At 36.9% G+C, this 144,179-nt stretch overlaps 9 protein-coding genes, 1 long non-coding RNA gene and 2 other non-coding genes across 17 annotated transcripts in view; 6 read left to right on the top strand and 6 right to left on the bottom strand.

The window, feature by feature from the left end:
• LOC104907933 (abrin-a) overlaps positions 1-13,133 on the top strand; it is a 17,253-nt gene extending 4,120 nt beyond the window's left edge. Inside the window, exons 2-4 of the mRNA XM_057395181.1 lie at positions 7,452-7,693; position 8,452; positions 11,011-13,133. Coding sequence (XP_057251164.1) covers positions 7,472-7,693; position 8,452; positions 11,011-12,716 — 1,929 coding nt within the window. The 5' untranslated portion in view covers positions 7,452-7,471 and the 3' untranslated portion in view covers positions 12,717-13,133. The remainder of the gene's footprint in view (positions 1-7,451; positions 7,694-8,451; positions 8,453-11,010) is intronic.
• Positions 13,134-29,134: 16,001 nt separating this feature from the next.
• Positions 29,135-33,563, bottom strand: LOC125497445 (uncharacterized). Its single transcript, XR_007274193.2, has 2 exons — positions 33,043-33,563; positions 29,135-29,386 (listed from the first exon to the last, which is right to left on the bottom strand). It is a non-coding gene; the product is annotated as an uncharacterized LOC125497445 (long non-coding RNA).
• A 10,872-nt stretch (positions 33,564-44,435) lies between these two features.
• On the bottom strand, positions 44,436-47,651 carry LOC104907894 (exocyst complex component EXO70E2). The gene has a single exon (XM_010696917.4). The coding sequence runs from the start codon at positions 46,766-46,768 to the stop codon at positions 44,864-44,866; it is 1,905 nt and encodes a 634-aa protein (XP_010695219.2). The 5' UTR covers positions 46,769-47,651; the 3' UTR covers positions 44,436-44,863.
• Positions 47,652-52,273: 4,622 nt separating this feature from the next.
• Positions 52,274-54,520, top strand: LOC104908753 (uncharacterized). The gene is made up of 3 exons (XM_048645340.1): positions 52,274-53,857; positions 53,953-54,096; positions 54,182-54,520. The coding sequence occupies exons 1-3, from the start codon at positions 52,274-52,276 to the stop codon at positions 54,518-54,520; spliced, it is 2,067 nt and encodes a 688-aa protein (XP_048501297.1).
• A 15-nt stretch (positions 54,521-54,535) lies between these two features.
• On the top strand, positions 54,536-55,012 carry LOC125498005 (uncharacterized). The gene has a single exon (XM_048645731.2). The coding sequence runs from the start codon at positions 54,536-54,538 to the stop codon at positions 55,010-55,012; it is 477 nt and encodes a 158-aa protein (XP_048501688.2).
• Positions 55,013-66,693: 11,681 nt separating this feature from the next.
• Positions 66,694-69,971, top strand: LOC104907895 (hypothetical protein). The gene is made up of 4 exons (XM_010696919.4): positions 66,694-66,989; positions 68,182-68,415; positions 68,496-69,147; positions 69,555-69,971. Exons 2-4 carry the CDS (start codon positions 68,235-68,237, stop codon positions 69,757-69,759), a joined length of 1,038 nt encoding a protein of 345 aa, XP_010695221.2. The 5' UTR covers positions 66,694-66,989; positions 68,182-68,234; the 3' UTR covers positions 69,760-69,971.
• A 12,659-nt stretch (positions 69,972-82,630) lies between these two features.
• On the top strand, positions 82,631-86,222 carry LOC104907896 (replication protein A 70 kDa DNA-binding subunit B). Its single transcript, XM_010696920.4, has 11 exons — positions 82,631-82,964; positions 83,367-83,513; positions 83,600-83,818; positions 84,069-84,246; positions 84,332-84,602; positions 84,692-84,794; positions 84,877-85,001; positions 85,087-85,310; positions 85,397-85,557; positions 85,657-85,777; positions 85,885-86,222. The coding sequence occupies exons 1-11, from the start codon at positions 82,834-82,836 to the stop codon at positions 86,083-86,085; spliced, it is 1,881 nt and encodes a 626-aa protein (XP_010695222.2). The 5' UTR covers positions 82,631-82,833; the 3' UTR covers positions 86,086-86,222.
• A 691-nt stretch (positions 86,223-86,913) lies between these two features.
• On the top strand, positions 86,914-88,086 carry LOC125497684 (uncharacterized). Its single transcript, XM_048645341.1, has one exon. The coding sequence runs from the start codon at positions 86,914-86,916 to the stop codon at positions 88,084-88,086; it is 1,173 nt and encodes a 390-aa protein (XP_048501298.1).
• Positions 88,087-94,674: 6,588 nt separating this feature from the next.
• On the bottom strand, positions 94,675-94,747 carry TRNAK-CUU (transfer RNA lysine (anticodon CUU)). The gene has a single exon. It is a non-coding gene; the product is annotated as a tRNA-Lys (tRNA).
• Positions 94,748-96,233: 1,486 nt separating this feature from the next.
• On the bottom strand, positions 96,234-96,306 carry TRNAK-CUU (transfer RNA lysine (anticodon CUU)). Its single transcript has one exon. It is a non-coding gene; the product is annotated as a tRNA-Lys (tRNA).
• A 7,884-nt stretch (positions 96,307-104,190) lies between these two features.
• LOC104907897 (protein POLYCHOME) lies at positions 104,191-107,051 on the bottom strand. The gene is made up of 3 exons (XM_010696921.4): positions 106,865-107,051; positions 105,811-106,190; positions 104,191-105,065 (listed from the first exon to the last, which is right to left on the bottom strand). Exons 2-3 carry the CDS (start codon positions 106,168-106,170, stop codon positions 104,700-104,702), a joined length of 726 nt encoding a protein of 241 aa, XP_010695223.2. The 5' UTR covers positions 106,171-106,190; positions 106,865-107,051; the 3' UTR covers positions 104,191-104,699.
• Positions 107,052-116,518: 9,467 nt separating this feature from the next.
• LOC104907898 (glycerophosphodiester phosphodiesterase GDPD5) lies at positions 116,519-131,771 on the bottom strand. Of its 6 annotated transcripts, none has more exons than XM_010696923.4 (8): positions 131,613-131,771; positions 130,325-130,503; positions 129,664-129,847; positions 129,455-129,529; positions 129,178-129,287; positions 119,058-119,276; positions 117,886-118,041; positions 116,519-117,028 (listed from the first exon to the last, which is right to left on the bottom strand). In XM_010696923.4, exons 1-8 carry the CDS (start codon positions 131,629-131,631, stop codon positions 116,834-116,836), a joined length of 1,137 nt encoding a protein of 378 aa, XP_010695225.2. In that variant the 5' UTR covers positions 131,632-131,771; the 3' UTR covers positions 116,519-116,833. The 6 variants fall into 6 exon arrangements, with proteins under 6 accessions (XP_010695225.2, XP_010695226.2, XP_048500318.1 ...); XM_010696924.3 differs by having other exon boundaries at positions 130,203-130,460; positions 131,613-131,760; XM_048644361.2 differs by lacking the exon at positions 131,613-131,771 and adding an exon at positions 131,112-131,535.
• Between the last annotated feature and the right edge of the window lie 12,408 nt (positions 131,772-144,179).

Genomic DNA, 144,179 nt, shown 5'->3' with positions numbered 1-144,179 from the left:
AACTAAATGACCTAAAATGACCTATATTTGATTCTAACATGTATATATTTTGTATTTTCAATCTAAACTAATATTAAACACATAGAACAAAGTATATATATGATCTATGAGGTGTTTATAACTTAAACTAACTTTAAATTACTTATATTCATTCATTTTCAAGTAAAATGGAAAAAATGAACTAAAATGACTTATATATATATTAATGGCTAAAATGAAACATTGGATGAAATGACACTATTTATTGATCAATTTTAACTCCAATTTATCGCTATTATATAAAGAAAAACATAGTCAAGTGGGATCTTGTTAGATTCGTCTCGATGCATACTATCAAATTATAACTTTTTTATATTTTTTACGTGTACACAACTAAAGATATTAATGGCTAAAGAAGCGCGTTGGGTTGCGTGAAAAAGCAAACGTTTCATTTAAAATGGAACGGAGGAAGTATATGATTTTTGAGGTGTTCATAATTTAAACTAACTTTGAACTACTCATATTCATTCTTAAGAGTAAAATGACCTGGATTTGCTTAAATATATGTTTAAAAGTATATTTAGAAGTATGTACCAAGATTTGCTTTGCTCTCTTGTTTGCTGGAATTTCTCCTTTTCCAGGAACAGTTTTAAAATAAGTATTCAAGAACAACTTGGAAGCGATAGAGTGTACTACTCCTCTGCTCTTTGCCTGTACACGTTGTTGAACAAAGGCTTTGTTTTTAATTATACAGAAAATGTCATGTAATTTAAACTGAAGAGTAGATATAAAACATTCATCTTTCTAGCAAGCTGTACCGCCAAAATAGAAGATTTCGCTATAAATTTACAAAGTAAAGAGGATGATATGACCGAAGAAGAGTGAAGTGTTCTTTCTCTGTGTTGTGTTTTCTTAATTTTTTTTTATTTTTTTAGGGTTCATTCTGTTGAACTTATTTGAACTTTTATAAGATCAGATAAGATAAAATAAGATGTTCTCTTAAGTTATCTTCACTCATTTTAGAAAAAAATAAGACACGATCAGATCAGATAAGATAAGATTTTATAAGATCTTATAAGATCTTATAATATAATATAAGATAAGACAAAATAAGTTGAACAAAACAGACCTAAGTATGTACTCAGCAAACACAATTTGCCTTCTTTGCGAAAATTTCTAACTACAAGGGATAAAATTTGTTCCACTATTTTTCTTTTAGATTTTCAAGGGCGATCCATATAAAATCGCCCTCTTTGTTAATTTTAAATAAGGCAAGTATATAAAGTTCTCCTTTTAGTAAGGATTTTTTAACTAAAATTGTTGGTGCAAATTCAGTTGGATGACTTTGCAAACAAGTTAATGCACACCCAATAGTTAGATACTGAATGTCAAGGGAGTCTTAGTCCTTGGGGGTTACCGATTTTAATTTGATAAAACCTTGCTAACGTACTTTGCTATAGCTTAAAGTAATTAAACTACAACGCCTAATAAATTCAGGCGATGAGTATTAAATACGACAATCAGTGCAATGATTAATCTATTAATTAAAGCTGAATATTCCCACTTATAGCACAAACTTTTAGAAAGATTCTATAACACACATAGGGATAAACCAGGCTGGACAATTAAAGGACAAACATGAAGATGAATACCTCCATGGATTTCGACTCGAATTGGAGATTGAACAAACTTTGGAACTTAATACAATGCTCTAGTTCTAAACTATTGGCTAACTATAACCCTAGAAGCGGGTTGACTAAGCTAGGAAATGCTACGCTAGTAGAAAGTAAATTGCACGTTTGTTGTGTATGTGTTTGTTATTTTTCTTCTGATATTCCTTCTTGTATTTATAATACCAAGGCATGTATAACTTCCTTGCTTTTGGAGGGAAGTGATTTGAATCATTATTTATGATTCAAATCACAACTGCTATCTTCTGGCGCCATGATAACCACGTCCTTTGCCCACGTTCTTGCATTCCCCTATGATCAGATTAACTTCCATCCACATCTTCGTTTTTGGCATTGCTTCATCTTCATCTTCAACTGCTATCTCTTGATTATTCCTCAGAGTTGGGGCTTCCTTTATAAATTGCTGACTATTGACTTTTTTTGACTATTCATCATGAGCCTTTTGACATAACTGAGCCGTTATTTTGCATGACTATCAAGGTTGTTAAAATCGGGATTCTACTTTGAATCGTAAGGTGGTCTTAGAATCGGATCGTAAAATCGAATCGTAGAATCGTAAGATTCTACGAAAATGTATGATCTGAATATTGCTCATTTTGTAAGTTTAAAATGACTAATAATTGAAAAAAGTAGTTGTTTAGCCAATAAATAGGCGATATTGACCATATATGTCTATTAATAGCTTTGGTATCTTAAATAAATTTGAGTTAGAAGTATGAGGTTTCCGTTGGTACACAAAAAAATGCATAGAATCGTGTAGAATCGTGAATCGAATCGTACGACCATATTTGAATCGTAAAATCGTAAGATTCTAAGATTTGAATCGGGATTTTAACAACTATGATGACTATTACACCCTTTGGAGTCTGATTCAATGAATCGTAATAAATGCTAACTAAGATGCAAAAATGGTAGTAACAAGAATAATACAAACTTTTGTCAGTTCTCTCGCAATAATACAAACTTTTAATTATTTTTAAATAATACAAACTTTTTCCCAAAATTCCCCTGATAGGTCAATACCGGTTGTAACTTGTTGTAGCAGGTCACTATAACACATGTCATTATCTTATTAGTTGTTTTTTAATTTTTTATTTCAATTTGAAAAACAAAAAAAACCCAACATTTTCCTCCACCCACCTGAACCACTCCAGCCACAACTCTCCCCCAGCCCCTCCTCCACGACCAAAACCACCCACGCACCAACCCCACGACCACCACTGAAACCAACCAGCAGGCAACTCCTTAGTCCTTCCTCCTTTATCTCTATCGTATGGTTCCTCTCTCCTTCCACGCTCAAAGCATCACCACCACAAATATGTTGATGGTGCTCACTCCTACTGAAACCATCTGTCTCTCCTTCCCAAACCCATCCTCAAACTTTCTCTCACCTCCAAACCTACTTCAAGGGCATCTTTGAAAATGTCAAACACTTCCAAGTTACGAATGTGCATAGGGCCATCTAGTATGGAGGATTGGAAAGAAATGAGGAGAGTCCCATCTGACGCGAGGATAAAAGGAAATCAGACACAACAATTCTTAGTTTAGGCAAATTATCGAACACTTAGTGTACACCATGAAATTCAGAGCAAACGAAACCCACATATTAAAAACAATAATTTGAACTTAAAACAAATTACAAACAAAAACCCAGAAAGCAGAGAAAGAAATATATAGCGTTTGAGTTCTAAAGTTGAATTCTTGAGAATTGTGAAGACGGATTTGTTGGGAATTGAAGAAGTTTTTTTGATAGAATTCCCTGTTTCAAGAGTCAAAGAAGTGATGATTGAAGATTTTGGGATGTAATCGGGGATTTCATTGGGGAAGAAATTAAACAGTCCGTCATTGTCGCCTTATCTTGAGCTTTCTCTCTCCCAAAAATGTTGAAGGTTCTTCAAGCTTTCGAGACAAATGACAGACTAGTGGTTCATTTTACATCCGACATCGACGAGATGGAAATCTAATCGACGAGAGGCCATTACTCTGCGAATTTCGTGGTGGGGGAGGGGTGGTGAGGGTGGAGTGGTGGTTTCGTCCATGGGGGGAAGGGTGAGGGTGGGGGAAGGGTGGGGTTTTAGTTGGTATGGAGAGGGGAGGTGACTAGTTTAATCCATTTAGTGACTAGGTCTAATTTTATATTAAAATTAGACCGTCTCTTTTAATAATTTTTGATTGATTTATTAGCTTAGATGCTTTACGATTTTCTTAAGATTTAAACCCAGCCCCCCTCCCCCCTTAAAAATAAGATGGAGATCATTAGTGGTTAAATTTGGATTGGATATATATTCACAAAGACGGACAAGAAAAACTCATAGCAATTTAATTCTTTGAGAGGACCTAGGTTTTCTCTTTGTATTTTATTATTTAAAATTGAAAATATATCCTTTAATGAAATATCTAATATTCATAATATCCGAAAAACTTGATCTCTACCCAATCCGGTTCATTTTGAATGTCCGGTCCAAAATATCTGAAACTCAAAATCGAATTGGATATCCGATTTTTCCTATCAGGACGATTGGATTGAGGATCGACCGGATCAGATATTATGAATAGTCCTATACTCTTAGGTGTCATGAGATGAACCTACATCATTACAAATAGAAAACTCCTTCTCTAGAGTAATCATACATGATGCATCAAACACAACATCTCTAGAAGTTATTACCCTCATTAACTTTATAGACCAAATTCTATATCTCTTGACCCTCAAACCATAGCCAACAAATACATATTTTCTAGTTCTAGGTTTAAGTTTACCCTTATTAATATAAATGTAGGCCGCACAACCATATACTTTGAAATTAGAATAATCACAAGGAGTACCGAACCATACCTCTTGAGGAGATTCAAAGTTAAGGGTAGAATGAGGAGACTGGTTCGCCGAATAGCATATCGTTGCAACCGATTCACCCCAAAAGATATTCCCTAACTTGGATTATGAGAGCACATACCGTGCTCTCTCCATAGGCGAGTTCTATTCATTCTCTCCGCAATACCATTTGTTGAGGCCTCCCAACACAAGTTATATGTCAAAAAATCCCTTCATCAAGACAATAATTAGTGAACTTTCTTTTCAAAAAACTCTAGGCCATTGTTGATATTTAAAACCTTGATCTTTTTGTCGATGTTCTTCTGAATCATAGTCTTCCATTGAAGAAACACATTAAACTCATCATCCTTGTGCTTGAGATAGAACAACCACACCTTCTCAGAGAATTCGTCACTTATTATGAGAGAGTAACTAGAACCACTCAAAGAATTCTTCTTAGAGGAACCCTACAAATCCGAATGGATGTAATCAAGTGGTGATTTGGTGTTGTGGATTACGGACTTGAAACTAACCCGCTTGTGTTTACCTCCATAAAAATGCTCACAAAAGCCAAGGTTGCCTAACTTCACATTCTCTAGCAAACCTTGCTTGCAAAGTTTGGACATTCCTTACTTTCGTATACGAAGAAGCCTCAAATGCCAAAGATTGGTGTCATCATCACACATTAGTGCCGGTGGAGACATTTGCCAGACCACTAACCACGGATCCCTGTAGCACATACAAGCTACTCCTTTTGATGCCCTTCATCAACACAAATGCACCCCTAATCACTTTCAATACTTCACCTTCAGCTACGTACTTACACCCGTTATTGTCAAAAGTGCGAAGAGAGATCATGTTTTTTTCTTCATTTTCATAACATGGCGACTTTGGACAAAATTATAACCTTGAAATCAAACATCTTGATATCCACTTACCCTATGTCAATCACCTTATAAGTTGCATTATTTTCCATGATGATCGTGCATCCATTGTACTCCTCATATGAGGTGAACAAGTCTTTGTAGGGTGACACATGAAAAGAACAACTCCGGATCATTGTCTATTCACTCTTTCTCTTGATCCTATCATGAGTGACAACCAAAGCACTACTTTCACTATAGAAATCTTGACGTAGAAAGGTTAGCGGATAAGTTCGATAAGGAAGCGCGACAAAAAGCCTGAAATGATTTCCACTAATCGGGCCGACGGAGTCCGATTGCTTATTATGATACCTTTTCGGAAGCGGAACGGCCCAACGAGTCAAACTCATGTCTATGCCGTGACCTATAGGATTTTTAAGCCATCCGAGTTCGTTTAAGGCCCGAAATCAGCCTTTTAATTATTTTCGAATTTTATTATTTCCTTAATTTCATATTAGGGTTTTGTTTTAGGTATTTAAACATTATTAGGTCAATGTTTGGAGGCAGTTTTTGACTTTTAATAATATCACAGAGTTCATACTCTGGTGGATTTCGGAATTTTTACAGATTTATCGCTTGTAAATATGTCCGTTCTTGATCGAGATTCGCGCTTGCTTATATCCATAATTTCCGACTGCGTCAAATCTACTCTTAAGGCTTATGAGAATTACCTTCCTCGATCAAGTCGGAGGTCATAAAATTTATTCTTGAGTAGAAAACGGGTGTTACCCTCTTTGCCATGTAAAAATAATCCAACTTCAACAGTAGACCAATCACATATTCCTCCTTAAGAACTTCCCTCAAAAGATCAGTGGAGAGACAGAGTTGTATAGCCGATAGGACATTCAAATCCACTTCTTCCCATTTCTCTTCGGTCATAATAGTATGTTTCTTCACCTTGCTATCAAGGGCCTTGTGAGCCCCATTTTGTATCAAAATTGCTTTCATCTTCAGTTGTCATTGTCTAAAGTTGATGGACCTATCAAACTTCTCAATATCAAGCTTCATTGTTGATACCAATTCCTAGCAGTTTAATGGCTTTAAGAGGATTTAGGGTTTGCTAATTACTTTCACCAATATTAAATGCAAAGTCCAAAACTGTAAGTGAGAAAAATAAAACAATAAATGAGATGACACAAGTTATAACGTGGTTCAGTTAATCTTGACCTACATCTACCAAACTAGAAACTTAGAGCTTTCTTTATAGCCTCTCCAATGGAAGAATTACAACAGAGAAGAAGAAAGAGGAGGAGAAAGAGAGATAGAAATCTTGAGTGCTAATATGAATCTTAAGATTTAAAATAACTTTAGAATGCTTTATATATGGCACTCTTAAGTCTTAACTTTATAGAAGAAAAACTCAAAACAAAGCCAAATTAAATCTAGAGCACGAATAAACAACAAGCAAACATAGCAGAACGCCCTCCCGAGTTGTTGGGTCTTCAGCCCATGTTCTATCTTCTCTCTTCTCTCTTCTTCTTCTCAGGATATCCAAGCACAATATTACAAAATCAATTTATTTCGCTCATATGTTATTGATGTTTTTTTTTCTCGTACAACTAAGACCTTGTATGAATGTCTCAATATATGTACACAACTTTTTTTAAAAAGAAATCTTAAAAATACTAATGACTCATATGAACAAAATGGCTTAAAGAGGATCAGGTGGGACTGTGGGAGATTAAGTGGTAAGAGGTCGCAAATACTAACAATATGGAGTTTGATCTTCATCTACCCAAACTTTAGTAGAGTTAAGGAACTTGTTACGTTGTACGGATTTTACTTCTAGGTAGAATTCCCAGTATCTAGTGTGAATAAATAAAGTTTCCTTAATAGTTATAAGACTTAAGATGTTCCTACGTCCTATTACCTTACAAATTGGGTTTTAGAAATTTTCCTATATAGTAATATATAAACATCCGGTACAACACATGCACAAGTAGCCAAGACAAAGAAGACTAGTTATCTAGTAAAAAGAGGTCAGGTCATGAATTACGAAAATAAATGAAATGCATAATAGATGGTTGACTTGTGTACTTGCTGCAGTTTGCTAACTCAAGGAAAGCATGAGAGGCATGGGGATCAGTTTAGCAACATGGACTTGTTTATTGGTCTTATTGGTTGAACCACAACACTATATGGGGTCGCATTTACCCACCAAGGAAGAGAATTCCGACGTCAATGTTTTTAAGATCAAATTCACCACTAAAAAAGCCACCAGAAACTCATATATGATGTTCATAAAAGATTTATATAACGCATTGACCGAGCGTGGAGACAGAAATGGAGTGTGAGTTGTGACTTGCGCGAAGAAGCTGAACCAGGAGGGAGCTCGGTCGCGAGTCGCGACCCATGTCGCGAGGTGCGACAGTTCAGTTTTGGAGCAGCGAGGCAGAAGCAACGTCGCGAGTCGCGACGCTCATCGCGACTCCTTCGCGACCTTCTCGCGAGTCGCGACGAGGCTCGCGGGTCGCGAGCTGGGCTCGTTATCGCGGAGCGCTAGGGCGATTTTTTCGTCCGGTTTTATTTTACGACTTAGGGCTTGTATCTTAGACTTCATATAAATATGTTTTGTCATATTTAGGGCTTTTAACCACAAAAATTACTAGAGAGAGATTAGAGAAAAACACAATAGAGGAGATTAGAGAGAGTCTTTGAGATTCAATTAGAAACCTTTCAATTGAATCTTGCCTATTGTATTTGTAATCGTCTCGTTCATAGTGAAGCGATCTTTTTCCCTGCCTTGAGGACGTAGCTATCACGTTGATAGTGAACCTCGTTAAATTTGTGTGTCCTTTATTCGCTTTCTTGTTTTCTTTGTGTGTGTGTTTGGTTGTTGTGGATTCTTGTTTGGTTTAATTAAACGCTTCCGCATAACAAGTGGTATCAAGAGCTACAGGTTAACACCGGGGTTAATCGCTTTTGGGACATGGCAACAACAACCTTAAAGATCGACAAGTTTACGGGAAGGAATAGTTTTGGGCTATGGCAGATAAAGATGAGAGCTTTATTGAAACAACAAGGTATCTGGAAACCATTGATTAAGGGTTTCACAACGACATCAAAAGAGGGAAATCTGACTGGTCTAACTGAGGCCGAGTTGGAATCTATGGAGGAAAGAGCACACTCCACTATCTTGCTATGCTTGGCGGACGATGTCATCACAGAGGTTGCAGATGAAATCACGGCTAAGGTTTGTGGTTGAAACTGGAGAGCTTGTACATGACAAAGTCGCTCACAAACAAATTGCTATTGAAGCAAAGGTTGTTTGGCCTACGCATGAGAGAAGGTATGTCCCTAAAAGATCATCTCGATCGTTTGAATTCTATTTTACTGGACTTGCGTAATTTAGATGTTAAGATTGAGGATGAGGATGCTGCGTTGATATTGTTGGTTTCATTGTCAAGTAGCTATGAACATTTTGTAGAGTCTTTTGTGGTTGGAAAAGACACTGTGTCCCTAGAGGAGGTAAAGTCGGCACTTTATACTAGGGAATTGCGTCATAAAGCAACTGGTGATATGGTAGAGGATCGTGATTATTCTGCAGGTTTGGTAGCAAATGCTGAGAAAAATAAGGGAGATTCGAGTAGGGATAGGAGAAAACCTAGGTCGAAGGGCCCTAAAAGTAGTGATCTTTGCCATTATTGTAAAGAACCGGGTCATTGGAAGAGTGAATGTCCTAAGAAGGATGGTTCGGCTTCTTTTGCAAAACAAAATAAGGTTGACTACGATTCTGAGGAGGATTTAGCTCTAATTGTCCATGAGGAGAAACACTTAGAAGATAAGTGGGTTCTAGATAGTGGATGTTCTTCACATATGTGTTCTGACAAGAGATGTTTTGACCTATAGCTTATGCAAGAGTAGTGTTACTTTGGGTGACAATACGGTGTGTGAGGTGGTTGGAGTAGGCTCTGTGAGGTTTAGAATGCATGATGGGAGAGTTAAGGATCTTAGAGGCGTGAGGCATGTTCCACAACTTAAGAGAAACTTATATCTCTTGGGATGTTAGACCGTAAGGGTTTTCGATTCCAAGGAGGGGATGGAGTTTTGCGTGTGGTGAAGGGTTCTTGTGAGTTACTTCGTGGCGTGAAGTCAGGTGTGGGTAACTTGTATGATTTGCAGGGTACGCGCACTGGCTAGAGATGATTCTGAGTTGAACTGCATTCTGGGTTGAAAAATGATGGTCTTGAGTGTGAGGTGGAGCTTATGGGGGCTTTTCACAGGCTGAGAGGTCAGAGTCAACGGGAATGAGTTCAACAACCGGGTTTGAGAGTACTAGTTGGGCTGAGGATGAGAGTGTCAACAGTGAGATAGAGTTTGTGGGAACTTCTACACAACTGGTTGAAACTAAAGTCATCAAAAAGAACAACCAAGGGTCTCTCAGCAGCAGATTGGTATGATAAGGTTCGGTTCTATCGATACTTGTGTGCCACTTATAGCTATGGGATCTCGAGCGACATGTCTTTGCCAGGGAGTGTTGGGTTGAGAGGTGATTTGAGAGAAGTCACAAAGAGGTAGCTAGATTGGAACTCCAGGAGGAGTTGCCTGCGTTCCAGTGAGAACGGGGTGGAGTGCTCCGGCGCGAGCATATAAGAACTTCGACGGAAGTTCCCCTGCGCCAAGGGTGTTTTGTTTTGGGTACTTAGACGTAAGTGCAAATGGCTCTAGTTGGAGCAACTGGCAGGGTACTGGCTCGTCTTGATTAAGGTGGAGCTAGTGTGTTTGCGGTTCAGTGAAGGCGATTTGATTTCCGACGGGTAATAAATTGGGTTTCAGGTGAATGCGCAACATGGGTCTCATAGGCTGTGAGATCGGGTCGTTCATGATGAGTGGTCAGTGATCTTGGCGAGATTGGGTGAGACTCATATGAGGGCAAGCCTGGCATCGGGGGTGAAAGATGCATGAGCAGGAAGGGAAAGGAGTATCTCGCGTACTGTTGCAGAGGTACATGCTGGGTTGATGGTTTTCGAGGTGGAGTTGTGTAGTAGATGCAAGTCAAGGTGGAGATTTGTGAGTTGTGACTTGCGCGAAGAAGCTGAACCAGGAGGGAGCTCGGTCGCGAGTCGCGACCCATGTCGCGAGGTGCGACAGTTCAGTTTTGGAGCAGCGAGGCAGAAGCAACGTCGCGAGTCGCGACGCTCATCGCGACCCCTTCGCGACCTTCTCGCGAGTCGCGACGAGGCTCGCGGGTCGCGAGCTGGGCTCGTTATCGCGGAGCGCTAGGGCGATTTTTTCGTCCGGTTTTATTTTACGACTTAGGGCTTGTATCTTAGACTTCATATAAATATGTTTTGTCATATTTAGGGCTTTTAACCACAAAAATTACTAGAGAGAGATTAGAGAAAAACACAATAGAGGAGATTAGAGAGAGTCTTTGAGATTCAATTAGAAACCTTTTCAATTGAATCTTGCCTATTGTATTTGTAATCGTCTCGTTCATAGTGAAGCGATCTTTTTCCCTGCCTTGAGGACGTAGCTATCACGTTGATAGTGAACCTCGTTAAATTTGTGTGTCCTTTATTCGCTTTCTTGTTTTCTTTGTGTGTGTGTTTGGTTGTTGTGGATTCTTGTTTGGTTTAATTAAACGCTTCCGCATAAAATGGAGATATACCAATTTTGCCTCTTCCTTTAACACCCAGTAATCCCCAACAATATCTTCATGTAGAGCTCTCGAATGGCGAAAACAGCATCACGTTAGCAATTAATATCAGCAATGTATATGTACTGGGGTTTCAAGCAGGTGAAACAGCCTACTTCTTCAATGATATCAATTCTGCAATATATGATATTGTGTTTCCAGACAGTACACGACGCGAGCGTCTTCCATTTAGGGGAAATTACATGGAAATGCAAAATGCTGCCAAAACACACAGAGAAAACATCCCGTTAGGTATCGGTGTACTAGGCCAATTCATCGAAAACTTATACCATGTGCAACCAGGTCAGAATTCGATCATTGCTAAAGCTCTTATAATTATGATCCAGATGGTCTCTGAGGCAGTACGATTCAGAAACATTGAGCGAAAAGTAGTAGCAACTATAGATGATAGTGATGGATCTGAAACATATTATGAAGAGTTTTTTCCAGACGGTTTAATGATGGAATATGAAACAAGTTGGGATCCGCTCTCCACTGCTGTTCAATCTGCAACAGATGGAATATTTTCAACAGAAGTGCGGTTGGTTTATGGTCAAGGTGAAGTTCAAGTTGTGCAAACTGTGAGACAGATACTTTTCTTTCTTGCAATAATGCCGCTTGTATGCAAAAGAAAGTCGGAAACTATGGTGGTTTCGCAACAATACTACTCAATAATTAGAATCCCTCTCCCTCATTATAATCAGCATCAACAGCAACCTGATTACTCCTTTTCTTCCTTACAAGAAGCGCGAGGTTATAATGATGGTGATACTTGTGATCAGGTTTTAGAGCCCAAGGTGCATATCACTGGACCAGATGGTCTATGTGTTGCTGTGAACAATGGAGATTACCATGATGGAAACATGATAGTTTTAAACGAATGTAAAGATGACCAAGAAAACCAACTCTGGACCTTGAGAACATGGGATCAAACGATTCGATCTAATGGAAAGTGTTTAACAACTTACGGGTATAAGAAAGGAGCTTATGTAATGATCTATGATTGCGAATTGGCGGCTCCTGATGCCGCCAAATGGCAAATTATGAGCAATCTTGGAAGGATAAAAAATCCCAAATCCGAGCTTCACTTGACTGCATCGAAAGATGCTGCTACTGGCATAGTTAAAGTCATAGTTGATCACTATCAATATGCCTCGAGACAAGTTTGGTTACCTACCAACATTACAAAACCAACTGTGACCTACATTGTTGGTAATCAATCCCTCTGCTTGACGCAAAACGGAGTTGATACGGTGTGGATGCTCTTGTGTCGTCAAAGAATTTCCGACGAAAGGTGGGCATTATACCCAGATGGTACGATCAGGCCTAAAGAGAACCAGAAGTTGTGTCTCAAGTATGAAGATGGCAATTTACTTATCACTCTGGGAACATGCGGTGGATGGTCTGATGAACGTTGGCTTTTTCAGGGCGATGGCACCATTTTGCACCTGGCTACAGGTTCAGTGATAGATGTCATAGAAACTCCTAGTCTCTATCAAATTACGGCCACTGATTTTGTCGAAGATCGTATCTCCCAAATTTGGTTTCTTTTTTTTTTTTTTTTTTTTTATTCAAAGGAGGCCAAGCCAAAAGAAGAAAACAAACAAGAGAAAGAACGAACTAACAAAGTAAGAACAAACCAACAAAAACTAAAACAACTACTGAGGAACTAAACGTGGTGTAGTGACACCACGAGCATCCTCGATTACAATCCTGTGCAACTCCAAAGGAGCCGACTCTAGGACGGCTGCAGCAACAGATTGATCCACCCCATGGTTAGCTAACCAATCCGCGGCCCGGTTCCCTTCGCGAAAGACGTGAATCACCTTGACCACCCAATCTTCTTTGCGAATTAAAGATAAGCAATGTCGAATGAGATGGGAACACCCACCACAGCTACTCCTACCGGCATTTAATGCTTGAACACATGATAGATTGTCAAGTTGAATTTGAAGATGGCTTATTTGTAGATTTCTAGCTAGCTCCAGACCTCTTAGTAGAGCCAAAACCTCAGCTCGAAACGCACTACATCGACCAAAGTTCAGTGTAAGTGCCGAAATGAAAGTGCCGCAATGGTTACGAATGATTACACCCCCTCCAGCATCACCAGGTGAACCACGAGCAGCCCCATCTGTATTCATTGCATACCAGCCGACCAATGGAGGAGCCCACGTAATGAATCTCTCCTCCTTCGTCCCCCTCCTCTCAATATCTTGAATATTATTATGAAGGCTTCTCCATGCCTCATCAAAACAAATCTTCAAAAAGGCACCAATATCCACCGGAACTTCATTACCTCTTCCAAAAACAAACATGTTTCGCCACCTCCAAAGCCACCATATGATAATTGCAAAAAACGTAGGCCATGTCTCATGTTCCTTATTTTCTAAATTTTTTAAAATCCAATTTTTAAGATCCTCCTGGAAGAAAGTAGGATCCAAAGATGGGCCTTCCACCTTGTGCCATATACTCCGTGCTGCAGGACAATCGCGCAAGATATGTAGTGTTGACTCGGACGACTCACCACAAATAAAACATTTTGTGTCATCTGTAAGCTTACGTTTGAACCGGTTAACATTGCCCATCAACCGATCATGGCAGGCTAACCACATAAATGCTCGAATTCGTTGTTGTACCGGAGCCTTCCACACCAAATCCCAGATGTGGTCTTGGTATTCCGTGGTTTCTTGCCTCATAATGTTAATGGCCGACTTTAGAGTAAACTTTCCTTTGGCATCATCCTCCCAATACAACAGGTCCTCAACATCAGGATCTTCCATGACTACATGAGCTTGAATAAGCTTGAGTGTCTCTTCGGACAGATAGGGGCTAAAAATCTCCCATTTCCATCCCCCCCCAATTTCCCACATTTCATCGATAGTGGCTCCGACAATCTCAGGAGGTGGTGGTTGGGTTACACAATGAATGAGTGGTGTTTTTGCCAACCACTTATGCTCCCAGAAAAGAGTTTGTTTTCCATTTCCAATCGCACTCCTTATCCCCTCACATAAGATATTAGCATTTTCAGCAATACCATTCCACACGTTAGAAGCGCCTTTCTTTGATTCAAATATGTCTGAATCGCAGCGCCCCTTACAATACTTTGTACGCAGCACCCTTGCCCACAACGCGTTCGGTTCAGTCAGTAACCGCCACCCCAACTTTGCCATGAAAGCCTTGTTTGCATTATGGGCCGAATGAATCCCCAAACCACCCAGGCCTTTCGGCTTTTGAATACAGTCCCACGCAAGTAGGTGGATTTTTTTTGTATCTTCATCCCCACCCCAAATGAATCGTCTTGTTCTCTTATCAATATCATCACAAGTAGTTTTAGGGATCTTAGCAGTTTGCATTGAGTAATATGCCAGAGAAGAAATAGTGGATTTGGCTAATGTGATTCTTCCTGCAAGAGATAAGTACTTAGTTTTCCAACCCGCTAACCGTCTATCGATTTTTTCACACAAAATATTGAAAGTTTCTCTCGTCACCCGATTGGTGAACATGGGCATACCCAAGTATTTTCCCAAGTCGTCTGTGCCCGCAATTTCCATCGCTGCGCAAATATCTTGTTTCATGGAGAGTTCAACATTCTGTGAAAAATATATGCGTGACTTTGGTAAGCTTAATTTCTGACCTGATGCTTTGCAAAAACGGCGTAGAACATCCTGAATCACCGTAGCTTGGTCAAGGTTTGCTTCAGCAAAAAGGACTACATCATCCGCAAAGAATAAGTTGGATAGAGCAGGACCATTTCTACTTGTACGAATAGGCTTCCATTTTTGGCCAATGATAGCTTCCTCAATTGTTTGGTAGAGCCTTTCCATACACATGACAAATAAATAGGGTGATAGGGGGTCCCCTTGACGAATCCCACGAGTAGGTTAGAAGCTGGCAGTAGTTTCACCATTCCATAGCACACGCATGGATGCAGAGCTTACACACTCCATGATTGTGTCAACTAACAGAATGGGTAAGTTCATTTGGAGTAGAGTGTCACGAATGAATTTCCACCGTAAACGATCATACGCCTTTTCGAAGTCTATTTTGATGGCCATAAAACCCTTCGAACCTTGCTTTCTTTTCATGGTATGAATGACCTCTTGCATAATGATGATATTGTCTGAAATTTGTCGCCCCGGAACAAAGCTACCTTGTGTATTTGAGATGAGTTTCGGCAATAGAGGTTTAATGCGGTTCACTAAGACTTTAGTGACCATTTTATAAATGACATTGCAAAGCCCTATAGGCCTAAAATGAGCTGCTGTCTCGGGGTTTTCAATTTTGGGGAGAAGTGTAATAAAGGTCTCATTCATGTTGGCAGGTAACCCCTTACCTTCAAGAGCTTGCATCACGGCTTTGACAACATCATCTTTTACAAATTCCCAATGCTTCTGATAGAAGAGAGCTTGAAAGCCATCGGGTCCGGGGGCTTTGAGGGCCCCTAATGACTGCACTGCTTCCTCAATTTCAGTTCTAGTGTATGGTTTTGAAAGCATACACCAGTCATCATGAGGAAGTTCTGGGAAAATGTCGCTTGGTATGGTATAAATACCATCGTCTGGTTCTTCCGTAAACAGTTTGGAAAAATAAGAGACTACTTGAGCTTTCACTTGTTCTGGATCAAATAGCCACTGACCATTATCATCCTTTAGAGCAGAAATTTTATTTCTCCAATTCCGTATTATCGTGCTCAAATGAAAGAAACGAGTATTGCGATCACCATCCTTTAACCATGTGATCCTTGATTTCTGAAACCAGTAAGTTTCCTCCTCTTGTAAAACCTCCTCTAACTCTCTTCTCAGTTTAGCTTCTAGTTTTAGAAGACCTCGATTAGAAGTAAATCCCATATTTTTCTGTACCCCTTCAATCCGAGCCAAAAGATGACGTTTTCTTTTGAAAATGTTGCTGAAAATATTTTTGTTCCATTCTTGTAACTCCTCAGAAAGGTGGTGGAGAGATGACATGATTGGTTGGTTTTTTTTCCACTTATTTTGAATGAATTCTTGAAACTTTTCATGATGTAACCACATAGCCTGAAAGCGAAAGGGTTTATTTATGGATTGGAGTGGAACAAGGCCGTTAGGTGAAATTAAAAGTGGACAATGGTCAGAAGCGATAGCAGGGAGATGTTTCACTTTGGCTTGAGTGAAGTGTAGTCCCCATTCCGGATTGCAAAGGGCTCGGTCAAGCCGAGCACATTGTCTAGTTTCGGGGGTTAACCCGCGCGACCAGGTATGACTAGCACCAACAAATTCAATCTCTAAGAGCTCCATATCATCTATCCAATCGTTAAATCGCGCGGAACGTCTTGAAGTTTCATAGCATGAAGTATTCCTCTCACTTGGGAACCTTGTTTCATTAAAATCCCCCGCAAGCAGCCATGGTTTATTATGAAGTGCAGCAAACTCCTTCAATTCGCGCCATAAATCTTGCCTTCGAGTCGGGTCTGGACTCGCATAAACGGCCGTAAAATACCAGGGTTGTTCATTATGTTTTTTGATGTCCATTGTGATAAATTGATCATGAAAGCGAATGGGATCCACTGTTATCTTTTCTTTGTGCCAATAGATCCAAATTCCGTCACTGAAGCCACGCGCATCAATTCTAGTGTGACCCGAATATTTTAGAATAGAAGCAATTTGTTGGGCTCTTTCACCTCCCATATGAGTTTCCAATAGCGCCAGAACCTCAGGTTTATGAATTCGAACAAGTTCTTTTAACGCTGCAGCAAACGAGTTGCTCCCAGCCCCTTGGACGTTCCAAATCATAAAAGAGATAGGATCAGAAGAAACAGGAAAATTTGGTAAACGTTCTTCCATTAATACTGGTATTGAAGGGAGAGTAGTCAGATGATTAGCTTGTAGAGACGATCGATGAGATTTCATTGGGAATCATCAGGTTCATGACCAATTCCGGTGGTTCCGGATTCGGATCGAACCATGTTTCCATTCTGACTTCCAGCACATGTGTCAGGGGGGTCGCCACAATGAGGTAGGGATTCTCCAATGGTTGTCCCACAAAAAGTGTTTTCTCGGTTGGGACGTGCAATGTTATCACATTGGGTGGCTGTAGGTGGATGGGAAATGGCATCATGGTGCTTCGAATTACTCAAAGAGATGGGGGCTAAAGAGGGGAATGACGGAGGAGGGTGTTGGATATTAGTGTTTGCTTGTTGTGAATGGGAGAGGGCAGTAGATTGAGGCAAAGAATTCTCTTTTCCGTGAGGAGCGCTACGTTTGATTTCAGAGATTGGTTTGGATTCCGAATTGGAATTACTTTCCTTTAAAACATGAGTATTTTTGGCTACTTTTTTCTTTTTTTGGATCGTTTTGCTAGATGATGAGGTAGATTTCAGAATTTGAGATTGCTTGCCTAAACTGAAGGCAGTCAATTTAGGAATCTTAGTAGCATTCAGTTGCGAATTTTCACCGAGATTTGCGGTTTTTATTGGGGAAATATCCCTTGGGGAGATTTTTGTAATATTATCTTTAGGCGCGAATGGGATTTCGGTTTCCAAAGAGGACTCCTTTTCTTGATTTAAGAGTTCGAATCTGGAACCTCCCCCGAGATTTTCGCCTTGGATTTGTGCATCTGGTAACGTCCCAAACTTATTTTCCTGATTGTTGCGTAGGCCACCCATCACCGGAGCTCCGTTACCGGAATTCATCATCAGATTATTGGGTTTTTCGACTCGTGGAATACGCTTTCGGATGGGTTTTTTGACCAACATCCACGACCCAAAATCTTCATTTTCTTCAGGATGAATTGGTTTGTTTGCATTATTTTCAGTGTTGGATTGTTGGTTCACATGGATTAAATTCACTGCTTCATGGTCATGATGCTGTTGAGGACAATCTGCCTCTTGATGTCCTATTTTTCCACATTGATAACATACAAGACGAATACCTTCATATTGAATTCGCCAAATTCTTCCTCTCAACCAGAATTTGGATAATAGAGGCTTGGATAGATCAATTTCTACGCTCAGGCGTGTGAATTGTCCTCTCTCGGCTTGTGCAGTTGTCTTATCAATGCGAAGAACTCGGCCAATTTTATTTCCAACTTTAGTCAGAAAGTGAGTATCAAAGTATTCAACAGCATGGTTTGGAATTCGGACCCAAGTAGTAAGGAATCTCATAGGGCTATCGTCAGGGACGAAGTTAGGAACCCACTTCCGAATAGTGAGATAATTGTCATCGATCATCCAAGGCCCTTGAGTCAATACGAAGTGATAATCATCTGGATTAGTGAAACGAGCAATGAAAAATTTGTGACCAATATCTGTAAGGGATAGGTCACCTTTCAAGCTCCATTTTCTCTTTAATTTGCGCATTAATCCCATGTAACCAACATTACCACTGAACATCTTAATGATCAAGGCTTGTTTCCAAGGTTGACGCATACGCCTTTTTTCTGCCTTAGTGAGAAGAATGCAAGGACATCGTTCGTCTTGCTCTAGTTCCTCAGGGACTTCATCATCATCAGAGATTTCATCATCTTCCTCCACTTGGATATTTTCATTAAAGAGTCCATTCTGGAAGCTTGCATGGTTTTTAACAAGATCACTGAATGAACGAGTATTTTGATTCACGGGAAAGTTGGGAGCCATTGCAGATTGTGATCCCATTAGTACATTCTGGGGAGCCACTTCGCCCATGGCAACATCATGAGTATTATCTTGAGATGAGTGATCAAAAATCCAGTTGGTGATTTTACGTTTTGTTTTCTTGTTCGAACGAAACAATTGATCTTTTTCTTCACGAGTTTGCGAGTTCTCATTCAGGTTGACAGTAGGATGATCTTGGGTAGTTTCGGGAGTTGGGAGCATTTTAGAGAGACAAATTGTGTGTTGACACTCTGTTATTCCCAAATTTGGTTTCTGGAACCATATGTTACATTCTAATATCAATTTACCGCCATTCTCTGCCCTTATTATCCTCTACTATCTATTAGACTATTACCACTCAAGACTCCATATGACTATTTAATTATTTATGTTAATTTTTATAGTTTGATGCTATGTCATCCGATCCACTATATCTAGTAGACCAGTATGAAGTATCTTATGCATCTACTCTTATTTTAATAAATGTGGTATTCCCACTCTTTTGTTTGTAACAAAATTCCTATATGTATAACCTACTCTTATATTGTAATAAAATAAAGTAATAAAGTGGAGGTCAATCACTTGTAAAATAAAGTTTTGTTGCACTCTTCATAATATAACAAAATTGCATTTTCATTAATTTCATTAATAAGAATTATACAACTCTATTTGTGAGAGTATATATCTCTTACTTATCTATTTGGTATAACCCTTGTTTCTAACCTCGATAATACTTTGTGGGAGCTCTCTTTTTAGCTCACCTTTCAACTCATGTACATACAACATATATTTATCGTTATTGTATTTCTAGTTTCTAAATTTCTCTAGACTTGTCTCGTATCTTTGATTTGTACAAGATGCTTCTAGATACATCACTTGATGTTTTATTACACATCTATATTTTTCTAGGATTGACCTCTAGTAAGGAACACACCATCATATATCTACATACGCTACTTCTAGTATGCCAAACCATACTACGTATCTATCTATATGGCTGGTGTATGGGTATAACCCAAGTATGTTAGCAAACATCTATGGGGAGTCCGCGAACATAATACGGGACGCGAGTATATAAACGACATCCTAGCTCAAAAAGTCAATGGCTCAAATGGTCCGACAACATTGTTGGCGGTCGCCTAATTAACAAGACAAAATAGAGGAATCTTCTCTTATGTCAGTCATATCGCAGTCTTACACATGTAGAAAGATTACATGCCCTGTCAGATAAATATTACTTCTATAAATAGCCCACTAGAACGATTCTGCAAGTACATTCTCTCACAAATAAATTCCTTATCTCTCTCTACTTTCTCTCTCTAAATCCTTCGTGGACTAGACACGTACTGACTAGAACGTCGGAGGGGCTTTTCCCGCATCCCCCACGAGAATAGTTTACGTTTACTTCCTTGTAGTTTTCACCAGCGGACACAACTTCACTCTTGCTAGACTCTTCTCAAGACCACCACCGACCGTTTTACAACTGGAACAGCTGAATTATTATAAATGATACCATATGTAAGAAATAGATGGTAGCTTAGTGGAATACCACTTTGATTTGTAAGATTTTGTCCAGGATTCAAATCCCCATTCCGACATTAGTCGGGGAATTCTCTTCTTGTGGTGAATGTGCTTTCTTACAACAATTTTTCAAAGAACTTACTTCAAATTTTTTTTTTCTGTTTTTCTGTTTGACAAAAATCTCAGTTGATTTTTTTTTTCACACAAAAAGGATTAGCTATATATATTATATAATTATCTTAAAGATATTGTTCCAAAGTTTCCAAGCATTAGAATTTCTTCTACTACATTCATTCAAAATGATATTTAAAACCAGCATCAAAATAGTTAAAACATCATCCTGTGGAATTATCCGTCCAACTTGCCACCCAAGCAACCTCCTAATATTCCTTAATTTGTGCACCAAGCAAATTATTTTCAAGCACTTCCTTAACAAAGTCTGGAATAAGAACATGGATTCTCGAAAACTCCTTCAATTCTAGTCCGAATTTTGCTAATTTGTGAGCCACCATATTCGCTTCCCTTTTAACATGTGCAAATTGGGCTTCAAAGTAGGTGTCAATTGCAGCCTTGATCTCCTGTATGATCATTCCCAGCTCATGCATCTCATTGTCTTCCACTTTCTTTAGCAATTGATGAATGATTAAGGCATCCATTTCCACCTTAATTTTTTACAGGCAAAAGTCTTTGGCTAGCTCAATGCCCTTTCTTACTGCTAACAATTCTGCATGGGCTGGGTCTTTTGCTTGGGTTTTAAAGGAGTATCCTAGAAACCAGCTGCCATCATCCTTTCTGATGACTCCTCCACCACTACTTTCAGTGTTTGATTTCCAGCAGTCATCAGAGTTGATTTTGTAGAACCCAACCTGAGGAAGCTTCCATTGGACACGATCTTCTTCTTTACTTTGTTTTTTCTCTTTGTCCCGAAAAGAGTTAAAGTTAGCCACCAAATCTGAGGCTAATCCATTAAAAACATAAGAGCCATGCCTCATTTTTTGCTGGAGTACTGCCTTATTCTTGTTTTTCCATATATGCCAGACAGTTATCCCAAACACCATCACCCAATCTTTGTTACCTTCAATGTTAAGCCACAACCAAGTATTCCAATCACTATTCATGAATTCCTTCAATTTAGGGTGGTCAATGTGTTGGTTAGAAAGTAAGACCCTATTCCAAATAGCCCTAGAAGTGCTACAATTCCTAAATACATGCAAATGATCCTTTTCATTTTCAATACATCTAGCACAGTTTGGATTGAGAATAGAAATTTTAGCTTTAAGAATAGTACCAACAGGGAGAATTTGGTGGCAAAGATGCCATAGTAACATGATATATTTGTAAGGTAAAGCGATTTTCCAAACCCCGGACCTCCCATATGAATTGGCTCGCTTATTTTGTCCCAACTCATTCTCGGCCAATAATGCCTCTTCTCTATTGCATTCCAAAGGAATTTTTTTCAACTTTTCTCCAAATCATCAAGAATTGAATGAGGCATAAGAGTGGATTGCAATGCATAAAGAGGATATGTATTTAGGACTGACTTTATCACAGTAGATCTTCCTGCAATAATAATTAATTTAGCTTGCCACCCCCTAATTTTGTCTTTAGTTTCATTCAACATTGAAGCATAATCCCCCTTCCTTAACCTATTAGGCAAAATATTAACACACAAATATTCTCCAATGGAAGTTAAATTATACTAGACATTCCCATTTCTTTACTAATAAGATGCATATAAGTAGGATTAAGACTAGGAGGAAAAACAATTTTTGATTTTTGAAAATTAATAAAGAGTCCCGAATCATTCTCAAACCTATGTAGCACCTCCATGATGACTTGACAGTTTTCTATAGATGCCTTGCCAAACAAAAACGCATCATCAGCATAGAAAATGTGTGATATATCAATATTCTTGGTTATTTTGAAAGGTAATCAACTTGTTTCCAGAACCTTTGCTTGTATAAGACGAGATAGTCTTTCCATGCAAAGTACAAAAATGTAAGAAGATAAAGGATCCCCTTGCCTTATTCCCCTTGAAGGACAAAATTGATTGGTAATTTCCCCATTCCATAAGATTGAAATTCTAGGAGAGCAAATACAATTCATGATAAGTCTCGTGAGTTGAGCAGGGAAACCAAACAAATCCAGTGTTTCTTTAATGAATGACCATTCAAGGCTATCATAAGCCTTAGACAAATTAATTTTCAAGGCCATAACTTTAACATTCTTTTTAGCCTTTTTAAAACTATGAGCTACCTCCTTGAAAACTAAGATATTATCCAATATGTTTATGTTAGGAACAAAGCTAGATTGGATAGGGTCAATAATAGTGTCTAGGAAGGGTTCTATTCTATTTGCTATAGCTTTGTTAAAATTTTGTAAATAGTGTTACAAAGACCTATAGGCCTTAAGTCTTTAACCTTATTAGGATTTTCCAGGCCACCTTAGGGATTAAAGTAATGAAGGAATCATTAATAGTTTGAGGCAAACTGGCTGACTTAAAACAAGAGATAACCAAGTTTGAGATGGAACTTCCCACTACCTCCCAATGTTTTTGATAAAAAACAGGTTGAATACCATCGAGCCCGAGAGTTTAAGTAGGATGCATATTCCTAAGAGCATTCCAGACCTCCTCCACTGTACAAGGTGTATCCAAACTTGATCTTGCTTCCTCATTAAGACTCATTTTAACTCAAGCACCTTCTTAACTGAAGAGCTAAGCTTAGTGGTAGTAAAGAAATTAACAAACTGGTTGACTACCAAGTCTTTTTTTTTTTTTTTTTTGATGGAATTGACTACCAAGTCTTTAATATCCCTATCCTGCATTAACCACTCTCTCTGAGTATTTTTTAAAGTAACAATTTTTTTCTGCCATTTTCAATCTTGGATATTGTGTGGAAGTATTTGGTATTCCAATATCCATACTTCCTCCAATCACAACCAGCCTTTCATGCCCTCTCAATTCTTTCCAGCTTAAGAATTTGGTTATATTCAAATAAAAGATCCTTCTCAAGAGATTCTAGGAAGTGAGAATTATTTTTACATAAAGTGATTTGAATACCATTAAGCCTTGCTAAGATTCTTTTCTTATTATTGATAGTAGCAAAATAATGAGATTACAACCATTTTTTAACTTCCACGATAAAGAAATCTCTACTCTTTTCAAAATCTACAGAGTCCACACCTCAAGTAGTTTTAAAAAAAGTCAGGAAAAGAAGTATGGGAAAGCCAGGATTCTTTACAACGAAAAGGGAAAGCTTTTGAAGATTTAGAGCTTTGAAAACATTTAATTAAAATAGGACAATGATCCGAGAAAGTTTTCGGTAAATGAATTACCTGAGTGTTTGGGAATTGGGTTATCCATGCCGAATCAGCAAGTGCTCTATCAAGTCGTTCCCTTATCAAGTGAATACCCTCTCGACAGTTACTCCAAGTGTAGTTTGGTCTTGGATACTTAAGATCCATCAAACCAGCACTGTCCATCCAATTTTCCAGATTTCTGCCTTGCATGGGAGTTACCTTCCTTCCTCTTAATTTCTCCGATTGATCAACAACTTCATTAAGATCCCCAGCTACCATCCAAGGAGTATTTGGAGGTAAAGGATTGTCCTTTAGCTCCCTCCATAATTTATTTTTTCTGCTTTCTTTGCTGGTGCATGTACCCCCGTTATCACTAGGTCAGGGGAATTAGGGCATATCTTAAAAAGGGAATGAAAGTATCTGTCTGAAGGCCCCATAAAGTTAATGAGTTGTACACTAGTTTTCTATATCATCCAAATTCTCCCTTTCCTACCAACTGGAGAAACTACCTTATAGCCACGAAAACCTAACTGCTTCATTGCTTGCCTTGCCTTATCTTCCCCGACTTTTGTTTCAAGTAGAATAACAATATTTGGGTTATGGATATCTACCAACGTTTTCAAATGTGGTACAAATTCATTACTTCCTTGCCCCCCTTATATTCAAAAGCATAACCGTCATTTCTCTATAGCTAGGGGTTTGGTTGAGATCCCTTACCTCACCATCATTTCCCTTGTGATTTACTGGCTGCATGTCCAGCTTTCGGTACAAATTCATTTCTTCCCATCGCCCAAATATCCTGATCCAACAAAGAAGTAGACATAGCAATTATCTCCGAAGCTACATTCTTCCCTCCTATGTACCTCGCTTCCATCTGAATTCCCATCTGGAGACCCTGAAAGTTGTAGATTGAGAGCAGATTTTGAGACAGTGCTACATCGAGACTTTTGCTTTGAGATAGGATGCAAAATGATGGGGGGTTTCTTAGTGGAATCACTAGAGCGCTTGGAAGAGCTTCTGAGGGTACCAATTCTTCCTTGGATAGTTCATGTTGATGTTTTGTGAGATAGTCTATTAACGCTTTGATCAGGGCTAACTTTTTCTTGGGAAATGGTTTCATTTTGAGAAGAGTCCATAATTGGGGAGTGGGAAGGGATGGAAAAGGGGGGAGTGTGTGTGGCGTCGGAGCTTTAGGTAGGTAGTGCCAATATGCAAACCTTGGAGGTAACATCTTGGTTATGTTTGGGTTTGGGGTTGAGAGGTGGATCCTCCTGCATGGATGAGGGAATGCAAAGCTCCAGAGGGGATACATAGGGGGGTCTTGGGCTAGGGATTTATCTAATATTAGTTCCGACGCTAAATAGGCACTGTTAGATATCGTGACAACGACTGGTTATTGTGCTCCTAAAAAGCGCAGCCTATGAAAACATATATGTATTTTACTCTACACTTTATATTTTAGATATGCATTTGGATACTTTAAGGTTGATTTAATTTATTATACTACTATTTGCAAAGGCTTATTTACAACAATGTCTACTTTCTAGACTATAAGTAACTACACATTTAGATTTGCAAGCAATGGTGTTTTCAAACCCAACAAGTCTCTTTATTTTAACAAATGTAACTGTATATATTGATTCAATTGTCAAGATATTATGTGTGAACTTTGTAATATTATATTGCACTGTTAAGATAAATCTACGGGAAGATATACATATAAATAACCAAATCCAATGGTGTTTTTAGAGCAAACAAGTCTCTCTATCTTAACAAACATAACTATATAGATTTCACTCTTTTTTTTTTTTTTTTGATAATTCATATTTCTTTTCATTAATAAAATGGAGGAAGAAGACCTCTACAGGTCACCAGGTATTCCTTCTCAGAAGAAGGAAACTTTTATAGTGATGTCACACCCAATGATGAGGAGGATTTCAATCTCCATACCATACAACTTTTTGTTACAACAATGATTTAACATGAATTGATCTACTCTGTGAAATTACATAATGATTATAGTAAGCCTCTACAAGCACCTGGGCATTACACGAAACATAAGATATCTTGGAATGAGCCTCAAGCCAATTCTCCCATTGATCTTCATTGAATTGAGCAATCAACTTTTGCCTTTTACTATCATGCAGACTGATGAACCATGACCCAAGCTACAACCACGCAATGAATTCTGATTGTCTTTGAAGACCTTGCTTAGCAAGAGAGTCCGCTACGTAGTTTGCAGCACGCCTTTCGTGAATAATAGACAATTTGAGATTTGTTTTGCGCGCATTCCTGATGAAATTTAGGTGGAAGTTCATGTTCCATGGACCCCCATCATCTTGATTGCACCATAAAACCGCATTGGCCGAATCCGACTCAATAATGATATTTTCCTTCTTTATTTTCTCAGAGGATATTGAAATCTTAATGGCTCTGAAGATACCTAGAATTTCCGCACAGTTAATTTCCATAAAAGGGATGGGACTGGAGAACATACAACAAAAGTTGCCCTTGTGATTGCGTAGAACACCACCAATCGACGAAGATGCAGTTGATATGCTTACCGAGGCATCGACGTTCCACTTCACATGCTTTTCATCAGGAGGACTCCACTGAATGGGGGGGGCTTCGGCTTTAGAGATGAGAGAACATCAGCAAAACCATTCCATAATAGACATGATGGGTCGCGCTGGATATCCAGGGGAGAATATGGGAAGTCATCACACCAACCCTTTATCCACCATCCAAGCCTTAGTAGAACTAAGTCTTGAGTATTTTTGGTCGAGCTACATGATTTTTCAAATATTCTGGAATTCCTTTCCTTCCATATAGACCATACTATGATGAAGAATGTTGCATGCCAAGCTTTTTTGAAGAACACATACTTTGACCTGGTTTGCCATTGAGAGAATGCCTCTTTTAGGGTACGGGGGAATACCCACTTGACGTTCCATAGAGATAACCACCAATTCCGTATTTTTTGAGCAAATTGGCAGTGAAGTAGAAGATGGTTAGAAGACTCATGGTAGAGAGAGCATAGGATACATGTGTCTTCATCGTTTGGAATGATACCCAAGCTTGCAAGCTTATTTTTTGTGTTGATCTTTTCAAGGAGCGTAGTCCATACAAAGATTCCGATGCGATGAGGCACGAGACCCTTCCACATTCCTTTGATCACCTCTCGCTGAGGAGTAGATCGAATTCGGTCTAATTCTAGGGCAAAAGACTTTGAGGAGAAGGAACCTGCCGAATTGAAAGCCCAAATCAATTTGTCTCTGCCTTCATAAGCAATGTGGGCCTGCTCGAGCATGACATCCAGATGGGCCTTCTCTGTTAAGTCTTGAGGCCTGAGATCTCTTCGCCAGGCGAAACTCCAGATCCACACTAGCCCTTCCCAGAATCCATGAGACGCCACCAAGCCATTGGGCAGTATGGCAATTGCAAACAGACGAGGAAAGATCATTTTTAGTGCAGTTTCTCCCAACCATGTATCATGCCAAAATAGAGAGGCTTTGCCATTTTTAACATTTTTTCGAACCCCTTTCAAGGCAATTTTTGAGGCTTCTTGATTGCGAAGAATGAATGAGCAAACATGTTTCCACGGGCCCCCCTGAATTGGGAATTGACAGGTCTGATAATGTAAGTGTAGGTGGATATTTTTATTTTGCTCGAATAACTTGACACCATAGGAGAGAGGGCTCTTCAAAAAATCTCCATAGCCACTTGAAGAGAAGCGCTAGGTTTTTGTGCTTGATGTTCCCAATGCTGAGACCGCCCAAGTTTTTTGGAAGTTGAATCACATCCCATGCCACTAACGGTAGAGCCTTTTTTTCCGCATTCCCAGCCCATAAAAATTGTCGTGTCAGTTTGACAATTTTCTGAACAACTCCCGCCGGAACTGGAAACAAGGACATAAAGTAAAGCGGAAGGCTTGTTAATGATGATTTGATCAATGTTAGTCTGCCCCCTATGGAGAGCGTCTTGCTTTTCCATGTAGCGAGTCTATTCGAGAGTTTTAACATGACCGGTTCCCATAATTTGATTCTTGACGACATTCCTCCAATAAGCAAGCCCAAATAAGTGAAAGGGATCTCCCTTTTTTTGCACAATAGAGCATTTGCTGCCTTTTCTACCCATTGAGATGAAGTATTGATACCTATCAGAGAGCTTTTGTGGAAGTTGATTTGAAGACCCGAGGCTAGTTGAAACAAGATGAGGGCTTTTTTGATGTTCTTGAGGGATTCCATATTTGCATCACAGAAGATGAGAGTATCGTCTGCGTATTGGAGATGCGTGATGCTCAAGTCCCCATGCCCTACTCCAATTCCTTTCCACATGTTCAGCGATGCTGCCTTCGAGATGATTTGATTCAAAGTTTCTGCTATAAGAACAAAAAGAAATGGGGAAAGGGGGTCCCCCTGCCTCAACCCGCGGCGAAGCTTGAAAGGAGCACATGGAGACCCATTTATTAGAATGGATGCTGATGCTGTTGTTATGCAAGTCATGATCCAATTGCACCATACCTCGGGAAACTTCATTTGCTTGAGAACCCATTCAAGGAAGTTCCACGACACAGAATCATAGGCCTTGTGAAAGTCCAATTTGAGAAGAGCAGCTTCCTTGGATTTTTTTTTTGCAAGAGTCTATTAACTCACTGCAATCAGCGCTCCATCTAGAATGTTTCTTCCTTCAATGTATGATGATTGCAATGGTCCGATAAGTGAATTCATGACCTTTTGAAGCCTTTTTGCCATTAGTTTTGCAACTATTTTGTATATACACCCTACCATACTTATGGGTCGATAGTCTTTGAAACTTTTTGGGGCATTAATTTTCGGAATGAGTGTTATGAAAGCTGTGTTGCAGCCTTGGGGAAGGCGAGATGTAGCATGAAATTCTCTCACAATCTCATATATGTCTGATTTAACCAGATCCCACGCCTTCTTTATGAATCTAAAGTTGAAACCATCCAGTCCCGGAGCTTTGTCCCCATCACATGCTGAAACTGCCATATCTATTTCGTCGTTTGAAAAGGGCTTTATGAGGGATGCTGCTTGCTCATCAGATAACTGCTTGAATGATAGACCATCAAAAGTGGGTCTGTTGTAGTTTTCCTCCTTGAAGATGTTTTTAAAGAAAGTAGTCGCCTCTCTTTTAATTGTGTCTGGATCATCAGATTCCTTGCCATCTACTTCAATGGATGCAATGGAATTTTTTCTTCTTTTGTTTGATGCCACTATGTGGAAGAATTTTGTGTTGCGATCACCATCTTTTAACCATGAGATTCTTGAATTTTGAGCCCAATACAATTCTCTCCTTTTCATCCACTTCCATAGATCGAGTTGCGCTGCTTTTTTTTTTCCTCCAATTCATCTGTAGTTAGCACTCTCTGGTTGGATATGTCATCAAGATTCTGGATTGCATTTTCCAGTTGTAGGATGTTACTTTCAATGTTCCCGAAGTCGTCCCTATTCCAGATTTTCAGCCTTTTCCTCACTGCTTTCAATTTTTCATTCATTGGGCTGCTACTTGACGCCAGCCATGCTTCTTTAATTATCTTTAGGCAATTTGGGTCTGTAAGCCAACAATTTTGGAACCTAAACTGTAACAGCCCGCACTTCCGAGCTACTAACTAATCACACTTAAGATAAACCAAACATAATCAATACTTAACAAACCTCGAATTTACATTTATTCACAGCGGAAACAATACCTATAAAAACAATTCTGGATCTGTGGGTCAGGGGCCCACAACATAACAACTTGAAAATCAAATAACAGATTACGAATACTTCCAAACAAAGCATCTAACTTTAACCTCAACCCACCATTCCATAACATAAAAATCTTCTTCTTGATCAATAATCATATTCCAAGTCCTCGACATCAACCCTGCAAAATCACTAACAATGAACCCTGCCCCACCAGGACAGGTTCCAAGAACAAAATCAGAAAAACTGAGTACACACATGTCCAACCAAAATTCATTTTAGTGGCTTAAAATATAGTTGTGCGGTTTATTACTCATCAAGTGGAACAATCCCAAACTTCAAAAAAACTTAAAATCAAATAGTTAGAAATGTTTTATTACGAACCAGAACCCTTAACTAGAAAGTACGTAAAGAGTACTCATACATATACTACATTAATAAGTTCCTTGCATAAGGACAAATTTCAACAACAGTTGAATACATAAGCTCATCCCAAAACTCATTTTTGGTGGCTTAAGACCATTCATAATTCATGCTAGAATTCGCATGCTTCACAAGTAAGTCTTGCTTAAAAATTTCAGGATTACTATCCTTGCACAATCGCATTAAAGTAGAATTTTTATCATAAGATCACCACTTAGATCATTCAAAACCCTTTGGGTCTATAACATTTAATTTCTTTGGGTAAAGCGAACACGAATAGAGAGGGGCACCTTACACAAGGAGCCGACTGTCTCTAAGCTAATGGAGGTCGTCACCCACCGTTTAAATATTTATGCTTGCAAGCCTTAACCAGGACATGTCCCATTTTTATTATCTGCTGGACTTCACCCACCCAGCGAGGGTTCGAAAGGAGATCACCCATCCTCCAAGGGTTGTTGTTCATACCGTACCTTATTTGGTATCGGCCTTTACCCACTTGTATCCATAGTTTATTTACATAAATAGTTTAAATGCACAGTTTATCAATACCACACGTGTTTCAAAGAACACATATTTATCCATGAAGAGGAAAATAATCACCACTACTATGGTGTTGCTAATCATTGCAAGACTTGAATCTTCTTTTGAAATCTTTTGTTTTACGTCAACAATTTCACATATTAGTTACGTGTAAAGATATAAGGAAATAATCAATTCTTTACTGCTTGTAAAAGTCGTATAGGCACTTAGTGTGCTCATTTAAACTTTACCAAAAGGGTTGAGTTAACAAGAACATTTGGAACTTTTGTCAAAATAATTACAGCAAAAATACTGAACTTAAAATGAACATAACTTCCTGCTCGGTCTTCGAATTAGGAATTTCCAAAACTTAACCTCAATAATTTTGGATCATGACTACTCAAAGGAACAATACCGCTCCATAACACATATTGAGCATCTCGCTCCATAAATGTTGTTTACTTTCCCAATAAAACAATAACTAAATCATAATGCTAATTTCTCAATAACACAAACTTATATCTTTCAAAACTTATACTCTTGTTTTTAATTCGTATCGCATACTCAATTCCACAGTGTGTCAACGATTTAAACTCTCGTCCGTAAATCAATATAAAACAAAACAAAGTTGAAATGTAACTAACATATCCAAAATACCTGAACCTCAATTATCTTATTATAACACAGTTGAAATGTAACTAACATATCCAAAATACCTGAAGCTCAATAATCTTATTATAACACAGTTTAAAACAAAGTTGAAATGTAACTAACATATCCAAAATACCTGAACCTCAATAATCTTATTATAACACAAACTCGAATCTCAAATAACCTCACTTACCTCAAAATTCTTTTAAAGGAAGTAATATACATAAAACGTATTCGAAATCAAATGTCTCTCCGCAGTCGAACCCATAACATAATCAAAGTGTAAAATATGTTTCTCAAAGACTTATAAGATAACTATTATGGAGACCCAATTCTAAGCTCGTGCGATTAACCTGTAATGTTTTACTTGTAGACTATAAGGTATCCTCTAACATGTCTTGGCAATTCCCTTCATCATAATAGTTTCTCTTTGTACTTGGACTTCCGTCTTTAACTTATAGCATCTAAACTATAGCATTCCAAAATTCTAGATATGAATTTTCCCCTTAAAGGTTTTCTTATTCCCAATACATGAACTTTCATTGCCAGAATATAATTTATTACGTATCATAAATCACCTACAATTACTATGGCAAGTCAAAATATCTCACTCCATATTTCCCAATACTCAACTCGTTGTTCATCCTTCTTAAATTTATAATTCACAACCATACGTCCCCATGTATTTGACTGAAAGCTCATATTAGTCTTAACACCATACACTAGTATTGTCATTATATAACTTTAATTACCATACTCTCTATTATCTAGATTTATATTTTTATTTCCCAACATCCATTTATATAATCTTACTCATCCAGTAGAAGCAAGAAATTATGCTCCAAACTCTTATATTGACCCCTTTGCGGGTATGATCTTTCATTACATAAGTATTGTAAATTATATCTCTCTAATCGATACTCCTCTAAACCACCACCAAGATTGGATCCTTTATTTCACTGATACGATATTCATATCTCAAATCCTACACATCCTCTAAACTCACAAACCTCTCGTGACAACTCCATTAACTCATAAATCAATGTTTGACTTTTGAAATTCACATCCAAATTTACTATTCCATCTATCTAATCTACTCCACCACATAACATCTTCATTCTTAGTTAGAACCTCCCAACAATTTATTATCCTTCAATTATGACATCACAAATCTTCATTCTTATATAACAAGCTCCATATTATTTTTGGAGACATCTTCGGATGATACCATTCAGCCTTGTTTATACGCCATAAGTAAATCTTGGGATATTTGACTACTTCTAATAATATCCTCAAAGCGACAATTGTATTTCTTAAACAGAACTTACAAGTACCCATCTCACACAAACTCATTCTAACTTAATTCCAAACTCCATATAACATAATTCATCCATGATATTCTGTAAAGATATAACTTGTTTCACTAGACTTACGTGTTTCCAAACTTAAATCCGAGTAATGTTCATTTAATTGACCCAAATTTGAGAGACTTTTTCCTATGAGAACTTATTCATAAAAATTTAAGTTGGAGTAAAGATCCACGCCGTCATTAATAGAACTAGAAAATTCTGATTTATAATTTCACGAGTTCATATTTGTTCATAACTCCAAGTCATAATTTTCAAAGTTCATGATCATATATAATCAAAATCTCAAACCATAATAAAGAGTTTTTCATACTTTCAGAATTCCATATAAAACTTATATCACAAATATTTTCAAATTGCCTTAACCTGAAATTTTAACTCAACATCCTTGATCAAAATTCCTTTCTTTTTCTCTGAAACTTTCAAATATAACTACAATTAAAATCGAAAGCGAGTTCATAAACCTATCGAGTCGATGTCCCGACTTAGTTCGTAAATCGAAGTACTTGTTATAAAATCACTTATATAGTTAGATAAACTAAAGATCATTGCTTTAATTCTCATAGCTACGTACACTTTCATATAAAAGATCAACTTACTAAGCATAAGAAACTTATTATAAATTCGATGTGGAAACAAGTAGGTTTAATAATATCACACATCTATATTATTGAAGGATTCAACTACCTCCAATCAGTTCTTCATAGAAATATTACTCAGTAAAACTCATCACATATATAGCTTTCGCTCATAGCTTAAAACCAAATATGTAGTTAACAACTCTTGTAAACACAAATAACACTTTGAATAATTTTGTATTTATATAAAAGGCTTATTAACTCGCACATGAAATCACATAAAACACGAATATAGATTCAAAGGTGGAAGGACATGTGTGTACCTTTAAACAATTCCCAATAATTCGACATTCTGGATAACCAACTATAGCTCGAACTTCATAATTATCTCCATATATACTCCAACAACGACCTCAAAACAAAACAACAATCATTAACCATCCTCACAACAATTTAGATAAACAAATCGAATTACTCATACTTTCAAGCTCTTCCATGAACTAACCACCACAACTCTTATATACAACCCATTCTACTAATCCAACTCACAACATCAATTCCATCTCTAATTAACATCATTCTGATTTCAAAGAGTATTATCAAACGACATAATTTATAAAAATCTGTTTTTATAAACTTACTTAAGAGGCTTACTTCATATTAGAAGCTTCAATCCAATAAGAAAAATAAAATATTCAATCTTTAAGTTTAACAATTCTCATCATAATTATATTTGCTAATCAATAACAAAATTGAGAACCAAGTTTATTTCTAAAATCAGAATATAAAATCCAATTGCACCACACTTGAATTGGAATAAAGGAGATGTGGAATTAATAAAAATTAGCTTATACCTTCATGTGGAAAGTAATACCAAAATAATGGCAGCAACAAGGCAAGCAAGCCAATCACGGCAGCAGCGCAACACAAAGTACAGCAGTAGTGCTGAACTTGTGTAAGGCGTAACTCATAGCTCCGAACTCCAAATTGAGCGATTTTTATGCTCAAATTCATTAGCTCGAAGTGATCTACAACTTTGATTCAGCAACAAAGAGCAAAATTGGATTGCATGTTGTAGATAATTGGGGCAACAGATTGTCGGAATAAAAAACAGAGGAGAGAGAAATGGAGGTAGCAACACCAAATTTGCAAAGACCATAACTCATAGCTCCGAACTCCAAATCAAGTGATTTTTGGGTCGAAGTTCAATAACTTTTCGATATCTACAACTTTGATTCAATAAGTTTGGGCAAATTGCGACTCGAAAATGCAGAAATGGTACATGCACAGTACGGGGTATAAAATCAGAGGAGAGAGAAAATTATTGTTTGGGGTTTTATTTTTGGTTTTGGGGTTTCTCCCAATTCTCAACCACTTGAGTTATTAAACTGAAATCTTGAAGAGATAATTGATCTATAGGAAAAAATACACTTTGGCACTTGATTGAGAAGTCATAAAAAAAGAGAGTGTGATGCTCTAGCATCTAGAGTATGACATGAGTGAGGAGAAATAGATTGTAATTAAAAATGGGTTTCTCTTATTTCAAAGCTTAAAATCGTTAACTCAATATCTCTATTTTATAAAATCCATACTAACTTATTTGTGCTTGGAACTTACTTTAGACGATAAATAATAATTCTCAAAGTAATTTCTTTACTAATATGAACATAGCTAACTTTGACTAAAACGTGTCTGAAAATATAAGCTATTATACTTATCAAATCTCATTTATAAAGTCGTTATTAAACCTACTTAAAATATAGGCTATTACATAAACGGTTTTGGGCCCCAGTTTTTTATCTCATTATGAACATGTAAAGGGCAATGGTCCGAGAGCCCGCGTTTCAATAGAGTGACTCTAAGGCCTGAGAACAATGTTAGCCATTCAGGATTAATGAAACATCTATCAAGAAGGCTTTTAGAGTTACCTCTGAACCAAGTGAAGCCTCTAGTTGAGGATGGGATTTCTAGGAGGTGCATATCTTGAATAAAATTCCTGAAATTGTCGATCTCAGGTTGAGATGCAGTCAGGCTTCCTCTTTCTGATGCCTTCAAAACATCATTAAAATCACCGATTACAAGACATGGGAGTGAGTGTCTGCGTGCTCCAATAGTCTGTTATTTCTTTCCACACATCAACCCTGGTAGCAGCTAAACATGAGTTGTATATATTTATCAGAATGCACTCGAATTTTGGGGAGGTAAAGGTCCCCTTGATTGCTGTCCAGTGCCTGTTAGTGATACTTGATTCTTTTTCAAATAGAGATGAGTTCCATAAGGATAGAATTCCTCCAGAGTTTCCAATTGATGGGCTAAAGATCCATTCGATTTCATCCATATTCCAAATCGATCTGATTATTTTCAGTGATATATTCTCCATCTTTGTTTCCTGGACAAACACAAAAGATGGATTGATTGATGCGATATGCTTTCGCAGGGCACTTCTCTTGGGCCTGCCTCCAAGGCCTCTTATATTCCATGAGAAAACAGACATTGCACTCTTTTATATTTTGGATGGGTAGTACTGGTGTTTTAAGCTTGGTGAGCCACCCAGCTTTGTTTTTGATTTGAGAGAATTGTTTTAATTTTCTCCTTCAGTTCCGACAATGGCCCATCATAAGAAAGACCCAACAAACTTGCCATATGGATGACATCATTGGCTTGGATGGAGTTGATTATTTGGGGATAGGGAGTTGATGAAGTGATTGGCTGGGTGAATGAGGATGACAGTTTCAATTTTCTTTTTTTTTTCCATTTTTTTCCTTCTTTTTTCCTGCTCTACTTCTTTTGTGTGGTTTGGAATGCAATCTTCAAAGCCTGGTGGGAAAAGAGGCCCAGAGCATGATGAAGATCCAAGAGTGGATGAGGAGCTCTTGGGCTTGAGCTGACGTTGCAAAGGTTCATATTTGTTGTGTATCAAAATTGGTGAGGATTTGTGAATTTTGGTAGGTGACCATGTCTGGTTCAAAGAGCTGTTGGGCTTAGTTGGGCTTGGAATGATTGGTGGCTTGGTTTGAAGTGGGTTTTTTTGGTTTTTGCTTTGCGGCGTGGTTTGAGGTGGGCCAGGTAATTGAACAGGTGGAGGAGAATTGATTTGTCTTGTTTGACTGTTGTGGGTGATGTTTTGTGTGCCTTTTGTTTTTTGAGGATTGGAGGGGATTTGGTCACGTGTTTCAAAGGGAGGAGTTGAAAGGATGTTTTGGGAAGGCTGCTCTTGTACTTTATGATTGTTGTTCTCGAAACCAGTGTCTTCCCCTGCAGGGGTCTCATCATTGTAGCTGTGACTTTTGGACTTAACCTGCTCAGGGGATGTTTTTTCATGGCCAGAAGGCGTACCTGAATCTGATTTTGCAGGACTTGTGTTTGGTGATTTGTCTGGTTTGTTGCTAGGTCCTTGTGCAGAAGATGACATTTGGCACCACATTTGTTTTTTCTCAGTTACAAAGACTGGATAACTCACATCTGCAATTTCTAGGGACAACTTGCAGTTTATGTCGAAAAGGCAATCTGTGAAAATGAGTATGTTTGCACAGTCATAATTTTTGTAGTCCACTGAAATTACTCTCCCCATGACACTTCCAATATTGAGAAAGTTGTTGTAATTCCATGCTATTAGTGGAACACCATAAACACTAATCCACGTTTCTCTCCACAGGGCCGCACTGTGATCATTTACATTTGTTATCGACATAGACCATTGTTGAAGCCACTGGCTCTCCATCATGCATTTTTTATCCTCATATGTATCAAAAATGACTAAGTGTAACATTCCCCCCATTGATTTTATTTTGAGACAATTGACTCCTTCCGAAAGGATATGATTTAATATTTCATATGAGGATTGAGACGATGCTGCTACTGCTATTGCGCTCCTCTGGAGCATTTCAACGTTGTCTTCACAAGTTTCTCCTTTTAGGGCTGCAGCAAATTCACCCTCTACTTCAACTGCATGCAATGAATTTCGGATTTTTTCCGTATGTTCTCCCAGAACCCTTGAGCTCATAATTCTGTGTTGTGATGGCTGGGGTAATGTGATGTTGGGGATTGTTAAGAACTCTTCATGAGGGGGAGGCTGTTGGGTAGGGTTGAAGGGGTTTATTGGGTTAGTGGGTTTTTCTGTTGGTTTGGAGGGATTCGTTACATCTTTGTATGACCTATTGTCTCTCAGAATGTTGGTTCTTTTTTTTGGTTGGTTTTGGTTTGGTTTTTGAGATGGTGGTTTGTACGTGTTGATATGTTGGTATTTGGACACTGGTTTATCGTGCTTTGCTGGAAACACTACCATTTTGCTTTCTCCTATTTGCCTTCCATGTTCGTCTCTGATGGCAGTTACTAGGGACTGTGAATAGTAGAACTGAACAAAGGCACATAGATGTTTTGGGTGTTTTTGGGTTAGTGGTATGTAGATATTGGATATGGCTCCATGGGAACGAAAGATTTTGGCTATGTCAGATGTTGAATAGTTCAGCGGAAGGTGTTTGATGAAACAGGTTCGGGAGGCTAAGGGTTGTGTTGGCTTTGGGTTTTTTCCGGCTAACCACCGTCCACTGGAGGTCGTGGGTTGAGGTTTTTTCTTTAGGGTTTGGGTTTCTCTCTCTAGAGTTTCTCTCCATTCTCTCTCTTTTTCTCTGATAGTTATTATATAGATTTCACTCTTAATCGTAACACTTTTACAATCTGTTTAAATTGTTGCAACATTATCTGTCAACTTCCTAATATTAGATTGAACCCGTAAAATAAATCTACATACCGATGTACATATAAATTACCAAATTCATTTTGCAAACCTCTACTTTAGTCATTACACAAGTAATAACTCCTATTTAACTCACATCCCCTCTTTCTATCTAACGTATACAAATTAATAAACTCCACCCAAAACACCCAATCATCTTCCCTCCTCCTTCCTCTCTGATCATCCTATGCCCTCAAGCTCTTCCCTCCACTCCTCCCTTTTTTATCATCTTCTACGCCTTAAAACAACTATGATAAACACGAAAAAAAATTTAAAGAAGCAGCCGCTGCTGCAGAAACTAAGCAAGAGCGTGATATATGTACTCTTCTTGCCAATTCGATCTGTGATGGCAGCCCATTCGCCTGGAAGATGTTCTACTCCGGTGAAGCTGCTAGCCTCCTCAGCCAAAAATCCTAAGAAACATTGGAAGAAGCCATAAAGACCGCCGAGGAAATGTTCTACACACCCCCTTGTAAGTCTCCCTGTCATGCACCTTGAGCTAGGGTTTCGGGTAAAAAGGGAAAAGGAAAGGTAACCCAAAAACGTAACCCCTAAATTGTTCAGGCGAGGAAGAAAAACCACCCACCAAATATCTCTAAGAAAAAATTGCCATCCACAAAGAAAGGCAAAGCAAAAATCAGTTCGGTGGAAGCAAGTATTGAAGATGATTCAGATGAAGATCCAAACTTGCCATGGGATGGGATGTATCTTGGAGATGGTTCAGTTGTGGAGGGAACCAGGCGCTACGATATGTACTGTGAGGGTCCGGATGGACAATTCCACCTTCGAACGGTGTATGCAAACATGTAAGAATACTATAGTGATGGAGAATCCAGTATCCCTTCGATCCCTTATTGTAAAAGGGAAGATTTGCCATGAGGTGCTAACATTTTTCCCCTCTACTTAGTTATTATGTATAGCTTCTTTCGTTCACAAATTTATGCAGACCTTGCTCTTTCAAGAACCTAATCAAGCCTGTGGAATTATGCATTTTGTGAATGAATCAGTGTTTATTGCTTAAAAGAATTTATAAACTGCAATGTAGCTCAGTTTAGATTTAATTGTGATATTTGTTATTGAGAATTGTCAGATTTATGATCAATTATACTACACATATTATGATCAATTGTTGTTGTTATTGAGAAATGTCTAATTTATGTGTGGCATAGGGAGATTTCAACAATGTGAGAGAAATTGTCCTTAGTGAAAGATCTTGTCATGTTTGTATAAGATTATAAACTATTGGAGAGTTTTATTGACTTCGTATGCCTACGATTCAAGTGCTTAGAATAGATTAATTGAGATCCATAGGAAATGATAATTGTAGCAAGAACGAAAAGGTAAGTGATGCTTTGTGGGTTTACAAATGATTAGCTAACTTTGACAAGAGGCAATAGTAGCTATTGTCATGTAGTTGCCAGAACAAAGCTTCATCCCCCATACCAGAGATTAGGGGACCACATTGCTTGTGTTAACGTATGAGTTATGACCAACCTCTTTAGGGTGCGTTCTCTTCAACTTATTGGCCCTGAACTTATCTGAACTGAACTTATTGGAACTTATTAAACCTGATTGGACCTGATTCAACTTATTCGACCTGATTGAACCTGATTGGAACTTATTGGACCTGATTGGAACTTATTGACCTTATTGAAACTTATGAAACCTTATTGGCCCTGATTGAAACTTATTAGACCTTATTGGACCTGATTGAAACTTATTAGACCTTATTGGACCTGATTGAAACTTATTTGACCTTATTAGATAAAAAAAATTGACCTTTAATAACATAAATATTACCCCTAACGTAAATACTACCCCCTCTATATAATTATTAAAATCCGAACTTTAAAAAAATAATTATTAATTATCTCTTATGATAATTTATTTAACAATAAAATTTACTATCTATATATTTGCCTATACATAACTTTCACCACTAATATATCTAATAGTCTTGTTTTGATTTTATAAAGCACTAGTAGAAAATAAAAAGTTGATTAACATTTATTGCTAACAAGTTAAAATTGGCACATATGAAAAATTCTCACTCCATTTTCATTTACTTGAAGGTAGTAAAATGCATTAACTCCTTATTTAAAGATGAATTATTGTAATTATAATGATAATTATTGTTAACCTTAATTATTTGACCATGATTATAATATTATTTAATAATAATATAAACAGCTAATAGTGATATAAATAATTAAATAACAGACAATAATACAAGTATAGTACTATACATTGTGGTACTTTAATAAAAAAATTCTAATAATAACATAATCAGCTAAGAGTAATATGAATAACAAAATAATAGACAATAATACAAATATTTAATAAAATAATAGACACTAATACAAGTATAATACTATATAATCATGGTGGTACTTTAATTAAAATTCCAATAATAACATAATCAGCTATTAGTGATATGAAAATTATGAATAATAAAATAATGGACAATAATACAAATGTTTATTGAACATTGACTATTTGGACCTTATTGGACCTGATTAGACCTGATTGGAACTTATTGGACCTTATTAGACCTGATTGGAACTTATTGGACCTTATTAGACCTGATTGAAACTTATTGGACCTTATTAGACCTTATTGGAACTTATTGCCCTAATTGGACCTTATTGCAACTTATCTGAATTAACTTATCTAAACTTATCTGAACTTATTGGATCTGAAACTTAATTTTTAAAGTTGAGGAGAACGCACCCTTAATTTGAGTTGTCTTTAATTTCACAACTTTCAACTTCATATTTTTATAATCTCTGTTACTTTCTATATTATATTTCAACCATAATAATATGATCAGCAAAACATATATTCCTCTTACTCATGTTGGTCTGTAACCTGTTCTTGTTGGTACTTGAGTGTCAACTTTTTGTGCGTGAGAAGTGTCGTTGTAGGAGTTGAAAGAAAGAAAGAAATCTTAGTTAGTCTTGTTTCTTTCATATGTACTCTTAAAAGAGAAGGTTGCTTCTTATCATATGTAGTCTTGTTAAATTTATTTAAATATATTCCATCTATTTCTTTTCAAGCCCTACAAACTAGCTCATCATCATTCTAACCATTTGGAAAATGACTTCTTGTAGGCTGGAGAGTGGAGACTGCCCACAACAGCTATTGACCAAGGAAGAATGCATGAGCATTCATTTTGCCATCACCCATGCTCACCAGTTGCTAAATCGCCAATGCTTTTGTCAATTTTGAGAACTATATCAGTAAATGTGTAGTTGCTGAATTAATATGCTAGTTTGTATAGAATTAGTAATGGCTTGTTGTGGTGGGAAGAACAGTTCAGAATCTTAGTTCGTAATGTAGCATTTTTTGCAACCTCGGCTAACAGGAGAAGCTAATGTAGTGGGAAGAACAGTTCAGAAACATTTCAAAAGTTCAAAACGTTTATGGAAATGCTTCATTTTCAAACTCATCCTCAATACCTTCTATGTTTGGCTTCTGTCTTAAAATTCATTAACGTCTTGGCTACGTTGTTAAAGACAAAATCCATTAGACTTATAGTATAAAAGTATTACAATATAAAAGTAGTTAGACTTTAATATGTATTATATTATATTCTTATTTAAAATTGACGATTCTTACAAAGGTGTTACGACATCCAGAGTGCGCAATTTCTAGGATACCCGTAGCACAACAAACATATTTTTACACTTTGTTTCATATCGTGAAAAAACGAATATTAGGCTACCTTCACCTAACCGACTACAGATATTGCAATTTTACTATTTTGGGGCGCCGTACGCGTAGCCGCGCGGAGCAACAACTAGTTTACCTAAACGTTGTAGTTGAATACTCTTGTCTCTACTGCAAAATTATTGTCTATTGTAGTTTAACTAGGGACTTTATCGTACTTTAGCACCTGGATACAAATTCTTTACATATTACTAAATAAGTATATGGGTTGGACTTGTCTCACACAAAAAGTATGTTGCATTTGTCTCATCCAATTCTTTACCTATCAAGCTTGTTTGATGTAGTTGGTTAGAGATTCACCTTGTAACCTTAAGGTCATTATATAGACATGTCGAATCTGCCTAACTACGATGTTTGGGTTAAGGTCGAAATAGGAAAGGTTGATGTTTAGACAGAATTCTTCTCCTAACCAACTTTTAAGTAAAAAGAGTACTCGTCCTCAACATATTCAAAAGATTTTAAAGAATGGTTGAGATTTTTCCTTTATATTTGATCATAATTGGTCTAAAAAAAGGGTCTTATCTGACTATTTGAATTAAATGAGTCATGTAAAAGTAACAAATATAAAAATAATCCCTCTAAAAACACAGTGAGATGGTCTTCTAATAAGAACATCTAATTCAAGAATTTCGATCGTCTATATTTGACTATACATTAAAATTTACTTTCAAACGGTTAATATCTTCGTTGTAAAATTTTTTTTGTGCCGTTATCTTACACAACACGTACTAAACATTGTCATTATTTTAGTCCTCCCATATATTTTTTTATACTTGAATGCAAATTTGTAATTTACATTATCTAATTCTAAGATGCTAAGTGCTAGCAAGCACGTATTGACTCTTGACTAATGAATAATGACTAATGACTAATGACTATTGAGTCGTGTCAATCGGTATGGAACCAAAAAATGTCAAAATCATGCATTAACGTATTGAATCCTATTTTATGTATCACCAAGACCACGTTAAAGATCCTAGATTATTTGTTTTTTCCCCAATTAAATCATATGAATCAGCACTGAAGATTTTTCCATTTATATTCTTTTTGCAAAGATCGCTTTCTCAAGGTAAGATAATGGCCATTTAATTCCATCATCAAAATACAAATTACAAAGCAGGTAGTAGTTGGTACTTTACGGCCCCCATATTTTACATATAATGGAGTAGATTAAAAGCATTAGTCACTAATAAGGTCAGCCTGAGATTTGCTTTTTGCCCTTTTTACAAGTTTTTCTTATTTGGCAAAGCTTATAATAAGATGCCATACAAAGTATGGTACTAATTTATGGTGGCAAGTGCACGATCATAATCTATATGTGTCAAGTGTGTGAAAGATTGCCGTTCCTTCATGTTCAAGCATGTCTATTCATTTGTACGGACTGAAACATCAATTTAGGTATTCATGGCTTATGGCTGCATGCAATAAATTGCGCAGGCCGTGGCAGCGATTTTTGGGGCCCTGTGCAATTTTTTAAAATTGGACCCTTTCTTTTGACTCTCTATATATATACGGAGTACATACAATATTCAGTATAATTAAGAGAAAAGAAACAATATAATTAATTAATATTATAAAAAAAAGTGAAAAGAAAAGAAATATGCGTTAAGAGGGAAAGAATGTGAAAAGGCCAAAAAGGGGGAAAGGAAAGGATTATTGGTATCGTCGTACAGTCGTAATTATTATGGGAAATAGTAGTAATTATTGTGGGAAGTTGTGTCTCCATGTCTAGTGTGTGCTTTTTCAAAAACTATCATTGTGAAGAATTGAACCCCTAACTAGAGGGTTTTATTTAAAAACACTCACCACTAAACCAAAGCAATTTTGCTTGTCACTATTTGATGAGTCGTTATAATATACCATACCAGATTTTGGGGCCCCTAACTGGCTGAGGCCCTGCACGGTCGTCCTGCCCCTCCGTCGGCCCTGATAATTGCGTGATTTAACTGATTTTTGGTGGATGTTGAAATTTTATTTATAAACTTCAAACTTTATGTAAACTAAATTATACCCTTTTGATTCTTTAGATAAGACATGCATAATATTTAAGGTCGAATTTTGACTATTAATCTCTCACCCTACGTATCAATAGAAAAAAATTGTAAGATAATTATTTTAAATATATAGATAAAACGTGTGTGCTTTATATTTGGGAACATGCGTACTAAGCAGTAACGCCTATAAATTAATCTTAATTGATGAAGTAACGATAGTTTATAGCATTGAGTAAGAAACTTTATTTGCATATGATGCTTAAGAACAATGATTTAAGGCCATTCCTTTCACATAATTGGCAGATTGTGTCATTTTCCCTGCTTGCATTTCGCTCAATTAGTGGTGGATTGAGTATATTCTCCTCGTGCATAAGAATAAATTACCACAAGATAATGTTTTTTTTTTTTTTGAAGGGAAAGATAATGTTATTTTTAAATAAAGGTAACCATACAGTTGATGAATAGAGCATCACCAAGTTGGTTGATTTTTAAATCTAACATGCCGAAGATCCAATGATCTCAAAGTTGCCTCACTTTCATAATGTCAGCCAAAACCTGAAGCATTTTTCTTCTAGGCCTCGTTTGGTTCGCATGGAAAGTAATTTCCAATGGGAATTTACATTTCATGGGAAATTCTTTCCTTGTTAATTTCCTAAGAATTAGACAAAATTGTTTGGTTGACATCATAGGAAATTGCATTTCCTAGGAAATTACTCACCAAGGAGGGGCTTGGTGAGTGATTTCCCATGTTTCATGGGAATATCTATTTCCCTTGGAATTTGTATTTCCTATGCTTCTCCCATTTCCCTCCAACCAAACACAACACCCATAATGTATTTCCTAGGAATTTGTATTTCTAAGGGAAAAAGCTTCCAACCAAACAACACCCTAGTGTTTGAGTCTGATGCAGCCTTTTAGGTCTAATATGTGCACTTTTGCTCATCGAATAGGTCTTCTATTGTTATTACCCTTGACTTTATGGTCATTTGATTAGATGAAAAAAAAAAAGTTAACACATTAAACGAATTGTTTTTTCATACTTTGTTGGTATACGTACTGTCACATCAAATAAGTAACTACCTCTATTTTGTGAAATAAACTTCTCAGTCGTGAAATAAACTTCTCAGTGTAAAAACTTTACACAAAACATGGTTGCAATATTTTGCTTCACAGTAACAAGAAATTGCCAGTTGATTGGACATAGACCTAGGGAGTATGGAGCATATTAAGTATTTAAGTGACATTTTTGTAATAAAAATGAAATAATAAACTATTGGAATTGTTGATTCATAAGATTGTGATTTTTTTCCGATTTTGGAAAGCACTCATAATATATACAGTATTATAATCTAGATCAACAATCATAGTTGATGAATATACAAAAGTTTTGTAATTCTTTTTGTTGAATTAATCACAGAGATTAACCTTCCACAAGAACTAGAACTAATGAGCTTTCCTAGTTCAACCAAACAACCACTTTCCCTAAGTCCTTCAGAAGTTCTGTGACAGAAAATAGCTTTCCATTCAACATCTATGCATCAAAATTACAAGTATTTCGTTTGCACCAAAACATGATCAAAAAAGGACATACAACAGCAACCATCTCACACAGTAAGGAACTGAACGCAAATCTACAACCAATGCTGAAAATATAGTCTACAACTCGTTCTTGTTTCGCTTATTGAATCATCTTCTGCGGTAGTTCAAAGATTTCTGAGACCCTTCAAAAAAATCTCTCAGCAAATTCTCCAAGTCATCAGAATCATACTTGACATACTTCTCAATATCATACTTGCTATGCCTTCCAATGAAGCTCTGATATGCCAAAATCACCTTCTGAGAGATGGAAATCCTCAACTCTTCCTTGAGTTGCTCGTCTCGAATAAACCACCCTGTTTGGTTCCTATATACATCCTCAAATGCAACACTGAAAACTCGGATCTTCTCTTTCAGAACCACCTTTACCCCTGAACCTGATCCTGACGGTATTCCATCGTCCCTGAGCGAGGCCACCACTGAGCTCCAAGTAGACCTCACATAGCTAGTAGCATGCTGCTGATAGTTCACTATCTGTGTTCTGATCCATTCATCCCCGAAAATCTTCTGTAATTCGGAGTTCATCACTTTTTGCTGAATATAATGCGCGTTGTTCATGAGAAACACATGCTGCAAGGCAACATCCCTGTACAATTGGGACTTCTTCTCAAGGTTGGACTTCAAGTTGGCAGCAATCGAGCGGAGACTAGAGGCTAACAAGCTTTTCTCAGGTGAAACTTGATTTGGAACGACTTTATTGTCATCTTCATTCTTTTCATGGAGGAGGGTGTTGAGAGTCTTACAGTAATCAGGGAGGTAGACTATGATGTAATTCATGACATAGCTAGAGAGCGGGTGTACTCCTCCTCCAGGGAAAGGGTCTGTTGTAGGATCAGAAAGTATTACCTCACCAAATCCCAAGAATGTTGCTCGAGCTGAATCTCCTAGTCTCCCCAAAACCTCTTTGAACTCGGTCTTCACTAACAAGCCTCCCTCATCAGAGAAAAGACTATTGATCTGGCCTTGAACTTCTGCTAAGACCTCATACATGTCGAGAAGATAGAAGAGCTTCTCTGGTGTATGGGGCCCAAGGGCCATGGCGTGGCCAAAGTTGAAGAGGCAAGTCATGGAGGATTCGGTGATGCTGATCAAGCAACGTGATGCAGGAGGCTCAGACTCCCCGAAAATCTCATCACATAGCCGCTTCTCAGCTACAATATAGACTTGGACTGCAGTTTTTATCAGTTGTGTCCATGTCTTGATCTTTGAAGCTATAATGTCCCAAGCCATCTTGACCAACTCATCAATGCTAACAGTCTCCATTCCAAGACCAATCAAGCAGTCTTCCAATGCTTCCTTTTGGGCCTTTACATATGCTGCGCAAAACTCCTGATCATACTTTGCAGCAAACATGGTTTTCCTGATGGACTTAAGAAATGGAATTGCTTCTGGGTCAATCAAATCGAAATCAACATTTTCTTGTTCCTTCGTAGCACCACCACCATCTTCTTTAAGCGCATCATCCTCCACCTCACTCGCAACATAGGATTGCCTCCTATGAGCAAGAATCTGCACCAATTCATCTTCCAATCTCTGCATAGCAACTTGCAGGACATCCTCAGCTCGGGATATGATTATGATATGGTTATCATAATCATCACCTTTCATACACATATTTTTAAACACTTCCACCAAACCCACAACATCCTCAACAGCTCCTATATACTCCGAGAGCGCCTCAGGGCCCGACTCCCAAATCACATCAAAGTTCGATTCCCAACTCATGATCTTCTGACGAGCCGATTCCAGCTTCTCTTTTGCATCAGTGAGTTCTCTATCTTTCCGGGATTCAACAGATTCACTTGTATTGGTCTCAAAATTTAATTCCATAGCAGACAACTTTAAGTCAAGATCTGCTAAAACCTTCTTCATATCATCAGGAAGACTATCATTAGCCTCCAACTCCCTCAATAAATTGTGAGCTGCTAACAGACTTTCTTGTCTAATTGGGTTTGCAGAAATCATATCAACATTTACATCTTCCATCCCCATCATACTAATGTAAAAGGGCAAACCCTAATTCTCAATAACAAATTATACAACTCCAATAATTTTGAAAAATAGAAGTATCAGTCTATCTGACTTTTGAGCCTCAAGATTATATGAGGAGAGACTAAAATCAACCAAAAATAATTTTGAACAGGTAAAAGTCAAAACCCAGAAATATACATGAAACAAAATTGCAACTTTGAAGCAAAAAAAATTGTAGGGTACCTCTATTTCTGCTTGCTGAAATTCTGGGCAATTATCTGATTATTGAATACTGTAAAAAAAATTGGTCAAAAATGAAACTTTATGATGAAGAAGAAGGGAGAGAAGAAGAAGAAGAGGAAAACAAGTATGAGGAGAAGAATCAAGTCCACTAAACAAGTTGAGATCTTGAAATGATTAAAAAAAATTGAAGTACTTCTCAACAACTAAATTAAAAAACCCAGAAAAACCCAGAAATGAGCAGAACAACTAGGACTCAGATAAAGTTGCTTGAAGTTGAACAATCAAAGCCACAAACTGACGAATACCCAAATTAGAAAATCATATAAAAACAACAGAATAAGTATAAAAAAATTAAGCTTAGAATTTGTCTAAGATACTAATTAATTGCAAAATTAAATAGACCAAAAAGGTGGACAGCCCATGAAATTGACTCAAAACGTGGGAATTTGAAGAGTGAAGAAATTGGAGAATTGGGAACAAAAATGGGTGAGAAATGATTAGTAACAGAAAATGAAGAATTTAATTTGGTTATAAAATTGGTGAGTAGTAGTATTTGCTTTCATAAATTCATTTCTCTGCAACTTCCCTGGATAAAAGTTTGTCCTCAAGTAGGAACCAACCTAGCTTAGACTTTTCAAAAATGTTAAAATTTTTTATTGTTAGTACATGAGTCAGTCAAACTGAGGGCCTCAGACCTTCACCTGGGTCCCACACTCTCCATTCCTCTCTCCAATTTTATACTAGTAGTATTTGATTAATTGAATTCCTTCCCTCCCTCCCCTGCCGGTTCCATTATCTAAAGTCTAAACAAAAGGTGCTTCAGAACGAATGACTAAAGGCTATGTTTATTTCACTTGAAATTTTCTGATTTGAATTTATCTGATCTAATTTGAACTTATTTTTTTTGATTTAATTTGATCTGAACTGATCTGATCTGATTACAAGATCTTATCTTTTAAATTTTTCTCAATATATAAGAAAAAATATAGTCATGTGGGGTCTTGTTTGATTCGTCTCAATGAGTACTTTATTAATATTCAATTATTATAATTTTTACTAATATGTAATGAAAGATATTTAATAGTAAAATAATTTTAAAATATAAGCATGATCTGATCTGATCTGAACTTATTTTTTTCTGATCTGATTTGATTAGATCTGAAATAAGCAAAAATAAGGTGAACTGGACATAGCCTAATTGTTATCAGTTTATGGGTACAAGACTTTTAGTTTATGAGCTTATATGGATTAATGTATGAATTAAGGGTGCGTTCTCTTCAACTTATTGGCTCTGAACTTATCTGAACTAAATTTATTAAACCTAAACTGAACTGATTGGAACTTATTAAACCTAATTGGACCTGATTCAACTTATTGGACCTAATTGAACCTGATTGGAACTTATTGGACCTGATTGAAACTTATTGACCTGATTGAAACTTATTAGACCTTATTCTCCTGATTGAAACTTATTAGACCTTATTGGCCCTGATTGAAATTTATTAGACCTTATTGGACCTGACTGAAACTTATTTGACCTTATTAGACAAAAAAAATTGACGAGTAATAACAGAAATATTACCCCTAATGTAAATACTACCCCTCAAAATTTATTATGAAGTACTAATTATTAAAATTCATCCTTTAAAAAAACAATTATTATTAATTATCTCTTATGATAAATATTTAACAAAAAAAAATTACTATTTATATATTTGCCTATACAAACTTTCAACACTAATATATCTAATAGTCTTGTTTTGATTTCATAAAGCACTAGTAGAAAATCAAAAGTAGATTAACATTATTGCTAACAAGTGAGAAATTGGCACATATGAAAAATTGATGACTAAAGTAGTAGAACTCATTAATTCTCATTCCACTATTTGTAACTATAATAGAAGGGTATTCTCTACCGGGTATTTGAGTCCATATCAGGATAAAGGTTTGAGAGTTCATACTCCTGAATTTAAAAAAGGTCCTCCACCAAAGGGAAAGTTAGAGCATTTTAATTATCCACATTCTTCATTATGTGATATTGTTGAAAGAATTTTTGGTGTACTAAAAAATAGATGGAAGATTCTAAAAATAATGTCGAAGATGGATGATGCTTGCCAGTTGGCTATCATCGTGGCAACATGCACGCTACATAATTTTATTCGTTTACATGATTTAGGGATTTCAGTTTTGCAAGTAGTTGAAACCATGGAACCAAGAGCTTATTTAAATTTGACTGACAAGATGAGAACAAAGAATATGGAGATTACTCGGGCAAAAATTGCAGATGAAATATGGTTGGATGGTGGTGAAGAAAACGTATTGATTGAAGAGGATGATGTAGAAGATGAAGAAAGATACTCCGGGCGGTTATGATAATGAAGCAATCAATTGATAACATTTATATCTTTTATTGTGATTAGTAACGAAAACATGTTATCTCTAGTTATTTAAAGACGAATTGCAAAATATTGTAATTATAATGATTATTATTGTTAACCTTATTTGACCATGATTATACTATTTTTTAATAATAATATAATCAGCTATATATAGTAATATGAATAATTAAATAATAGACAATAATACAAGTATAATAATATACATTGTGGTACTTTAATAAAAAATTCTAATAATAACATAATCAGCTAATAGTAATATAAATAATAAAATAATAGACAATAATACAAATATTTAATAAAATAATAGACAATAATACAAGTATAATACTCCCTCCGTTTCCTAACAATCTTCCCACTTACTGTTCCTACAGATACCAAGGAAAATCAAGTTGTGTGGGGCATGGTGTGAGTAAAGTAGGAGAGAGAAAGGGGTTAAGATAAATAAACAAATAAAAAGGGGTTAAAGTATGAGAGAGAAATGGAGTAAAATTGAATTAATAATGTAATGGTGGACCATATGATAGTGACATGAGATGGTAAATAGGGAAATTTGTTTTGCCAAATAAGGAATAAAGCAAAAGTGGGAAGATCTTTTGGAAACACCCTTAAATGGAAAGAGGGAAGATCTTTAGGAAACGGAGGGAGTACTATATAATCATTGTGGTACTTTAATTAAAATTCTAATAATAACATAATCAGCTAATAGTGATATGAATAATAAACTAATGGACAATAATACAAATATTTATTGACCATTGAATATTTGGACCTGATTAGACCTGATTAGACTTGATTGAAACTTATTGCACCTGATTAGAACTTATTGGACCTTATTGCACCTGATTGGAACTTATTGCACTTGATTGGAACTTATTGGACCTTATTAGACTTGATTGAAACTTATTGCCCTGATTGGACCTGATTGTAACTTATCAGAACTTATTGGACCTGAAACTTAATTTTTTAAGTTGAAGAGAACGCATCCTAAACCAATAAATGTATAAGTTGAATTGATAGATGTTTGAGTTAATTTATAAATGTCAAGACTGATATTCGTCTTAATCATGTCTTGGATTGAGATAATCTCATACAAGATTGTTCTTATCTAGCTAAAACCGTCTTATTTGCATAGAATAATTGTGAACAACGAAAATAGTAAAAGTAAGATGGTTTGGGACAATAAAATTTTTATAAGATAGTTTTTCGCAAAAGTTTGAAAGTTAAAGATAGTTTGAGTATAAAAAATCCTACTATTTTGTTAGTTTTTACAATTATTTCAACATATCTCACCTGTTTATAGCACAACTTGCAAGTCTAGTAATCTAAAGTTGGTCTTATAAGAGATCACCTACTTTTAGTTTGAAATAAGACAACGGATCAAGCTCAATATCAAGAAGAGAACGGACCACGTTTCTGAATATATTGACTAGTTTAATTTATTTAGTGATCCGTCTAATATATATATTTAGTGACCTATTTAATCCATTATGTAATCACATTCTTTAATCCATTAAGTGACTAATTCAGTCCATCTAATGACTAGTTTAATCCATTTGATCAGATTGTCAGGTTATTTTTAAAAATTGTATGTTGTAGTTCGAGATACAAAGGGAGACAAAGGAAGTAGAAGAGAAATGGCAACTAGGTTAGTGCGAGATGTCTAGGGATAAACTTGGATTCGGGTAAGACAAAATGAGCTTGTTAGGAGAATCCATGTTTGAATTTGTCTATTTTTATGTTAAAATTAGAACACCTATTATAATGATTTTTGAGTAACCCATATTTAAAGGAAAAATTGTGAATAACCACCTGTCAGATACCCTTGTTTCAAAATAACCACCCCAATTTCATTTGCGTTTAAATAACCACCTCAACTTATCTTAACGTTTTTAAATACCCACCTCTTAACAGAAAAATGTGACTCCGTTAACAGTGGGGCCCATTTTTTTTTTACTGACCTAATCTCCCTCCAAACAAACCACGCATTCATACCCAATCTACCTATTCTCTCTTTCCTCTTTCCTCTCTCCTCTTTCTTCTTCAAACTTCAATTATTTTTTCACCTTCCCCTCCCCATTTTAAATTCTTCATTCAATTTTCTGCACAAGATTCTTTCTCTCTCTAATCTGCAACTGAGTTTTTTACAGTGAGAAGAATGTGTGAGTGAGGCTGGTGTTACTGCGTTGTGTCGTGAAGTTGGGGCCCAGTAAGTTCAGTATATGCCCTAAACAAGGTAAAAAACTGAAACTTTAACCTTTATACTATACTAATCTATGTATAAATTATTCAATTAAGTAATTAGAAGCTTGGTTAAGCAATTGCTTTTTCGTTTTTTATTGATTTTAAAATGTTGTTGATTGCGTTATGAAATTGGTAGAATCCTAATTTCAGTTTTGCCATTGCTAGAATGTCGAAATATCAAATTAGGCTTCAAGTTGGTGGGGATTTTGCTCAGAAGATTACTAAAGGGAGGAAGGTGGTTCAGTATGAGGGGGGGTTCAGTTACCTTAATTGTCAAGTAGAGAAAGAATTAATTAATTTGAGGTATTTATGGGGAATGGCAGAGAATGCATATGCTGCTAGTAGTATGAATTTGCCAAGTATATTGAAGTTTCATTTTTGTGAGAAGGGTAAAACATTAAGCAGTGGGTTAGTTGAATTGAGAAACCAAGAGTCCATTTCATTGTGGCTTGAAACTGTTGACAAAAGCCAAACTTTGAACTGCTTCTGCACAGTTGTTAACTCTCATAAACAAGAATAAATTTCAACCCAAAAAGCCACTCAACAAAAGCCCACTTTGAGACCCAATACAAGAAACAATCCAACTTCTTCTACCTGCTCTAAACCAGCCATAGTAAACCCTCCAACTCAAAATAGCCAAAAAAATATGAAGTTGGCCAAAGTTATTAAACTAGAACAAAGGAGAATCCCAAGGTTGAATCTGCCACCTAGAGATGTAGAAAATGACAATGATGTTTGGCCTATGACCAGAGAAGAGTTTGAGAGAGGACTACCAAAGGGACAAAAATCCACTCCTAGAGTTAAACACACTGCTAGGAAGAAGACAAGTTGTAGAGTGGAGAGTGGTGAAGAGGAATTAACAGAGGATAAACCTAAGAGAAAAGAAAAAGGTAAGCAAAAGCAGATTAAAGATGAGGGGAAGGTGAAAGGCAAGGTTGTTAGGAAGCCAAAGGCAAAGAAGAAGCTTTTTGTTAAGAGTGACAGTGAGGCAGATTCACTAAGTGAGAGTTCATCTGAATACACAAGCTTAGATGATATTGATTGGGTTGCTGGGGAAGAAGAAGTTGACTTGAAAGGTATTAAAAATGAAGAGTTGCAAACTAGGGGAAGAATTGCAAAGGATAATTTGTTGAAAGAAGTGAATGGTTCACTTCAGTTTCACAAGGGTGAAACAAGTTCAAAAAAGGAAAAACAGGTTGTGAAAGATGTTGCTGGGGAAGAAATCAGTTTGCAACCTGAGATTGAATATGATTCTGATGAGTTGAGGAGCATTGATGGTAGCAGTGATGATGAAGAAAGATGGCCACACTTTAATCCAGAGGTTGCTTTCAAGCATCCAATTGAGTTTCAGCCTGGTATGTTGTTTGACTCATCTGAAATTTTGAGAATAGCTATTCAGTGGCATGCTATACAAAATAGGTATGATTTTTACAGCCTTCACAATGATGGCACAAGAATTTCTCTTTATTGCAAAGATAGGTGTGATTGTGAATGGGATGTGAAAAAGACTAAGTTGAGAAAAGACCCTAAGTTGATAGCTTGTCCTCATAAGGGAAACTGGAAGTGTAATTTCAAAATTAATGCTAGGAAATTACCTAATAGTGGTACTTGGCAATTGAAATCTATGAACATGAAGCATGATTGTGTGAGAAAATCATTGACTAATAAGTTGACTAGTGAATACCTAGCAGAGAGATACATTGAGGATTTTAGAGCTGATCCTAATTGGAAGCTTAAGGCCTTTATTAACAAGGTTTTTAGGGACACTAGCATAGGGATTAAGTATACCAAGGCTTGGTATGCAAGGGCTAGATGTAAACTTATCATCTACGGGGATGCATCTAAACAATATGCCAAAGTGTGGGACTATGTGAATGCTCTTATCGAACATAATCCTGGTAGCAGTGCATATGTTATGGTTGATAGCATTGAGAGACCTCCCCTACTGTTTGTTAGAATGTATGTGTGCTTGAATGCTTGCAAGGAAGGGTTTAAGAAGGGATGTAGACCTGTTATTGGGATGGATGGGTGTCACCTCAAAGGAGCTTATCCTGGACAATGTTTGGTTGCTGTCGTAAAAGATGGAAATAACAACATATTCCCTTTTGCTTGGGCAATAGTTGAGGTGGAAAACAAAGATAGTTGGTGTTGGTTCATAGAATTGTTGTTGAAGGACATTGGTGGAGCTCCATTGGGTGAAGGATGGACCTTTATGTCTGATAGAGAAAAGGTATGATTTTAAAATACATTTGTATATTCTGTAGTTTATTTGTCAACTAAGTGAAGATATTAAATCAGTTTGTGATGGTGTTTTATACAATACAGGGACTGTTGGAGGCTTTTCCTTTGCTTGCACCAAAAGCAGAGCTCAGATTTTGTTTTAGGCACATCTGGGCAAATTTTAAACTGAGGTTCAGTGGGAGTATTTTCAAGTCCCTCTTTTGGAATGCAGCAAGGGCAACAACAGAGGTAATGTCAACAGAGGAATTTTTTCTTTGTTTCTCATTCATTAAATGGTATTTAAGTGTGGGACTAATCTATTAATTAATTTTAGTTTTTCTTTGAGGTTAACATGGAGAGCATCAAGTGTCTATCTGAAGAAGCTTATGAATACTTAGCTAACATTCCTCCACAACACTGGTCAAGGCACAAATTCTCCACCAATTGCAAATCCAACATGTTGGTGAACAATATGTGCGAGACATTCAATGCTGTCATAAAGGAGGCAAGAGACAAGCCAGTTCTAACCATGATGGAATGGTTAAGAAGGTATTTGATGAAGAGAAACTATGAGAAATGGCAAGGAGTTCAATCTTATGAAGGGAAAAACATGCCATATATTAAGAAGACTTTTGATGGAATGGAGGAAGAGTCAAGGAAATGTGTGTTGTAGATTAGTAGAGAAGATATGTATGAAGTTAGTCATAGGGGTGATCAGTTGAAAGTTGATTTGGCTTTGTGGACATGTACTTGTTATCACTGGCAGTTGACAGGCATCCCTTGTGTGCATGCATTTAGATGCATTTTGGAGAAGAATGCTGATCCAAATGACTATGTTGATGCAGCCTATAGTAGAGAGACATATTTACATGCATATAGCCAAGCCATCAACCCCATGCCTGGTGTTAATTACTGGAAAAAAATTGATCTACCCCATCCTCTACCACCAGTTCATAAGATTATGCCTGGGAGACCTAATTTGAAAAAGAGGAAAAAGGAAAAGGGGAAGAGGCTGAACAAAAAGCAAAGAAGGTTAAGATGGCAAAGTGCAAATGCAGCAATTGTGGTCAAGTGGGACACAATAAAAGGGGATGCAAAGCTACAACAGTTTCAGCAAATACAAAAGAAGTTGGGAGGCCTCCTAGCACTTCACAATGGGCAGTAGCCGAGAGGTCAAAAAAATCTATGAGAGCTAAGAACAAAAAGGTATTTATCTAGCTTGTGTTATGAGGTTTAATATGAAATTTCAGATTTTTTTACTAACACATATATGCTTTTTTTGTTATTTCAGCAAGTAGCAGACACCATCATAGGAAGCTCCTCCCAAGCAAGCTCTTCAACTGTGCATAACCCCCCTACAAGCAAGCAACCAAATATATCAAAGAAGCCACCACAGCCACAACAACCAGCAGCTAGGCCATCTACAGCACCTCCAAAACCACCAACAGCTCCTCCTGTCACCAGGCAATCTTCACTTCAGAAACAAGCAACATCATCTACACCTCAGTTCAGACCTAAGCTACCTCTCAAAGGCTCCAAGAAGAAACCAGTTTGAGATTTGTAGTGATTTGTGTTAGAATTTGTATTAGGATAACTGTATGCTTTGGATTTTTTTTGGTTTAAGCTGAATGATATCAATCTGTGAACATATGGATATTTTGATTTTTGCAATATGAATTTCTGATGTGGAAATATCAGCTTATGAATCATCTATTAGTGTGTGAACATGTTACAGTTTGTGTTTGGAAATTGGTGTTATTGAACTGATATATCAACAGGTATCAATTTCTGGTATGGTTAGTGCTTAGGTGTGTGAATGATGTAAGTCACAAACTGATATCAGTTTCTGATATGGAAAATCGCAAGTGTGTGAATATCAATTTCTGTTCAGTTTGTGTGTGATTATGAGTTTGGAAAACATATATCAGCTCATGAATGAATTTCTGTTTGATATATCAGTTCAATAACTTGACATATGGATGATGACATAGCTAAGATAAGTTCATGCTTCATTAAGAGTGAATGTCAAAATACATGATAATTCCACCATTACATAGCTATTCATTAAGGTTCATTTTTTTTTTCTAATACACCAACTACAACAATAAGCTTTCTCACTACTGGAAAGCAAACTAAAACCAAAAAAACTCCACCCTAAATTAGCTAATACAACCCTAATTGCATCTTATATTGCCCTAGCAGCTGCAATCACACAACATACTAACACACAAACAAACATAAATCCCTTGCATAATCCACCCTTCATTTGCTTTGGATTGGCTTTTTTCTTCAGCTTCAATTCACCCTTCAAAGTCTATACTTGACCTCCAAATTACCATAATCATTCACCAATGTCTTCGTTGTCTTGCAAACTGCTCACTTCATCTTCCAATGACCTAACTCTGCCCTCCAACAACCTCTTCTGCAGCATAAGTTTATTGATAAATAGCTTCTGCCATTCAGTTTGTCCCTCATCAATCCATCTAAAAAAACCGCAGCCCCTCCACTCCGTTTCATGCTCATAGAATTTGCAAGACATGAACCTTCGCCCGGGATTCTTCTCAGTCCAAGAAGTCCTCCTTGCAACAGGGAGAGTACAATGGCAAGTAATTGATTCCCTTTCAGCCATAACAAATTCCTAACAAGTTCATAAAGGTAGAATTTAAGTTCATAAAGGTAGAATTTAGAATTCATAAGAATACAAGAAAAGGCCCTAATTCCCCTAAATATATACATTAAAACCCTAGATTAGGTTTGTCAATGTTAGAGATTGCAAAGAAATTGCAAAGAACATACCTGAATTTTGAGCTTCAAGAGGAATCACAGTGGAATTGAAGTAAATATTTGCAAATTTGTTTAGATTAGGATAGTCAATGTTAGAGATATATATATATAGCTCAAAGTCGTGGAAAATTGGCGGGAAATTTAATAAAAAGCGTGTCAACAGGCGCCACTGTTAACGGAGTCACATTTTTCTGTTAAGAGGTGGGTATTTAAAAACGTTAAGATAAGTTGAGGTGGTTATTTAAACGCAAATGAAATTGGGGTGGTTATTTTGAAACAAGAGTATCTGACAGGTGGTTATTCACAATTTTTCCTATTTTAAAATACAATCTTTATATGTTCTTCATATATCTCTCCTCTCTAGTTTTTTTTTTTTTTTTTAGAAATTTGCCATAAATCACCTTTTATAGGCAACTTTTTTGTGAGAAATCATCTTTCGTAAATTTTTAGAAACAAAACCACTTTTTTAGAAACACCTTTGTTATAAGCCACCACTCGCTGGATTCCAAACATTGACTTAAAATTCCGAATGGTGACTATCACGCTCAAGGCACATGATGTCATTTAACATAATTTTCAACCCCTTTCTTCCCATTTCTTTCTCAATTCTTCACTCGATACGGGCTGAAATGGGAAGAAGAGCGAATAAATGGGTCGAAAATGGAGTTTAATGACCTCACATGCCTTGTGCATGATGGTTAACACCATAAATTTTAGGTCAATGGCTCTGTTTGGGGAAGCATTTTAACTACCTTAAATGATAAGGTGCTAACATATTTTAGGTGTTAAAATGAGTAGCAGTGTTTGGGGAGCACGCTAAAATGACTTAAATGATAAGTTAAAAAATTTACCTTTTCACAATCAGGTGACTGAAATTTTGGAAAATCTTTCCAAAATGTTGACAACAACTAATTTTGCTAAATTAATTTATCAACTTAATCAATTAATTTTGCCAAACAGTTAAACTAATCAGTTACCTTATCAGTTTCAGCACCTTATCAGTTTCACCTTTATCTTATCAGTTTCAGTTTATTTTCAGCTAGTAATGTCAAACAGAGCCAATATCTAGAATCCGACAAGCGATAACTTATAATAATAAAAAGTTTATAAAAATGGCGAGCTTGTGCCCAAAAATGTATAAAAGATGATTTATCACAAAAAATTACTTATAAAATATGGTTTCTGATAAATTTTCCTTTTAATTTTTAGAAGAACTCTCACTCTCACATTAAGACATTTTGAATACTATGGGTTACTCAAAAATCGTTATAATAGGCCAAGAAAATTTTAATTCTGTAAAGATTGTATTTTAAAATTTTTAATTCTATAAAGATTGTGTTTTAATACAATCATTATGATTTTAATTCTATAAAGATGTGCGAAGCAAGAAGATGAGAGATGTGTGAAGGAAGAAGATGAGAGACGAGAGATGAACAACGAAGAAGAATATGAGAGGTGTGGAAGGAAGAAAAGGCGTGAGAACTGAGAGTGAGAGGAAGGAGAGGGTGTAAATGAAATCAAAACGACGTCTAAGTGAGAAATTGAGGTTTAACCCTAGTAACTTTGAGACCTGTTGTTGTTTCTATTAAAAATCGCAACAATAGATTAATTGAAAAATACTATTTGAATCTATTGCTACGGTTTTGGGTGAGAACCGCATCAATAGATCTAGTCAAGCCGATCAAAACTTTTAAAAAATCCCCTTTGACATTTGTTGCTACTGTTTCCACCCAAAACAACAACAATAAGTTGATTTTCGATTTTTCCTTTTCTTTTGACGTGGTTTATTGTTGCATATGGGTAAATCCGCAGCAATTCAGCCGCAACAATAAGCAATTATGAGAGTTTTTCTCCCCTTTTTTGGTAGGTTGTTTTTCATCTATGTATGAGTTTTCTTGTTTTCATGGTGTTGATAATTTGAAAGATGATCCGAATGCATGAGGGTTTACATTTTTTTTCATCAATTCGTCAACAAGAATAATAATTATGTCACAAAATTATATTGTGAAGGTCTAAGTGGAAAGATACATAGACATTAAAGTACACTACTCGCGTCAATCTTGAAATGGTGAAGTTGGAGTTGTGCTCGAGTATGCTTGAAATTTAATTGGTTCCATTGTAAAAATTATTGTAACTTGCTAAATCTTGTACATTTCAAATATGAATTATCATTGTATGTGCTGCATGAGTTATTATTATTAATGTCTTTTTCATTCCCGTCTAAAAAAACTCTCACTCTCACCTTCTTGCATGGACATGGTCCACACTAATATTATTTTGGACCAAACTCACCTATATGACATAGTGACCTTTTTATCATATAATGGCCTATTAAAATATTAAGTTACACTAATATATTATTATCTAGCACAATGTCAGTTTATGTGGATACTCTCACCCTTTCTTACATTAGTTTACCATGACAAACTTTTCACTATATGACATAATAACCTTTGTTCTCACATAGTCACCGACTCACCATTATTTACAATTTATATCTACTTTTTATTATATAATGACCCTTTTTCTATCACATGTACTAATATTAGATCCACATTAATTGAGCGTGGATCAGGTCCATACAAATTTTTTACTCTAAAATTATACTTGAGTCCTACCATCTTCTCTTAGTGTTCATGTCCTTCACCATCCCGTCATCTGTAGTCTTATTTATTTCCCATTTCAGTATCCTTGTGTGTTAATTTCTCTATATTTCTTTTTCCCTACCTCTCCTTATTCTACTTCCCTTGTGCTCCGTTTGTTTGGAGAAAAAAAATTTAGGATGTGTTGTAAATAAACTGAAGAGAGAGAGAATCGTGTTGTATCTTATTCCATATAGTCCAGGGTATATATATACAATACAATAGTTAGGGTTTTACTTGGAGAACAAAACCCTAGAATATCCCGGATATATTAACGGGGTATAATGGGCATCCATATTATATTTCATAACACTCCCCCTTGGATGTCCATTATACAAAATAAAAGTTCTCTCTTAAAATAAAATATTTCCTAATGCGCGTAAGATGCTGCCTCATTAAAAATCTTACCAGGAAAACCCAGTGGGAAAAACCATGGTTAAGGGAAAAGAGTGCAGCACGCATCTACTCCCCTCATGATTACATAACTTGAGATCTTTGAGACGACGTAATCCAATACGGTAAACTAATTTCTTGAAAGTAGCGGTGGGAAGTGCCTTGGTAAATAGGTCTGCCAAATTTTCACTTGAACGAATCTGTAGAACCTGTACATCACCATTCTTCTGCAGTTCATGGGTGAAGAAAAATTTTGGTAAAATGTGTTTTGTTCTATCACCCTTGATGTATCCTTCCTTGAGTTGTGCAATGCATGCTGCATTATCCTCATACATAACTGTTGGAGCTTCTTTCCCTATAGAAATGCCACAATCTTCTCGTATATGTTGAATTTCGGACCTTAACCATACACATTCACGACTAGCTTCGTGGATAGCTAAAATCTCTGCATGGTTGGAAGAAGTGGCTGCAATGGTTTGCTTCATGGAACGCCAAGAAATGGCAGTACCACCACTTGTGAACACATATCCTGTTTGTGATCGAGCATTATGGGGGTCAGACAAATACCCTGCATCTTGGGTTGGTTAGAAAAAAATAAACCCATATCTTTCGTTCCTTGGAGGTAACGAAGTACATGTTTTATTCTATTCCAATGCCTTCGAGTTGGACATGAGCTAAACCTTGCTAGCAAGTTCACAGGAAATGATATGTCAGGTCTCGTATGGCTAGCAAGATACATCAATGCCCCTATTGCACTTAAGTATGGTACTTCAGGACCAAGGATTTCTTCATTGATTTCTCGAGGACGGAATGGGTCTTTATCAACATCAAGTGATCTTACAACCATTGGGCTACTCAACGGTTGTGCTTGATCCAAATAAAACCTTTTTAACACCTTTTCTGTATATGTTGTTTGATGCACAAGGATTCCATTCTTTAGATGCTCAATTTGTAGCCCCAAGCAAAATTTTGTCTTTTCAAGATATTTCATCTCAAATTCTTTCTTCAAATATTCCACTGTGTGTGAAATCTCTTCAGGGGTCCCAATAATATTTAAATCATCAACATACACTGCAATTATTACAAATCCTGCCTCAAATTTCTTTATAAAAATGCATGGACTGAAGGGTCATTCTTATAGCCTTCACTTAATAAGTACTCACTGAGGCGATTATACCACATACGCCCTGATTGCTTCAATCCATAAAGAGATCTGTTTAATTTTATGCAGTAATGTTCTCGAGAATTAGAATTTGTTGCTTCTGGCAGTTTAAATCCTTCTGGGACTTTCATATAAATGTCATTGTCCAGTGGCCCATATAAGTAGGATGTGACTACATCCATTAAACGTAAATCAAGTCCTTCTCTTATTGCCAGACTAATAAGAAATCTAAAAGTAGTTGCGCCCACCACAGGGGAGTATGTTTCTTCATAATCAATTCCAGGTCTTTGTGAGAATCCTTGTGCAACTAAACGTGCTTTGTATCTCACAATTTCACCATCTTCATTCTTCTTTCGCACAAAGACCCATTTATGTCCCACTGGTTTTACACCTTTAGGTGTACGAACTACTGGTCCAAATACTTCTCTCTTTGCAAGAGATTTTAATTCTGCCTCAATTGCTTCCTTCCATTTTGGCCAATCATTGCTTTGTGCACACTCTTCAATAGACTTTGGTTCATGATCCTCATTTTCTTCCATAACATCAACTGCTACATTGCATGCAAAAATTTCATCGACGTCGATTTGATTTCGGTTCCATTTTATTCCAGACATGACATAATCAGTTGAGATCTCTTCATTGTCAGGTACCTGAATTTCTTCCTTTGCCATGTCTAAAGTCTCTCCTGGAGATCCTTTAGAATTCTTTGTTTCCTCGGTCTGGCCATTATCAATTCCTACTCCTTTTCTTTTCCGAGGATTCTTATCTTTGGAACCAATAGGTCTACCACGCACGCTTCAAGCGTGCTGTAGACTCAATAGCAGTTTGATGTTTTCCTTCTGGGACATCAATTTTGATGGGAGCATTCACAGCTGGTATATGCGACTTGGTTACTCTATTTGGGTCAGTAAATGCGTCTGGCAATCGATTTGCTAAGCTTTGTAAATGAATTATCTTTTGGACTTCTAATTCACATTGTTTATTACGAGGATCAAGATGAGATAATGATAATTCATTCCAACTGATTTCCTTCTCCAGCTGTTTATTCTCTCCCCTAATGTTGGAAAAACTGACTCATTAAAGTGACAGTCTGCAAATCGAGCCTTAAATAGATTCCCTGTGGATGGCTCTAGATATTGAATTATTGATGGAGATTCATATCCAACATATATTCCTAACCTCCTTTGAGGGCCCATCTTAGAACGATGTGGTGGAGCAATTGGAACATATACAGCACACATCCAAAAACTTTTAGATGGAAAATATTTGGTTCCTGACCAAATTCAATTTTGATGGGGAGAACTTTTGATTACTCGTTGGCCTGATGCGAATTAATGCTGCTGCATGTAATATAGCATGTCCCCAAGCAGAGATTGGGAGTTTGGACTTCATAAGTAGTGGTCTAGCAATCAACTGGAGACGCTTTATTAATGATTCAGCTAGACCATTTTGTGTGTGAACATGTGCTACAGGATGTTCAACACTTATCCCAATAGACATGAATAATCATCAAAGGCTTGAGAAGTGAATTCACCAGCATTATCAAGGCGGATTGCCTTCATAGGGAAATCTGGAAAATGTGCTCGTAATCTAATCAATTGAGCAAGTAGTCTCGCAAACGCCAGGTTGCGAGTTGATACAAGGATACATGTGACCATCTACTCGATGCGTCAATTAAAACCATAAAATATCTAAATGTTCCACATGGTGGGTGAATTGGCCCACAAATATCTCCCTGTATACGTTCCAAAAAATTGATAGATTCAAAATCTATTTTGGTTGGTGAAGGTCGTATTATCAACTTGCCTTGTGAGCAAGCAGCACATGAGAAATCATTAGGAAGAATCTTCTGGTTCTTCAATGAATGTCCACATGAATTTTCAATTATTTTTCGCATCATTATTGAACCAGGGTGGCCCAACCGGTCATGCCAAATAGTGAAATTATCTGCAAACTTCCTGTTTACTATGACATATGTTTCAATTGTATTGATTTTAGTATAGTACAGACCAGTGGAAAATGCAGGTAATTTCTCCAAAATATTCTTAGTGCCTTGGGTAATACTCGTGATATGAAGGTATTCAACATTTCCTTCACTTATTGTCTCAATATGATATCCATTATGGCGAATATCTTTAAAGCTCAATAAATTTCTTTGAGATTTGGGAGAATATAGTGCATCAATGATTTCAAATTTCGTTCCCATAGGCAATAATATATTTGCTCTTCCGGAGCCTTCAATTATCTTTGTACTACCTGATATAGTACTCACACTAGTTTCTTTCATTGTCAAATAAGAGAAATATCTCTTGCTTTTTAGTATGGTATGAGTAGTTGCACTGTCTGCTAGGCATAAATCTTCACCATTCATTGCTAACTGAACTTGAGGGGTATTCATATTCTTCAAATAAATGAAATAACAATAATATATAAGAATAACTAAATAACCAAAATTTAACAATGTCATATAAAATCATAGTACTAACAAATAAAATCTAAAATAAAATAACATAATCCAAACAAAAATCCATAGTAATAACTTAATAAACGAAAACGAAGTTTTATTCTTTAAAAGACCATAATCTAATCTAAGGATTAATTATTCCCTTCAGGGGTGGTGAAGAAATCAGCAACTTCCAGGTGAGTTGTATTGCCACAATAAAGTCACCTTCGCCATCTTCGTACACAAGATTTGTTTCTACTTTCTTTCCCTTTTGCTTCAATGATTGTTGATAGAGGTCAACCAAGTGTTTTGGTGTACGACACGTACGAGACCAATGACCTTTTCCTCCACATCTGTAACATACATTGGTCACGTTCTCATTTTTATCTTTCTCTTGTTTGTTATCATCTTTATTGTCCCCCTTCTGGTGGGAATATGAATTCTGGAAAGAACCACCTCGGCCTCGACCTCGACCATATTCGTATCCACCTCCACGACCTCGACCATGTCCATATCCATATCCATGTCCACGTCCACGTCCACGTCCACGTCCACGTCCTCGACCACTATTGTTGGCATGATATTTTTCTTTCCCATTATGGGATGTCGCATTCGCTTCAGGGAATGGAGCAGAACCAGTTGGACGTGATTCATGATTTTTCATCAGTAGCTCATTATTTTGCTCAGCCACAAGGAGAAAATATAAGTTCAGAATATTTCTTAAATTCCTTTTCACGGTATTGTGTCTGCAGGACAACATTATTCGCATGAAAGGTAGTGTATGTTTTCTCTAGCATTTCTGCATCAGTGATTTTCTCTCCACATAATTTCAACTGTGAAGTAATTCTGAACATAGCTGAGTTATATTCACTTACAGACTTAAAGTCTTGTAGTCTTAAATGTAACCAGTCATAACGAGCTTTGGGTAGTATTACAGTTTTCTGGTGGTCATACCTTTCCTTTAGATTACTCCAAAGGACTTGTGGATCTTTCACAGTCAAGTACTCAATCTTAAGACCTCATGCAGGTGGTGGCGAAGAAATATCATAGCCTTAGCTTTGTTTTGACTTGTTGCTTTATTTCCTTCTTTGATTGTATCACCAAGGTCTTTTGCATCTAGGTGAATTTCAAAGACAAATAGTTCTTTCCAGTAATATCAAGGGCCGCAAATTCAAGTTTTGTAAGATTCGACATAGTTCACTATATACAATTGAAACGAAATCAGAAGGGTCACGAGGGTGACAACATGTGATAAACAGCCGTTATACAAACTTTAACCACGAAAAGACGAAAAATACAAAAATATGTGAGCATCAGTGTGTATTACTAAGCAAATTCCTACTGTCCTACATGTATCACATGGAGCACTGCAACACAATACTACAATGAGTCAAACCAAGTTGACATCACAGTGGCAAACATATGGCAGTAACAAGCAAATGCAATCACTCTTTTGTATCTATGATGATTTTACATAATTAAAAAAAATAATGTTAGTGCTATATGCTGTTGCTGCAGATTAATCATATAAAGGACAAAAATAAAAAAAATAAAAATATTAAGACAAATTCAAGTGATATACGCTCGGTGTTATATCAATATGAATAATCATCAAGCATCAAACTATGGTGGGAATTCAAAAAAAACGTATTGCGTGTGTTAACCACGAAAATATAAATCAATAGCAGGCCTACCGAAAGCGACAAAATAATTCACTTTGTTTTGTTTTGAAGCGAAGAAAAAAAATTCAAAGAAATATCACGAAGCATAGGGTGTGTTACCTTGCATTCACAAAAGTCGAAATTGGGTTGCAAACCTCGATTTCCTTGGTTTCTTGTTTGCTCAGTCGGCTAGGGTTTGGTGCTGATAACGTGTTGTAAATAAACTGAAGAGAGAGAGAATCGTGTTGTATCTTATTCCATATAGTCCAGGTATATATATACAATACAATAGTTAGGGTTTTACTTGGAGAACAAAACCCTAGAATATCCCGGATATATTAACGGGGTATAATGGGCATCCATATTATATTTCATAACAGGATGATGATTTTCCCATTTTTTGTTGATTAGTTGGACAAGAGATTTTAAAAAAAGAGAACTAAGGTGAAAAAGGATTTTTTTATCTGTTTGTAAATATCATCCTCCAAAATTTGAAGAAATATTTTCTCTCACTCTGTCATTCCCAACATCTATTTGGCTTAATTTGGCTTAATTAGTTGGACACTGACGATTATTAACTTAGTAGACTTCAATCCTTATAGTTTCTGGAACCAATATTTAGAGGCTAACACTTGAAAGCAAGCAATGAGAAAAGGTAATGAAATCCCAACTCCAAACATTTTTAATCGACAAGATCCGAACCCCTAAAACCTTAACTAGAGGTAAAAATCTTACCAAATAAACTAATCAAAATATCAGGTGCTCCTGGAACTATGTACTTCCAAACACATTTTTTCCACACATTTGTCATATACTTTACTTATACAAGCAAAATACAAAATGTGCAAATAAAATATGATAGGGAGTAGAGGTGATCATCTGCGGGCTTGTGCGGGTTGTAGGTCGGGTCTAATCTTGAATTTTTGTCCAATGGGCTTAATATGTCTAGTCCAAACCCTTTTATGCGGGTTTAACTACTTGTCCATGACCGTACCCGTCAAATAAACGGACAGGTTTGTCCGCGACCTAACGGGCCTATTGATATTTTTTTTTTTCCAGATAAGTCTACTAAATTTCCTTTACTATCTATAAATTGAAACATAATTTTGGTTAAAATAGAAAAAGAAAAGTTGATAATCATAATGTAAGATAAAGAGAAGTGAAAAAAATTTCGTGACAAAGAGGACGACAAATTATCAACAAATTAAGTTGTAAAGGTAAGAATAAAGATAATTATGTGTTACCAAAGCTATATTAGTGCAAATAAATTATATATTTCAAAAGATAGATCACCACTAAATTTCTAAGATTAAAAAATTAAATTCTACAGAAAATAGATATTATGATAAACGGGCCCGACGGGCTTGCCCGTGATATATTTAAGGTTGTTTACATCCGACCATTAATATTAGCGGGTTGGGCTTGACCCCCCCATTTTTAAAAAAATTCCAAAGTTTATTGTCCAAACTTACAACTTTAGCGAGCCGGTCTGGGCGAACTTTAGCGAGTCGTCCCGTCCGTGAACCGCTCTAACAAGGAGGACCACAAAGGCCTTAAATAAACTAAGTCTTAAACACAGAAGGTATTTAGTTTTGGCTTAATTAGTATGAATGAGAAAGAAAATGCAAATTTGTATGGGCCTAAATGCGCAAAAAGTGAAGCATAAACACGTAAGCATGAGTTAGTTAAAGAATTTGGCAAGTACTGCAATTAGAGGAAAAAAACTATAAAAGCTCGTCCCAAACTTTGGCTGTGTTTTTTTTGGTTTTTGAGGAGAGAGAAAATTTCGCCAAACTTTCTTTTCAACAAAACGCTTTCAATATCTCATTTTTAATGCTACCCACCTCCTATTTTTAGCTAATTTCATCTTCCCCTCTTTCTCACCTTCTTTCTCATTGCCCAGAAATTTTTTCCAAATACCCAGAAAATTAATTTTATTTCTGCAAAGAATAATCTGAGACTGTTGATTTACTGACCGTTATTTTCATCTTAGTGGCAGGATCAACAGTCTCATAAATAATCATCTAAACTTTATTTGGAACAACCATTTTAATTAGGTAAGCTTTCATTTCTTCTCTTTTTCAATTTTTAGGTAATTAAATCAAAGAAGTTTCGCAATTATGCATGCATGTCTTTTTTTTTTATGTGTGTGCATGAATATGTTATAATACATTTTTTTTGTACAAGGGTGAAAATATTGTATTGAGCATTATCTCTTGTTCTTATTGTTTTTATAATCCTTTTTTGTAGGACCAAATGTGACATATTGAAATTTCTCATGTTGTTGATTTAATTATTGTGAAGGTCAATGTTGGTTAAAGATGTTACATTGTATGATAAAGTTATTCTAATACATAGAGTTGAAATTTCTAATTTTTCTTGGAAATGTTGCTTCATAAAACCCTTTTGGTTTATGGTGGGGAATTAGTTACCCATACATTAATTTTCTATGATCATGATGCAATGCTTATTTGTGTGTTGCTTGTTTGTGCTAATTGTTTAAAGAGGAGAAAATCAATAAGGTTGATATAGTATCATACTTTTATGATGTTACTATTGAAGTTAACCAAGATGTTAAAAAGAGAAGTATATGGATTATTGGAAGTCTATTTTGATCTCAAATCACTATGGAAAATCTCATTGGATTAAACCCCTTGAATTCTTAGAATAATAATGATTGTATACATTAATCAAGAAGTAAACTAACTTAAAAGGATAGGAGTTAGCTCAATTGGGTAGAGCGCTCCCCCTTGGCCCTTGAGGTTAAGGGTTCGATCCTTACTTTAGCATGCTATGCATGCCTTACCAGTCAATGTGTTGGTTGACTTAATTTCGGGGGTGTTTGGTTCCTATAGTGGTATGGGTTTGGAATCAGGAATGAAACCAAGGAGGTATAGGTTTGGAACTTGATACCTAATACCATGTGTTTGGTTTTATATGGAAATGAACTTTTTTTCTTCTATTTAATACCTAGAGGTATTGGTATGAGCCAAACTCACCTACCCCTTGGGTTTCTAAACCCCATACCTTATGGGTTTGAGGTATGGGTTTTAAATATATTAAATAATTAAACAAACACTAGGTATGTGTTTTGCTCATTCTAAACCCATACCTGATACCAGAATCATGTGAACCAAACGCTCTCGAAGTAAAGTAATAAATGGATGCTAATCTGTGAAACAACTTTGTTAGCTGAGTTCATCCCATGTAAAAAGAGCTTACACAATATTTTCTCATGTTGATTTATAGTTTTATGTGACGAGTTTCGTGAACTTTGGCGAAGAACCAATTTGTTAGATCAAATGATGGAACATCAAATTGAGAGTGAAATAAGTAACAAAAACAATAAGGAAGACGATGAAAAATCTATTCAAGAAGACAGGCTAAGATCTTCCTCCTCTGTTTCTTCAATATCAGACATTGAATCAGCAATAACTGATTTTTCATGTGAAGATTCATCTCAAATAGATAGAAACGAAAATGGTAAGTTGACAATTCTCATCTAATGATCATGGCATATTCAAGATTACATGATTTAGCAATGATGGGATGTCTTGTTCCAGGTAGCTTATCTATTGATCGTGAGCAATGTGATGGTCCAGATCAGACACACTTGGGTGATGCATCAGCATTAAAATCCCCACCTGCCCAAGTAATGGAGCGGCCTGCTGATACTTCTGATTACAGAATTCCTTCATATGTGTTCGCCACAAGTAAACCAAATAATCAAGAATGGAGTACGACTTCCAATGAGTCGTTATTTAGTATATATACCGGGAATATGAGTTTCACTCGAGATCAGTTTAGTTGGTTGCTAGATCCTGAACTGCTTGGTGCTTACGGGCCAGGTGATATTCGTAAATCAGGGGAACTCCCTCCACCTTCACCAAGACAAGTGAAAAAATCAGAACACAAAACTGTAGATATACATAAAGAGGAGCAAATGCCGACTACATCCCAGGAGACGCTTAAATCAGGTGAAGAAATAATAGCTGCTCATTTTAAGACATTGCCTGTAACTCCACCTCCGTCTCAAGGAAGAAATACAGCTCGTGTTGATGAAGCCACTTATTTGGGTTTTGGGATGATGAAAAAAGACGATTTAGCTTGGGAGACGAAAGGAAAAATATCTTCAGCTTCAGATGATATACATCTTTCAAACTCATGTATATCACACCATTCAGATGCAAGTGGCCAGTCTTTTGCATTTCCAGTGTAAGTTAACAAACTATGTTGTTCTTTTTCCTCATTCATTTTAGTCCTGTCATAAATTTGGCCTTGCATATTCTGATGTTCATATTATAGTTTAAAACTTGTACGGTTATACCTATTCAATTGCAATTGGTTCAGCAACGTCTGCCAGGTTCATAAACTATTAATGATTCAATATACGACATTTTTGGTTGAATATAATGTAAATAGAGAAGGTGTTCCAAACTGTTATGAAGTGTAAATTTCTCGTTTGCATACGCATGTATAAGACAGTAAGAGTAGAGTTTTACACATAGTACAACAAGAATCATTTTGAGGCACCCTTATCATATCAGTGAGTTAAGTTGACTTGCATCCTTTTATTATGGTAAATAGATGATATGGATGCTAGTGATTTGGATGAATTACAGGCTTGCAGAAATTGGAAGAGATAAATCAGTAAATTCAGGGCACAGTCATGTACGAGCAAATCAACGAAAGAACTCGGTTGTGGTAACAGATCAAGAGGCAACCAAGTCTCCCAAGTCTCCGAAGTCTGCCAAAGCGACAACTGAAGTAGCGCCTACATATTGTTCATGGTTTTATTCTTGTTTTTCTTGTTGTTCATGCTGTTGAGACAGTAACTCAAGGAAACATGCAGATAGCATAAGGAGTAATTTTCATTAGTGTACTTTAGTCATCCCTTCTCACCACCCTGAATTCTTCTTATTTTTCTATTAAGTTTCACTAATCATTCATGTAGAGTTTTTCGTGTTAGAGTTTTCAGTCAATTTATGTTTAAAGATAATGTTCCCCTTTTTGTAACTATCATAGCCTTAGTCATGTAGATGCATAAAGTAAAATTTTCGACTAATCGGCATTATATTACCATTATGGTTAGTTAAAAAAATGGCAACTGCTCCCTATATGCATATTAAGTCTTAACTATCCATTCTAGTTGTGTGGATATTTGTCATAATCGTCATCGTTAAAAAGTTTGGGTGTAAATTCGAAAGGAACTACAAGAGGGGGTGAATTGTTGTGTGGAATTTATTGCCTAATTAATGCGAAATTTAAAACATAATCAATAACGAACTCAAAGTGCAAGAGAAATTTTTACGTGGATACTTTTTGTCTCAATACAAGAAGAAAAACCACGACCTCCTCAGGATTTAAACTCTTCAGTATAATAGGGAACCTCCTCTGTTACAACCTATTACATGCGCAAGTTCCACTCGGAACTCCAACTCTCTCACAAGTTCCACTCAAAACTTTGACTCTCTAGACTTAACTCTAAGTCTCTCAAGAGTTCACACAACTCGTTACAACAGGTTTACTCAAACCCTTCACCCCTGGATAAACTTCACCCCAAGTCTACGCATAAACAACAAGAACTCACTCAAGTTCCTAACTCGAACTTGATACAAGAATTCACTCAAACTCTTCACCAAGTTCCCATTACAAGAGTTCAATCAAATCCTTTAACCTCAAACTCAAAATACAAACGCTTGATAATTTGGTTTAACTCTAGTATATAGAAGCTGAATAACTGTAAAGGAACATGGCACTCGTAGGAACTTGAAACTCGATCACAAGAACTGACTTAAACAAGGAATAGAAAATATAATTCTTTTATAACGCTATTCCTTAAGCCAAACCTTATGGAATGACATAAGTCTGACACTATGGAAAGACACCAGTCATACGCTATAGAAATACACTAGTCAGCAGCTTAAAATGAATACATAAACCTCTATTTATAGTACGCTAAAGACTTGAGCACTACTTAATTCCATTTATTTGTCCACTAACCCATGAGCAGTTAGTTGGGAGAAACTTGGGGAAGAAGCAGTCAACTTCTTGGGCACAACTTATGTCACGTTCATAATAAAGCAGTTAGAGTAAAAATAAGAAACAAAAAGAAAATAAATACTTGGAGAAAAAACAAAATTTTATCAAAATATAATCCAAGAGATATATCCAAAACTCATTTTTTAATTATTTTTCTTATGCAACAAATATTTTACTGAAAAACTTTTTCATAAACTTGATATAAGTACATGAGTTCTTGTTCGTACAGAAACTCGTGTCAAGTTCCTGCACTTACAAAAATCATTATATATATTATAAATCTAGCCTTTTTATTTTCCAAAAACTAAGAAGATAAAATTAAATAAACTAAAGATATAAAATCAGTATCCTAAATTAAAACCAATGTTATTTAAAAACTACAAGTCTACAACTTATCCTAAAACAACTAATGTATATTATTTAAAAATAATTAATCAAGTATAGATTTATTAAGAAACAGACTCTAAATAAATCCTACAAATTAAGATAATAATATACAACATACTCACTGACTCTTAAATATGTTTGACTCTAAGTTCCACAAGTTCATTTTGACACTTTGCTCCATTACATTTCACGTTTTCACATACTTACATGCATCCTAGAAAATAAACTCATATTTTCTACCTTCATGCTCCATGCTGCTCTAACTCAAGAACATCATGTTGATAGCTACACCTCTGGAACTTCGACGTACTGGTTCAAGGAACTTCACACTTATAGTTCCTGATTAGGAATTGCTTGTTTCAACTATGAAACTTTAGGAACCACTACCACTTAGGAATTGCTCCCACTCAGAAACTCTTCCGCTCAGGAAATGATCCTACTCAGGAATTGCTCCCACTCATAAACTGCTGCCACTTCGGAACTGCTCCTACTTAGGAACTACTCATACTCAGGAACTGATCCCACTTAGGAACAATATATTCAATGTTCCTCTCAGGATATACCTAGGAACTGCTCTCTTTGTGTTCCTTCTAGGAACTCTTTTAGTAACTTTGTTTGTGCTTGCTTCTATATCATTTTTCTTGAAATCTTCATGCTTGGTTCCATCATATAAACTTAAATAAAGTCTAGTAGCACATTTGTATACTCAAACTTCTTCTCTCTTTGGATTTCTTCATTAGGAGCTTCACTTATTGGATTTCTTCTAGGAACTCTTCATGATGTGATATATTTAACCTTCCATGACTTGTTTTATGTTAATGTAATATGCACATCTTAAACACACATGTTAATTAGATAGTCATCATTTGTTTACAATCATCAAAACACTACATGACTCAACATTGAGGATGCCCATACAACCCTACAATTGGGAGAGCTTTGGACCACTAACAAATTCATATCTATATTATTATCTAAAGCAAAATCCTAAATTCTATAAGGCAAGCTCATATTAACCAAGTAAATCTAAAGCACAACCAAATAAAAGCTATCACATATGGCGTCCACGTGTATTTGTGATTTGGTGCATCCGAATTTATAATTTTTTTTTTTTTTTAATTTGCGTAAATTATGGATGATTTACTTAAATTATGGAATAAATATGGCAAGTTATATCATGATCTCCAATCCCTTCAAATTTGGCTGGAAAATATTCACTCCCATATTGTCTAAATTTCGGATTTCTATAGTAATGCATATATAGTAATGAAATTAATTTTTTTTTATTAATTCTTTCCTCATTTACAAATATGGATAATAAGAAAATTCTACATTACCAAAAAGAAATACATAAAAATGTGTAAAAAGAGAAAACTCACAATTGAAAATATAAAAATTGATGACTAAATCAATTTTCAAACAATTATAAAAGCAAAGATTGACAAAGATTTTTATTATCAATTTATAATCTCAAATAACATGCATTAGAAAAACATAAAAGAATTAAAAAAACTTAGAGAATATTCATTTTTTTTGCGGGTTCATAGTTATTTAGGATAATAAATAATTAAAGAGATAAACATACATCATCAAATATAATAATAATTTATATCTCTATTCCATATGTCAAGAGGGGTAGGACACTATAATATGAAAACTCCTATTTTACCCCTAACATATTAAACAAACTACACCAATAAAATAAGAAAAAAAAAACAAAAAAAAGGGTGAAATTAAGTAGAATTATTACCTATAAACTAACTGCTTTTAATCCTCTTTTGAAAACCGTTTCTACCTACAAAGAAAAAAAATGAACCTCCCAAAACTAGCAGTTAGGGCAAAAACTACATGTACTTCAACATTCAAACCACGAGACTCTGCTTCAAAATAGAGTCCCCTCCCCATTATGAAAGTACTCTCTTTAATTACCTCACAAAAAACCAACAAAAACAGCGCAAATCACTACAAGAAAATACGTCATTAACAACGGTTCCAAGCCGTCGCTAATGAGAAACAGACCGTCGGTAAAATGATCAACGACGGCCAACCGTCGTTGATAGTTGGACGTTCCAGATATAGTCGGTAATTAAGAAATCAACGACGGTCGCGCCGTCGGTGATAAGTCAACGACCGTTCTTCACCCTAATATCGACTGCGTCCAAGAGCGGTCGTTGCTTTTGAAACACCGACGGTTTCAAGCCGTTGCCGTCGTTAAATCAACGACAGTTCACAGCAGACGGTATTTCAGCGACGGCTTTAAGCCGTCGATAAAAGTTAAAGTCGTCGTTGTTTAATGTTTAGCCGTCAACAGTACTTTCTTTGTACAACGACTGTTTAGCCGTCGTTGTTTGAAGTTTAGCCGTCATTATCATTTTTTATTACATATTATAATTAAACCTGTACCTGCTGTACGGCAACACGAAATATACTACATTTAACCTGCTCTCGCATCGCCTCGTTCGCATTCTATATGTTAAACTATAAAAAATGCAATTTAAACATGAAATAGATTAGATTTATGTACACATAATACATCCCGATGTCGGGGAATAAGTTGTAAATGTCTATAATTAGACAAACTACCTAGATTAATTATATGTAAGCAAAATAGATCCCAGTGTCGGGAAATCAAGTCAAAGTCGAGTTCCAAAAACATATACCTACACATCTAAAATCAAAGCTAGATATATGCATAGACACTAAATGCATATATATAATTAGACTAAGTATATAGAAACTATAACTTAGTAATCTAGTTGCCAAAACCAAACAAACTACACTGTCGCGGGTGTCTCTGTAGCACCAGTGCCACCACCAGACCCTGGGTCATCGTCTGGTCTATGTTGTGGAGAGGGTCCTGTGTTGCAACCTGAGAACAAGTGGCCGAAATTAGACATGTTCCGCATCATTTCCTGCAGGAGAGCCCGATTTGACTCATCCGACCATGCTGCGACCCTTGCCTCCACTTCTTCCATCCGTGTAGCGACCTTTGCCTCCACCTGCGCCTCAAGCTGAGAAAAAATGGACGGCTCATATGGTTGTGAAGAGCCATCTCCTCGCCCCGATGTAGAGTTGTAGTACAAATGATCTCTCTGACCCAACCCCTGCACTTTACCTCTGTTCCTCCCACCACGAAAAAAGAGGCTGATCTCAGTAACAACTTTCCACACATGAACGGGGAGCAACTCCTTTAATGTTATCGGTAATAATCTTCCCATGAAGACATGACAATCATGACTTTTCATACTGTGCAGCTTACGGGACTGCATGTCCACACATCTTGTTAAGTCGGAAGCATAACCATCGGGAAATTTTAAATCTCTCACCCAGTTGCATAATACTTTCCTTTGAGATATGTCCAGTGCGAAAGGTGCTTTTGGTGGAGTTTCTTTTCCATTCGCATCCTTGGTAACATGAAGTTGAGGCCATTTACACACTTTAGCAATGTCTTTTCTGGATGCAACAGTGTCTGATGTCTGTTTTTTCACATCCATAATTGTGTGAATGAGTTGTTCGATTTTTTTTTTCTTAATGTGCATGAAGTCAAGGTTGTTAAGAAGATGCAGAGTTTTCCAGTATGGGAGCTCCCAAAGACAACTTTGTTTGAACCACCCTTTTTCAACTTTTTCAAAGTATTAAGTGCTTTTGGCCCATGTGTAGCCTTTGGCAAGTCTTTAACACATGGCCACAACTCTTCCCTGAAGATGATGCGTGTCGGAGACCCTTTTTCAACCTTATTTCTGCAAAAAGCTATTTGTTGTTACGAAAAGGGTGATCTAGGGGTAAGAATTGACGGTGACAATCAAACCAATAAACTTTACCCACATGGTCAAGCCAAAAAGCTTTAGATTTGTCCAAACATAAGGACATGCCTTTTGCCCTGTAGTAGCCCAGCCAAATAGCATACCGTACGCAGGATAATCATTTATTGTCCAAAGAATGGCAGCACGCATATTGAAATTTTTTCCTAGAAATATCATAAGTTGTTGCTCCAACATCCCATAGTTGTTTCAATTCCTCGATTAAGGGTTGCATGTACACATCCAAGTTTTCCTTCGGTTTTTTAGGACCAGGAACGAGCAACGAAAGGAACATGAAGGGGTTTTTCATGCACATCGATGGCGGCAAGTTGTACGGGGTTAAGATGACCGGCCAACATGAATACTGACCCCCCAAATTTTCCTTGTGGACCAAACCCATCGGTACACAAACCGAGCCGAACATTCCTAGGCTCGGATGCAAATTCGTCAAAGGATCTATCCAAATGCTTCCAAGTTTCACTGTCGCTAGGGTGAGTCATTTTGTCTTCAACTCTTGGATTTTTGGCATGCCATGTCATTTCTTTAGCAACGTTCTTTGTTGCATGTAACCTTTGCAATCTCGATGTGATTGGGAAATAAATCAGAACTTTCATTGGAACTAAAGACCCCTTAGAAGTCCTTTTGTATCTGTCACTATCACACACTCTACATTTGTCCAAGTGTGCATCAGTTTTCCAAAATAACATACAACCTTTGGGGCACGCATGAATCCTCTCGTGGGGAAGCTCTAATCCCTCCAAGATCTTCTTCGTATCGTAAAATGTGTTACTCATGTTGTTGTTGTTAGGTATTGCTTCTTTCACTAATGAAGCAAACGCATCAACACACCTATGTGGCAAATTGTACTCATACTTTAGAGATACTATTCTAGATGTCATTTCTAACACGGACATGGAGCTCCCTTCGTACAACGTAACGGTTCCTCATAAGCCTTTAATAGGTCAAGAAACACCTTTGCTTGAGGATTAGGCTCCTCGTCCATTCCAATAGGCTCTTCAACATTGGACGGTTATGGGTTATTCACAAGAGCACCGAAAATCATTTCACGGTATGGATTAGATGGCTCATGAGTGGATCGAGGTAACTCTTCACCATGAGAATACCAATCATAGTAATCAGGTATAAATCCCTTCCTATACAAATGCACTTTAACCGTGTTTGCGTTATGCATACGTTTGTTCTTGCATTTTGGACACGGACATCTAACTTCATCCAAACCTGGCCTTTCAGGATTTGCTTTGCAAAATTCAATGAATTCATCAACCCCCCCCCCCCTCAAGAACTCGAGACTCAAGTTACCCCCATTGTCATATCTATCATACATCCACCAACGCTCCTTCCATTTCATGGTGACCAATTCCACAATTCTAAACCATTTCAATCACAATAGTCATTAATAACCCACATGTGTACAATTCTACAATTCTAGACACATGATGATGCAAACATAATTATTTAAACACTTCAATTAAATTCGTAACATTACCCATAACAACTATGATAAAAAATTTACATTCACACAGCTAGCACAATCATTTCAATCCTAAACTAAATATATATTCCAATTTTCAACACAAATAATTAATTACAATTCAGACAACACAAATCACGTAATTAATGACTTGAGCACAAAAATCCAATCAAGCACCAAAATTAGAGCACTGGCCATCAGCAACAGCAGACGCAGAGGAGGGCCTAAATCCAAACCAAACCGTACATCGAACTTTCACCTCTAGACCACATGTAGTACTACTAGCTATCGAAACTTCGATACAATTACCTATGTAAACGTGAGTGAGGAGGTAAGATGTCCAATAAGCGATTTTAATGGTTAATCTTCTAAAATTGCAAGTGACTCATATTTAGGTGAAAACTCAAAATTCTATTCTAGGCAAGCACTTGATAAAATGAACTGAGCAATAATATATCCGTAGTATGTTTGCTACATTCCTAGAGGCTCCATCTGCTAATTAAGTCGTCCTACTAGTGGAGCAATTCAGCATACTTGTACTCAAAATCATGAAGAACCTTAATAATTTTTTGTATGCTAGAATCCATGCACAGAAAGTCAAGCAACAAAATCCATGCACATCAACTAAATCATGAAGAACTCGCCGAAAATTCCAATCATTAAACAAAAACGACCAAGACTCACCGGAAAATCGAAGCAATTACAACAACAAGAACAAAACAACAACAAACAACAATTGTTAAACAAGCAATTACCTGGACTGGAAGAAGCGAGGCGGCGGAGGAAGTAATGAAGTTAGCGACGCCGACTTAAGGCGATGGGTGTTGGCCAATTATATCTAAATTAAAAACTCAATTTTTAGGGCAGCAAAAATTTTAAAAAAATTAATAAACATAAAACGGTAGAATTACCGCCGGCAGGTGGTTGTGTCGCCGGTCTCCGGTGGCCAGAATTTTCTTCAATGCAGTTCAGTGGTGGTGGTGCGTGTTTGGCTGATTTCACAAAATACCCAAGTTCTCAAAGAGTAACAGTTAAGTGAGAGAATGTTTTGAGAAAACAGATCGCGTTAGACTGCAAGTTGTTTGAATTAAAGGGTAAAATATACCGACCGTCTTTTAAATACAGCGACGATTTTAAGCCGACGCCTAAATCAACGACAGTTTTTACAATACAGCGACGGTTTTAAACCGTCGTCTAAAACCTAAGAAATCTTAAATTTAAAATGATGAAGGCACCGACGGCTTTAGGCTGTCGTTGAAATCAACATTCGTTCAAGCCGTCGGTGTTGTGTTTAAAAGCCGTCGTTAGTTCCGACGGCTTGATACCGTCGCTATTATCAATAACAATGACTGCTTCGTTGGCTGTCGTTGCCAAGCCGTTGTTGATTTGACATTTTCTTGTAGTGAATTTAGATCAGGTTATTAGAAAGCATTTATAAATTTCATTTCTTCATAATACTTTTACAATTCTAAAGTCTAAATAATTTTTTTTTGTGATTTTTAATTTTAGGCACAAAGAGAAATGAAGGGTCATTGACAATCAACTATCAAGAGTAGCAACCAGAGCAATTATAAGTTGAATCATGAAAACAAGGAAATGTATTTCTTCAAAATTATTATTGTAAGGTGGTGGTATTTCGTGAGCAATAACAATAGCAAATGCAAGCAAAGCAATTACAAGTTTTCAACAATACAATTTCAAATTTAATTCTCATGTTTGATATGTTCAATAAATAGTTGAAATATGGATGGAATTAGGGAATAGGGACGCCGAGTAAGTAAATTGAAATGAAAATCTACATTAAAGAAGAATTCGAACTCGCGCACTAAAGGAAGAAGCATGCGACAACGGTGGGAGGAGAGAAAGTGGCGGACTGTCGGTCGTGGGAGTTGATGATAGTGGTGGTAGAATGGGAAGAGAGAGGGGGAAATTCATGGGTATGACGCACGATGGCGATGGAAGGTGGTGGTCGTGGTGTTAGTATACTGCTAGCTTGCTTTATTTATCCCGATGTTACGTACTTCTGGCTTGATTTTTTTTGCATGGTGGAGGAGATAGAGTGATGGTTGTAGAAGTTGTTGATGGCGGTGGTAGAATAATAACTTACTTTTGGACTTTGATTGAAATCTAACTTTTTTTTTGAAGGAGAAATTTCATTAATTGAAGGTCAAACGACATCTACAATAGATATTAAAGAAAAACAAGATACAATCAAACAAGGTTAAATCAAATTCGTCTTCGAAAAACTACAATGAACCAGATCGAGCAATACAACGCAACCCCCTTGTATTTGCTGAATCAAACAGCTATTAATGATGAAGTCTATCATTCTGAGATAGTTTGGGAAGAACAATCTTGATCGAGCCATGTTTACTGCATCCGAGATTCCAATACCTTCATGTTGAGTCTCGAACTTCAACCAATAAGAACAAATTCTCATACCTAAAAACAAAAAAAAACCATACTCACAACTCTCATAGGGGAGAAGGAGATCTCTACAACAGAGAGTACAAAAAAAATCCCATAAAGAAATACTAATTTATTCAACAAAAATAAAAACTGAAAATAAAAAGGGAGAGGGGCTTACCATGGATGAAAACATCCATGGCAGCCCCCTAACTGATGAAGAAATGGTAAGGGAAACTAGGGTTTAGAGAGAAAAATAGAGAAAGGGGGAAGGGAGCGGCTGCTTTTTACAAAATACTTCCTCCGTTTCTAAATAAGTGCAACATTTGCATAGTGTTTACTATTCACAGTTTAAACTTTAATTAGTTTTGGTGATTTACATTTTAGGAAAAACATAACCATGTGGGATCTTGTTAGATTCGTCTGAATGTGAATTTTTTTAATATCAACTTTTTATAATTTTTACTTATTGATAATTAAAGTTATTAATGGTTAAAATAATGCATTGGCAAATGTGAAAACAAGAAATGTTGCACTTATTTAGAAACGGAGGAAGTATAAGATATGTGAGAGGAAAAGTGATTGAAATCTAACTTTGTTGATGATGTTTAACTAGGTACGACAAGTGTGTGTGAAAACTCAAAAGTGGGGTTTGCATGTGGAAATATTTTTGTTAGGAGTAATACAGAAGCCCGAATAGAAACTATAAAGGGAAAAAGAAGAAGATACTTTGTACTTGAAAAGGTAAGTGTGCAATTAGCTTGGAAAAATTAATTAAAGTAACAGTGTTAGTGGTGCCAAATGAAATGGACAATTAAAATAACAAAATAGGAAAGAGAAATAAAATAGAAAAGTGGATGAACCGGAGTTATGAATTATGCATTTTGATGAAAAGAAATTGTGATTAGTTAGAGCATCCACAATGGCAAGCTACAACTATTTGTAACTTTGTATGCCACATCAGCTTTCCAAACTACAGCATTTTCAAGCTACAACCTCTCCCATTGGAAAACTACAACTACTTGTAGTTTTTGTAGATCCCACATGTATTGAAAAGTAAAATATGAAAGAGAAAAGTGAAAATGGGGCCCACAAGAAATTGACAAAGCAAGTAGCTTTGTGGAGCTACTTGCCTTCACAAAGCAACAAGCTAAATTTGTCTCCAATAATAAAGCTACTAGCTCTAAGTTTTGGAAAATTGCAAGCTAGGACCTCCAAGCAACCATTGGAGTTGCTCTTAGAACACTTGGCATGTTTAATGGTAAAGAGTTAATATAATCTTGCGTGAACCTGGTCTACAATAATATTATTGTGGGTCAAAGTCTTTTATTTAACATAGTGACACTTTTTAAAATCTTAAAGTTATACTATTATATAGTTTATATCTACCACAATGACTTTTTTTTATATAATATAGTGACTCTTTCTCACATTAGTTTTTTATGATAAATTTTTTATTTTGTAACATAGTAACTTTTTTTTCCACATAGTTAAACTTTACAGTTTTTATCTACTCATCTTTTATATCTATTTTTTTATATAGTGATTTTGTTTATATAAATTACATGAATTAGCATTAGGTCCACACTAAGTTAGTGTGGACCAAATCCATATAAGTTTTTTTTACAGTGACAAATAGAATTATATTATTTAGAAATGGCATCTTCATAAGTTAGTAGCAACAAGTGCGTCTAGTGATTTTTGTCATATAATAGAGATTTTGTTTGTTTGAGGAATTATAGATACCAAATATATTATTTAGAGTCTCTATTATATAAGCCATCATTTTCTAATATTTTTGGCTTATTTGTTGAATGATGCTACTAATCTATACTAGCTTTATATAGACGCGTTACAATTACTTTAAATTTAACAATTTAAAATACCCGATTTATTAGATGTAATTAACAATTACTTTAAATTTATACGTATTTTGCACGCATCACGTGCATATAAGACTAGTTTTTATTATTGAAGCACTATTCGTCATAGTATGCCTAAAAACCTCAATTACCCAGTGAAATTAAATTAAACTACTACTCATAAAAATACGCCTATAATATATATATATATATATATATATATATATATATATATATATATATATTATATATATATATATATATATATATATATTAGATATATATATATATATATATAACATAGCCTAGATCATTGTTTAAAAGGAGAGTTGTTAAAGTATCCATCAAATAGAAGATAACATATCCTACTTCAACATAGTCCTTTATGGAAAACATTACTCTTTACACTAAAGCAATGCTAATAAAAAACCATAATGTTCATCAACATTCACCATAAATATTACACTCTTGAATTAGTTTTTAACACTTTTTAATGTTACTATTAACATTATTATATTAGAGAACGTATTGTGTCGGACTCGTCCGACCATAATCTTGGTCGGACGACTTTCAGGTGGTTCCAATTTTTTTCAGGTAGTCTTCATTTTTTTTCAGGTAGTCTTCATTTTGTTTTCAGTTAGTCTTCTTTGTTTTTCAGTTGGTTTTTGTGCTTCAGTTAGACTTACTTGGGTTTCAGTTGGTCTTTATTCTTTTTCAGGTAGTCTTCATTTTTCTTCAGGTAGTCTTCATTTTGTTTCAGTTAGTCCAACTGAAAGAAAACAAAGTCCAACTGAAAGAAAACAAAGTCCAACTGAAAGAACAGAAAGTCCAACTGAAAGAAAACAAAGTCCAACTGAAAGAAACAAAAGTCCAACTGAAAGAAAACAAAGTCCAACTGAAAAGAAAACTAACCTCTGCTTTCTCTCACTTTCTCCTTCTTCTTCATTCCTTATAAACACTCTTCCGCACAGTCCCCGTTAGCTCATTATCATACAACCCTAAGGCTTCCATTGAGGAAGTTGTTCCCTAAGTCTAGTGATTGCAAGTTTTGAAGGTTTTCTAGTTCAGGTGGAATGTTGCCAGAGAGTGCATTATCAAAGAGGGTAAGTTCTACGAGTTCAGAACAATTTCCAAGTTCAGCAGGAATTTGACCAACAAAAGCATTAATGGTTAGATCAAGAACCTGAAGTTTTGACAGGTTACCAAGAAAACTCGAGATTGTTCCCTGGAGCTGCTTTTCAGTCAGAGATATCGCAATCACATTGTTTGTGGATGGGTCACAGGATATACCAGTCCAGTTACAGTGGTGGCTGCTACTATTCCACCCGGCAAGAGAGTGAAGAGTGTCGCATCGAGAACTGAGGTGGTGGCGGTGGAGATGGATGAGGCTTTGTAATGTGGTGGTGGTTGTGGTGGTGGTGGTGGGTTTTATGTGGGAATGACGGAGAATCCTTCGACCGCCGTCGTTGCTGTATATTATAGTACTGGGCTCAGCCCGTCTGACGAGAATATTGGGTCAGACGGTCTGACCCAATACTTTCACATTATATTATTGCACGCATCGCATTAATATAGTGCTAGTAATAGAAATATTTTAGGAGTGGGGAAAGCAAAAAGAAACCCAAAATCAATTTAGGCGCCAAAAACAAAGATTCCGGGAGAATCCATAACCTAGCAAATATTTGGGCGGTGAAAAGACTTCCAAAATTCAAATGAAGGACCAAAACTTTAAGAGCGCAACAAAAATGGCGCCACATTCCTCAAATACTTAAATCAACCCTCCTCTTTTCATCATTCTTCACTCCTACATTTCTCAACTCTCATTCTCTCTCCTCATTCATCACCCTAATTCCTCTTCTGATTTCCCCTTTCTTCAAGAGAGAGACAGTAAAAAAAGGTTAGAGAGAAAAAAATGGAGGTTAAAACAGTGAGCCCAGATGCTATTTCAAAGATTATAGCAAACCCATCTCCTGATTCTTCCGCTGATCTTCCAGATCTTGTTCTTCAAGTCCTTGATTTGAAATCTGTCGGCAATCGTTTCATGTTAGCCTCTCTCTTATTTCCGTTGTTTTAATTGTTTGATTATACATCTTATTTGAGTTGGGGTTTTGTTTAATTCACTTTTTGTTGTTTATTTTTGAGTTTTAAGTTGCTTTTAGATGTTTTGGTAGTTACTTTGATCTGGGTTGATATAATTTTTTGATTTGCATTGTTTTGGTTTTTCTGCTTCTTATTTAGATCTGATAAAATTAGGGTTTTAAGTTTGTCATATTTATGAAATCTAACTCTTTATTCTATTTGATTGATTGTGACTTTGGTAACTTGAATGAAATGATCTAGTTACAGTCTGTAATTACTAATTAGGGTTTTAGGTTATGTTTTCACAATAGAAATTTGTAGGGTTTAAGGTGATTGATTTAGCTCTTTTGCTTGAAAAATTTATAGGTTTACTGCCAGTGATGGAAAACAGAAGCTAAAGGGTATTCTGCAATCAAGTTTTTCAGAAATGGTATCATCTGGATCCATTCAGAATTTGGGTCTTATTCGGATACTTGATTACACACTCAATGACATCCCGAACAAACCAGAGAAGTAATACATTTATCTCATTTGCATAATTTGACCTCTTATGTGATTGTATAGATTGGTTATTGATTCAATATCTGAATTGTTGATAGGTATCTGCTCGTAACGAAGTGTGAGTCTGTGTCGCCTGCGCTTGAGTCCGAGATTAAGACTGAGGTGAAAAATGAGGATTGTGGTGTTGTCTTAAAATCAAAGCAGGATGTTAATGTGGAAGCTGAGGTTAAGAAGGAAGAATCGGGTATTATGTTTAAGCCTAGGCAGGATGTGGTTGCGAAATCGGCTGCTCAGATCATTCATGAGCAACGGGGAAAGTAAGTTACATTGCTTCTTTATATAAGGTGTAAAAAAAATTTGTAATTAGGTTTGCAATATTTGAAGTGTCATTGGTCATCAATTAGTTGGAAATTGCTGATTTTGGAACTATGTAGTGTCTGAAAATTGTAGTTATAGAAATTGTTGCAATGATTTGATTATGGATTTTGCCTAGTTTAAGCGATGTTAATAGTGTGTTTTTGGCTTGGTGGCTGGCCAGTGCTTAACAGTGCTTTGTTTGTGTTGCAGTGCGGCACCTGCTGCAAGAATGGCTATGACTCGACGAGTCCACTCTCTAGCTTCATTGAACCCTTACCAAGGGACCTGGACCATTAAGGTCCGAGTTACCAGCAAGGGGAATATGCGAAGCTATAGGAATGCGAGAGGAGAAGGGAATGTGTTTAATGTTGAGCTTACTGATGAAGATGTAAGCAAAAACTACGAGTAGAACCTTTTCTTTTCGGGTTTCTATTTTGAATTGAGTTAATACTTATATACTTTCATGAATTTAGGGTACTCAAATACAAGCGACAATGTTCAATGAAGCTGCAAGGAAGTTCTTTGACAGATTCCAAGTGGGGAAGGTTTATTACATCTCAAAGGGAACCCTTAAAGTTGCTAATAAGCAGTTCAAGACAGTACAGAATGACTATGAGATGACTCTCAATGAGTACTCTATGGTTGAGGAAGCCAGTGATGAAGGAGTATATATCCCTGAACCAAAGTTCAACTTTGTTCCGATTGATCAATTGGGCCTATATGTAAATGGAAAGGATGTTGTAGGTAGGAAATGCACAAACTTTACTGAATGAAACAGTTGGCTGCAACTGCAAGGGTTTACTAACCATTGCTTCTTGTGCTTTACCTTGCAGATGTAATTGGAGTTGTTCAGAGTGTGTCCTCGACTATGAGTATCAGAAGGAAGATAAACAATGAGATGATTCCAAAGCGTGATATAACTATTGCAGATGAATCGTGAGTGCAAAATTTTACTCTAGTTATTGGTAACAGTAACACTTCTTGTTCATCAAATAACTAACAAGTTGTTGAATTGCAGGAAGAAAACTGTGGTAGTTTCTTTGTGGAACGAGCATGCCACTACAATTGGCCAAGAATTGCTGGATATGGCTGATAAGTCACCTGTAGTTGCCATTAAGTCTGTTAAAGTTGGAGATTTCCAGGGTATGATTCCCCAAAAGCGGTTTAATATAGAAGGCTTAAATGAATAAAATGATAAGCTAATATATGAATATGTCCCTGATCGCAGGTGTATCACTGTCAGCAATAAGCAAAAGTATACTAAAAATAAATCCTGATTTACCCGAATCACAAAAACTAAGGTCTTGGTACGATTCTGAAGGTAGAGAAGCTTCACTGGCATCTGTTGGCGCTGGTATGAGCCCTTCACCTAATAGTGCAGGGAGGTCTATGTATTCCGACAGAGTTTCTATTTCACACATCACAAGCAACCCATCGTTAGGCGATGACAAGGTAATACAATGACCATCACTCTAATGCTAATGACTTGTAGTAAGTAGAAAAAAAATGTGAATCTCATTTGTTTTGTGTTCTGGCAGCCTGTGTTCTTCAACTTGAAAGCATACATCAGCTTGATTAAGCCTGATCAGGCAATGTGGTATCGGGCATGTAAGACATGCAACAAAAAGGTTACTGAAGCTATTGGATCTGGATATTGGTGTGAAGGATGCCAGAAGAATGATGATGAATGTAACTTAAGGTCAGGACAAAAGCAGAATATGAGATTATTTACAATCAGTTAACTTTTCAGTTTTTTCTTAGCCTTGATGATCCTAACCTTTTACTTTTTGCAATTCAGATACATTATGGTAGCAAAAGTCTCGGATGCAAGTGGTGAAGCATGGGTTTCAACATTCAATGAGCAAGCTGAGAGAATCATTGGGTGCCCTGCTGAAGAGCTTGACAAGTTGAAATCACAGGTGTGTTTACCTTGTAATTCAAAAGACTTTAAAACATGTTTACTGACTTCCAATTATCATGTCTGTTAATTACTTGTCTAATAAATGTGTTATTTGTTATTCTCCAGGAAGGAGAAGAGAATCTCTACCAAGTGAAGCTAAAAGAAGCTACTTGGGCGCCTCATACTTTCCGAGTAAGCGTAGCGCAAACCGAGTACATGAATGAGAAGAGGCAAAGGATAACTGTAAAAGCGGTTGCCCCGCTTGATTATGCAGCTGAGACAAGTTTTCTGCTTGATGATATATCTAAAATGAAAGCCTCCCAGTAAAAGCTCTTGTTCAAAAGTTAGCAGTAGCTTATGATATCTATTTTCTAGGAAATTATATTGGATGTTTTTGTGAATCTGAAGCTATCAAACAGAAGTATTGTGCTTATTGTAATATATGCAATGCAAAATTAGCCCAACTTGTTTGTGTTTTTTTTCTTAACCTCGATGCTAAAGAATAGATTTAGCTAGTATACTATCCATGTGAATTAAGGAATGACTTGACTTGTTTCTCTAAAGGCTGTCATAATAGTTGGTAACAGAAGTTCAAATTATCAAATTACTGAGTATGTTAGCATTTGGAAGTATTTTGACCTTCCTATTAACTAGCTGCTAGTTTTTCATGGAGAAAATGAACATTCAATTATAATCAGACGAGCTTAAATCTATGTCAGTTTCAAGATTACATTGACCGAATTCATCAAACACCATCCCTCCTGAAAAACAAAGCACACCATGGATTTGATTGGGGTGAGAGTTTGAGTATTGCAAAGTTTGATCAATAGAGATTTATGAACATACTTGAAATATTTTAGCTAGTGTACTTCAACATGATAACTTAGAATTACTCCCTCCGTTTTATATTACAAGTTACACTTTTCAATTCGGACTCTTAGGCAATTTTTGGAGAAGAGAGAGGTAGAGAGTAAAAAGAAAAAGGGACCTATGTGAGAGGAGACAATTTATTGCTCAAAAAAGAAGTGTAGCAAGTAATGTGAAACCTCCCACAATGGAAAGTATAACGAGTTATGAAACGAATGAAGTAATAGTTTGCACAAAACTTACGGAAATTTCAAAAGCCCATTCAACAAAACAAAAAGAAGAGTGAAGATGAGGGAAATTCTCTCTAGTGAGCGAGAGAAAACTTTATCGAGTGAAGAGAACGACATTCTTCAGCGATCTAATAAGAAATTCAAAAGGCATATTGATGATTCTCAGGGGAATGTGGAAATGGAAATTCAACCTTCTCCTGTGGTTCCTGCTAGAAAATCGTATAGCCAGATGGCTCAATCGTATGGCAAGGCGGTGAACCCTTTGTATGAAGGAGGAGAAGATGAAGATGACTGTTTCTCTGATGAGGATAGAACGTCAGATAATGAAAATGATGATGAAAGCTGCCCGAACATTGTTTTATCCAAGGAAGACAAGAGACGAATTCGCAGTCCATGGAAGAATGCCATTATTATCAAATTATTTGATAAGAAAATGGGGTATGAAGCGCTAATGCGCCGATTAAAATTTAAATGGAGTCTTAAAGGAAATATTGCGCTTACGGATGTGGGACATGCTTTCTATGTGGTTCGTTTTACTAGTTACGAAGATTATGAATTCGTTATGACTCAAGGGCCATGGATGATTGGAGATAGTTATTTAACTATTCGAAAATGGGTTCCAAACTTTATTGCGAATGAAGCCCTGATGAGACATTTAACGGCGTGGGTTCGTATCCCTAATTTATTTGTCGAATATTTTGATAAGCAAATTCTGTTTAAAATTGGAGAAAAGATCGGGAAGGTTATTAAAATTGATAGGAATACTGAATCCATGGATCGAGGGCAATATGTGCGATTCTGCATTGAAGTGGATTTGGCGAAGCCCCTTCTCCCCAAATTCAAGCTCAATCGAAGAATATGGAGAATCCAATATGAAGGGCTGAGAATGATTTGTTTTAAACGTGGTCACTTGGGGCACAAGGAAGATAGTTGTGGGAAAGCTCCAGAACTGAGAGATGCGGGAACTATTGCCCATGGTGTGAAGTCTGATCACATCCAGGCTCCTAATGTCGCTCAGTGTCAAGGTCCTGAGGTCCATAACAAATATGGAGAATGGATGATGGTAGCTAAGCCAAACCGGAGATCCTCAAACAAAAATACTGTTGAAAATAAAGGCAAAGAAGCCACTCCTATGAGGGGAATTGGGGGAGCAGGACGAAGTTTGAATTTCCCTAAACAGAAAAATTCATCTTCAGCTACTGTTCAAAATAGTGAAGGCCCTGTGGGATAGAGGTTTGAAGTGCAGGAAAATGAGTCAATGGATATTACAGTAGAGGAGAAACAAGGTGAGGAATTTACTAAGGAAACCCACGTAACTAATTTAGGGCAAGTTAGTGGGCGGGTCGGTAATTTGGAGGAGATGGATACCCCGGGGATGGTTGCGGCAAATAACTTAGGATCAAGTGGGGCTACAGAGGCTGCGACATCTATGGAAACAATATCGAATGATAAGGAAGTTGTTATAGATAGGCAAATTTTGAGAAAGGAAAATATGGGAATATCTTTGGAAAATATATCTTTATATTCTAAAGATAAGGAGTTGAAAAAAATAGGACTACGCGCGTCAAACAACTTACGCGTTAATTTGGAAACTGCCTCTAGAATTTCTCACCCTCGTATCCCGAAATTCAAGAAAGGCCCTTCTCGCAAATTATCTGCTCATCGTGCTGTGGGCAAGGAAAACATTCCAGTAGGTGGGCAGGTTGTTGCTAAATTAGGGTGTGGTAAGAGTGTTCAACCTTCTATTCCAGACATCAATGGCGGACTCGGGGATCCAAAACCTCCCAATCACTCTGATCTCTCATATCCCTCCGGCAATAGAGATCTTTGTAGAACAGGAGAGCGACGACCCGTCGATGATAGTGACTCATCCATTGGCAAATCGGGTTTGGATGGAGTTCAACTCTTATCTACCCCCGGAGAACACTGTGTCGTTCTTAATGATGACACTGGGATTTCCTTTCATCACAGATGGACTAATGAGAGCGCTGAGGGAGTTGTTCCTTGCAATGATGCCTAGGATTCCTCTTCGGGAGTACGATAGGTATCCTCATTTTCCTATGTTTAATATGTCTATTAAAATTTTAATTTGGAACGTCCAAGGAGTGGGAAATAAGATCGCTATTATTAGGGATTTAGTCAGAATTAATCGCCCTACCATGTTAGTCGTTGTGGAGACACATCTAAGTGGTGAGCAGGAGGATAATGTGTGTGCTCGAATTGGCTTTTCGGGTAAACAAAGAGTGGAAGCCCAAGGTTTTGCGGGTGGTATATGGATGTTTTGGAAAGCTGAGGAGATTAGTGTTTCGTCCTATGGGTCGAATTCTCAACATCTCACGGTGGAAATTAAGAAGACTGGAGATGAACCGTGGTTGTTTTCGGCGGTTTATGCTAGCCCTGATAGTATTATGAAGCGTGAGCTGTAAGCTGAGCTTGAAAATATTCGTAGAACGTATGAGGGGCCCTGGCTCCTAGCTGGAGACTTCAATGACACAATTTGTATGAGTGAACGGAATGGTGTTGATTCTTCTGAAATGCAGCGAAGATGTAGAAATTTCGCCAACTGGATTGCCAATAACGAATTAATCGACCTTGGTTTTTCTGGCCCTGCGCATACTTGGTATTGAGGGAATTCTGAAGAAACGTTCAAATCAGCGCGTCTCGATAGAGGGCTGGTTAGACAGGTTTTGCCCTATTTTAATGAGTACGACAGGTTTTGCACCCGTGGCTAGAGCTGTTAGACCTTTCCGATTCCAAGCTACTTGGTTAAATCATGAAAAGTTCCATGAGTTTGTCATGACCAATTGGGTGTCGTCGGCCCCGATTGTTCCATTTTTGAAATCCTTTGCTTCGAAAATCCAGACATGGAATAGAGATGAGTTCTATAATATTTTTAGGAGGAAATCCGAGCTTTGGGCGCGACTAGAGGGTATCCAAAAACGTTTGGCTCAAGGGGGCCACACTCATCTCCTCAAATTGGAGGAAAAACTTCGTCAAGAAATGGAAGTAGTTCTCAATGATGAAGAAATGTTGTGGTTTCAAAAATCAAGGCTTGAAGCTATTAGCGAGGGGGACCGAAATACTCGCTATTTTCATCTTTCCACTATTATTCGAAGAAAGAGAAATAGAGTTGATGCTCTTCTGGATGAGCAAGGTAACTGGGTTACGGACGCTGCTCAAGTAAAAGATATGGTTCTTTCATTTTGGAGGAAGTTGTTTCAAGATGATCGTGAGCTGAGATCACATGGTCCTCTTCCAAGGGACTATTTTCCGGAAATTTCAGCTAATGATCGTGACAAGCTAGCTAGGCCTTTTAGTCCTTGTGAAGTCTATGCGGCTCTAAAAGATATGCAACCTTTTAAGGCGTCGGGTCCGGATGGGTTTCAACCGGTCTTCTACCAACGTTTCTGGAACCTTGTTCAACCAAATGTGACGCAATTAGCAAGTGATGTTCTCTCGGGCTGCTCTTTCCCGGATGGTCTGAATGATGCTTATTTGGTGCTAATTTCTAAGGTTGATTCTCCTAGTAAGCCGAATCAATTTCGGCCTATAGGACTTTGCAATATTGTCTATAAGCTAGTCACTAAGGTGATAGTGAACCATATTAAGCCTGTGCTTTCGACCCTTATTGCGCCGACTCAATGTAGCTTTGTGCCGAAGAGGCAAATTACGGACAATGTTATCATTGTTCAGGAGATGCTGCATTCTATGAGGGGTAAGCAAGGGAATAGAGGATCCATGATGGTGAAGATAGATTTTGAAAAGGCATATGATCGCCTTAAATGGAGTTTCATCCGAGACACTTTGCTAGAAATTTGTCTTCCCCAGACTATGGTGGATGTAGTGATGAATTGTATTGAATCGGCTAAGTTGAGCATTTTATGGAATGGTGAACCTATGGAGTTCTTTCATCCTTCTCGGGGAATTCGACAAGGGGACCCTTTGTCCCCTTACTTATATGTGTTATGTATGGAGAGACTTTCTCATTTGATTGAGCGTGAGGTTCAGTTGGGTGGGTGGAAGCCGGTGCGAGCAAGCCGTAATGGTCCTTCGATATCACATCTGGCGTTCGCGGATGATCTTATCCTTTTCAGTGAGGCTTCGGAGGAGCAATCTGAACTCATGATGGCTTGGTTAGACAATTTTTGTGGTGCTTCTGGGAGTAAGGTGAGTATCGAGAAATCAAAAGTTTATTTTTCTCCTAATACCCATGTGGAAGTCCAGGAAGCAGTGTGTAGGAAGCTTGGTATGGAGGCCACGCTGGACTTTGGAAAGTATCTTGGAGTTCTATTAATGGGCGAACGTCCAAAAGAGAATATCAATATTTGGTTGACAAAATCAATGACAAGCTTCCCAGGTCTACTTGCGACGAAATTGATAGGCGCAACAAAGATTTCTTATGGGGCGAACTCGAAGGTGAAAGAAAAGTGCACTTAGTGTCGTGGGACAATGTGAACAAGCCAAAGCAAGAATGGGGGCTTGGGATTAAATCAATGCGACAAGCGAATGCAGCGTTTTTAGCAAAGTTGGGATGGCGTTTGTTAGCGGAGCCGACTTCTTTATAGTCAAGTTTGATGCGTGCGAAATATTGTGACAATAGATGTGATATAGATATGTTTAAGGAGAAGGCAAACGCTTCTAATGCATGGAGAGGAATTATTAGTAGCATAGATATTGTGCGTAAGGGGATAAATATGGCGGTGGCAAAATGGAGCTAAAACTTTCTTTTGGCACCATAGGTGGGCCACTGATAAACCTTTGCTTGAACTTTCGACTGTCGAGCCTCCACTCACAATTCAAGACGTGACTGTAGGTGAGATGTGGGACCCGAATACGGGGTGGAAGTATGATACGTTTGCTAACTTTCTACCCCAAGAAGCTCTAAAGAAGATAGCTGCTCATGCTTTGATAGAGGACGAGGAGGCGATTGATGAAATTTATTGGAATGGGTCTCCATCTGGGGGATTTTTTCTTGGGTCAGCCATGAAAATAGCCCAGCAAGGTGTGGTAGATGATGTGAGTAGTGATGAGCATTGGAAGTGGATTTGGAAGCTGCCTATACCTCAACCGGTTCAGATGTTTCTTTGGTTATGTTACCAAGATCGGATTATGTCGAATAGCAACAGGTTTATTAGGCATCTTACCGATGATCCCCGATGCTATGCTTGTGGGGAGGTAGAAGAAAATACGTCTCATATCCTTCGGGATTGCCCAACAGCAACTTTGGTTTGGCGTAAATTAGGTGTTCCTCTGGGAGATGCGCACTGGAGAGGGTCGATTAAGGTGTGGATGGCGAATCAACTTGGGGTGGGTTTTGGGTCGAATAATGAGGATTGGAAGCGAGTGTTCTCGATAGCTTGTTGGTGGTTATGGAAGTGGAGAAATGAGAGGGCTTTTAACTCCTCCCCTAACATTCCGGTGGACCAAAGGAGCTTCATTTTAGCTCGGGTGAAACAGGTAGAACTGGCTATGGCTAGAGTGTGTCCCATGCAGCATAATTTGATTACCCAGAGGGTAGAAACTTTAGTGAAGTGGTGTCACGAGGGAGTTGGTTGGGTCAAACTCAATACTGATGGAGCTGCGAAAGGAAACCCCGGACCAGCTGGTGGGGGTGGGTTAATTCGCGGCCATCGAGGAGAGTTATTCGAGATATTTGCCATTAATTGTGGTGATTGCTCTTGTACTCGGGCGGAACTAATGGCGGTGCTGAAAGGGTTAGTGATAGCTTGGGATGGGGGGCATCGAAAGGTACATGTTGAGTTGGATTCAGAAGTGGTGGTACGTATGCTCACGGACGAGCCTCCGGCGACATCTCCGTTTATTCACCTCATTCGTAAATTCGTAGCGTTTATCAAACGTGATCAATGGGAAGTTAAGGTCTCCCACTGTTATAGAGAGGCAAATAAGGCCGCAGACTGGCTTGCGAATCATGGCGTTAACCTTCAACAACCTATGCTAGTGATGGAGGCGGTCCTTAAGGACCTTCATGCTGTTTTATTGGAGGACCTAAGTGGAGTTGGGTGGCCTAGGTTAGTTCCTGGGCAGATGGGGGGTGGCCTGACGGGTGCCGCTGCTGTGTAGGCATACTCCGGGGGCTGGTGATGTGATGTTTCTGTTTTTGTTTCTTAGTAGTTCCTTCCTGTTTGTTGTAGTCCCTCTCTTTTACACCGAAAAAAAAAAAAAAACTTACGGAAATTTCAATATATAGCAGATATTATTTTTAGTATTTCCTTGGTTTTCCAAAAAGCAATCAGAAAAACGTTCCAGGCCTCAAGGGAAATACTGATTCTACTAACATTAGGATTTGCAAGTAACCTATCAAATAATTTCCAATTCGAATTCGAATACAATTCCTAGTTATATTTTGTTTGAATACACCCTACTAATCTATCTACCATATATAAATATACGTTGGTGGCTCCTTTAAATCTCCTGAAGAAATTTTACTCACTCCTTAAAAGTTTAGTAATTGAAGAAACATGTTCAGCCAACTTCAAAATTTCTTCTCCAACAACAACCACCACCACCACAACAACAATGTCAGAAATAACTTAGATTTCAGCCAACTTATTCTCAATATCTTCCCTAACGACGACGTCGGATACAATGAAGATTTGATCCAGTATGAACTCTCGGACATAATCTATTATGATGAACGCAAAAATATCACCTTTAATGCAGAAGATCCCTTTATGTGTTCTTTCACATCATTAATTAAACCCGGCCAATATTTAACAAAAGAACAGCTTAATGAAGAGCTTCAACTTTTTATTAGTTCTGGTATGTTTGAGAAGGTTAATTTACAATACAGAAATAATCCTGATCTCACACTTAGTGTCAAGATTTCCTTCACTGAAAATACATGGCAACCAGCTGATTCTTTTAGATGCATCAACATGGGGGTAATGCAAAGCCCTATGGAGATGCAGAGCCCTCGAACATGCCTGTTTTCGCCGTCGACTCACCAAGAAGTGGTGGAGATGATTCGAGTTGAAGGCAAAGACGAGTTGAGTGCAAGGATGTTATACAAAATTAAGCAAAGGGTTGAAGAGTGGTACCATGATGAGGGGTATATTTGTGCAAAAGTGGTACGTTTTGGTGATTTGGACACAAAAGAAGTGGTTTGTGAAGTGGTAGAAGGTGATATTACTAAATTAGTTTGGATTGAAGTGAGCAAGAATAATACTACTATTAGTATTAGTAAGTTACCTGATGAAATGAAGAAGTTGTGTAAGAATCTTGAAGTAGGGAATGTCTACAACATCAAAGAAAGCAAGCAAGTTGTGAGAGATTTAACTTGTTTGGGTTTGTTTTCAAGTATTGAAGTTAATCCACAGCCTGATCTTATGAATGAAGGAGGGATTATTGTTGAGATCAAGGTTTGTTGGTATAATTCAAAAACAAGCACAAACAACTTCATAGGAAATTGGCCATTAAATATCTTGAAATCTCCACTTTCTCTAATTTATTTTACCTCATGAGTTATTTTAGTTGTTGTAGCACATAGGACATAGGGTGCAATTTTTTTATACTACTTTAATGTATATATTGTCTTTCAGAATTTCAGTTATATTTATGATTACAATTTAATTTTTATGCTAAGTTTTTTTTTTTTTTTGGGTGAAAATTTTCATGCTAAGTTAACTTGAACTTATTTTTCCAAAAAGCTTTAAGTATAAAGCTCTCAGCTGAAGCTTGGATTGAACTGTTTCAGTGAACTGTCAATTGTTGAGCCAAGCTTAGAGAATAAAAAGTTTAGAACTAAGTGACTGATAAAGTAAAAAAAAGTGGCGTGAAAATAAAAAGGTGAATTTTTAAACGCCCACCGTGGGGCTCGAACCCACGACCACAAGGTTAAGAGCCTTGCGCTCTACCAACTGAGCTAGACGGGCTTCTGATATAAAATGATATACATGTTATGGTATAGAATCGAATCTGTTTGACCTTTTACCAAATACAATAACTACAGATTCAATGTAAATATTGGTACATAAAACTTCCATACTAGGAACTAGGAAGTTTCAGTCATATTGCAGCCAAATTTACAGTGGTGATCCTTCGAGATGGCAATATCCAGTGGATCACCCGGTCCATCCGTCTTAATGGACGGGTGAAAAACCCGGTTTAAACAGATGGTGAACGGGTGATGGAGTAACGGATGCGGGTGATGGATCGGATACGGGTGGACAATTTTCATCTATCACCCGACCCGTTAATCCGACCCATCACCCGTTTATTTTAAAAAAATATTTTTTAGGTCCAATCCTCAAGGCCCAACCCTCAAGGCCCAGCTAAATGTCCAAATCTAAAAGCCCAATGCCCAACCTAATTTCCTAATTTTTGTATGCGAATTACTGTGATTTTGAACTTAATATGAATTGTGGTTGTGGATCTGTGGTTTTGTCGGTTGAAACTTTATTTTTCTAGAAATTTTATGGTTAGCATTATTTTGAGGTAATTTCACCCGATTATAACCCGATCCATCCGTTCACCCGAAAGTAAATGGATGGATGGATTCGGGTGGTGATTTTTCCAGGTGATGGATGGATCGGGTAGTGCGGATGGTAGCGGGTGATGCTCCACCCGCCCCGAACCCGATCCATTTACATCTCTAGTGATCCTGTGATGTTACATCTCACAATAACTCCTTTTCTCTTTCTTGTTATCAACTTCAGCCGACTCGTTAATCCGACCCATCACCCGTTTATTTTAAAAAAATATTTTTTAGGTCCAATCCTCAAGGCCCAGCCCTCAAGGCCCAGCTAAATGTCCAAATCTAAAAGCCCAATGCCCAACCTAATTTCCTAATTTTTGTATGCGAATTACTGTGATTTTGAACTTAATATGAATTGTGGTTGTGGATCTGGTTTTGTCGGTTGAAACTTTATTTTTCTAGAAATTTTATGGTTAGCATTATTTTGAGGTAATTTCACCCGATTATAACCCGATCCATCCGTTCACCCGAAAGTAAATGGATGGATGGATTCGGGTGGTGATTTTTCCAGGTGATGGATGGATCGGGTAGTGCGGATGGTAGCGGGTGATGCTCCACCCGCCCCGAACCCGATCCATTTACATCTCTAGTGATCCTGTGATGTTACATCTCACAATAACTCCTTTTCTCTTTCTTGTTATCAACTTCAGCCGACTATTCTTCAATGAAGAATTTTTATTAATTTACATTGTTGATTTTGAAGTATATATATCAATACATATGTTGCACCAATGATTATGATTATTACTAATTAGAATTTATTCAATGCTGATATGTAAAATCATACGTATAAAAACCAGTACCATATATGTTTGTGATTTGTGAAAACACATAGCTAAAAAAACGTATATGTTTGTGATTTGTGAAAAAATAGCAAAATATAACGCCCACCGTGGGGCTCGAACCCACGACCACAAGGTTAAGAGCCTTGCGCTCTACCAACTGAGCTAGACGGGCACTTTTGATCAGTTGGTGTAATAAAGACTAATAGTATGAGATAACGCCTAATTATATTGCCAATACGAGTCCGCAAGAAAAATAACAGTGCCTGAAATTATACTTCCTCGTTTTTTAAAAATCGGTACAATTTGTGTTTTGGACCATTTATGTTTGCCGTTAAATTTAGACTAATATCTAAAAATTAAAATTAACATTTTTGACAGGTATGAAAAAAAAACATTTAAAAAGTTGTTGATTTATTTTAATATATATTTATCTAATATTTAATTTTGATAATATTTATTATAAGAATATTAAAGGTATTAATAGTAAAAATTGTACATTAACAAATATAAATGTCAAATTGTAACAATTAAAATCAGAAAAGTATAATATTGTGAAATACTTATATTTCATAGTATACAATGAACTAATAGTTTTGAAGTTGAGGGGGTGGATTAGTGGCATCGCTTCTCACCTCATATTCTTGAGATCATGAGGTCTAGCGATCAGAATTCATGAAACTCATTTAAAGATTTCTCCTTACCCCCTCCAGTTGTCAGTGTACTTCATCTAATCTTAAAAAATGCACTAATAATTTTAATTTATGTAGTTAAAAAGGTTTTTAGAGTCAGACACTTTATTTATAAGTTGATAGTACTTTTTCAGTCATCATACATTATAAACTTTATCAATATGATTACACTAGGTTTAAAAAAAATGATTACACTAGGTAGCCATCAGTTTATATACTTTCTCTCATAAAATAAATGTAATAATTTGACTTTTAATAAATTACATGCTTTATTTGATAGTTTGATCATAATTTTCTATTGAGAAACTAAATTCATGTTACTTCCTCAATCCCCAAAAGATTTTCCTATATCTCCTTCACACGTTTGTCATGCATGTTTTATGCCATTACCTAGTATTTGTGCCCGGATATTGTCCGAGTGGTACTTTTTCGAACTTGATATGCATTTTATGCATTTTATTCCATTCGCATTAAGATATAATAAGAAAACTCAACATTTAAGGTACAAATATAATAATATGGACATTTAAAACATGATTAAAAGTTGGTTGAAATGCTAATTGTAATATGTATGATAGCAAGATGTCATAGGTTCAAATCTTGTTGGAAGCCAATTAACTTTTGTCAGTTGACATGACATACATATGTACATAGTGAACAATTCTAATGGAATAACATAGGCGTGTCATGTGGCACACATACGTTGTTAGACATGCCTTCTAATATATTAGTATAGATATCTTTAATGACATATTAGTAAAAATTATTTTAAAATGTTTGATTTTTGTAGTGTATTCATTGAGACGAATCAAACAAGATTTCACACGACTGCTTTTTTTTTCCTTATATTTCCTTCGTTCTTTTTTTTAGTGCAATAATGAAAATTTTACATTATTCACTCACCACCCTTTAAGTATCTATTGTGATTTTAAAAAATTAGTAATGTAGGGTCTTGTTAGATTTGTCTCGATATAAACTTTCCCAATATCAAATTTGTATAATTTTTATGAAAAAGTAATTAAAGACATTAACCATTGAAGTTGTACTTTGACAAACGTGACTCAATTATTACAATAGAAAAACAAAGGAGGATATATATATGAAAGAATTTAGAAGATTTTCTTTACTTATGAATAATGTCAATATTGCAAATGTGAATATATTTTCAGGACGAAGGGAGTAATATTTAAGATAATCTTAGATTTCATCTCAATGTACAATTTCAGGCCCCCTCCCCTATCCGCCATCGCGAGCCCATAATTCAACAACCACGTTGTCGGCGAGCTTCCCCATTGCGGCGTGCTCTCCTAGACAGCCTTCTAGCCTTCTCAACTGGAGTAGAGCGGAGTAGAGGAGATTTGACGGGGGTGGGGAGGGGTGCGAAATTCATCGAAGGTGGGGGAAGGGGGTGCAGAATTCGTAGGGGGTGCAGAATTCGACAGGGCTGGGGGTGGGGATGGGTAATTCGACGGGGTAGGGGGCGCTGCCACGGGGTGGTGGGAGAGAGGCCTGCTGGGATGGGGGCTGCCAGGGTGGTGGGAGGGTGGGGGAATAGGGTTAGGGTTAGAAGTTAGAGGTTAGGGTTTAATTAGGAGTTAAAACTAACGGTTAATTAGGGTTAAGACGACTGATGATTAACGCCGTTAGTCCTTAAGGGTATCTGAGTGTATTAGTTTGAAACTTAGGGGTACCCTGTATATTTTGAAAACTTGGCAGGTACCAGGTGAATTTTCTGAAAACTAGGGGGTACTTGGTGAAAAAACCGTTAGGTAAATATAGGTTTGAGTTCATATTAAACGATTTGACTAGTGAAGCATCTAATTTGGGTGCTTGATTGATAGAGGATTGAAAGAGAGGTTTGAGCCGAAAAAGATAATTGCAAAAAAGCTAATAGTAGTAGCTTTTTGGAAGATATATTTGTGAATTTAGTTGTGTATGACCAGGGCCGGCGTTTGGCATGAGCGAAGTGATCGACCGCGCAGGGCCTCAGTTTGACAGGGGCCCCAAAAGCTCTGTACTCATAATGTTTGTAACAATAATAAATCAAATAAAAGTGTATGGAGCAGTGGTGTGTTTTGGGCCTTAGTTACATGAGGTGAAGAGATCGAATCCTTGTAACTACAATTTAAATTTTGCACTCTGGTACTCTTTCGGTGAGTCTTTCCATGCGGATTTTAAGGCCTCTTTTCAAGAATCCGCACAGGGCCCCTAAAATCCTAGCCCCGGTCCTGTGTATGACTAATATATAGTAAAGTTGGTCAAATTTACTACCTTTTACCAATAAAAATCCCACCAATATATTATTTCAATATCCTTATTGATCATTTCACCTATTAAAGAATCAATCAACTAACAACTATCTACCAAACACTTTCACACTAACAGCTAATACAAAAGATAGTCAAATCAGCTAATCGCTAACAACTAATAATATAAACAGCTAACCGATAACAACTAACTTCTAATTGCAAAACAGGGACAACGAGAGATTTTAAATAGATTTTTAGGCTCAAAAAGCTCTTTTTGGAAAAGTTGAGGGACGAGATTCTTGATATTAAAGATTTGAGAGTGAGTGGGGACTGGGGAGATTATGGTATTGTTTGGTAAAGGTAGGTTTGGGGCAACATTAGAGATTTGAACTCAAGTCAGAGGATTTGACTAGTCAATCCTCTAATTTGAATGTTTGGTAAAGTGAGCTTTCAATTAGCTAATTGGGAGAAAAAAAAAAGTTCTTTTTAAAAACAGTTGGGGAGTAATTTTGATATTAAAGGTTTGGGAATGAGTGAACCAATTACATATTTTAAAGTTTTTGAAAATTACATTAATAAACAATAAAAAGAATAACCATAGATTATGCATGTTCTTATTGGTAATTTTACAATTATGTATCAATCAGGTATCACCTACTTACAAAACACCTCTATACAAATAGCTAATACAACCAACTAGTCAAATTAGCTTATACAATCAACTATCAAGAAATAAAACCACCAAGCAGCTAACAACTATATATCCGCTAATTCTCACACATGACCTATATTTATGCCGTAAAGTTCTTTAAAAATGATTTCCCTTACCAAGATATCCTTAAACTAGAGGTGATCATGTGTCGGGTCGGAATTGGCCCAAAATAGTGGCCTATTTCGAGCCAACGCCTCAGGCCTGGTCGGGCCAAAATTCTCTTGCCATGACCCACAAATTCAGGCCAGGCCAAGCGAGCATTCAAGGCATTATCAGATCGGGCCAAAATCTAGACTCATTTTGCATATTTAAGTTGCCCGTGACCCGAATTTTTTGCCCTAAAAATCAGACTGGGCCCGATTGCATGCCGAAAAATCGTACCCAAAACCCATCTACTTTTGATCCGGGTCGGGCCCATATTGATCACCTCTACCCTAAAGTGACTAGAGGTGATCATTTTGGCCCGGCCCGGCTCGTTTTTGGGCCGGGTTTTGGGCAGAATTTTTTGGCCCACGGGCCGGGCCGGGCCCGGTCTTTTGTTTTTTGCTTTGGGCGGGTTTTGGGCAAGCTAAAAACGACTTTTTAGTCTATTTTTTGGCCCGGCCGTTTTGGCCCGCAAAAGCCCGCTAAGCCCGGCCCGAAATAGCAGGCTTTGGATACAAAAAATCGGCCTGAATTTAGGCCCGACCCGACCAATGGGCTAAAAATTTAGACCGCGGCCCGGCCCATGATCACCTACCACGAGTTCTTTATTTCTATTTCTCTAATTTTTCTTATCCTTGTCAATTTTTGTTAATCTTGGATTAGTCTTGTCCTTCAATCTGTGACTTTTTTTTTTCTTGGATCTTTGATTATTTTATCCTTCAGGGGTGAATATACTCAGAAAATCAAGAGAAGAAAGAAACAAGTGAGTATTACTATTCTATAAACTCTTATGTCTGGGTTATACCATGTTATGCTTTTTATATTTAAAGTAAATTTGATTTTTTTTGTTTACGGGAAAGCAAATCATCATGAGTCTAGGCCTTGGACCACCCTACAAAGAACGAAGCCACCCTATGGGCCACTTTCAAATGAGAGGCCAAGCCACTTCCTCCTGAAAGATAAATTTATTTCATACAAACCAAATAAACTACAAAGAGACGTTAAATCAGGCAAACTCATCCAAGGACGAGAGGTCCTTAATGCAATTAAGGTTTGAGACAATATCATCCACAATAGTGAAAAGAGGAGGAAAAACCCACCCATACACCTCATTAAGACTAGAAAACACATCTTTAGAAAAGGACAACTCAAGAACAGAGATTAGCATTCTTCGAGGGATGATTACAGAAAACACATTCTTGAGTGAGATAGACATGACATTTCTCCAATCGGACTTTAGTAGCAAGCCCATCTTGGCAAATGTTCCATAGGAAAGTCCTAATTTAGGAGGAATCTTCAACCCCCCAAATCCATTTAAAAGATTTAGAAGGGGAGGATCAATAGCCAATACCTGAGCTAGCAACGAGCTTGACTTAACAGAATAGATACCATCATAATTCAAATCCCAGATTAATTTATCCAAACTCGCGTTTTGAGGGATAAATAAACTAACTATTGCCTTATAAACCTCCTCACGCCCCCCCCCCCCAAATTAAAACCTCCTCATAGACAACAGATGACAACAACTCCCTATGCCACTGACGATATTCAGAAATAAAGCCATTACTTAGAAGATTCTCATAGTTCGGGGAATGTGAACAAACATCCGAGATAGGATATTGAAATTCCCAAAAAAAAACATGAGTACCTACATTAACGATCTAACGTATGCCTTTCTTAAAAACATCTCGAACATACATGAGTTTCTCCATTGCCACTTTGCCAGGAAGCATTAGCAGAAGGAGTATAGTCCAGGATAGAAAGATCTTTTAAATATTTTTTGGTGATCATTTGAACCCAAAGATTTGCCGGATTGTTAATAGTCTTCCAAAGTAATTTAATCTGCAAAGCTACATTATTAGTATTAGCTTTCTGAAATCCTAACCCCCAAGTTATTATTTTTTATAAACAATAAAAGATACAATAATGAATAATGTCCATGTTTGTCATTAATATATTTCCAAATTATCAGCTCATAAATTTAAATATTTAAATTTTTTGAATAATGATTAATATTGAATTTTATATGGTTTAAAACTATTATTTATTAGTGCGGAGTATGTCTTATTCGCAATATTATTCATCAAACATATTTATAAATAACAAAAAGTATAAGAGTGAAAAATATGCTTATACCGTTATTGGTAATTTCAATCTGACTTGCGTGGACCCGGTTCACACTAAAAATAGTGTGGACCAGGCCCAGGCACGTGACCCGCGCTCAATCCTCGTCCTTTCTTTCTTCATCCCTCACACTCAAAACTGACATACAGAGGAGAGAGAAAGTGAAGATTCTTCGCTTCCATTAACCATGACACTAAACTTGCGAACTCCAGTTCTTCTCTCTCATTCTTACTGTCCTTTTCTCTCTCCTCCATGCAATTCTCACCATAAAAGCATGTTTCTTCTGCTTCTTCGGAACAATATCGAACCTTCTTCTTCTTTCGCTTTCTGGAATTCTTCCGCCATTTCCGTTTCTGTCCGAGCTTCTGCTAGCGAAACTCGAAACGACGTCGCAGATGATGAAGAAGGAGAGAAGTTAGTGTTGGTCGATGAGTTGATTAGTCGAGCGTCAAGTTTGAAAGATGCGAGCGAAGTTCTTCAGCTGATATCTGACAACAAAAATGGCAGAAAAGGAGGTTTCGTCAGTTGTACTGTTTGTTGTAAATTTATTTTAACACACCCTATATCACTTTAACATATACTATCTCACTTTAACATACACTATATCATTGTAACATACACTATATCATTTTAACACACACTATATCACTTTAACATACACTATATCACTTTAACATACACTATGTCACTTTAACATACACTATATCACTTTAACATACACTATATCACTTTAACACACACTATATCATTTTAATATACACTATATCATTTTAACATACACTATATCATATCAATATACACTATCATAAACTCACGTGATATGGATCGGGTGCACACTAATTTAGTGTGCACCGGGTTCATATTAGTTTTTTTATGGTAATTTTACACAATCGAATAACAACAAGCTATCAATTACCTACCAAACACCTTTATAAAATTAGTTATCTACTAATTGCCAAATAGGATCAAAGTGTTACATATATTTTCATGATTACACCACGTGGAATAGTTGTGAATTCAAAACTTTGGAGTTGGTAAAATGATTTTGATTCAGCAACCCGTATGGGGGTCTTGGATTCGATCTCAGGCACCTCTGGGAGAATGGGGTTGCAACTTGCAAGGAGGGATTTGGGCTCCAACTGAGCTGATGAGTGCCCATCAATAGGGCTTGAGTGCAATTCATTACCAATCAGAAAAAAGTAACACTTCCTCCCTTAATTAATTAAGTACCTATTATATTCTTTGACTTGTTAATTTTTTTTTTTAAAAAAAGTTTGATTTGATGATTATTCCATATATATATATGTGTGCTGCTGCTAGAGTGCTAGGTTATGGGTTTTTCTCAAATTTAGCTGCTTAACATAAAAAAAAAAGTGATTGCAAAAATTACTATCTAAGGAAGTGATTTCACATGAGAACTGTTACAACTTACATTAAGTAGTTTTTGGAAAATTGCTACTTAAGATAGCAATTTATCTGGTGAATTCACTAAATCAAGTAGTTTTTAAGAAACCACTTCTTGAAATAACGTACTTTTGCCTTGAATCGAGATTAAAAGAATAACCAAGTTACAATACAACCCTGAATGCTAGTATGCTACACTATAAGGTAATAAGTATGATTTCAGTGCACAATGGGATTTTTTTTACTTTTTGAGCATTTTATAAGAATATTGTTTGGAAGGTGGGTAGTCAATAATCACAACTGTTGGATAGAAGATCACTATTGGGGCTCATTCAAAAAAATAGGTTCTTTCTTTTGTTAAACCAGGTGACGTCTTTGATGGTCTGCATTCTATCCTACTTTCAAAGGTGTTCCCCCATTTGATGATTTGGTTGAAACAATTTATTGGTAACAAATGCAAGATGATGGTAGCACCAATATTGTTCACATTGATCAATGCTTCATATATGAAAAAATCTTGCATAAATAGCTGGGAAAAAGGTGGTAAGAATTGCAGTTCTCTTTTACCCGGTAAACACTATGAATGGCTCAAGTGTCCTTTGTTGAGAATGAGATGGATAGATTCCCAGCGCCTTGCAATTCTCATATATAGACTATATTTTCAAGTCATCAATTGAATTACTTGAGCACAAAAGTGAAAAGATCAAAAAGGAAGGGCAAAAAAACTCAGTAAGTACATCAATTTTCCTTCATCAATGGTACTAATGTATGAATCAAACTTTACAATGTATCTCATGACAAAAACTAATTCGACCTCTCATATACATGGAGTGCTCCAGTTCCTTCTATTCCTACAGCAACAAGCATTACCGTTATGCTACAATTAGCCGCCAAAAATGCAAAACTTGTCGTTGCAGCAGGGCATCTTACACTACAATGTCAGCAGAGGCTAACAGCTAACACTACTATATACCGAGAAATAACAGTTGGCTGTCTTCACTAGAAGTGAAGAACACCTAAATGTCAGAATCATTTGCTAAAGCATAGCTATACTATTTGCTAGAAACTTAGCTACAAGCATAGCTAGAAAACTTAGGTAAAGGATAGTAGTACTAGTAATAGGATATGGGATCATCAGAAGATGATCGCCTGTCGCCATTCTCCTCCTTCCAACTCCTTCCCTCCCCTCTAATTACGCAATGCACGGAATCCCTCCCCATCTGTGTGTGCATTGCTCCATATATCATCGCATTGACATCAATGTACGCACCTTCTTTTCTCTCTCTACTCTCTTGGCAGCAGGAGTCCTTTGTTGTTTCTTCTGATCCTCTAGCCAAACTTCCCTCACCTTTTCAATTGAGTGTAGAAGTCTTTTCTGTGGTGTCAAGAAATCAGAACCCTTCTCATTGTTATCTGCATTTGTAGGTGTGATCTTCCATACTTGCATGGCTGGTGAAGGTTGAGGCTTTACAGAAATGGTGGGCAGAGGGGTTTGTGAACCAATTTCTTGCTCGATATTAGCAGTCGATGCTGCCACTGCTTCTGCATTGGTGTCTTCTTGAGGAGCTTCTGTTGTTTGATTCAATTCAGCTCTTCTCCTTTCAATGGCCTGTGTATATCAGAACAAAGTAGGTTTTTAGTTCATTGCTGGCAGTTAAGGTACTAGCTAAGTAGCTATAGCAGTGAAATAACCAGGACAAATTCTTTGTGGGTGCCCAATTGAGCATTTTTATCAGTCATCTCACTCACACATCGACTTGAAACTAGCTTATTCTAACTGAGAATTTAGCCTACTACAAACTCCAACAAGTTCTATTATCACTCAACTCATCAAGCTTTTGCACTAAATGCCTATTTCCTCGAACATGGCAAGCGAAAGAAACAAATCATCCAAAGGAACATCTAGATTGGAAGTTGTTTTCCCTCATACAGATGTTTGATTCTACTAATCCATGAATATTGCACATGAAAGATACACCTCACTAGAGTTAGTGCAATAATCTATTGCACATGAACCATTTATCTAATTCTTCTCACACAAGTCCAAAATTGACCAATCTGGCAGAATTTTGAATAATGCAGTAGATTGTCCCAACATCCAACCTATATTGTCTCATTAAGCCAAATAACCTGTATTTAATAGCAACTATTCCAGGTTAACTATTTCAACATTAAAGTTTATACAATCTAATCAAATCCAATCTAACCAAATAACTGCAAAACCAGAAATACCCAACATTCATATACCAGACTCTCCATTCAAACCCACAAGTCATAAACATTAAAAGAGCACAATCAATTAAAACAAACTGAACTTGAACAAGAATATTCTATTCATTAATAAGATTCATTACCCTCACAATAGCAGTGATATCCCTGAGAGGAGTTCTTGGATACCAAGAAGGCAACCTACTTCCCCTGCCTCGGCTACCACCACTACGTCGTGCCATCATCCCCGGAGTTCTATTCTCCCTGCCACTCATTAGTGGCCTATATAAATTCCGGCCTCGCCCAAACCGGCCTCCATAAACTCCAATTGATCTTCCACTTGAATCACTTCCACCACTCGAGACGTTTCGAGGCCCATTTCCAGATAACCCTGTCCAAATTAACCCTGGTTCATCAACAATGAGATCAACTCTTCGGGCTGCTCCTCGGTATAGGGTAGAAATATCCACAGGTCTTGCTAATCTATCTCTTGATGGTGTAGGCATCTTTCTTTAAGCTTTTAATCCTGATTGAATTATTGAACCAAGCGTAAATTAATCATAATTGATATCCCTTCGAAACGACGAATGCAGGTTTATGATAGTGTACTCAATAACTCAACAATCAACCATATTTGTGCAAATGTGCTGAGACCCACATGATAAATGTTGATTAAAGACACAAAGAACTGATACCCATAGACTAATACTACATGAAAACCTCAAAAAGTTTACTAAATTCATTTAATAATGCAGAGGAGAAGTTAATTAAAGATAAAAGTAAGCACACTTAACAATCATTTCTGCATAAAACATTGCATTCAAATTTCAATGATGTGAAAATCAACCCAGATGATAAATGTTGATTAAAGAATCATAACAAGATAAACCCAGATATAAATTGTGTATAATAATCCCAAATGTAACAAATTATAACAATAACATAAAATGTAACCCAGGTAAGAAACGAAACCAATAGAAAATACCCAGATGCGAATTCACCATAATATGCTCAAAATTCAACAAATAAACTGACAAAAAAAAAACTAAAACCCATATGATAATTATTCATCAAAAACACAAAATAACACATACCCAGATAAAATTTCAGCGTAAAAAGCTCAGATTCAACTAAAATCACTGAAAAAATCCAAAACCCAGACACAAAAATGGAGATAAAACACAAGAAAAAAGCACATACCGTGATATAAAATTTTCCAGACAAAAAAATCTTTGATGTTTTAGGAGAGAGAAAAAAAAACAAAGGGGAGAGGAAGAAGAACGTTGAGTAGAAGGGAAAAGAGAGGAGGAGAGAGAAAGTGGCGAAGTTTCAAAATGTGAAACTGAGCAGGTTTTATGGTAGAAGAAGTTCAGGGTTTCAGAAATTACACAGCAATTTTTTCAATTTTTTTAATTTTGTGTTCTTGAAATTTTTTGAATTTTTGAGGAGCGGGATTTTGAGCTGATTTGAAATGTGATAAAGTTACAGATTTGTCCTCACAATTTCTAATTTTTTAAGGTATAGGTTGAGAATTTAATAGGGGTATTTTTGGGTTTTCAGTTAAGTTCTACACGTTTGACCCACAATGTGTGTGATTGTATTTTTTAAAATTAGATGAGTGGGAGACTGGAAGTAGTGTAGTGAGGCAACTTTAGTCAACTTTTACAAATTTTTGAATTTAATAAATAATCCACTTTTAGTGGAAATAATACAGAGATTGTAGCCAATTATAGAGTTACAAGTGTGCACGGTGTGGGGAAGTATCATGAATATTCGAAACGAGCTAATTTTTTCAATTTTGTATGTTTATGAAGTACGAATAGTAGGTGTTGGGTTTAAACTTTTTATGATAGAAAAATGGATATGACGTGATATCATTATAATGAAAAAGTTTAGGTAACTTTTATTTCTTTTTTTAGGAGAGATAGATTTGATATGGAATCTTGTAGATTTAAAAAATTTTATATACTTGATCAAAAAAAAAATTGGTTTGAGGAGTGTTTTGGGTTTTTGGTCTGAAAAGCTGGTTGTTTTTGGACCAACACTTTTGGGTCAAATTTTTGGTTCAACAAACGGGTAAAATGTTTTAGATGTGGCCCGATCCGTCATTTGATCACTTCTATTTTTTTTAGAGGGAATATTAGAGTATGACTATTTACGATTTAAGAAAGAAATATCATCTCTATCTCTTAACAACTTTCTCTCTCATCTTACAAAAGTTAATCATGGTTTCATTTTGACACATACATCTCACTCATAACTAAGGAAAAAGAATAATACATTCACCATACACTCGGGTGTACCATGAACATGGTACACCCAATGATATTTCTTTTATAAATTTACTCATTTAGAACCTCCAAATGAGCAATTGAGCATGCTGAAAGCTCCAAATGAGCAAACAAGCAAAAAAACAACCTTGTGTGTATGATAAAGAATTCAAAAATTAAAACTTAAGTATTTAATATCCTCTTTTAATAATGACTTCTAAATTTAAACTTTGAGTGAAACAAATAATTGAAAAGAAAATAACGTATTTCAAATCAATATCAAGAAAATTTCATACCATTTTATTTGAAGTTCTTTTTGCCAACTCAGTTACTAGTCTTAGCAGATATATTTAGGTTTTATATTTAGAAAAATAACTCCCATAATTTCTTCTACTTAGATGCAAATGTTTGCTATTGTACATTTTTCAATAGATTAGAGTAACCATTAATAATTTGACATTTATAAGTACATATATTGGTGAGTGTAAATCTAATGGATATTTCTCAAAATTCTCATAGATGTACTGTACTGCTTTATTCATTCAACTCTTTTGGAAAACTGCCAAGTTTTTTTTTTAAGCTGAAAGCTTAGTGTATTATTATTGAGCAAGCATATTTATAATACAAAGTATAATAATGTAACGAGAACTAGAAAAAGATATCAAAACAAAATATGTTTACTAATCCAAATCTAATTAGTACCTCTATACCCCCCTCCTCAAATTGGAGTAGGTAAACATAAATGTCCAGCTGGGACAAAAATGCATCAAATTGACGCTAGCCAAGTGCCTTGGTGAAGATATCAGCCAATTGTTCAGTAATAGTAACTGTTGGAAAATATGCTTCAAAGTACTTTTAACTGTTGTACTTTATTTTAGGAATTAGAGTCAGTGACTTATTTAGTTGAGATTATGGAGGAGTATTTGTAGTTTGTTAATTAACTTTGTAGGAATTTCACAATTATCATGGGTCATGTCTACCCTTGTTCTCCCTTTATTATGACATGTCCTAGTTAATATTGTTAGATTGTAAGCCTTTAAATAGGCCCTTATAGCTTTGCTTTGTTGGATGTAGCAATATTGGTTTGTTTACTGCTCTATGATCTTCTTTTCTTTTACGTTCTTTTAATTTCAATATGGTATCAAAAGCATCGGATTAGATCTAAAAAAAAGTGGAGAGAAATGAAGAAGAAAAAAAAGGGGGAGATAAAGAGTGTTCCAAAATTATTATTTTTTAAAAAAAACAGTAGGAGAATATTTATGAGTGTTTTATGTGTTTAACCATGGCAAGAAATGATTTTGATTAAATGTGTGGATGGGTTTCCTTTTAGCCCATGAAAATATGAATTTTGGTTACTATAAAAAGAGGGAGACAAATTATTTGAGGTGAAGGGACAATGTTCACAAGTAAAATTAGATAATTGGCAATTTTAAAATGGTGGAGATCGTACTCAACGTAGAGAAGATTTTCGAAGTTGAAGTAGTGGACGTAGTCAATTTGCAAGACAATGTCAAAATGAGTTTATGGAGAGAAGTGCTCAATTGAGTTAAGGTTGGTGATAATGTGCATCAACAAATTATAATATGGTGTTGGTGAAAATGTGCACTAACAAAAGAGGTATGTGGTGAGAAGTGCATCACAAAATGTGATAAACACTTCACATTTTAATGGAGAGAGGTGCTCCGATCCATGCATGAATATTAAGAACACAAAAATTGACGGTGATGAGATGTGCATCATGGATAAAGAGATACGCTTCATTTATGTTATGAAACTTTGAAGCAATGGAGTGTGTTGGAAAATATGCTTCAAAGTAACTTTTAACTATTTTGCTTTATTTTAGGAATTAAAGTCCATGACTTATTTAGTTGAGATTGTAGAGGAGTATTTGTAGTTTGTTAATCAACTTTGTAGGTATTTCACAATCAAAGTGGACCATGTCGACCCTTGTTCTCCTTTTATTATGTGCCATGTCCTGGTTAATGTTGTTAGATTGTAAGCCTTTAAATATAGCCGGCAAAATAGAGTCGCACCCGTTGACCCGACCCGTAATACATGACCCGAAATCCGTTTTCACTTGAAAATAACGACCCGGAATAGAACAGAAATCCGAAATAACCCGACCCGAATTAAAATAGACACGAATATGGCCCAAACCCGAATCTACCCAACCCGAAATCGCCCCGATAATATGTCCACAACCCGAACCTGGCCCGAAAAGTTGTCATATTAGTTACTTTTTAAACAAATTTAAGGAAAATATATCATGAAATACTAATATATGATTTAGCCACTGTCCGTTAATTATTTAATTTACTCTCATTAGTCTTGTATGTGTTTTATTTATTTGCGAGATTGTAAACCCGACCCGACATTACCTGAAACCTCATGGTCCCGATATGAACACTACCCGAACGAACTCGATTGTAACCTGAACACAAAGTTGACCCGATTATGACCCGATCCGTATGACCTGTTTGCCATATATACCTTTGAATAGGTTCTTATAGCTTTGCTTTGTTGAATGTAGTAGTATTGGTTTGTTCACTTCTCTGTGCTCTACTCTTCTTTTATATTCTTTTAATTTCAACAGTAACTTATGAAGGAGCCAGTAGACCTTCATTAATAGCATCACAGATCAAATGACAATCAACCTCAATATGCTTGGTGGTTCATGAAAGACAAAATACTTGGCAATATGCAGAGCAGATTGACTGTCACAAAACAACGGGATAGCTTTGGGATGATTAACACCCATACTAAGTAATAAACCTTTCAACCATTTTAATTTACAAGTAATAGCGGCATCTAGCGATATTTTGCCTCAGCAGAGGAACAAGAAACAATACATTGTTTCTTAGTTTTCTAGGAAATAAGAGATGAACCCAGAAAAACAAGCCAATCTAACAATGAGCGGCGACTATGAGGACATGCCGCCCAATTAGAGTCACACCAACCCTCTAAAGTAAGATCACTATCGACACGCAACAAGATCCTCTGACCAGATGTGCCTTTCAGATATCGAACCACCCGGAATGCAGCCTCCCAATGCCACACGTGGAGTTTGTAAAAATTGAGATAAAATATGCACAGAGTGTGATAAATGTGGACGAGTAACATCAAGATAGATCAAGTGCCCAACTAAGCGACGATAGGCCATAAGATCTGAATAAAGTGCACCATCAACAAGACCAAGATTATGATTTTGTTCAATGGGAAAACCACATGGTTTCGCGCCAAGTAAATCATATTAAAAAATACTTCATCCGTTTCAAAATAGTTGCATCATTTGGCATTTGGTCACTATTCATCAACCAACTTTGACAAGCTTTCTCTCACTATCATATATATAAGAAAAAACATAGTCAAGTGGGATCTTGTTAAATTCGTCTCAACACGAGGATTCCAAATATCAATTTTTTATAATTTTTACTTATATGCAATTAGAGATATTAACGTTCAAAAAAGCATCTTGGCAAACGTGGAAAAGCAAATAGTGCAACCATTTTGAAACGGAAGAAGTAAAATCTAAGACACATTTACGTTGACACAAAAATAAGCCTTCAGATCAACGAACAACTTCTATGCCAAGTAGAGGTGGGCATCGGCCGGGCCGGGCCTGTTCACTGGCTCGGCTCGCGGGCTTGGGTAAATGGCGGGCCGGGCTGAAAATTTTAAAAATTTGTCCACGGCCCGGCCCAAGCCCGCGGACTGGGCTCGTGCTTCCTGCGGGCCTGGCCCATGTTTTATGTTATTTTTTTTGTATTTTTGATAGTTTTAGGCTAAAAAACAAAGAAAAGGAGCGTTCGACCCGCGGGCTCGTGCCGGTGCGGGGAGAAAATAAAATTTCTTGACCGTGACAGGCCCGCGGCCCACATAGTGGACAACGTGTCGGGTCGGGCCTCGAGCGGGCTCGTGCCAATCCCAAATCGTGCCGGTCCGGCCCGGCCCATGCCCACCTCTAATGCCAAGGAACTGTTTTAAGGGGCCAAGTTCCTTCATTTTGAAACAAGAGCAAAAGTATAATTATAGTATTGATGAAGTTTCCAATTTTTAGAGGCAGCAATAGCAAGAAAAGCACTTACACTAGTCATTTTTGCCACAGGAGCAAAAGTATAATTATAACCAATCCCAACCTTCTAATGATTACTACGAACAACTAGACGAGACTTGAGACGTTCTATTGTGCCATCAGATAAAAATTTTGTTCGATACACCCATTGACTGCCCAAGGTCCGTTTATCAGGAGGAAGAGGTTACAAAGTCCATGTGTCATTCTCTTCCAAAGCGCGAATTTCATCACGCATATAAGCACGCCAACCTTCATCTGTCAGAGCTTCCTTATAGGAACAAGGATCTTTACTTGAAATCAGGTTAGCCAACAAAATACGATAATTTACAGAAAAATTGTCACAATTTACTATAATGTACAGTAGGATAAGGGGTACCTGAGGAGCAGAATGAGACGGAGTAGGAAGAGATGGACTTTTTGCACTGACAATCTTAGTAACAAAATCTTTTAACTGGACCGAAGAGAATTTTTCCCTTAAACCACGACCCAGATTGTCAGCAGCGAAAGACTCAAGAGAAACATGCCCAATAGGTGAAGGGAGCCCAGTAGGCGAATCTCTAAGGGAAGCAGGTTGGGCTGTAGGTAAAATAGAAGGGAACGCGGGCCTGTGAGCAGATTGAGGCCCACTGTTGACAAGGGAATGGGGCGCTGAAGTGGAGATATGTGGAGAGGTGGGCTGGGCAGGAGAGTGAGGCCCAGACCGGACAACAAGAGAATAGGTATTTGGCGTTGGACTTGGGTATGAGGGAGTGGTGTTATGGCGTCGGCTGAAGTGTCAGAAGGTGAGGGAGAGTGGACTTGATCAATGGAAAATTAGGATAGTCATCAAAATCTTCCTCTACACAATTATATTGTGGCACTAGGAGGTAGGACAAATGTTAGTATCTTCGGGCACTTTAAAAAGAAACACTTATTCAAAAAAATTCACATCTCGAGAAACCAAAAATTCCTTATTATCCAAATCAAATAATGGCCAACCTTTCTTACCATATTGATGGCCCACAAAAACGCACTTACGACTCTTGGAAGCAAATTTATCACCCTTAGTTTTTTTTATCATGAGCAAAGCACAAATATCAAAAGGTTTGAATGGCATCATAACACGGTGGTGTGTCAAAGAGAAGCTCAAAGGGGGTTTTATTATGAAGGATGGGAGAATGGGTGCAATTAATAATAAGATGAGCAGTAGCAAGAAGACTTTTTCCCCCAAAATTAAATAGGTAGATGAGCTTGAAATCATAAAGCACGAGCAACGTTTAGAATATGTTGATGTTCACGCTCAACACAACCATTATGCTTAGGAGTTCCAACATATGAAATTCGAAATATAAAGAATACTAGTAGCAGAGTGTTAATCAAGGAGAAAATTAAATTCAGTACCATTGTCACATTGCATGATTTCAATGATTTGTGAAAATTGACTGTCAACCATAACAATGAAGGCCATAAATATACGAAACACCTCAGTTTTATCAATAAGTAAATAAATCTACACAACTCTAGAAAAATCATCTACTATTGTTACAAAATAACGAGCGCCACAAGAGGAAACATGTATGTAAGGACCTCAAAGATCACAATGAATCTTTTCAAAAATCCTACTAGCTTTATTATTGATTAAAAGAAAACTATCAAAAGGATGCTTACCCGAAAATAGATCTCACATCCCTTATTTATACTACCCTTACAATTATGAAAGGGATGAAGTAACTTGACGACCTTTTAAGAGGGACATGCAATTGTGCCATAATTTTAATGTAGAAACAGAGCTAGTTACAACCACGCGTTGAACAGAGTCGATGACGTTGAAATAATAAAGTTCATCTTTCTTAATTCCCTTTCCAATCAACTTCCTCGTGGGGGTCTTGTAAAGCACACAAAGATGAGTTAAATTTGGCAAACACTGCAATTTATCAAATAATTTTGAAACTGAAAGCATATTAAAACTTAATGTAGGAAAATAAAGAATATTATGAAGCGTAATAGTGAGTTGCAAGAACAATTGACCCATTAGGAAGACTAACGAAACAGTCGGAAATATGCGTGACAACAAACAACCATGAAGAAGTACCAATTACATGATGTGTAGCACCTCTGTCAATAATTCACAAATTATGGTTAAACTTTTACCATTCAATAGATCATCAGGAAGCCTGGAATTACCAAGAAGGGCAGCAAGGGAGTGCCACTGGGTTGTAGTAAAAACAGTAGCAGACCCATCATCAATGCTGACCCCAGAAGAGGAGGTTGGCCCATGATTGTTATTAGCACCGCGAAGTGCTGGCAATATTAGAACGAGGGTTGGAGGAATTTCTCCCGCGTGAGGAACGAGAGGCGGTGGTCTTCCATGACCAGTAGGTGCGGGCAAATTCGAACCACCACAGCTGGTGCTACTACTTGGCTTTTCGAGCCACCAGTAGATGTGGTCATGAATCTCTAAACACATGGAGATGTCATGGCCATGTTTATGGCAATGAGAGCATAAAAGGTTGTGTGGTTCCTCATTGAACATAATATTGCGGCCATTAGAAGAGCCGAAGTGAAGAGTGAAACAAAGAACGTTAGAGGGGGAGTCATAGTAGAGGAGGCAACGAGACGAAGTTGTTCGGCCTAGATAAGTAATTGATATGTACGATCCAGTGAAGGAAGTCGATCTCGAGCCAAAATGTGCTGACGAGTTTGGGAGTAATAGTTGAAGTCCAAGTCCATCAGGAAGTTGCGGAACATAGTGGTTTGACGGCGGGAAGCGGGAGTATCACCTGCATGCGGTGCAAGCGAAGTAGCAAGTGCAAGATATAATAGGTTCATGGTGATATAACTCATCCCACAAGGAATTCAATTTTCCATAGTATTGAAAGATGGACGTGGTTTTTTTTTCTTCGCACTTTGCAATAGATACCCGAATTTGTTGAATACGAGGCCCATTAATATTGGCAAAGCGATTCTTTGCATCACGATATTTTGTTAGAGTGCTTGTGACCTCCAAATTAATGGTAATCATAAGTCATGAAATTAACATGCCTTGAATACTAGTCCAATCGGAAGGAGTGCAAGGTGCAGAAGGAGTTGAGTATACCATCTAAAAACCCGAATTTTCTTAGAGCTTCTAATGCAGTTTGAATATTGCTAGCCCAATTATTATAATTGTCAGAACGGAAACAAGTAGTAGTAATAAAATCCTCGAGACGATCTTGAGAGTGTAGATAGGAGATATGACCTACACCCATGGTATATGAGATTTAGGGGGAATTTTTTTTAATTTTATGGAGTTTAGATGTTTGTTGGCTGTAATACCATGCCAAGTCTAATAATGAGGCTGAAAGTTTAGAGTATTATTATTGAACAAGCATATTTATAATACAAAGTATCCTAATGTAAGTAGAACTATAAAAGATATCCTAAACAAAATATGTTTACTAATCTAAATCTGATTAGTATCTCTACAAAAACGAAAAACAACATACGTAGATAAGTTAGGACTACTAGGTATACCATGCCACAATACAGAAAACAGGCAAAGGAAAAACTTTCTTGAACCAAGTACAACTTCCTAAACTAATTATTTTTATAAAAGAAGGCTCTTAAGTAGAGTTAATCAAATGGCGAGCCTGACTAGAAGTGGGCGACCAAAAATTCGGGCCAATTTTTTGTACATAAAGGCCGCAATTTCAGGCCAAAAAACGAGATTTTTTGGGCCAAAATTGGACCGTGCCAAATTTAAACTAAAAAATCATTTTTAGGTTGCCCAATAGCCCATCCAAACAAAGAAAAAAGGGCTGGACCAAATTGGGCTGGAAAAATATGCACAAGCCTGACCTTAAGAAATATACAAAAACTCCCAAAACCTTCATGTAAAAATATTGGCTCGAATAATTCTTTAAAGCATACAAGACTACATCATCATTTCCAACAATGATCAGATTATCAACATACACCAATATTGGCTCTTCATATGTAACCTCATTTTCTTAATTAATGCTTTTTTTTCTTCTTTCGTTGAGCCCAAGTACTTCTATTTGTTTTGACAAGTGAATCATAGCAGAGAAAGGTTGGTCTGTCAATGATGTCCAGGAGGACAACTACCATATCAAAAGCTTTCATTCGCATCCCTAGTCTTTTAATGGATAACTAGGCATATTGGTGGAGAAGTTATTATTCTGCACAGCACATAACCCTAACCCATTACTGTTGATTGAGATACTGATGAAACAACCATTTCTGCATAATTGGCTTTATTATAAAAACAGAAACAGGAAATGTTGATTCCTAAGCTTGTCACTACAGACAAAGGACACAGGCGTGCTGAGAGGCAGCCAAACGAAGGCAGATGCTAGCAGAATGATCAGCCAAACCGAGGCTACACTGGAAAGAACCGTCTGCTGTACCACCAATCCTACTTAGATTGAAAAAAGCTATTGGAAAAATTTTATCACACATGAACCAAACACAGTGCAAAACCTGATAGAGGCCGAGCAGACAATTTCAAGGACACTAATATTGTGGCAAAACAGCTAAAGATCTAATGTACTGCAATCTTTATTATGAGATATGAGAATAAGAAGGTTAATTTATGTGCTACAAATATATAGTGTTCCCATAAATGTAAAACAGATTTATGTAGTCTGGAGAAGGGAACTCTACAGAATGAACATTATCTACATTGCTCACCAGTTGAAGTGGAGATGATGCCATAAAGGGGAAATTCTAAAAAGAAGAACATTATGCACAAAATATCCTTTTAAGAATGATAGCGAATCGCATAAAGTTACCGTAACTAGTAGCATTTCTGCTGCTTGAAGAATCTCAAAGAATGCTTTGTCAATATTTCTAATCATGGTTCTTGATCATCCCGGGAGAGAGAGGAGAGGTCCATTGTTGGAAGTTGTGAAGGCTTCCCGTGAAATCTGTAAAGAGGCCATCGATCCCCATCTTGTTTATCCAGAAGTCGAATTCAGTGTATGGATCTTGATGAAAGTCAAAGTGTAGGTATTGATTCTCATTCCGAAAGGTGTACGGATGTACCTGGATGAAACAACAGGAAAACTTGGCATAAGGTCCTCGATTGTGCAAATGAACAAGTTGCCATTGAAAGATAAAACAAACAATATTTGAGATTGAAATGAGATAGCTAACTGTTTGCTTATTCCTTGGTATCTTAACAAGAACTTAACATACCAAAGTTTTCAGAAAATCAGTATAAGTGACTGGACAAGATAACAGCTTTGTACTCCCTCTGTCGTATTTTGTTTGCCCCAAATTTTTTTTCAGGATGTCCCCAAAAGATTTCCCCATATATACAAAATTTGACAATTGTGAACTACCACCTTACTCTCACATTCACTCTATTTGGTCCGACCAATTTTGTCTTTTATCAACTTCACCCAACCAAATATCTAAAAGATAAGAAAACTCAGTAGGGAAAACAAACAGGGACGGAGAGAGTACTTAAGGATCTCGTGGAGTGCAGCACATTGAAACAGCTAGGAGCTCAGAGAGTGAGAATAAAGACACTCCCACCACAGATGTAACCAGGAAACGTCATGTTTTTTTTGTACCTATCAACTAGATATAGTTCTCAGCCGATCTAAGTAACTAGTTCTAGAAGTTCAGGAAGTTAAAGATAACCATATAGATACATTTTGCAACTTCAATGCAAGTACTTTGTAAAGTATATATAGTGCACAATATGTATGCTTTATTTGGTGCTAAGTTTAAAACCTTTGAAAATCCAACAAGTCAACAACCTACATTCACAACTCAAAGATACGTCAATTCTAGCTTACATGAGTCAATGAGAAATCTCTAATCACATCAATAGCATACTCTGCAGCATGAAGTTTACTGGTGGATAACAAATAATCAAAAGAAGAATTACTCACCATAAGACTGTAAGCATGTGCTCTGACAACGAGATTAGTCGGGGGTTGCAAATAATTGTTTACTGACGGAACCACCGTATCCTTCCATGGTCCAATACCAACAACATACTTTTTGATGTACTCAAAGTAAGAATCTGAAGTGACTTCCCAGTAAGTCTGCAGATCGTTAGTTACATTTTTAGTATTAATCAGAATAAGATCATGTATCAACCACAATGCAAGTAATGCAGAAACACTAGATTTTCACTCCACTTTGACAATAGTTTATGATTTATATGTTCTGCAAAGGAAAAAGATATTCATCCCCAAAATTACATGTTTCAAAATGAAAAAAGTATCATATTATGGGGTCGTTTGGTTCAATATATGAAATGGAAAGGGAATGGATACAAATAGAGGAGGGGAATGGTAACAAAAATGGTTGCTTTTATTGAGTGTTTGGTTCAAGCCAAGTAATGAAAATAGAGGGTAACCATTACCTTCAAGTAATGGATTTTGTTACTTGAGGGGAGGGGAAGGTAACAAAGTGGGAGAATCCATTACTATTAAGTAATGGTAAGGGATTGATGTGGGGTTGAACCAAACAAGAAGAAAGGGAATCGGTAATTGAATCTATTTCTTGAAACCTAAAAATAATGAACCAAACGACCCATATATGTTCTGCAAAGATTCCATCAGTTGTCCAAGATTTTAAATTATAAGACAAGGATTATTAGACTGTTTTCGTTGAGAATCACCACCTGTGTAGTGTGTACAACAACAGGAAAAGAAAATTCATTGAGATAATATTTTACCCCACCAACTGGAACTTTCTTGTTAGTACGAGTGAATTCATAGCCCTGCATCAATGCATGAGCACATACTACACTTGGACTAGCCAAAAATTCTGGCAATATTTCTCGTAACTTCTTAGAAAATGACAGATTACAGTAACATCTCATACAGCACATTTCCTGTTCAGCACTTCACAAACTAAAATTGTAATATGCAGTTCAAAAGTGTATCTTGAAGATGCAAATATGCATTTTAAACTTGATTTAGGGGTGATGATTTGTTTCTCAGTGCAGAAGTTAAGATTTTTTTTGTCACCACCGACTTAGAATATCCTTGTAAACGAAGGTAAGTTATCCCACCCTCAAAAGTACAATAAAACTGAAAGAAGGGTTTGAAACCTGGTTAGTATCTTCTGTTCGCCAAGCTGTGTCACCAATCAAGAAGATTTTGGGCAGATCTGTCTTATTTTGTATGTACACAAGAGATGTTGGAGCAAATGATTGGATAAAACAAGGCTGTTTTAGCCAACTTTTCGATAAATATGAACCCCTGTAATCATGCTTCTTGAGAGTGTCGAGAAAAACATCCTCAAACTTCTTCCCATTTGGCCATTTCACCTGCCAAAAGCAAATCCAAATTGTTGTTTCAATAAATATATAATGCATTACAATAAGTGAACTTTCCAAATTTAAAGAAAACAGATAAATAGTTATTGAATAAATTTCGCTCATGAACTAAAAAGTAAATTAATGAAAAGCCTTGCAAGAAATGAACAATTTCAATATACGGACAAACTTAATTACATGTCTGAGCAATTAACGAACTAATACTACCTCTGTTCCATGAAGAAAAACTCACTTACAATTCATGTGGTCAAAGTTACAAAATTTTGACTGCGTTTTGTAATTTATACATATTACAAATAAAAACATGTGGGGTGTTTTAGATTCGTCTCAACATGATATATTAATTATCATCTTTCATAATTTTTACTAATACTTGACTGAAGATATCAATGGTCAAAGTTGTGCAATAGAGACCATGTACAAGACACGTGAGTAGTCCTTCATGGAACAGAGGGAGTATCAAGCTCACCGGGAAAGTTCAGCTATAACTGTTGGTATTACATAACTCAGTTATGTCTTAGATATGTTAGTTACATATCTACTTGTAATAAACAAACAAAATAGTTTGTTAAGAGTTAGTTACAAGGTGGTTACAAGTTGTTATACACCTCATACTCTCTTGTATAAATACACCTCCAATGCTGTTGCATAGTATTCAGAAATAATACAACAGAAACACTTCTTTCTCTTCTCTCTATCACTCTCTCTCTCTAGTTCTTTATCTCTTTCATTAGTTAAAGAGTTTCAAGCTTAAACTCTGACATGGTATCAGAGCAGGAGTTATAAAGATCCTGCGATAAATCTGCCATTGATCATTAGATCAGCTTTCTTTCAAAGAAAAATTCCGCAAAAGAAATTCAGACAATCTGATTTACTTTAGTTGATAATCAAGAGCAAAATGTCAACTGAAAACTCTTCAAACACTCAAGATTCATCTCAGAATCCTAGTTCAGAATATTTCTTGAACAATTCTGATGTTAATTCATCAAAGTTAGTGAATTCTGTCTTCAATGGTGCTGGTTTCAATGATTGGAGAAGATCTATGACCATTGCTTTATCAGCAAGAAACAAGTTATGTTTCGTAGATGGATCACTAACTAAACCTGCAATAACTTCTACAAGTTTCAAATTATGGAATAGATGCAATGACTTGGTGATATCTTGGATTCTAAATTCTCTGGAATCCTCAATAAGCAGAAGTGTCCTCTATTTCAAGACAGCCAGAGAGATATGGCTTGACTTAGAAGAAAGATTCAGTCAATCTTCAGGCCCACAGTTGTATTCTGTACAACAACAACTTGGTGACATTTCACAAGGAGAAGATGAAGGAATCACTAGCTTCTTCACAAAAATAAAGTTGCTGTGGGACCAGTTGGATGGATTAGAACCTTTGCCTTCTTGTGAGTGTACTGGATGCAGTTGTACTCTTACTCAGAAGTTGGAAAAATCTCAGCAGGAGCAAAGGTTAATTCAATTGTTAATGAAAACAAATGAAAGATTTGTTCATACTAAGAGTACAATACTCATGATGAATCCACTCCCAACCATATCTAAAGCATATGGTTTATTGTTATAAGAAGAGACTCACAAGGAACTAGCACATTTGAGGTCTAGTTCAAACACTGATAATATAGCATTTGCAGCAAGTAGGATGAATGATAAGCCTTATTTTTCCAAGAATTTCGTCCACAATAATGCAAGAGTGCCCATTAAGAATCACTTGTTTTGTGATCACTGCAAGATGAAGAATCATACCATTGACAAATGTTGGAAGCTTCATGGATATCCCAAAGATACTAAGTACAAAGGCAAAAGAATTGCTGCATCAGTTCAATCTGATTTGCTTGAAAACTCTGCTGAAAAATCAGTTGTTCATGCTACACTTACACAAGAACAACACAAGCAATTCTTACAGTATCTGGAAAAGCAACAAACTCCAAGTTCTGATTATGAATCAGCAATTGGTTTAGCTGTCAGCTCTCAATTGACAGGTAATATCTGTTTACTCTCTAAATATCATACTTCTTGGATATTAGACAGTGGTGCAAGTGATCACATGTGCTCAGATTTACATATGTTTGATTCATATGATAAAATTACACACCAAATCCTATGATAACTATACCTGATGGTACTAAAATCAAAGTTGAGCATAAAGGCACCATTTCTTTAGGAGGTATTGTGCATCTAAAGAATGTTCTACATGTGCCAGGATTTCAGTTTAACTTAATATCTGTTTCTAAACTGTGTCATGATGCTAACTGCTCCATATCATTTGTGAATGATACATGTCTGCTTCTGGACCTTTTCTTGAACAAGCAAATTGTGCTTGGTAGATTGGAGAAAGGTCTTTATATGCTGGATGCTTCCCTTCTGTCATCTAATGTTGTGACAACTAATAAAACCTTGTCTGCTACTGCACTTACTTCTACCTCTTCCACTGAAATTGAAGAAGCCAAGCTATGGCATTTGAGGATGGGACACTTATCTTTTGGAAGAATAAAGAGTGCTACAGGTCTTGATGTAAAAGGGTACATAGCTGAGTGTTTTTGCAATGTTTGTCCCTTAGCTAAACAAACAAGATCTTCTTTTCCTGTCAGTTCTATTCAAACTATTAGGCCCTTTGAATTGTTGCATTTAGATGTATGGGGACCTTATGCTATTTCTGATCATCATGGTTGTAATCAATTTCTTACTATAGTAGATGATTACACAAGAATGACATGGACTCATTTCTTGAAGAATAAAAAGGATTCTGTTTCTGTTATGACTCAATTCTTGCAATATGTGGAAAACCAGTTTGACTTGAAAGTCAAAATTATAAGATCAGATAATGCACCTGATTTGACAGAAGGACATATGAAACATTTGCTTCTTAGCAAAGGTATTATCCAGCAGAGAAGTTGCAGTAACACTCCACAACAGAATGGGATTGTGGAGAGAAAACACAAACATCTCTTAGAGACAGCTAGAGCTTTGTCCATTCAATCTCAACTGCCTTCTAAATATTGGAATGAATGTATTTTAACTGCTACCTATCTTGTTAATAGAATGCCTCTCAAAAGCATCAACTTTTCTTCACCTTATGAAAAACTTTTTCACACACCACCTGACATATCTAACTTGAAAGTCTTTGGATGCCTATGTTACATTTCTACTCCTTCTACTAAGAGACTTAAATTTGATCCAAGAGCTCAATCTTGTGTCTTCCTAGGTTATCCTACCACTCACAAAGCCTATAAAGTTCTCAATCTTAGCACCAACAAAATTATAATTTCCAGAGACATTCACTTTCATGAAAAACATTTTCCATTTCATCTCTCATCTCATCCTAAACACACTTATTCAACACAATTTTTTCTTCTTGTTACCACTTCTAATCCTGCTATTTCACATGATATTTTCCCACCTTCCACTACTCCTCCTACTTCTCCCACACATTCTTCTTCTCCTCCTAATGACTCTTCTCCTCCTGCTTCTTCAAATCCTTCTCTTATCATCAATGATGATCCTGTCACCACTTCCCAACCTATTATTCACTCATCACCTCCAAGAAGATCTTCTAGAGTCATTAAAACTCCTGCTCATTTACAAGATTTTGTGTGTTCCAATTCAGTTACACATTGGTGCAACTTAGTCTCTTATGCAACTCTTCCCTCCTCTCACAAAGCTCTTGTTACTTCTACTATTGATACTGTTGAACCCACATCATATCATGAAGCTGCTACTGATTCTAATTGGGTAGAAGCTATGAAGAAAGAAGTCAATGCCTTGCAACAGAATGGTACATGGGATTTTGTTCCACTTCCCAAAGGAAAGAAAGCCATAGGCTCTAAATGGGTGTACAAAATTAAGAAACATGCTGATGGTACTATAGAAAGATACAAGGCTCGTTTGGTGGCAAAGGGTTTCACTCAGAAATATGGCCTTGACTACTCAGAAACATTCTCTCCAGTAGTAAGATGTCTATTGTGAGATGCTTGATCTCTTATGCAGCTAGTAAACAATGGAAGATCTTCCAATTAGATGTAAATAATGCCTTCCTTCATGGTTTTTTACATGAAGAAGTTTATATGAGGGTCCCTGCTGGTGTTGAAGCTCCTAAAGGCACTGTTTGCAAACTAAAAAGGTCACTTTATGGCCTCAAACAAGCCTCTAGACAATGGTTTGCTAGGCTTGTTGATGAACTTCTCTCTCAAGGTTTTGTGCAGTCTAAAAATGACTATTCTTTGTTTTTGAAGAAAGAACATGGTGATACTACTCTAGCTGCTGTTTATGTAGATGATATTATCATCACCGGTTCTAATGAAGCTACAATCACAGCCTTGAAGTCTCACTTGCATAACATCTTCAGTATTAAAGACTTGGGTCTCCTACACTACTTCCTTGGCATAGAAATCAGTCATACTCCTGCTGGTTATATCCTCACTCAGAAGAAATTTACTAAGGAACTGCTCAATGAATGTCCTTTTGATTTACACAAGGCTGCAGTTGCTCCTTTTCCTTTAAATCTCAAACTTTCAGCAGATGATACTCCTATATATGATGATGTTGAATTATATAGGTGTTATGTGGGCAAGTTAAACTTCTTAACTCACACTCGACCTGATCTTGCGTTTGCTGTTCAATCTCTCAGCCAATTTATGCATAGTCCAAGGCTCTCTCATGTTCAAGCTCTCACACATACTCTCAGATACATCAAACACACTGCTGGTCAGGGTATTCTGCTTAAAGCTACTGATCAGCTCACTTTACAGGCTTTCAGTGATTCTGATTGGGCAGCATATCCAACTACTAGAAGATCAGTCACTGGGTACATCTTGCTTCTAGGCAACTCTCCTGTTAGCTGGAAATCAAAGAAGCAAGGCACCATCTCAAAAAGTTCCTCTGAGGCTGAATATAGAGCAATGTCACAAGCTGCTAGTGAAGTGACTTGGGTTGTGAGATTACTTGAAGAATTTGGTGTTTCCAATCTCATCCTGTGGTTTTGCATTGTGACAATCAATCAGCCATTCACATTGCAAGAAATCCCATTTTCCATGAAAGAACTAAGCACATAGAAGTGGATTGCCACTTCACAAGAGACAAAGTTCTTGAAGGATTGCTCCAATTAACTTATTTACCTACTCAGAATCAACTTGGTGATATCTTCACAAAGATTCTACCTAGTGCACAGCATAATTTGCTTTCTTCCAAACTTGGTTTGGTTTCTGCTTCACCCATTCCAAGTTTGAGGGGGGGTGTTGGTATTACATAACTCAGTTATGTCTTAGATATGTTAGTTACATATCTACTTGTAATAAACAAACAAAATAGTTTGTTAAGAGTTAGTTACAAGGTGGTTACAAGTTGTTATACACCTCATACTCTCTTGTATAATACACCTCCAATGCTGTTGCATAGTATTCAGAAATAATACAACAAAAACACTTCTTTCTCTTCTCTCTATCACTCTCTCTCTCTAGTTCTTTATCTCCTTCATTAGTTAAAGAGTTTCAAGCTTAAACTCTGACCATAACAATATAGGTTAGAAGTTTCATTAAATCAATCAGAAATCACCATCAAAATAATCAGCCCTCGGGAAAGTGATGCTATATCTATCTAAAGGATAGGTAGAAGTAGCACAAGGCTTTCTATAATCAGAAACAAGACAACTATTATTATCATGAGAAGTTCCAGCCTGCTAAGACCACACTACATAGAAGCAAGCTTCTGTAAGATTCTCCAGACCTTGCTTTACTCCCTTTGTCCCAAAATATAGGTATTCTATTTTGGTTGTCCCAAAATATAGTGCTTGTACTTCATTTTGGTTGTCCCAAAATATAGTGCTTGTATCCGTTTTGGTTGTCCCAAAATATAGTGCGTATTTAAAACTTTTCTATTCTAATTATTTACTTTGTTGTAATGTTGGTGTTGTTTTTGTTTATTGAAGTTCATTTTATTGGTTGAAATATTGAGCAAGATTTACCACAAGCTTCAATTAATGTTGTTTGGTATCTAATGCTTTACTTGTATGGGGCAGAGGGAATAATTGTCAAAAGGGCTTTTTCACCAAATACCCTCAATGTTTCAGAAATGCATTGTATATTCGTATACCCTTGAGTTTTCGAAAACGTGCACCGGATACCCTTTTCCTAACTTCCGTTAACTCACCGTTAGTTTTATTTACCATTTTGCCATTATTAACCATAAAACCTACTTCTAATCTAATCCTAACTCTAACTCTAACTCTAACTCTAACTCTAACTCTAATCTTAAACCTAAACCATTACCCTAACCCATAACCCTAATCCACCCCTAACCCTAACACCCTGCCAGCCCCAACCCCTCCCCTTTCCCTCCACCCCACCCCCTCCCCTCCCCTCAACTGCCGCTCCCCCACCCCTGCCCTCCACTGCCGCTCCCCCCACCCCCTCCCCTCCCTCCACCGCTGCTCCCCCAGCCCTCCCCATCGATTTCCCAGTCGCTCCCCCAACCCTCCCCGTCGATTTCCCAGTCGCCCCCCCACCCCCTCCCCGTCGATTTCCTCACCCCCCCGACAACCCTTCGAAATTCCCGTCGATTTCCCCAGCCACCCTTCGAATTCCCCGTCGATTTCGTCATTAATTCTCGAGCTTCATGGTCGCCGGTGTTCGAAGGAGAGGGGTGGGGGTTTAGCGTTCGAGGGGGAGGGGTGGGGTGGGGAATTCGAAAGGTCGGGCTGGAAAATCGACAAGGAAGGGGGTGAGGGGAGGTCGGCGGTGAACGGACGCATAGGGGGTGGGGAGGCCGGCACGCGCAACAGCGGTGGGGGAGGAGGAGCGGTAGGGGCTGGGGTGGGGTGGAGGGGGTGGGGGCTGCCAAGGAGTAGGGTTAGGGTAAGGGGGAGGGTTTAGGGGTAGGATTAGATTAAGGGTTAGGGTTAGATTAGGGTTAGTTTAAATTAGGATTAGGGCTTAATGATGGTAAAATCGTAAATAAATCTAACGGTGGGTTAACGGCAGTTAGGAAAAGGGTATATGGTGCACAGTTTTCGAAACTCAAGGATATATGGTGCTTTTCTGAAACATTGAGGGTATATGGTGAATTTGTTAATTTGTCGGGGATATTTGGTGAAAAAACCCTTGTCAAAAAGTAGACAAAGAATGATTTCTTCATAGCATATGACACAAGTAAATTCTCCAAAATCTCAAACCAGCAGCCTAGAATTTATATGATGTCAGCCTTTTTTTCTAAGAAACTTATATACAAATATTCTAAAATATGATTCAATGGCAGAAAAAAGTTTCCCACTAGAGAATTTGTACCAAATAATCTGAACTTTTGTAAAGAAAATAATCTCACGTTAAGGTAAATCCTTGCCCAGCACTTCAATTCCAACTAAATTTTGATTCAATTTCTCCATTCATGAATCTAATATGGAATCCTAGAGTTGGGATAATTTCCTATCATAGTTCGAAAATGCGGATTCAGTCACGATCGCGGTAACGGACACGGTGATGCGTGAAAGGGATGATGTGGTTGTCTTACCGCCAAATATCGGCTCAGACCATGAGATATCCCTTGAATCTGCCTAAAATGCGGCTTTTTACACTTTTACGATGCGGTAGTATCGGTCCGTTAGATTTAAAAACTTTTACAACACAAGCGATACGATACGAAGCGGCCTTGTTTTGACACTATGTTTCCTATGCATCACATAGTTCGGATTATTTTCAGCAACTTCTTATTACAAATAAAAGATAAAAAAGAGAGTGAAAATCCAAAATCCAATGGACCACAAGCCCTCGAACTATGCAACAGCATGAACAGGAGAGCATCACCTTCTGTCAGCATATCTTGAAAGATAATAAGGGAATGATGCAAAGCAACAAAAGCTTGATTTAGAAAAAGGGTGAGAAAACAACATAATCCTCTAAGAGCATGTACAATTGTAATGACTCTCCAGTGAACTCTCCACTATTCTTTCTCTTCAAGCTACTCTCCAAAATAATATCAAAAAAACACCCAACAACAATATATCTCTTTAAAGATCTATCTATTCATTTTTCACTATGTAATAGTCCCCATGTCAATCAATCAGACTCATTCCTTTGTGCCATGTGTCACCAATTGATTGGTTGGGATATTGGAGAGTTATTTCCCATTTCTCCCAAATAGTATCTCCTCCAAGATACACTTTTCAAAGTGTCTCCATGGAGATACACTCAAGACACATCTAGGAGCTCCATTGTTAGGTAAGAAGTAGCTTTACATTTTCTCTCCCGTAGAGATAGTTGGCGAGCCCTCCCAAAAACCCCATTGTACATGATCTAAGAGACTAGATGACAAGTTCACCCCAAAAAATTATAACCATTCATAAAATCATAACACCACAAAATAGCCATTAAAACCACATGCCACAGGATTTTGTGTCAATTTATGTCTGCAAACCCCAAAATAAGAAGCTCACAATTGTCTCATAGTATAAACTGACATATCCACTTTAGTAATATTCACAAATCTTATGCCTTGAGAAAGTAACAAGGTCATGATGTAAAAAGTAAGTGACGCTCAATCTCACCACTCCCTCACTGATCTTGCGTATGAAGAAAGGGATCCACGCCTAAGTGAGCCTAATAAGGAGATATAAAAAGAAGAATGAACCTTCACCGAACAATCTAGTTTTCTTGAGAAGAGCTACATCTTTTATAGGAGCTAACGACTAAATGAGCTAGTTCTTATAGGATCACTTAATGGGACCTTAAATTAATAAGAGCTACATTTTTTAACCTCGCAACCAACCAAGAAGAGAACCAAGTCACCAATTGTGAGTACCTGTAATGAGCGCGGTCGCGGTCGCGTTCGCGGGAACGGTCACGTTGTCGCGGGAACGACTTGTAACGGGCAAATAGAACGTTTCGCGGCCGACGCGGCGTGATTTTTTTAAAAAAATTCACATAAATATGTTTCAACTTTATTTGCATTTTTTAGTTTATGAAGCATTATTACAACATATAAATAATAAATCTAATAGAATATCACGTTTCATCAACTATATAATTAAATCATACAAAGAATTTGGCCAATGTTTGAAAAAAACATATATAACGGGGATAAAAGCGTTCTAACGCGGCGAGTTCGCGTTACGGAACGGACAACGCGGCGAGAAGTATGTGAATTTTATTATGGCGTTCCGTAACGGGATTTCGCGGAACGGCAAATCCAAAATCCGTTACAGAACGGCCGTTCTGTAACGGAACAGGAGAGTTTTAATTCCCTGGTAATGAGTGATGGCACTAACATTGACCCCATTGGAGATATGCTAAAATATGGAGCATAAACACAAGGACTATAGCTCGCTTAGGTAGAGCACCTTGTTTACACGCGCCCCAGTGATTTTCACGGGAGTCCATCATGCAATCAAAAGAATTCATCTTTTTGATAAATCTATGTCTTATAGGGGTAATTAGTTATGTTATTTAAGAGTGTCTGACTCCTTTGAGCACCTAGATTGGGAGTTTCTTAGAAGCATTTGACTAATGTTATTCTTCTTGTTAGCACTACTATTAAGCCCCTACAAACTTGATTAACCCACTGGGATACTAGTTCATAGCCTATAATGCAAACACTAACTTGAAGAGTGGAAAACAATGGAAGGCAGTTTTAAACATTTCCAAATCATTGGAAAGAAACAAGACCGTATCATTTGCACACCACAAATGAAAACAAAATCTCCTCCTACTCACAATTTCTTAGTCTTGATACTGTCCTCTCGCTTCAAAAATCCCATTACTTAAGACATCCACCACGAAATCTACAAGATTAACTGGGTATAATATCTGCATTTACAGGATATATGCAGCCGATGTGTGGCAATTGGCAAAGGAAACATGATTTCCAATTAATTAATTCATACAAAAAGAAAACTTACATGCTTGTTGATAAATATGGGATCTTTTATTTCTGGATATATCCCGACAACTCTAGAAGCATTAAGAGCAATAGAGATGTATTCTTCAAAAGTAATAATAGGAAATTTTCCTGTATGTTAGAAAATATATAGTTAATGTTAGAAAATATATAGTTAATCATTGTCAGGTTTATGATTGGAATGGTTAATGCCGGAATAGTTTATTACAAAGCAAACACAAATGACAGTTTGACAAAAAACAAAGTACTTGTAATGTCAAAAGAAACATTATACTCACCATTATACTGTTGATCCCTAAATGAGAACCTTTGCTTAGCTCTCAAAGTTTGAAGTTCCTTCCATGTAAAATCAACTGCACGCAAAGAAAATATCGCGTCAGTATAAGAGTATTCTCTACTTCAGAATCATATAATTTATAACATAATGCATCTCATGAACATGATAAAACGTGGAGCTATAGAAGTTCGGAGTGGCAGAGTATCGCACTAGTGAAGAAGCCAGTAATAGTGAATCCTTGGACATCATATGTCCTTTTGCGGTCTGCAAACTCCTTATGCTCAGCAATATCTGTAGTAACATCTAAAATTACATCATGGTAACATATAAGTACACCATCTTTGGAGGATAGGATGTCTGTTTCTATGAAGTCTGCGCCTTCTTTTATAGACCTCTGCAAAGAAAACAGGCTTTCTGCATTACACAATCGAGTATATGGACAGACAAGTGAGGATCCAATGTATGAAACACCAGTTTGCACTGGCTAGAAGAAGGTACCTTGAAATATGTAAGATTTGTACTAAAAAAGTTATAGGCTATGAGTTACTAGTGAAAAAAACATTGCAGCTTGTTAAAAGCAAATCATGTAAGTATGCCAAGGAGATTGAATTTCAAATTTTCTTTTTGTTTTCTGAAGAGTAGGCCAAAGGCTAAATACATTAATATTTGAGAGTTGAGTGATGCAAAAGACAGGAACACATATTTTAATTGGTCTAGCATAAGTAATAGACATTTCAAAACAGTCATACCAAGCCACTTAACAACTGCATAAGTATGTGCTGCAGCAAGCACACAACTTCTTAAATTTCTAGTGAATATTCAAGTTTCGAGGATGAAATTTATTCCTCAGAATCATCAAGCTCAGACACACCAGATAAGCAGCTGCAGTTTCCTCAGGAAATTCTCCATTAGAACCTCGATGTGCAAGGTTGTATGGGCGTGAAGTCTGCAAAGGCTGCTTTGGAGACTTGTGTTCTATGGTCGGAAACAAATATGTACGTCTAGCGCTACAGGAAACAAAGAATAGCAGAAGAGTAAACAGGATGGTACCTGAAATTTTTTGAGAAAGAAATGACTCATATATTTTATACTCCCTCAATCTCAAAAGACATATTACTTTCGATATTTACACCACAAATAAATGCTAAATTTGATTGAAATCTAGGATACAGCAAAAGAATAAATGAGAATAGCCTAATCTGAAAGGCAGTAAAATACATTAATAGAAAAAGAATGACATGAATAATCCAAAGTTTAAGCCATGAAACAAATAGTATCTCAAGTTTTACAAACTCACAAAACAATCCTTAGTTTTCTATGTAGTCACCTGAGTGAACTAATGATGATAAGAACAAAGTTTCCGTTACTTCTTGATCTCTTGACCTCCACCCCCCAAAAAAAAATCCTTCCATTGACTCCACCACCATCTAATACTACAGGAGAGGGAGAAGTAATGGGAAGTTAACTCCGTCTGTCATCAAATCATCCATGTGACAACATATCAAATTCGGATCATTCTTCGAGTTTGTCAAACTTAGGATCAATTTTTTTTTATGCCTTAAACTTGGGAGGATTTTTTTTCAGGTTTTCCTACATATCAAATAATTGCATTAACATCTAATCAATTAAAAAAACAAAGACACTCAAACAATATTTACTTTTTTGTGGGTCCCCAGACCCCAGTGAGGACCACATGATACAGCCAAATCGGAACCTCTCGCATGTTAACCCAACCTTGGAGGGATAGTAAGGGAAAACCCTCTTCCAAAGCGCCCCTAGTGGAGATCGAACCCCCTAACCTCTTACCACTAGGCCAAGCTTAGCTTGGTAATTGTTATACTGATACTGGTTTACTCTGATTGATACAAAAATCTGTATACTGTAATTCCCAGCCCCATCTCCTCCTTCGAATTTAATAAGTAATATTTGTTTTTAATACATTGTTCTTTTTGGGGTTTAAACCAAACGTTTTACTACTAAAGAAAGCTCTAATCTTTTTTCAATAAGACAAAAACCCAAAAGTAATTTCAGGCTACAAGTTTGAGAATTTTTTTGCTCAACACTGAAACAGGAAAAAAGAGCAAGAATTGGAGATTACATAGAAACTAGAGCAAGAAAAATGAATGGGTTAGATTGCAGTTGCAGGTGTTTGTACTTACAGAGCGAATCCAAAGTCATGGCAAGCAAAGCTCCAACGTCGGGATTTGATTTGCTGGTTGCAGTTTGATACTTTGGCCTTTGTTTGACCTTTTTTTAGAGGTTAGTTAGCCTTATTCAATCATTGACCTTTCAACCATTTTTTTGTACATAACCAAATCAAATTACGGATCTAATAATATATCCTCGGCTGGCTCCCCGTGAATCGTGATTGGAAGAAATATGTTATTCACCTCATTTTTGCTTATTTTTAAAATAAATAAATAAAATTATACAATTTTAAAAAAGTTTGTAAAAAATAAAAATAAAAAGTTAGAAAACTTTTAAAAAATTAAGAAAATACTTAGGAAAAGTCCAAAAAAAATAAAATAATATTTCCTTCCCGTTTTTTTACTTACTAAATTCTCTTTAAATGGTTGTTTTTTTTACTTGATACATTAGAATTTTTTCCTTGAATAATGCTAAAAAGGGGATTAATTCCCAAAATGTGCTAGAAAATTTTTTATTTCCCTGCGTACCGTCCACGTAGGACGGCACGCGAAAAAAATTTTTTTTTTTTTGTTTTAACGGAGGTAAACCGCTACTCGGAGTAGCGGTTTACTTCAAACAAAACCGCTACTCAGAGTAGCGGTTTTAATGAGTGAACCGCTACTCCGAGTAGCGGTTTCCTCCCTCGGGTAAACCGCTACTCCAGGTAGCGGTTCATTCATTAAAACCGCTACTCTGAGTAGCGGTTTTGTACCCACTACAAAACTCAGTCAATTGTTTCCCACATAACTGGCCAACTGCCAGAACGCCAAAAAAATTCCACCAATCCCAAACAACATCCAACCTGCAATTCCAAACAATTATCCAACCTCCAATTTCAACATTATCCAACCTGCAATTCCAGCAATTCCAAACAATTATCCAACCTCCAATTTCAACATTATCCAACCTGCAAATCCAGCATCAAATTCCATTCAACAACACCAAATATAAGCCACACATTGATCACTCATCACCAACTCATACACATTCAAATGTATGTAAAAAAAGTTTAGTTACAAGTTAGAGTGAGAAAATAATGTTAACTAACTACATAAACACTAAATGAAACTTCTAAAACCCTCTCTTCTTCTTTTGTGAAGGTGTAGATGAGCTAGGTGTGGTTTCATGAGTCTCTGCAATGGCATCAAGAGAAGGGGGAGTAGTGTCAGACGCGCGTCGATAGGCCCTCTGAGTGACTGGAGGTGAAAGCAAAGCTGATGTGGTAGATATATGGGCAGCAGACGTAGAAGATGTAGAAGTCGATGTATATCCAGCAGAAGTAGGCACGCCCTGTACGATATCAACATCGTTTTGAGATAATTCACCATTCCAATAAAGGTATAGAGGATATTTAGGTTGTTCCATATTCTACATACAAAAAACATAATCTTTAAGTTATTCTTATTCTACACATTCAAACAATATGAACACTATTTTTCATCTATACTAGTAGTATTTACAACTTAAACACAACAATTCATGCAAAATCATGACCTTCCTCAAGTTGCTCAAATCCATTTTTAACCAACCAACAACTAAATTATACTAATCAAACAACTAAATAATATGCTAATAACCTTCGAATTATACTAATCACCATCTAATTATACTAACCTTCAAATTCATACAAAATCAAACATCACAATATGCTAAATTTTTAACCATCAACAAGTAATTATACTAATCAAACTTAACAATTTCCATCTAACAGTTACAAACCTAAAATACATAGCAAATATAACATTCTAAGCAAATTAAATAAAATTAAAAAAAAAAAGAAACTCACAAAAATCAGGCGAAAGTGGTGAGAGCTCCGGCGGTGAGGTGCGGCGAGGTGCGGCGATGTCAGGTGCGGCGAGCGGCGTGCGGCGAGCGGCGAGCGGCGTGCGGCGAGCGGCGAGCGGCGAGCGGCGAGCGGCGACCGGCGAGCGTCGTCGGAAGAGAGAGAGGGAGAAGAGAGTTTGAGAGAAGTAATTTCGAAATCTGAAAAAATTGGGGAGTTAGGGCTGGAATTGGGGATTTTTGTAAACCGCTACTCGGAGTAGCGGTTTTTTTTAATGAACCGCTACTCCGAGTAGCGGTTTACTCGGGTCCAAATCTTGTAAACCGCTACTCGGAGTAGCGGTTCATTAAAGAAAACCGCTACTCAGTAGCGGTTTATTTAAAATAACCGCTACTCTGAGTAGCGGTTTTTATGCATTAACCGCTACTCCGAGTAGCGGTTTTACTGCAGTTTTAAAAAAAAAAAAATTTTCGCGTGCCGTCCTACGTGGACGGTACGCAGGGAAATAAAAAATTTTGTCACACATTTTGGGAAGTAATCCCCTTTTTGGCATTATTCAAGGAAAAAATTCTGATACATTAAATCAACTTTCCTTATTTAAAGATTTGGTCCACCAAAAAATAACAATTTTTTATTATGTTTTGTACTTTTTTGGAGCAATAAGAGATTTTTTTACTACTTTTTCTTTCAAAAAGTAAGACTACCCCACCTCATTTAATGCTAAAAGGGCCAAAATGTACACCAAAAAAGATTAAAAAGAACATCTCATATAAACTAGTGAAAACAACAATGTAGCAAGTGAAAAAAAACAGGGGGAGTATAAGTTAAACAAGAATGAGGTTAAAATAACGTACTCGAAAAGTATCTTAGTATCTTTCTGACTAGTTACTCACGCATTCATATGATATGGATGAATCTAAAAGAATAAGTTTCGAATTTCATAACTTTACCTAAGTTTCAATAAGTTACAAGCAAATTTAGTGAGTTTGAATTAGTTCCAATAATAAGATAATTTCAGTTCAAAATTTAAGTAAGATTAGGAGATATAAGGTGAAGACACACATCTTTAATACTAGCAAATAGTTATAATTCACATTATCTTGCCCAAATCAACTAAAGTTAAGTTATTTTTAGCCCATTTTCTTTGTTGATATTATTATTACTCCTACATCATCAAATAATTGTCCGGCTAAAGTTGGATACACATTTAACAATAAATAATAGGGCATAGGGGTTCATAAGTTTTTGGATTTATAGTTGGTCTTGTAAGAAACTGTCTACTTTTAATTTAAAAGTAGGCGCGGCCCAAGCTCAATATTAAGGATAGAATGAACCATCTTTTATCGATCTCTAGTCTCCCTATATCATCGTTATTTTTCATCTATCTAATTTTTTATTTCCCCTGAGTTGATTAATAACGTGAAACGGGTTTGTTGATAAAGAATTATACAGGATTGCAATAAATATCTTCTTTCTTAAACACATTCTATAGAATAAAATGAAAAACCGTCTCTATAAATCGTAAGAATGTCTCTGTAAAAAAGCTACATGATCCATGTGAGATATCCTGCATTGCAATATTTACTCGACAATTGTAACTTTAATGAAAGAATCCTTTATTTGGTTTTTTTTGTTGGTTTCAATGTTTTTTGGCTACCGGAAATATTTGACACATCATAACCTGATGCGGCCACTAATTACGTAGGGGGCATTTGGTTCGCGCAGAGGTAAGGGAAAAGAATCCATAAAGAGTTACAAGGAGAAAGGAATGACCCTGATTTTCCCTGTCTGTTTGGTTCCAATCCTGAAAGAGAATGTTATACTCCCTGATTCCCCCTTGTGACTGCTTGATTTTTTTAAGAAAGGGGACCAACCAGTTTATTAGATCATAGTTGGTTTGACATATGATTATACTCATTCAATCTGTTTTACAATATAAAGTTCAAAATATCATTTGAACAATACTAGTTTCAAATTTGCTTATTATGATCAAATTTGTTTACACTGTCGCTTCATCTCACGAAAAGTTCAAAATACCATTTTTTAGCAATGTTAATACCAACTAAAACCACTACAAAATACTTGTCTAAAATACAAAACATGTCTACAAACAAATATAACAAAATTTTAATGTACTTCAAACACAATTACTAATTCAAAATAATATTTCTTAACAATGCTAAAAAACACCACAAAATACTTGTCCAAAACACATAACATTGGTCACCATAACAAAGTTTTCAAAAACTACAATGCAATTACTTGTAGTCTTCCATAGACTCATGCATTGCCATCATTTCCACCAAGAAGACTTTTGAAAAATATGCCTTTCAAAGCATCTAGACACTTGAAAAAAAATCAACAACTTGTGTGGTTGTGTAGATAAGAGCTACTTCCAAAGCTTGTTGGGGACTTACACCTTCCAAAGAGAGTAATTCATCTAGCACTTTTTCACTCTTTTCAGCTACTTGTTGCTCACGTTCATCCGCACGGGACATCACATTAGCCATGGTGGAGAGATGAACATTCGTGTCTTTCATAAAAGCTTGCAAGCTAGCTAATTTAGAACTACCACCACCTTCACTTTCTTTCCTACTTCACTTAAAAGTGTTTTCTCTTTTCATTTTCTTTGATGGAGGGGCATATTCAACCGTTGAATTACATTACCACTAGCAATAGTATCATCATCATCATCATCAATTCATCACCACCACTTGAATCAACTATAACTTGCACCGGAGCAGATTTCTCCATATTGCCAATAGCATCAAAACAAAACCCTCGGCCGGTTTTCCAATGGCATAATCCTTGCCATAAATCTCCACCATTTGTATTCAAATGAGGAAAAAACATGTCCATACAAGTTTTTGCAGTTTGGATAAATCTAATAATTTAACAAATAAAGTTGAAATAAATTATTCATATGAAAAAACTTCTATATAAGTTATCAAATATGTGACAAACATTTGAGGTTTATACCTTGCAGTACTCATCATAGACTGTCCTCTCCACAAAAATCATGTATTTCTCATCATCTCACTTGATCCCACTCGTGTTTAGCATTTGAACAATAGCTCTGAACTTGATCACAAGTGTTTTGAGCCTAGAATCAATATGTGATAAAGCCTTTAAACCACATTCAGGAATAGCTTTGCCAATGACTTCTTACAAGTGAGTCATTTAACCATTCCTAAAGCCATTATCACATTTTCAATGGGGATCGTAAGCTAAGTCAGATAAAGCAGCTACAAGAGCTATCTTCTTCCGAAGTCAAAAAGCGTTTGTTTTTCCCTCTTCCACCTCCACTAGCAATACTTTCATCCATCCTGCTACATCATTAAAACAACACAATACAAAACAAAAATGCTAATTCATCATTATCAAAGAAAATCAATACCATGCAAGATTCTAAAAGAAATACAAGTAAATTCAATTTATACAAACTAAAACAACCCTTCGAAAAAGAACTAAAACAAAGTTTAATTTAAACATGACATAGTAGCCTAAATGATACAAACTAAAACAAATTCACACCAAATGTTCCAAATATCAAAGAAAAACATAAACTAGATCCTTTGGTGTCTAACTCCTCGGTGTCTAACTCTCCAATCGTTGAACATGCTTTGAGCCAATGAATTTCTCCAATTTGTCCAAGGATCTGATACATTGATGGAGGTTATGTACTCTACCTCCTCCTCTTCCTCATCACCATCACTGTCGATTTCTTCATATAACTCATCATCAAATGAGGGGGACATGTATCTCTTTACCAAGATATGTAATAAAGCACATGCAAGCACAATGCGACCATGTGTTTGTAAACTTAACCAAGAAGGACTTCTAAGAATTGTCCATCTTCCCTTGAGTAAGCCGAAGCATCGTTCAATTACATTTCTAGCTTGTGCATGTTTTTTGCTGAAATATTCCTCTACGTTTTGAGGTTGGTGAGGACCATAATTCCACTCTCTAAGATGATAAAGATGCCCTCTATATGGTGCAAGGAATCCCTCTCCATTAGTCTACCCACCATCACATAAGTAACAACAACCTTAAGAAATTAAAAAAAATTCTTATTACTCTCACTTATGTAAGTTAAGCTAAACTTAATTAAAAAATTTTATTAAGTGAATTACCTTTTGACACTTTCAAACCATTAGGTCTAGATGTAACATCTCGAAGAATACGACCATCATGTATTGATCCCGTTTTTTAGATCCCGTTTTTTAGGTACAGTTTCAATTCAACTCAATTAGCTAATTTTCTCTCGAAGTTTTTATATGTAAGGTGCGTTCTCTTGAGCTCAATAAATTAAGTTTCAGGCCCAATCATTTCACCTTAGATAAGTTCAATCCAGTTCAGATAAGTTCAAGTCAGTTCTAATAATTTTCAATCAGGTCCAATCAGGGCAATAAGTTCTAATAAGGTCCAATAAGTTTCAATCAGGTACAATAAGTTCTAATCAGGTGCAATAAGTTTCAATAAGGTCTAAATAGTCAATGATCAATAATAAATTTGAATTCAAATTTTAATTAAAGGTTCACTATGATTATTATATAGTATTATATTTATAATATTGTCTATTATTTTATTGTGCATATTACAATTAACTGATATGTTATTATTAAAATTTTTAATTAAAGTACCACTATGATTACATAGTATTATATTTGTTTATTATCTATTATTTTATTACTCATATTGTTATGGGCTGATCATTTTGTTATTAAAAAGTATTATAATCATGGTCAAATAAGGTTAATAATAATAATGATCATAAATCATAATTATAATATTTTGCAATTCGTTTTTAAATAACTAGATATAACATGTTTTCGTTACGAATAACAATGAAAGATATAAATGTTATTAATTGATGTCCTACTAATGCTTTATGAAAACCAAACAATATTATTAGATATATTAGTGGTGAAAGTTGTGTATAGGCAAACAGATAAATAGTATTTTTTTTTGTTAAAATGTTAATCATAAGAGATAACTAATAAATACTAATTTTTTTTGAAGGATAAATTTTAATGATTAATATGTTATAATAAATTTTGAGGGATAGTATTTATGTTAGGGTAATATTTATGTTTACCCTTCAAATTTTTTGTTGAATAAGGTCAAATAAGTTCCAATTAGGTTCTACAAGGTCTAATTAGTTTCAATTAGGCCTAATTAATTCCAATCCGGTCAATAAGTTTTAATCAGGTCCAAAAAATTCCAATCAGGTTCAATCAAGTCTAATAAGTTGAATCAACTCTAATTAAATTTAATAAATTCAGTTCAGTGTAGGATTAGGACTGTTCAGAGTGCGGTCTGGACCGCACCAAACCGCAACCCAAACCGTTTTTCGCGGTTTGGGTTGGTTTGCGGTTTTCAAATTGCGATTTGGGTTATGATTTCAAGCAAACCGCGATTTAGGGTTTGGGTTGGGTTATAATTTTTGTAAACCAAAACTGCACCATAAACCGCAATTTTATATATATTTTTTAAAATTTTTTTCTAAATACTCTTAAGAAGGTGGCATACAAGTACACAACTGAAAAAATAAGTTTGAGGTAAAGAACTTGGACACTTTTGATAAATTATTATTTATGCAGGTAATTTTGTATTTATTTGGACTCTAATATAGATGAATAATTTTTTTCACTCTTAGATTAGAAAATTAATGTGGCGGAGGAAAAAATGATTAAATTGCAAATCAAATCACACCAAACCGTTTTGCACGGTTCAGTTTGGATTGATTTAGGCAAGAGTGCGATGCGATTTGGTTTGAAAATGTGTCAAACAGTATATTTGCAGTTTGAATTGAGAAAAATCCCAAATCGCACCCACCCAAACCGTAGACGCCCATAGTTATATTCGTCACAAAAGGTCGTTACTTAGCAATTAGCATTCCCAAAACTAAAAGTAAGAAAGAACAAAGAGCTGCATCACTGGACAGTAGACACAGTGTGACACAGAGATCAGAGAGAGAATTGGGAGTTGAACATGAGCGAGTCATCTTCACCTTCACCTTCAGCGTCGGTATCACCATCACCGGTGCGGAGGAGAGAGAGTCCATGGGGATTGCCGGAGGGCGACCACCGCGAACCCAAGCCGCACCGCTGCAACGACCGAGCCGAAGACGTCATCCAGGTTTAGTTTTTTTCTCTTCTTGACTTTTTCCCCAATTATAAACCCTAAATCTAGCTCATTCCATTAATTTTACTCTATTCCAATTAGAATTTACCCGTGTTTTTTTTCTGTTTTATCAAGAACCTGAGCAATTGCTTTGATAAGTGAAATTAGGGTCTTTATTTGAGAGGGAATTGGGGAGGGGAGTAGTCGATCTTCAAACGAAGAATTGCAATGTAGGCTCCTAAGTGTAGATTTTTTGTGATTTGAAGGAAATTGGACGTGAAATTGGCTAAGTTGGTATATGTTTTGTTCTGGATTTTTTTGGATTTGAAGCAAAAGCTAGGATTTTTGTGGGTTTGATGTTCTTGTTTCAAGTAAATGCTATTGTCTTTCGAGGCTCCGGTTAGTAGGAAAACTTATTTGCTTGATGTACGAAACGATGGAATAGTTTGTTTGACTATAATCTATTTACTCATTATTTGAGAATTGGGATGTGAAATTGATTTCTTTGAACTGCTTATTGGACATGATCGGGCCTGTGTAAGGTATTAATACAATGTGGTTTGAATTTTATATTTGATTTTAATAGAAATCTGCTAAGGTGAGGCCGAGAGAGATAGATCGAAGAGAGAGACAACAGTTTAGGGTTTAGAATATGTGTTTCCTTAATCTGAAATGAGAGAATATACAACCCTAATATACATATGCACAGTGAGTGATAAGTGGGCTTAATAATATATTAAGCTATTTACACATGTGGGCCTAAACATATTACACAGTTTCTATAATCATAGTATACGTGGTCCAACACCCCCCCTCAAGTGGGAGCATGGGGATCACCAATGCCCAACTTGCCAAGTAAGAATCGGAATTGACGTAAACCAAGCGCCTTAGTGAAGCAATCGGCCAGTTGAGACGTAGTAGGCACATAAGCAGTGGTGATAAGACCCTCTTGAATGGCATCACGAACATAATGACAGTCGACCTCGATGTGCTTGGTGCGTTCATGGAAAACTGGATTCTGAGCAATGTAAAGAGCGGATTTGCTGTCACAGAAAAGAGAGATGGGTTGCGAATGAGACACTCCAAAACACCTAAGTAAAGCACGCAACCATTTTAATTCTGCAGTAACATCCGCCATAGAGCGATATTCGGCTTCAGCAGAGGAACGAGAAACAGTATGTTGTTTCCGGGTTTTCCATGAAATAGGAGAGGACCCGAGAAAGATAAGCCAGCCTGAAACAGATCGACGAGTCAAAGGACAACTGGCCCAATCAGAGTCACACCAAGCCGTCAAGTGTAAGTCACACAAGGAAGAGAGGATGATGCCTTGTCCTGGACTCCCCTTTAAGTAGCGGACTACGCGAAGAGCCGCTTCCCAGTGCTGATGGCGAGGCTGATGCATGAACTGAGCAAGCACATGAACAACATAAGCCAAATCAGGCCTAGTAAAAGCCAAATAAATAAGACGACCCACAAGTCGACGATATTGAGCAGGATCCGGGTGAAGAGGGCCATCAGCAAGAGCCAACTGATGGTTTTGCTCAAGAGGGGTATCAGCTGGTTTAGCACCCGACAAACCAGTTTCAGAGAATATCAAAGTATAACTTCCGTTGAGAGAGAAAGAAACCATCGGCACTGCGAGCAACTTCAATCCCTAAAAAATATTTCAGAGGCCCAAGATCTTTCATGCGAAAACAGTCACCAAGATAAGCCTTAAATGACGACAGAGCAGCAGAATCATTTCCAGAAATAATGAGATCATCGACATAGACAAGAACATGGATACGAACATCACCACGACAGTAAGTAAATAGAGAATAATCAGAGTAAGAACGGCAAAAGCCATACTGTCGTAAAGAGGTAGCAAGTTTCGCGAACCAGCACCGGGGAGCTTGCTTGAGACCATAGAGAGATTTCTGGAGACGACACACTTTTCCAGAAGTAGCAGGGGTAAAGCCAGGAGGAAGTTTCATATACACCTCCTCATCCAAATCACCATGAAGAAAGGCATTGTGAACGTCCATCTGATGAACTTCCCAGTTGCGGGACGCCGCAACAGCAAGAAAAGTACGGACAGTGACCATTTTGGCCACAGGTGCAAAAGTCTCGTGATAATCATCCTTCGACCTGATGATTCCCGAGAATAACCAATCGCGCCTTAAGACGCTCCACACTACCATCAGAGTTGTATTTGATACGATACACCCATTTGCACCCAAGTGCCTTCTTACCAGGAGGTAGATCTGTCATAACCCATGTACAATTATCTTCCAAAGCACTGATTTCTTTTTGCATAGCTTCGCGCCACCCAGAAAACTTCATAGCCTCTGTAAAACTCTTAGGCTCAACCCCATCATCAACTGCAGCAAGAAAAACACGATGGCGCATAGAGAAATTATCACAACTCACAAAGTTAGCTAAAGGATACGGAGTACCTGAGGGACGAGAAGCATCGAGTGAGCCTGGAGAGGGGCTGCCAAGCTGGACAGAGTGCACAAAATAATCACGCAACAAACAGTTAGGTTGCTTAGCCCGATGACCGCGGCCCAAAGGAGGAGATGGGTCAGAAGGGGACAAATCTGGCTCGGTAGAGGAGCTGGACTGGGCGGAAGAGGACGCGGCAGATGGGCCCGCATCAGAAGGACCCGCGTCAGAGGAAACAGACGGGTTTTGTGGGGAAGCGCTGGAAGTGGGCGAGATGGGCTGAGAATCAGAAGAGGAAGGCGAGGGAGAATCTGGGCCGGACACAGGTGGATTAGATGGGCTGGGAGAAGACAAGGAACTTGGGTCAGGAGTAGGATCTAAATCGGTGAGTGTGCAAGGCGGAAGGGGAAGAGATAAGGGATTGGCAGTAGATGCAATAGAGGAAGAGGAGGAATAAGGAAAAGAATTTTCAAAAAAAGAGGACATCTCGAGACACGAAAATGACACCAGTGGCTAAGTCCTTCAATTTCCACCCCTTTTTCCCCGTGGAATAACCAAGAAAAATACATTTGCGACTACGAGGAGCAAATTTATTTCCTTTGGATTTCTGGTTATGAGCAAAACACAAACACCCGAACACCCTCAAGGCCTCAAAATCAGGTTCATGCCCAAAAATCATTTCATAAGGTGTTTTATTACCCAACACCCCTGATGGAGTTCGATTAATAAGATGGACTGCGGTAAGAACACATTCACCCCAAAAATCAAGAGGTAGATTGGCTTGAAACATCAAAGCTCGACTCACATTCAAAATATGTTGGTGTTTACGCTCGACCCTCCCGTTTTGTTGAGGTGTCCCAGTACATGAGGTTTGAAATAAAATACCACTTTGATCAAAGAAAGGAAGCATGCATTGAAATTCAGTCCCATTGTCACTCCGAACAATTTTAACAGAAGTATCAAATTGACGTTCAACCATAGCAAAGAAAGAGAGGAAATATTTGTGAACCTCAGTTTTATTGTGCAACAAATAAACCCAGACGGCACGGGAATAGTCATCAACAAGAGTTAAGAAATAAATAGCACCACAAGATGAAGGTACACTATATGGCCCCCACAATCACAATGAACCAGTTCAAACAGTTGACTGGCTTTATGAGAACTACTAGGAAAACAATCACGAGTTTGTTTGGCCATAGGACAAATATCACAAACATTATTCAATTTTTTCTTAGCATGACTGGAACGAATAGCAGGAAGCAGCTTCACTACCTTCTGATGGATGACCTAACCTTTGATGCCACAGATCAAAAGAAGACAAAGCAGTAACTGCAGCAGCATGAATTTTCGCCACCGTCCGGAAGTAGTAAAGCCCCCCTCGCCGCTCACCTGCTCCAATCAGAGTCCCCGAGGACCGGTCCTGTATAGCACACAAAGAGGATGTGAATTGCAGAGTACAATCATTATCAGCAAGCAAATGAGAGAGACAGAGATCAAATGACACTGAAAATCAGGTACAAATAAAACATGATGTAGAACGAGAGTATCACTAAGATAGACATCTCCCTCCATAGTGGCATGAGCGGAGCATCCATTAGGAAGTCCAACAGGGCACGCTGCAATACGACGAACATTGACTAACACAGATAAAGTGCCTGTGATATGATGAGAAGCACCAGTGTCTAGTATCCACTCTATACCTGCCATCCGATCATCAGATTTTGGTTCGAGATTGACCAAGTTTATGAGAGCTTGAATTTGATCTTGCGTGAGGCTCGCCAAAGGAGTCCCACCTCCTTCATTTGTCCCAAACACACCATGAGACACCACATTCGCACGAGCCCCCCCTGCACTACGGGCTGCCACAGTCCCGCCACCGACACCGCCGAGCGTCCCCGCCACCGACACCGCCGAGCGTCCCCGCCACCTGACTACTACTACCTGCTGCTAGAGACACGGCAGAAGCATTTTTCTCAACTCGCCCCGTACGATTACGCACACGTTCCTCATACCATTCAGGGGTTCCATGGATTTTAAAACAAGTGGAAATGTCATGACCTTTTTGTTTACAATGAGTGCAGACCAACTTGGATTTATCAACACGAGGGAAACGTGACTTACCTCGATCAGATTGAGTATAAAAAGCATGAACAGATTCACTAACCCCTTTGTCTCGAGTAGCAATTCGAGATTGTTCCTCTTGAAG

Source organism: Beta vulgaris, chromosome 5 (assembly GCF_026745355.1).
Source record: "Beta vulgaris subsp. vulgaris cultivar EL10 chromosome 5, EL10.2, whole genome shotgun sequence".
In the NCBI taxonomy this organism is placed as follows: Eukaryota; Viridiplantae; Streptophyta; class Magnoliopsida; order Caryophyllales; family Amaranthaceae; genus Beta; species Beta vulgaris.
The sequence above is the reverse complement of the archived record's forward strand: the minus strand, read 5'-3'. Positions and strand labels throughout refer to the sequence as shown.

Coding starts and splice junctions, on each gene's coding strand:
- LOC104907895 (XM_010696919.4), top strand. CDS start 68,235: ATGATGGAACATCAAATTGAGAGTGAAATAAGTAACAAAAACAATAAG. Junction 68,416..68,495: donor AATAGATAGAAACGAAAATG/GTAAGTTGACAA, acceptor GTCTTGTTCCAG/GTAGCTTATCTATTGATCGT. Junction 69,148..69,554: donor CAGTCTTTTGCATTTCCAGT/GTAAGTTAACAA, acceptor GATGAATTACAG/GCTTGCAGAAATTGGAAGAG.
- LOC104907894 (XM_010696917.4), bottom strand. CDS start 46,768: ATGATGGGGATGGAAGATGTAAATGTTGATATGATTTCTGCAAACCCA.
- LOC104907898 (XM_010696922.4), bottom strand. CDS start 130,880: ATGGTGGTGGAGTCAATGGAAGGATTTTTTTTTGGGGGGTGGAGGTCA. Junction 129,288..129,454: donor TAGGGATCAACAGTATAATG/GTGAGTATAATG, acceptor TCTAACATACAG/GAAAATTTCCTATTATTACT. Junction 119,277..129,177: donor CCATATTTATCAACAAGCAT/GTAAGTTTTCTT, acceptor TGCTTTTGGCAG/GTGAAATGGCCAAATGGGAA.
- LOC104908753 (XM_048645340.1), top strand. CDS start 52,274: ATGAAGTTGGCCAAAGTTATTAAACTAGAACAAAGGAGAATCCCAAGG. Junction 53,858..53,952: donor TTATGTCTGATAGAGAAAAG/GTATGATTTTAA, acceptor TATACAATACAG/GGACTGTTGGAGGCTTTTCC. Junction 54,097..54,181: donor CAGCAAGGGCAACAACAGAG/GTAATGTCAACA, acceptor AATTAATTTTAG/TTTTTCTTTGAGGTTAACAT.
- LOC104907896 (XM_010696920.4), top strand. CDS start 82,834: ATGGAGGTTAAAACAGTGAGCCCAGATGCTATTTCAAAGATTATAGCA. Junction 85,002..85,086: donor TAAAGTTGGAGATTTCCAGG/GTATGATTCCCC, acceptor CCCTGATCGCAG/GTGTATCACTGTCAGCAATA. Junction 85,558..85,656: donor GATGATGAATGTAACTTAAG/GTCAGGACAAAA, acceptor TTTGCAATTCAG/ATACATTATGGTAGCAAAAG.
- LOC104907897 (XM_010696921.4), bottom strand. CDS start 106,170: ATGCCTACACCATCAAGAGATAGATTAGCAAGACCTGTGGATATTTCT. Junction 105,066..105,810: donor ATATCACTGCTATTGTGAGG/GTAATGAATCTT, acceptor TGATATACACAG/GCCATTGAAAGGAGAAGAGC.
- LOC125497684 (XM_048645341.1), top strand. CDS start 86,914: ATGAGGGAAATTCTCTCTAGTGAGCGAGAGAAAACTTTATCGAGTGAA.
- LOC125498005 (XM_048645731.2), top strand. CDS start 54,536: ATGTATGAAGTTAGTCATAGGGGTGATCAGTTGAAAGTTGATTTGGCT.